The sequence below is a fragment of the Maylandia zebra genome, linkage group LG15 (genome assembly GCF_041146795.1).
Source record: "Maylandia zebra isolate NMK-2024a linkage group LG15, Mzebra_GT3a, whole genome shotgun sequence".
NCBI lineage: Eukaryota > Metazoa > Chordata > Actinopteri > Cichliformes > Cichlidae > Maylandia > Maylandia zebra.
Genome location: NC_135181.1, coordinates 5,765,704 through 5,906,114, shown reverse-complemented (window position 1 = coordinate 5,906,114; position 140,411 = coordinate 5,765,704). Strand labels below are relative to the sequence as shown.

Below are 140,411 nucleotides of genomic sequence, written 5' to 3'. Positions count from 1 at the left end.
ACACGGTGTCCTATTATTGCGGCAGTCACTTTGACAAAGAAGAGCAATGATGTTATATTCTGTTGTGATTGTTGGTTGTGGTGCACATTATCAATGGCTCTCAACTTTTTTTTCTGTTGTTGTTGTTGTACATACCCCCACAGTGTATCAGATGAGCAGTCACTTTGACAAAGAAGAGCAATGATGTTATATTCTGTTGTGATTGTTGGTTGTGGTGCACATTATCAATGGCTCTCAACTTTTTTTTCTGTTGTTGTTGTTGTACATACCCCCACAGTGTATCAGATGAGCACAACGGGTGTGGTGCAGCCCGCAAACACCACTTTACTTGTTTGTTTCCTAAAATATTAATACTGCTGGCTTAAAAAAGCAGATTTTTTTAATCTATCTCCATGACTTTTAACTTGTCAAACTGTGTCCCTTCTTTAATTTATGGTGATTTAGTAAAAAGGCAAAAAGCGATTGTCTGCACTTTTCTTCTTTGGTATTGTCACAAAGAAGAAAAGGTCACCAGCATCACTAGGGAGGAAAATTTGAAAGTCTGACTGGCCAGATCATACCTTCGGCTGAGTGTGGCCTCATCAAGTATGAGTTTTCCTATTATAGTCAATAGGTTTACAGGGTGAGGATTTTGGGAAGTGCTGCATTATCTGCAATTTATGCATCACAAACTGCTCCGCAGACTACATTTATCACACATAGTTTTGAAAATGTTTGCAAATGGTGAAATCAAAATATTAGAACTCTGCATCGCATCATTGCTTGGCTGTATTTACCAAGATTCTCAAGCTCAATCTTTGGCCGGCTTTTCCTGTGCTGTATCACATGACTTTTGTAAAAGGATTATTCCCTGAATTAAGCTCAGCTATTTCAGTTATTCATTACATTTTTGATATTTTACTTGCATTTTCTTTCAAAGTCACCATCAGCTGCAACTTTTTCCTACTCTTAGTAACTGATTAATTCCCCTTTAGTATTTACAGTTTCAAGCCACTGCCTTTCAATTTTTACACTAGCTAACAGTTAATTCTGTTGTCTATTAACCGCTATAATAAAGGTTAGTATGTAGCTTAATCTCTATCATTTCATTTTTTTTTTCTTTATTGAATAGGACAGTAGACAGAAGATAAGGAAGCTGAGAAACAGCAGGGGAATGACAGCCAGTAAACCTGGGGTGAATTCAAACTGGGGCCTTAATAGCCGTACAATACACCATATGTTAGCTATTACATTAGCTAACATGCACATTAATTACAATAATTTTAGCTGGCTTCAACAGCTTGTTTTATTTAAAATGTCAAACATTTCACCCAGCTATTTGAATTACTTATTTCTTAAAGCTGCTAATTTGTTACTTGCTGTGTGCTCTGTGCATGTTCCAGTTTGTAAGCATTGTTGGTGTCACTATGCTGCAGCTGAATCAGGATGATGAATGTGCTTTTTTTTTTTAGTTATGCTGACAAAAACTGAAGTACGCCTTCCTCCTTAAGAATGAAGAAACTAAATTTGCATAGCCGAATCCCCTCTGTGAGAGGGTTAAACGCGGCTCTGCCGTGCCAGCATACATGCAACAGCAGCGACTGCAGCACCAGCTGGGGAAGAGCTCTCATTACAGTAGGAGAGTGAGGAGTGAGTCACATGCTGATGTCTTTGTCAGTGAACATGCTGCAGCACAATAACCAATGATGAGATGCTTGCCTAGTCATCCAGGGTGAAAAGTGCTCATATAAAACAAAACAAAGAGCTTGCTTCACTTTTTTTCCACCAGGATATGCTGAACAGGCAGACAAACAAGCAGATTGAATTAATAAGCAGTATAGATCAAAAGAAGGCTGTTGTGTTTGCCAATGCTCCGTGCTTTTGCCTGAGAAAACAAGACAGTGAGTGGGAAAATATTTTGTGTCTGATTTGTGCACGAGGGATTTCTTGTGTACATTTAAATTAAATAAAATCATTTGTGAAGGTGCAGGAAAGGGGGCCTGTTGTTATGAAGTCACTAATAAAATCTTCACAGACTGTCAATTATTGAGAGTTTACAAAGAAGAAAAAGCAAAGCAACTTCCTCGGTTGCTCTCATCTGTGGATGAGTCACTTTTCATCATTTCAATGAGCGTTTCTTGGCAATGCCAAAGATTCCTGCAGGAGAGAAACAGGCTGGCTGTATTTGCTCACCTCATGTTTCTGACTGGAAGCTACAGCACTGGACTGCAGTCTACATGTGGATTTCTCAGATGCATTTTTGTGTTTCACTCAAGGATGGTGCGGTTCTTTGGAAACCCCACTTTATGAACCCTTATGCATAACAAAATCTGTGAGCAAGTGGAGTTGTTCCAGTAATCATGTTTAGCGGTGGATTAAGCCAAAAAAAAGACATGTGGAGCAGCTTCCAAACTACAGAAACAATTTGGGTATTAATTACAGTGTCAACACTACATGTCCCTCATGGTTTTAAGTGTGATTTCCTTCTCAGCTGCCGTGCACTGCAGTTACCATTTCTCATTTTTTCCATTTTCCTGCAACAGAAGGAGACAAAGATGAAAATGAAGCTGGTCGGAAAAATAAACTTTTTGCAGAAATGTTCTGCACATAGATTTAGGGATGTAATGCATCGCAACCCAGATATTTCCAGCACCCCCACCCCATCAACGATTGTCTTTTTCTTTTTCTTTTTCTTTTTGAGGAGATAACTTGCTCCAAGACACCCATGAGAATTCCATATCGGTAGAGGAGACTGATGGAAATGAAAATTGAAGAGCAAGCACCCCCTCGTCTCCTCCCACTTAGGTCACACTATATGATATTTCCCTACAGCTGTAAAATAAGAAGTACGTTTAACATAATTGATTTGGGCTGGATTGTTATTGTGTTGTCTCGTTTTAAAAACAATAACAACATGCTAATTTTGGATTCTAATGAAATTGCTTGGGGTATTAAGGAGGGCTTTGGACAGACTGCAAACTCTAAAAAGAGGCTCATTTAGCTTATGTGACTCAGGCGCTGTCTATAAAAATAGCACGAAGAGCAGGTGCTGGTTTTGAGCATACCTTGTGAATTTGTAATGCTAGATTATTCAGGGGAAAGAGCTTAGAGGAGTGTGTGCTGCCTTTCTTTCTACTGAGATCTCCAAAACAGTTTAAGAAAAAAACAAAAACGCCTCACAGATGTTATGTTTTCTAAATGTTCCCATCTCAGATGACAGTATTAGTCAAGCTGGGGGCTACTTCAGCTTTATTTCCAGAGCAGACCCCAAGGATACAGTTTACATCACATCACCCACACACACCCTCAAAAAACCCACAGAAGTATTTGCATTTTCAAACTGAACTGAGCTTTATCTATCTTTCCTTTTCCTGCCAATATATTTAGACTGGATATTCTTTGTGGGTATATTTGCTTTCACTTATCTCTTTCAATAAAGAAACCTCAGCAGAGAGAATAAAATTATGTCCCCGCTGAATAACTGAATTTGTCAGTTATTCATGAGAAATAGTTAAAAATGTCTTTAGAGTGAGGGCCAGAGAGCCATTCATTTTGTTACCTGAGTTTTAATTGGCTGCAGTTAAATGAATAAAAAAAAAAAAAATATACATTTATTTTTACATGCCTGCAGAAAGCTATGGCCTGAAACCATACTACTGCTGTGCTGCTGAGCTCTATCCATGACTCTACACCTCTCCTTGACTAAAGGGAGTGGTTTTTTAGGAAGATCCTTTCAAATGAAATGAAAGTGAGTGATTTCGTGTTTTCACATAACACTGGCTTTTATCTTGCTGCTGCACTCGTCGGTTTGTCTGTAAGCATGGGAAAGAACAGAGGCGAGAGAGAGCTAATTTTATGGATTTTCAATCCCCCGGGAAAGACCCAGATACATCTGTAAAGATTTATCTATCAATTCAAAAGCAAGCAAAGAGGAAACGAAGTCAAGAAGGAAGTGTGAGATTAGAGGAGGAATTTGTGCACAGTTATTCAAAGTTGGTCAAAGGCAGCAACTGGGTGGTTGAGGTGATCAGAAGATAAAATAAAATGACAGCTAAGAATCATGGGAGTAAAAAGCAGATTGCCACTGCAAGCTAGATCAAGAGCATAGACGGAATAAAAGATGGATGTAGCTTCTGGGTCTGAAAAGTGAAGTCGACATGGAGGTTCCTCTAACCTGCATTCTTTTTAAACACCACCAGGGGACGATACCCGAAACTGCAAAAAGACTAATGATCCCAGTGAAATATGTGGAAAAATGTTCTCAGACTATGGTGGACCTGAGAGATCGAACAGACTGCAACTCAAGAAAATGCCAGCAAATAGAAAAATGCAGCAACAGCACACAAAGCACAACAGAACTGAACAAAACACAAAAGAAACATTTCTGTGTTTGTGCACCGGCTGCTGAAGTGAAAGAAATCCAAATAAGCGAAGCAATGCGCTGAGACACACTTAGAAGAAGTGGTGGATTCATTAGTGTAGGGCATTAGTGAAAGATGCAGGTAATATGTGTTTTAATCACATGATTCATATAATACTGTAGATACATGTTTGCCATTAGCCTTTTACTGCTAGCTTGTCACTTCCACAGCTGCTCTGTCAGGTTATTGTCTCCCCAGAAACACTTCTGTTTCGTTTCAGTGTTACATTTTTTTGTTTTCTTGTGTTTTCTTGAGTTGCAGTGCATTTGACCACTTGGGTACACTGGATCAGGCACACATTTTGGGTAATATTAAATTTTAATAAATTTGTGCATTTGCTATTTTTCAGGAATGAGGATGATCAACACACAAATAACACAAAATATATATATACAACAATAAGGTTAAAGGTCATCCTGGTTCCTGCCCAGGCTCTCCTTAAAAATCGATACCTATAACATGTTGTGCATCCACATATTCACAGAATGTCAATGACTACCGAAAACCACTCACCTATTCTCTCCCTCTTCTGCTCCTGTCCCCCAATCACTCACAGCTTAGGATCTAATCATGCAAACCCGACTTCGCCACTACTGATTAACTGCAGATTCCACAGGAAACACAAATAAATCACAGAGGATCAAAACACTGAATCAAAACACCCAACTCAGTCGAATTAACAGATTCAAGCCATAAACCAAAATAAACTACTTTTGGCTGCTCCTTTATTCGCAAGTCGCCACAGCGGGTAGCGCCGCATGTTTTATTTGGCAGATTTTTACGCAGGATGCCCTTCCTGACACAACCCCCGGGGGATTTGAGTCTCCTCCCGGCATCAAAATAAACGGCGGAAATTGTGATCAATAAACACACTGATAATCTTTGGGGACTGGGCATGCTGAAAACCTCAGAGGATACGAATATTTTTGTTGATTTCTTGCAGACTTCCATTTTACAATATAATAGTGGTCTGTGGGGAAAGAGACTTTTTGCCAACAGGTAATATATTTATAGGTTCCAGCTGGGGGAAATAGCAGCAAGTCCAAACATGCAACTTTCACGCACATCCCTGGGCAACCCAGAGAGAAAGCCTTTACATTTACCCTCATGTGACCTTAACTCCCATTGGTTAAAAGGGTTTCAGGAATGTGCTTCATGCTACAGTCCATTCATTTCCTTTGTAACAGTAACAATAGGTCTAACAATAAGATGCCACAGGGAATGTGTACAGGCTGAAACAGTGTCAGATTATTCATGTCTCAAATACAACTGATTAACATACCAACACACTCGAGAAGGGACACACACACACACACACACACACACACACAAACACAGAGTCATTTAAATTCCTCCCTTTTGGCAAAAACACGTTTTAGGAGAAGTGAAAACTAATCTCTTTTTGCTTCTATATTGGCTTTTGTGTGTGTCTTTCCAATAAACGTTTAAGCTCCAAGCACAGTCATGACTGCCTATGAAATTCAAAAGCTATCTTCCTCAGGACTAAAGGGGATGGGGTAAAACGTGAATACAACAAAATAAATGGATAACTCAAAGCAACGAGGTCAAAGTAGTGTCTGCCCACAGTCCTTGGGAGCTGCCTTCTAAAGCCCCGTTTTCTCCCTCAACGCTCAAATAAAAAGGCATACTTTAGTCTTCTTGTTGACAGAATTAGAGATTTTGCAGGGAAAGCAATAGAACTACGCAGATAGATGTTTCATAAGTTGGATTAAGATACTGTTTTATTAAGTGAAACATTAAAGTGGGCTCAGCTCTGCCGTCAAACAGACTTAGGCCTGATACAGCGGCAGAGGAGTAGCAGAGCAGCAGTTCATCAGAACTAGCAGTTTGCCTCAAGCAGTGATGCACTGCAGAGGAAATGTGGACATTCATACCTTTTATTTCTGTATAGTGCCAATTTAAACATGTTAACAAGGCCAACCTGACTTTCTGAATGTCACCGAAGCGAGAATATGATTCTCGACTGAGTAAGACAAGTACGTCCTTTTGTTTCTGTCCCTCTTCTTACAAGAATTTTGCAGATTTACATATGCAGGTACAATATCATTAGTGGAGTTGGGGCCATTTTTATGAGAGACAGACATTCTCATTTTAATGAGAAGGTAGTCATAAAATCCTCATTAAATTTTAAGAACGATACCATGCGAAGCTGTCAAGTGATAAATCTGTCCACTTTTTGTAACTCCAGCCAGACAACTGTCACATTAATGATTCTTAAAAGATTACAGCATTACAGTCAAATGGCATCTGGAACTCCTTGTCCTCGGTGTGCTCATGCTTGATTGAGTTGACAGTATCTCAGCGGGAGTTTTATTACAGTTTCTCTGCTCACCAGACTAGACGAGGCCTCAAGTATCGTGCAGTGAAAGGCAACGTGAAATGGAAACAGCAACACTTTGAATAATGCACCAGCCGCCCACACACGCTTGTTTCTTTCATTATCTTACACGGCACACCTGGTTCTGTAGGAACACCCCCTGCAGCTGCCATTCTTCTGTTCACGTGCATTCAAGTCATAGGTTCCTTCTTTTTACTACTGTGTTGTTGGAGGGTTTCAGATGGCCAGCTGCATTGTCTCAGCTTCAGTCAGTGAACCAGAATCTAGAGATTTGTATTATTGGATTCAGGTCACTCATTTCTTTCATTTATTAATTTTGAGCTCATAACTAGAAGAGTTTATTTGTTGTTTGCTACACTTATTACTAGTTCTTAGGGATGACTGTGGCTCAGGAGGTAGAGCAGGTCATCTGCTAATTGGAAGGTTTGTTGGTTCACTCCAAAGTATCTTTGGGTAAGATACTGAACCCTCAGTTGCTCCCAGTGCATTCACTGGAGTGGGAATGTGTGTGAATGTTCAATAGAAAGCACTTGGACATAGAAGAAAAGTTCTTATGTGAATGAGATATGTATGAGAATGTATAAAGCACTTTGTGTGCTCAAGTTGGGTAGAATAGTGTTATATAAGACACAGTCCATCTAGCCAATAGTCTGATCAAGAACCTGTGTAAAGACTTCAGCACTAGCTTCTTTGATTAGCGACAGCGCTCTCCTTCCAAAGTAACTAAAGCTTAAGAACACACAAAATTAAACAGTTTGCTGCATTGTTTGAAAAAAATAACCAAGACTTTCATTTCTAGTTACACATACACCAGGTTTGTGAGGGGTTTGTCACATCTGTAGGGCATACACTGGTCTATTTAAATGGCTCTTACAGTTATTGACTGCTTCACAGCCTTGTGTTTGTGCTTGTAAGCACAGAGACAAGCCAGCAGCTCAATAGAGCTTCCGTGCCACGAGCTTAGATCTCACAATGACGAGATGAAAGGGGGGTTAGCTGCCTGCACGAGTCAATCTGTGTAACCTGGGGAATGGTGCTGAGACAGTCTGGCCTTTAAGCAAAGCAAGATGTGAGTGGCAACAATCAGCCGGTGGCAGGGGGAAACCTTTAAAATGAGGCCATTCACTCAGGTGTCCTGACACAGTTTAATGTGATCATTCCTCAGAAGGTTTTGGGTAAAAACCGAACAGAGCTTTTTTGTTTTGTTAATAAAATCGAGGAGAGTGCCAGGAGACAAAAGAAGAGGTATCAAAGAGCAGGATGCTTCAGAGGTTACCATAAATAGGAGAGACATAAAGGTAGAGTGTGAAGGGAATGAAGACAAGAGCGGGACAACCAAGGCCGCCTGACAACAGGTAGTGATTTACTGCCTTCACGCTGACTCTCATGTTGTTGTCTCTGTGGCTAATTGACTGTCAATTATCTCCCGATGACAGCCCCACCCACTGGCAAGCCAGTGTATGTGGAGGCTTTGTTGACATCCCCAGGGCACGGCCAAGTTTACAAGGCAGCACTGCGATCACGAAACAATTGTGTTTGCCTGCATCTTTCCTTTCTCCCTTGAGAATCGGAAAAAGAAGAAACAATTTCTAAGTGACGTGTGGGGGAATATAGGCTCTCTTAGGAGAAGCAAATAGGCTTCATAAACAAGAGAAATTGCTGATAACAGGGTGTGAGATTGGGCTTGATTATTGGTTTACAAAAATAGGTAATGACAAGAATGAGGAGAAAGAGTAAATGTGCTCTTTACAAACATGTCAGGTCATTCTGTGTTCGAAGGTGAGCTGTGTTTGTGAGACACCAGATTGGACATAATAGATATTACGAAGCTGTGGTGTTTCTAAATGCAGTGTATACTTGTGTATACTTATTCTTAGATTCTGTAGGCTTTGAGAGTTTTCAAATGGACATAAAACATAGATGTAGGGATGCTGAAAGCTCCTGGGTCTGTAGTTTTGAGTATGATGCATTAGTAGACCAGTCCAGTAGTAACTGGTTCTTAATTTTGCTTCTGTTAGGCTTGTAGAAAACCTCTTATTCTGTGTCAAAGGGAGCCTGTGAAGCATGGTGGGAGCAGAATCCTGGCAATACAACACACCTGGAGACTTGAAAAAAGTTGTGGCACCGTGAGATCGTGTTTGTGGGAGTGTGAATGAGTGTGTGTATGTGTGTGTATTTTGTGTGTACTAAGGACAGGTCCCAAGGTTTCCTTCAATCTGTTGTTGTAGATGGCTTTTTCATGCAAGGTCTCATCTCCCATCATCGATGAAAACAGCGTGAATAAGGGTGTGCTTGGCTCAGTAATGAAAAGATGTGCTGTGTGCTGCCAGGCAGAGAGAGCAGTTGCAAACCCCCTCCAACACCTGTCCAATCAGCCCACAAGACCAAGCCATAAATGCTTTCCATCAGTGCTGCTGGTGTTCGGGAGCTCTGAGCTCACAGGGAAACTCTAGTAATTGGCTTCTGTTTGTCCTGGCCTTATCAGTGTATTGCTTTCATGGATAACTTGGAACTAATTAATCAGGGTATGGAGGGTGGGATGGGATTTGCCTTTCTCTCTCACTCTCTTTCATTTTCTTTTCATTTTCTGTCAAACACCAGCTATTTTACCCGTGTTCAGTAAAACCTTTTAGAACTGTTGCAATATAGATATGGACTTGGGAAAAGTGGCAGAGATAAACACAGTTTAAGATGCTTTGCTTCTACATGCCTAATCCTATGTTTTGTCTCACACCGCCACTTCTATTTTGTTTTAATGTTTACAATATGAGTTTGCAACCTGCCCCACTGCGTCTCACGCTCATTTGAATAGAAAACAGCTAGATTTTATTTTAAAGAATTCATGCTGTTTTCAAATAATTGCTTTTATACCATCAAAGAATGGCATCTATTAACGCCCCAGGAAGTTGCTGAACAATGATGCTGAGTATTTCCTTACAGAATCCAATTTTATCTACTAAAGAGCAGCGGTAGATCATAAAATTCCACATAAGCTTGAAACGACTGATGTGATCATCCTTGGTGCTTCATTATAGTTATTCATATCTCCATAGGCACAAGTGAGTCATTACTCTTCAGTTATTTCTTGTGATTGAATTTAATCAAAGGCATGTTATTTACAGCAGTATGCAATAAACTTACTGATAATGTATTCTGCCTTTTCACAGGCTACAATACTGCAGAAACATTTCCTGCAGCTTAAACTCTGCTGTACCACAACGGAGTACGTAGCTGTAAAAATTCTAACAGATTGGAGGGTAAAGCACAAATCAAGAGTTTATTTGCATTGCACTCTAGGAGCAAAAGGTGATTTCCATAGGAAGCCCCAAAATATATAAACCGTACAGGAAACGGCACAGTGCAAGCACATTATTAAGGATTGTTGAAGACATTTTCTGAAAACTAAGCAGCAAAAAGCAATCAAAATTATACACTTCATTCATTAAAAGATTTACATGAAAACACCAACAATATGAGATGATCCCATTGAATACTACCTGGGCGATTGCTGGTTGTCTAGCAGGGTTGGCCAACTCCAGGCCTCGAGAGCCGGTCTCCTGCAGGTTTTAGATAACACCCTGGGCCAGCACATCTGAATCAAATGATGAGTTCATTGCCAGGCCTCTGGAAAACATCAAGAAATGTTGAGGAGGTAATTTAGCCAGTAATTTAGTCAGCTGTGATGGATCAAGGACACATCTAAAACCTGCAGGACACCGGCTCTCGAGGCCTGGATTTGGCCACCCTGGACACTGGAGCAGCTGCAAGGCCCAACCAATCAGATGAAAGAACCCTCTGTGAATAGTAAGAAATTACAAGTGCATTGGTGTACTGAGGTGTCTAGCAATGTAAACCCCTGTATGCTGTGAGCAGAAATAAAATATATTCTAAAAGAAAATGGTAAATGGTAGAAAGAAGCTAAAATTGAGGTATTTTCTTGTTCTAAGTCTGTCATCCCTGTGTGACGGTTTTTGCCAGATAAAAAAAAAAGGATTTAAGAAAATAAAGCTTGTATATTTTTTGTTGACAATTGCTGTGATAAAACTGCAAGGAATATGATTGCACTAATTTCTCTAAAACATAGATAATTATCAAAAATAACCCTCAGGTTTGCTAATAGGGCCCTTAGGGGACTTAGCAGAGGCTGGAATTGATTATCGAGGGTCTCAGAGCCAATGTGATCAAATCTTTTTTGGCAAAATTTAATTGTAGAAAGTTCTGTGATTACAGGTACTTACATCATCTCTGTTATTTGACCAAATTATTGCATTCTCAGTGTTTAATAGAGAGATATGACCGCGTATCGTCAGCATAACAGTGAAATGAGCAGTCATCTAATGTCAGCATATACAAACAGAATTTATTCTTGAGGCATGAAGGAATCAAGTGAAACACCACATTCTGTGTTGGAAATAAGGACTTTCAGACGGTTCAGATCTATAAGCAGTGTAATGCAATAAGTACTGTCAGCTTAGCTGTCAAGCAGCACCACTACACAGCAATGTAGCCAATAAAAAGTCATTCATCATTTTTTAGGATTTGGTGTAGCACCTTTTTTGTTAAAAATTTATATCAAAATATATTATTAATAAAATCTATGAAACTGAAAACATGTGGATAAATGACAAAAATGTGAAAATTGTGCCATAAAATCATATTTTAAGACTGGATAATATTTCAAATAACAGCAGACTTTTGCCTGGCATAAACCACAAGATGCTCCAAATCATGTCTTTTATCACTGGACTAAACAGAAGCCCTGAAGTTACCATTCTCTTGGAAGTATGCTTCCCCCCCTCCAGGATATATAAAGCTTTCACTGAGCCAATGTACGAGCTGTTGTTTGTTCAGTTTCTTGTCCTCAAGCTCCTTTACCATAAATACGAACAGCTGGTATGAGCCTCTCAGGGAGGCTATATGTTCCACATAGAATGCCAAGGTACACACAAGACACACAGCACAACTGATCCATTTTCCACTATGGGTCGGAGGAGAAAGGCAATGAGCTGAACCTTCTATAAAATAACAGCTAAGGGCATATGGGTATTCATCTCAGCTGTTTTGGTACATGACATTCAGAGTAATTTGAGATTTCTAAAGTGAAATTCCACTCTGAAGGTGAGCCCTTTATGATGGCTGGTCAATTGAGTCTTTATAGTGTGAGAAGGCTCTGCCTGTGAATGAAGGCTGATTAAAGTGTGTAGTGTCAGATTATACAAGTCTAATAAAGATTTACGAGCTAACCCCATTAGCACACAATTGCAAAGTGAACCTTAGCAAGAAGCCCATGCTTGGGTTCACTTAGTGACAGTTTTAACTGATTTTATTCAAAAGAAGATAGCTTTGTCCATGCATTTTATGCACTTCTTTTTCAAAGCTTAAATTTCACAGAAAGCTTTCCATCCATTCTCTTCCACGTGTCAGGGGCTGGAGGGGGGGCTGGAGTCTATCCCAGCTATCACAGAGGTAGAGGCGGACTCCACATGCAGGACCTAACCACAGGCTGTCATGGTACTGGATGATAAATCCTGCATTTTGTATTTTTGGACTATTTTTGGAATTCTTATGAACTATTGAGCATCCTCAGTTTCTGGTTTAGTTGTTTAGAGTTCCTAGTTTTTCCTGTATTTTAATAGTTGCTGCATGTTTCACCTTGAGTCCTTGGTACCTTTGTAATCTGGTGTCTATTACTGTCCTTTGTGTTTTAGTTAATCCAACTTTTCTAGTGTCTTTCTGTATCTTGTCAATTCTTCATGTGTTAGTGATTTTCTATTTAGTTCCTTCTTGTTTTATTTTTATAGTCATCTGTGTCATGTTTTGCATTTAGTTTTATTTACTTTGTCATTATCCTGATTGTTTTCAGCTGTTTAGCTTCTCTAATTGCCTTCTCTGTATGTATAGTCTCTGTCTCCCCTCGGTTGTTTGTCATGTCGTACTGTTACCTATCGGTTGTAGGTTTCTTCCTAGATTTTCCTGGATATTTTCTTCTTTGCTTTGTGGTCTCAGGTTTTCCTTAGTTGTGGATTCTATGTTTGTGACATTTGATCAGGCAAATAAACAGCTAACCTTTCATTTTGAGCTCTGCCTCTTCACTAACAGATAACATAACTATGATATTAGCTGTGTTATCTGTTAGTGACTATGATAAATATGTTATAACTTCTTTCTAAGATCACAAAAAGCAAGTAACAAAATCCAAAGAAAATGCAAAAGACAAGGAAGTCGCTACACACAACATGGTTTAAAAAAGGTTACATTTGTTTTTAAAAAAAGATTGTCTGACAAAGAACAAAGACACAGTTGTATACACAGAATATACACAGTAGGGTTGATTGGGGGGGAATGAGAGAACTGGGGAAATGAGACGCAGGTGAAACTAATTAAGATAATGGCAAGAAGTCAAACTAAATCCAAACACAGGAGAAAAGTGACAACCAAAGTAAAATAGGAAATGAGTCACTAGACCACTAGAAACAGAAGAATTTGACAGAGGAAGATAAACTTGAGGAAACACAAAGGGAACAACTTAATCCTAATATAAGCAAAAGCTGGAACCACTGACTAAGACTAAAGTACTAATGAATCTACAGAAAAATTAAAATACAACTCTTACGAGCCGGCTCAAAAGCCACAACATAAATATGGATACTAATACTAAAATTTCACCGAGAAGAGGTTTTATTTTAAATTACATAACAAGTTGGCTAAAATAGCTGGTATCACTAAGACAAAAACTGGCGAGCGTTTAAGAAAGCCTGCCTCAGGTATGCCTTTATCCACACCTGACTAGGTGTGGTCAATAAACAACAGCTGAACACTCTTGCACTGCCACTGCAAAGAGATTAGAGGCTGCAGAGGGATGTAACACAACCAAAAACCAAACAGAGAATAGTAAATAACAGGAATTTAAAAGTTCAAAAATTAAAAACTCTAGGTACAAGAAATGGTGCCATGATGGTTTCAGCTGACATTTTCTTATTTATGTAAGAGCAAAGGATGGCAAAGAGGGAAAGTAGACCACAGATTAGTTGAGGGATGAGCCTGCTTCTGCATGAAAGGGAAGCTTGCAGGAAAAATTCACCTATGGTGCAGATTTTGATTATGGACCTATACATAATGCGCCATTCAGTTTTTGAGTGGTGAAGTCACTTAAACCTCCAGCCATCCAAGACATCCTCTTTCATTTAAAGAAAAACAAGTGCATTCTAGTTTTTTTAGTATTTGCTCATAACGATTGGGCAGCAAAAGGTAGAGTAGGTTGTTTACTAATGTGAAAGAGTATGACTCAAACACTCCCTTCTTCAGCCTGCGTACCAAAATATCCTTGGGCAACAGACTGAACCCCGAGATACTGAACTCTGATGTATCCATTGGAGTATTAGTGTGTGACTACTAGTAACTGCTTAGGCATAATGCTTGTGTGAATTTGTAAATGGTGCTTGGCGTTAGAAAGTGCTCAAATTGAGTAGAAAAGTGCTGTGTAAATACTAGTCCATTTAACATCGTCCTTAGATTTAAATATTGGCTGAGTTTTGTGTTTGTGACCTGTTTTTTTTCTTCTATGTGGTTGGGTATTAGTGCCACAAAAAAGGTGCTATGATATATGCTGACAGTGACATTAAAAAAACATCCAAGTCATTCATTAACTTTGTATCATAGAATGGAAATAAGTAGTCTATAAATCAAAAAGCAGTGGGGTAAGACTAGCAATCATACACTTTCTGTTCGCCACATTTATTCACATTTATGTTATTGGTATCTCTATTGACTAGAGACATCTTTTAAAAGAGGTTTTTACTTTCAGTCAGTATAAATAAAGCACAATTTTCACATAATTCCAATTTAAGTATTCACTCTTGCTTCATGATGAACAGGGAATTCGAGCTTTGTGGAGGTTTTCTATTATTTAAGAAACAGCAGGGAACATATTTGCTACATAAAGAGCTTTGACACATTCCTTTGGTGGTGAAATATATCCTCATACTTTTGTCTTGAACGAAGCACTTTGGCAAAAATCATTTGAGTAGCAGCCCATGGGAAATCTATCTTGTCATTTTTTCCCCATTCCCTCTCCTCTGCCTCAGAGTGTGGGAGGCGTGCAGAAGAACCTTGCATTAATGCCTCTTGCTTTCAAATGAAAGCCCATTGACTGGGGATGTGTCCTCAGTTCATTTGCTTGATATCTAACTCAGAAGGAGGGATGGGACGTGCAAAGATTAGTAGACAAGACAGGCGTGTAGCAAGGAGATCTATCTGATTCTGTTGACTCTGTGGGATCCCAATAGGCTGTGCGTATACAGAAACGGGGGACGGAGGGTAGAGACGGGGCGGTTGTTGATGTTTGAAAACATACACACGATATGAGAAAACATAAGACGCAAAGGCACTTACACACAGATAAATATTTATATGCACTTGCTGCAGCTGCTGAGCAACATAATATAGTTACAGTCCACACTTATGATAAACTACTAATTTTAGAAGTAGCACTGTGCATCATATCTGTAGAGATAAGCAGATTCACTTAGTAGGGCTGGCTTTGAAGCCTTAACTTATAGAAGTATGCATGTTTGTATATGTGTGATTCCCGCATGCGCAGACGTGTGCATTTGTGTGAAGAACAGCTGTGATACTATATGATCCATTTGGGTGCAGGTGGCATATATTGGCCAGATTTGCTTGTGAGTCGTGTGATCCCGAGCACAGCTGCGATGTGGCAATATACTCAGCACTGAGTTCAGCCACGACTATTCATATATCATCCTCACAGTTGGAAGATCCTGTCATTTGCAAAGATGTGCTCTGGTAACTGGCTCATCTTCAGACCCTCTTGTGTGTCATGTGTGCACTCAACACCAAAATGATGCCTCTGGGGACCCTTTCGAATAAAAGTGTGACAGTCTTCTGCAGCACCTTAACAACGAACCGATTTTTTAAATGTGTTATTTCGTTCAATTCTTCCACTCAAAAATGTTTTCCCAGTGCTTTTTAAAATATTTTTTCATAATATTAGAAATTCAATCAGTATCACAGTTACATGGAGGAACTAGATCAGGGGTGGGCAATCTCAGTCCACGAGGGTCGGTGTCCCTGCAGGTTTTAGATCTCACCTTGGGTCAACACACCTGAATCACATGATTAGTTCGTTACCAGGCCTCTGGAGAACTTCAGGACATGTTGAGGAGCTAATTTAGCCATTTAAATCAGCTGTGTTGGTTCGAGGACGCATCTAAAACCTGCAGGGACACCGGCCCTCATGGACTGAGATTGTCCACCCCTGAATTAGATGCATTTTGTGCATGTGTGAATGTCAATGCAACTGTGCAGATGTCTGGGTGGTTTTTCAGGGCTATGATGAAAATCTATGAGACGGGAAGAACAAGCCCTTTATTATTTTCTCACAGAGATTTATGCGCAATCTTGCACTGAAGCTCAGCAGGGCCTGAAAACGGAAGCCAGTAATCGCAGCCATGGATTTAGTACTAGAGTCGAAAGGTCAACAACTTCTCCATTGAAATATGATGGGTAACCTAGACCAAAGCAGGACACCTAAAATCTCAGGCATATTGTATTTTTGTGTCCATGCTGACAGCAAAAGCCATCATGTGAACTAGTTGGCTCTTCATTTTTTTAACATTGTCTAGAAATATTATTGAAAATAATATAAATGAAGTCTCGTACAACCCCCAAATCATCTGTAATATGTGTCTGTATTCATATTAGCAGTGCTCTCCTTCTCACTTACTACTCTTCCAGTAGTATATTTTGAAAGCCGCCGGGACAATTACTGAGTCACACTGACATGAAAATGTAATTATAATGTAATTAAATGATAATTAAAAATGCGATCATCATAATCCCAGCGGGATCACTAACTCTATATTTGCCATCATGTGACTAACTCGAGGACCTACGGGGCGTTTTAAGCCACATGCTGGCACTAGGGACTGTTGCCAACAATGCAATTAACTCTAAAGAAATTTCTCTCACAAAACACAAGTACGCATAAAACTGCTACACACAAGTATTTCTATACTTATTTAAATACATACATATATGATCTGATAATTAGATCATGATTTGCATGCATATACTGTATTTGTTACTATTTGCACGAAATGAACAAAGTCCATTTTTCTAGTTTATTTTTAATAGAGAGAGACAGAACCAACAAAAAAAAATCAACAAAAAATACAGAAAAGAACACATTACATAAAACTTTGAAAACATTTAGACAACTAAGAATGACCCTTTTTTTGACAAATCAAATATAACTGTGTAATAAAGTGTTTAAGAGGTACTAGCAACTAAAATGTTACGTTTAGGTTAAACCATGCACAGACATCCAGATCTTTGTGCATGGTTTGTGTTGTACTAAGCTGTCAGGCAAGTTTTTTTTTTTATCTGGAGCAACCATATAGGTTACTTTCTGATGAGTTAAATTACAGTACATAGATTTTTAAAGTTATTTTTCTTTCTTTGAGTTTGAGCACAAAAATAACTTTAAAGTAGATGATTTTCATTGTCATGGTTACAATTTTTAACAAGGTTCTGGAGTAGCTATTTCTGACTCAATATACTTCATTTTCATGAAAGTCGAAATAGCAAAAAGGTCTAAATATTGGATATTAAACACTTTAAATCACAACCAAGAATATACTAGTTACTGTAGGCTATTTCATCTTGCATTAATATCTTGCCATGCAGTTTCACTATGAATCTCATGCTTTTGCAAACACCAAACACCAAGTTCTGTGTCAGACTGATGGATTTTTATGTGGCGATTCTTCCCCTTCCCGTGTGATAGTTGGATCCCCAACTATGAGCTACAGAGCAGCGATTTTGTTGTCACAGGAGGGAATGTTGGTCAGAATAGTCTTGTATGAAGCCCTTAAAATGAGAGAATAGGGTTGAAAGTGGTCCAGAGGTGCACCATGAGACAATTTGAGAGTAAGACTGGTCAATTTTAAGCATGTTAAGTATGTTTTGGGGAAAAACAAATGTGGTTTTTGCTATATATAACAAAACAAAAGTTTTTTCTATATATAACAATATTTGCACAGCCTCATCTGTAATCACTCGATCACGCAGACCTGGAGACTGGTCGAAGAGACCATGGCAACTTCTGGTCATGAAAAAAAAAAGTTTATTTCCCTACTGATTGGTCTTTGGTTGCTGGAGGTTGGTCACAAATAGTGGGCAGCACCAAAAACCTCCTTGTGATTGCTTTAATCACATTCCTGTGATCACCTGAAGTTTGCATGGTAGACTGACTTCATTTATATACTCCCTGAACTATTCACTGATTTTCAACCAGTAGTTTGAGAGCCTGTCATATAAATGTGTTGACAGAGGTATAGAAGACCACAGAAGAGTGGAGATGTGTTTCCAGTGAAAGAACAGCACCAAACATTTATACCATCCTGTTTTCTTGGTTTTGTTTTGTTTTTTTATGACTCATACCTCAGACAGTCAGTTCAGACTGGCTGATGTACAGAGTGCAAGTTGTAAAAGGAAGAATATGCTTCAAAATATATTTATGGACTTTTTCCCCTTGTTTTTTCTTCTTACCTGACCCACCCACACCCTTATCTCCCAATGGACAGTTTTATTTACAAAACAGACAACTGGCCAGAAACTACATATCTCATCGCTGCATTAAGTTTTACAACAGAAAAGTTAAGCGCACTACATTGTCTCCCTCGGCTCAATTATAGACTTTACTTGGACTCCGAGGGGTGATGTGTTGACAGCAAGGCCTTGAATTAGCGGAGGAAGTAGTCCTTTCAACACAGCACATATTTTTATCCTATTCTTCTCTATCCATATATTATTCATCACAACATATAACTGTTAGTCTGCACAACACTGCTGAATCACTGAATATGTATGTCTTTTGTTTTCTTATGTGCTGCTTAAAATGTAAATCAGCAACCTGTGGATATTTCAGGATATATTTAAATTTAAAACATCATTGTGAAGCATGGCAAAAATACCGTAGGCTGTTATTTTTTACGCCAAATTATTTTTAAAAAAGTCACAAAATGACAGTGTGTATTCATGTCCAGGTTAGCAACTGATAATAATATACTCAGACAGTCTTTTCGCACAACCAGCTGCCTTTCAGCTAAGTGGAATACAAATGTAGAAGTTCAAAACCGTTTGTGCCTTGTTTTTTAATTTTTTTAAATTCCGACCTCATGGCTTATCTGGCTCCTAGCATTACACTAGGAGCCATGTACCTAAATCTGTCATCCCAAGATAACAGCAGCAAAGTTAGTTTTAGTTTTTAATATTTGCGACTTTTTATATACACTAATAAATGTGTACATCCCTGTGCTAAAGTTTTGATCCACCTCTTATGGTGTTTCCAAGGAAACGGACTCATTTTTGAAAGTGGTCTTGAGCAGTATATGCATTAGTTGCTGTTTTTCTGAAAAGTAATGCAGCATTTTACTAATGTTAAGCCACACTGATGTATGAGCCATTCAAGCATAAAAAAGGCACCTTACTCAAAGGATGAACCAGTGTTCTGTATATAAATAAGAGGCAACTTCTCAGAAGTTCAATTTTAAATTCTCCCTTCGGACACTTTGTTACTAGCAGCCTATCACAAAAAACATATAATTTATTCCCATTTCTTCAGTTGAATCTATGAAAGACGCTGAAGACAAGAGAGTTAGCGTAAAATAGCATTTTTTGCACTAACACTGGATGTCAGGTGTTGAGTCACTAAGCTAAGATTGTATATAGTTTTTGCCACAATAAAAGTATTGTCACAGCATTACATGATCCACCATGCAATGTCAGCTGGAAAACATGTATGGCTGCATGTAAATCGCTGCAAGTATTTCCCATTTTACTTAAAAAAAAAAAACATAAAAAATAATGGGTGGTTCTGGCTTTTGAGGCTTTTGCACTACCATGGATAGTCATACATGGCCTTTGGTTTTTGGGACTATTTATTATGATTGATGCTTTATTCTTTACCTTATTATTATTATTTACATTAATATTACTGCGTAAAACTGCAGTCACTATACAGTTTAAAGGATTTAGCAGTGGATACTATAAAAAAAATAAAGGTACTGAGACATTTAATCATTCCATGCATTGTGTTATTACTAGCTTGTAATAATATATTCTTGTGTTTAATATATAAACTTTGTCATACATTGGGTTTTTGAAAATAATGCTCTTCTGTATGTATTCACATTGTATTAGCAGCAATAAAAGCATGAAGCAAAGCGGCTCGCTCCATCTTTAAGAATTCAAGCATGAAAGGATTAAGCAATTACTATATACCATAATTATTTGGTTCATTAATCACTGCTGAGTCATGACTGCCTGTTTTTAATACTCATATCCCAGAAACGATTAGCTCATAGCTCACAAAATAATAGCAACCGTGACATTCTAAATGGTTATCGGTTTTGTTTGCCCAGCATTTACATTTTACACTCTAAAAGTAGAAGAACCTCAAGGATCCTGTAGGGGTTCAGTCACAATTGCCACTGTGAAGGAACCGTGTTGATTCAAAAAGGTACCTTGAGATACTTCTCAGAAAGGTTCTTCAAGGACTCACCTTGTAAGGAAGATGATTTCCTTACTAGTATCACTTGTATTGTAACTAGTATAGCACTTTAGGAGGACCTTTGCACTTTATTAAAAGCACTTTAACCAGCACTTTATTTAGCATGGCGCTTTAAGCATAGATTTGCACATCGATAACCATTTGCACTCAAGAGGTTTAATTATATATTGAATATTTCTTGAGTATTTTAATAATTAGCAGGTAGCCTTTTGTTCAAGGTCCTGCACAGCTGCTCCTCATTGAGAAGTGTGGTGGTTGTCTGTGAGGAGGAAAGAATTGTTACTGCAGCAAATAAGTTCTACTGTTAAGTATAACGTATGCAAATATCTGTGCAAAGTCTAGAGGTAAGAGTGTTGGTGCAAAGAAGTGCTGTGAGATTACTCACCTGTCTTTTCTGTGTCCTCTCCAGGGTGTTTGGGCAAATGTTTCCCCGGGGTCCGGACACTGTTTAAAGGTTCCAGAAAGGCCAAGAGTTAAGGGAGTGTGGGGAATCTCTGTACAGGGTTTTAATTCTTTTGCAGTAGGGTTAAGGTGTAAGGTTAAAATGTAAAACATTTAATTTTCAGAGAATGGTCAAATGTGTGTATATATTTAATTAGATTTGAAAAACTCACCTGAGAGTAAATAATGTTTTGATCCGTAACAGCTGAGAGTATTAAAGGCTGCCATTTTGTCATTGGACAGCAGAGTGATTGCTGTTGCTGTTAGCAGCTTGACCTGTCATTGATTGTCATGGCGTTAGTTATCTGTGGGCAAATAAACACCTCTTGCTTCCACCATACTTTGTGTCAGTCTTCATCTTCACTGTAAACTTGCTTAGTTTTGTCTTTTATTAAGTCTGTTTTATATTTTAGTTTGGTGGCGTGGTCAGACCTCTGTCACAGAGAAAAACTCACTGATTCAGATAGTGAGATGGTCCAGTGGTCTGAGGTGAGTCAGTCCTGTACTCTAAACAGGTACAACGGATGGCTTTATCAGTTCTTAAAAATGGTTTCCATCCTCTATGGGGACGGAGGTTTCTAGTTCCAAGATGCAGGACAAAGATTTCTAAAAACAGCTTTGTCCCTGTTGCTGTCACTGAATTCAATAAGAATTGTTTTTGATTTGATTCATTTTGTTTAGGTACTAAATATGTGTTTTGTCAGGTTTCATTAGGTGTGTGTGTTTGTGAAGGGATACCAAATGCTATCATTTTTCTGTAAAGCAAAATTACCCTTTTAGCAAAGAACAAGTAGCTCTTGGAGAGCACTGAGTAAAATGTTGGAGTATTGTCTTTGGATTCGGAGAATGTGTCTGCAAAGATAGTTCAAATAGCTTCGGCCAGAATCAGCCAGATATTGACATTTATATATAAATGTACATACTATAATATGAAGGATGTGTGTGCTTTATATTATAGTATTGTTATATAGTACTCATATTACATACTTTGTATATGCTTGTCAGTGTGAACAGTGAGTGATCAGGGAAAGGAAAGTGATAGTAAAAGGGATCAACGTAAGACAAGAAAAATCATGTTTGCCAAGTCCAAGTGGTGCTTTGTTAGTGTAGGCAATTGCTTTAATAGTTGGACACACATATTGGCATGAGCTCGAAAGGGAGTCAAAAATGTGGATGGTGTCAGGCATTGAGTAGCTCAGCTGGGATTGTATACAGCTTGTGCCACAACATCAACTTACTGCCACTTACCTGCTCTATTGACTGTTAAACAACAGTCTGTAGTAACAATGGAGCTTGGAATGTGGAACAGCTCAGGGTCTGCACAATTTGGTAGTAAACAGGATCTGCCTCATTTCACAATCTTTAAACCAGTATGGCTACTGGAACAGCAGACAGCAGTATAGTTTGCAAAATGCACATGATGATTATTGTTCATTGTTTAGTCTGTAAACAGTCGAAAACTCAAGTTTAGAATTGAACAAAACAGAGAATAGAGGCCAGCTGGCACGTTTAGGAAGCTCGGTCCAATAAATCTATGGCACTGCACTTGATAAATGGGCTAAACAAAATGTAATGAAAAGTCTTTTCAACCTATTCTGTAAAAATCGACTTATTCTTTAAACCTTTAAAAAAAAAAACATCTATTCATGGAAAACCAAAAATAAGTGTAGATGTAATAAATATGGCTGCTACTATTTCATATTGCTTATTTGGTTTTTAGAAGTACAGTTACATACTGTCATTCAGGTGATCGACTTTCATCAGGAGGCTCTGCAGTGAGACCGCAGAGTGAGTTCCACTTCATCTATTTTTTTATTTTATTTTTTTACTTTCTGAGTCTTAATTTTGTTCCAAGATTAGTCAGATTTTGATTTTACAGCATAAACCAGCACACAAGGAGCACCTGGCCCTGAACGGATCCCTGTTTTTTGTTTTTGTTGTTTTGGGGGGGGAGGTTGAGAAAAATTACCTTGGGAGGCCTTTTCATAACACGCATTTACAACAGATAGAACTAAGAGCCATGTTTCCATGGTAACATAGATGGCTAGAGTAACCTCTTAGGGACACGCTGTTGGGGCTTGCTCAACCCCAGAATACACTGCGTTCTTTTAATTGCTTAAGGCACCCAGAAACCAAACAGCGCTCTCGAGCTGAAGTGACTGGTTGATTAACCAATTAAAAAATAGATTAATGATGCCAAAGTTCAGCTTCTCAAATCTGAAAATTTTCTAGTTTTCTACGACACTAAAGTCAACATTTATTAGTTTCTGACAGCTTGTTAGAAAACACACATGCACATGCACACGCTCGCACGCACACACACACACGTGCACACACTTTGTTTGAGCATATTAAACTTTTTTGCTTCCTCACAGTAAGTAAATGATGAAACTGCCTGAGGTTTTCCTTTTCTTTTTTGACACAATTTAACAAAACACTGCCTTTAAAAATAGTCACAACATCAAATGTGATAACTGACGATAAATGAACTGCTTCTTATATAGCGCTTTTCTACCCTACATGAGCACTCAGCATTTTATACAATATGCCTTTAAGCACTTTTATCTATGCATAAATGCTGTCTAGCATTCAAACTCTGATGGATGCATCGAAGAGCAACTTTAGGTTAGTATCTTGCCCAAGTATATTTGGCATGCAGAGTGGCGCAGGGAAGGATCGAATTACCAATCTTCTGATTAATAGATGACCTGCTCTACCCCCTGACCTGCAGCCACAATTAAGGTGTTACCACTAGACTTATGAGCTGTTCCTCTACACATGTCAGTAGACCCTAATGATATGGGGGAAACTTGAGGCTTCTTGGAGCCCTGGTAGTTAGGGTAATCCAATATTTTTTTTGGTAAGAATGAATGATATTTGCTGACTTTTGACAAATAACAAAAAGTGGTTAAAGTAGTGCTAAAAATATTGGGTCTCGAAAACTGCCATGCTAAGAAACAGAAACCACAATGACACCTTGGAAGCTCAGGATGTTGTCAGTTGGCTTTTGCTGCGACTGACTGACAAGTAGAAGAAGTAGTCCTGTCATATCAGGAAGCCAGTATTTTGTTTTTTCTACTGTAGCACTCTCCTCTTGTCTTTCCTAGTGATTCTCCCTTAGAAGGATTGAACTGCTTCAAAAGGCACTTCTTAGTCTTTTCATAGAGTTGCCTAAAAGAGAATAAAAGCAGCATTTGTGTTTGGTTTATTCAGTCGAAATACTAGAACCTGTTTGCTGACACATTTGCATGATCAGCGTATCCTTTATCCCGGATTAAAAATTTGATTGAGGATTACCGGTTTTTGGGCACGTAGCAATTCTAGTACACATACAAACACACACACACATAGAACTGCATAATGAGTCTTAAGTTCATCCTTCTTCTCATTTTTTTTTTCATAAAAAACAATAAGTTGCACAATATCAATAGTTTTTTTTAAGTGTCTGTAGAGGGTCAACCCACCAATGAGCTGCATGTGTGGAAGAATAACAGAGGCAAATGTAAAAGTAAACAGCTGCAGGTGGTAAGAGTATTAGAGGAGATTATACAGGTAGCAGGCTGCGAGGCTGCCCCAGCCCCATTAGCATCAATACCTTCCTGGCTTTGGAGCAGAGGCGGCGTGCTGCTCCTAAGCCCTGCTTCTGGGGCTCCTAACTCCACTCCAGATGTTTGGCTCCACTAAGCTTGACTTCATCCAGTGCAGGGTGATAGAGGCTTAACTTCCCTCTTTTAATGCTGGGTTATGTGTGTGTGTGTGTGTGTGTGTGTGTGTGGCAGCAGCATAATAAAATTAAAGTTGTGTGTTTATTTTGTATTTTATCCGGTGGCCCTAAGGGGGAAAACACAATAACTGTTGAGGTTTATGAATTAGCTGGCTGAAATTTGGGGGAATCAAACCTCCAGCAGCCTCTCCTCTGTGTGCGTGATTTCCTGTGTAACACAGTGCTACCAGATGAATGCAAAATGCCACATGAACATTTGTTCCAGCATTTGACAATCTGTGCAAACCTTTTCATGCGGCACACAAAGTGCATTGGTATAGCTTAGAGCAGGATTTGTGCTGACTTGTTTATGTCAAACAGGGTGGCGGTAAGTATTTAGCTTGAGTGAATTTTAATGACACCCTTATCTTTCACAGCGGTGCTACTTATTTATTTTTTAATAGAAAGACATTCATAAAGAAAAGACACCAAGGGAAGAGAGGTCTTCAATTTTCAGGATTTCTCTCTGGTTTTAGATTGATTGCCAATTAGATAGGCAGACTCTTGGTTCAAGTTTAGGGACAGGTATTGAAGATATTGACGCCCCAGGCCCTCTCCCTTTGCTTTTGTCTGGTATTTTTGATAGGGTGCATTTGTGTTACAACAGGGGCATAGAAATGAACCGATCTCTTATTTGCACTCCTCTGTTCTCTCGGAGGGAGCTGCTTTTTGAATGCTAAACAGTGTTGCTATATCTTCAAAAGGCGACAGTGGATTGATACCCCTGAGCTACAGAGGACTTTTCCATCAAATCTGGGATCAATTTACCTCTGTGCCCCACCCAGCATCCTCTATCTGAAAGTGAAAAAGCAGACCTAATTTCAGATCAGGATCCAGGCTTGAAATTTACTGAGAAATTTACTTTTGTTCAGTTCTTCGGAGGTCGTTGATTGCCTATTCAGAGCATACTATGCATGAAGAAAATAGGAAATTGCAAAATGTGTTTTCATTTAAAATGTATGTATTAAAATGAACACCAATTCAAACAAGCTAAATTCTTTCTCTGATGTATTTCACAGTCTGTAGAAAAAATGTAATGTAATAAATAACTGTGGCTTTTTAATTACAGTATTATACTAATAAGGACTATAATATTGTAAGTTTATGCAAATGATGATTAGTGACTATTTGAACATCAGCATTGAAGTATCCATAGAGGCCACTTATGCTGTGTGAAATACCACCGCACACAAGATACAAATTGATAAGATTATTGCATTTTGATTAATTTGTGTATACATTTTGGTCATAATTCTTTCTTTCCAACTATCTCATACAGGACGTTAGGTACAGTAAAAACAAATACATGCAAATATATTCAAAATCTGTCAGAAACTTGTTGAAAGCTAAAAAATATATTGAGACAGAGAGAGGGAGAGAGAGAGGGAGAGAAAGAGAGAGAGAAAGAGAGAAAGAAAGAGAGAGATAGAATTGTACTGTTTTACAAAAAAGCAGAAGAAAGTAAAGAAATAAAGACATTACAGTCTCTGCTGTGTGATTAAATGTTGCTGAATATATGCTAGAGGTATTTCTGGTCTTTACATTCACATTTCTCCATATAATGAATTGAAACTCAATGTCTCATAGTTACTATTTAACAACATAAACCTAAAGGTTACAGCCCCACAAGTGCTCCATGTACAACACAAATCCCTATCCTAATGAGTACACATGTGATCTTTCTATTAGTATTTAGGTATGAACACTAAGTTGACAGCACGAATCAAAGGTGAAAAACAGCACAATAAAACTTTAAAGCGATTGTCACAGTGATTCTACTGTAGAAACATGAGCAGATAGAAACAGAGGCTGCACCCTGACTGCTCATAACTTTGTTACCTGTTGAAGTTCAGGGTCTGGCAGCTGGGCTGGCGTCGGTATTCACTCAGCTTTAACATTACTCTGGGTGCTTGGCTAGCTTAGCATTGGCATGCTGTCTGTGCAGATGCTTGCAAAGTGCCAAAGTTGTGTTAGCAGCATAATGCGATTGTTTCCATCCTGCATGCAGTTTGCAGTTTACCATCACACGCTTGCCTTAGGATTAGAATTGAACTTTATTGTCATTACACATGTATAAATACAGGAAAACAAAATGCAGTTTGCATCTAATCATAAGTACAATGTAAGTGCAATAGGAGCATAATATATACAGATAAAGGTAGCATAAAAGGTGGGAATAGTTATGAACAGAGCAATGAAAATAAAAACAATGTCATATCAACACGGTAGACTGTGTCACTATTTTCCTACATTGGCACATGAACTGATATCATCTGATTGTAACACAAGTGGAAGTGGAATGGATAAGTAGAATCGATGACAGGTCACTCTCGTCCATCATTTTCTCCACTCCACCCCTATAGCACACTGAACATCTATAGTAACACAATATCTGCTGTCATGTGTTTCCTGAAACCTTTCCTACAAAGTCGGGTGGCTAGGTGTATTTTCAGTGCCACACCTGCTACTAAACAATCATAGAAATATTAAAAAATAAAGCTATATGAATATCATGGGAATGTGAAGGCAGCGATCCTACGTCAGCACCATGGACAGCGTCACGGGTTCCAGACATCTAGCTAAGGCACTGATTGCCTTAGCACTGACTGCATCTTAGCCTAACAGCAGAGCAACGAGTGATAAATGCAGTTTATTTTATAGCTCGGTAATTTAGATTAGTGATAGTCATGGCTTAAGGGAGACTGCACCCTCATGCGCATTCATAGGCATGTTTGAGATGTGTGTGAGCGAGAGTGATAGACAGGGTCAGAAAGAAGGTGGAGTAGTAATTACAGCCTCGCTTTTTACAGGCATCTTGTGTTTTTAATTATCTGAACTCTGCTTTGTCAGTTTTTCTCCTCCTGGACCCATGGGCTATTGGTCCACCCACACATCACTAACATGTTTCACACTCAGACTGGAGGACAGCAAAAGACAGATGGTTTTGAATTCACCTTAGGAGTCTTGATCCAGGGAGTTCAAAACCATGAATATCTTTTAAATCAGTGCTTCAGGGAGTAAGGCTTGTCTGTTTGGCTGTCTTTATCCAGCAAAGCATGCCCACAAATCAACCCAAGCGCACTCACAAATTAATCAAACACGTTAAAAGATTGTATCTCACGCAAGTGCTCCGTGTACAAATTTGCCATAAAATATAGAGTGTTTTCTCCTCTGTGGCAACATCTGGGCTCTATACTGGACTTGAAATATTTTTTTAAAGAAGAATAAATCACATCTGTAACTCAACTAACGAATTAAGCAGGGTAGAATATTCAAGTATCTCTTGAATTTGTGTACCACTTTTAGGAGGTTGATGAACTTTAGAGGTTTTCTAAACCTCTTCTGAAGGAGTGGGTTCAAGTGGGTTTTGGAGAGGCCACTGAGTAAAATAGTTTTTAGAGTAAACATCAAACTTTTAGAGACAGGACAACAGCAGAAGGTGTGTTTTGCATAATCAAACACTTGAAGGAAGGAAGAGACAGAACAAAGAAAGAAGAGATGACTAAAAGAGATAATGACCAGAACAGGAAGTAAATCCAGGCTTTATTTCTCAGGGACAGCTTAGTGCACATCTTAAATATTTAGATGTATATGAATATAAGCTGAAAAGGCACAAAAATATGCATGGACAGGCTGGAGATCCTGGTTTTCTTACTTTATTATCACCAGATGGGTTTTATAAACACACTGAAAATGGTGTTTCGTTTTTACAAATGCCAATGATGCTGATGTTTACAACCAATCATATTCAACTGTAACACAATGGTATCCTAGAACAACAGAAAGTATAACTAGACCTTCTCAATATTTCTTATTTTTTGCTATGAGAAGAAAGACGTGTGCTTTGTGGAAGGGAAATTCCTGCGTATCTTTCACAGGCTTTTCTTTTCATAGAGGTTGTTCAGTTTACTCATGAGAAGCCATTGTGACAGTCAGTATTGTAGCTCAGACAGTAACAATAAAACTCCTTTACCATTTTTGCACTCTTCTGCTCTTTTGATGTTCTCTGCATCGCTGTATTTATCTCATCTCACCCTCCTCAGTGACATTTGGAAAATGCTACTCACAGCAATGGTGCATTTCTTAGTTCAGAGACTCAAATCTGATCTGTTCTTTGAAGTTCAGTCTTTGGAAAGATTGAAAGGAGAAAAAAATTTAGGACTCATTTGACAGTCTGCAAAGTAATTATGTTTTTTTTTCTCTCTTTTTATTTGGGTGTATCTCAAGCCACTTCTTTGTTTTTCCTTGCTGTTGTTTGGAAGCTGTTGATGCCTTGGTGGATATGCTGCACAAATAAATCATACTTTCATAGAGTAAACAAAAGCCGAGTCATGAGACAAAAAACAGGCTGGATGAAAGGAAACTTTACCCTGTTTATGCTTGAAATTCCTGAGAGCACTTGACGGAAAACATTTTCTAGACTTTGACTGTTTATTTATTTATGTTCAACAGGTAAGAGACAAGACAAGATGACAATGAATGTTCAGTGTTTCTTAGGGGAAATGAGACTATAGATATAGGCAATGGATGTATTACATTTGTCTGGTCTTCATTAAGAGCTGAATAAATGGATTGCATGAATTACTTTTCAAAGACAGAGGAAAGTTTGGAAGACATTGCTGAAAAGTATTCAGCGTTAGAGTCCAAGGAGGCTCTTAGGAGGAGACAGTTTCATATCTAGTGCTTTAAACAGACTTTGATCATAAATAATGATAAATCATAACCTTCATTGCCAAGAGTTGGAAAGTTCCATAGCCTACAGTAGGCTAATTAAATGGCTATAACAGGGAGTTAGCTTAGCCCACAGCAAGTGGATAACTAGATACCATCTGCCTCTCTCCCATGGTAACAAAATCCACTTTTTTAAAAAAGTACACATTAGTTTGCTATCGAGGTGCCATCAGACAAGTGTTGTTAGTTCACATTCAGACAGAGGGTGGCATGGTGGTACAGTGTTTAGTGCTGTCGCCTCACAGCAAGAAGAGCCTGTGTTCGAATCAGTGATAGAAAATTCTACATGGGAGGGCAAAGGAGGGGCAACAGGTCTGGGCAGGGTGGCACATACCTCTTCAGCGAAGCATGTGAGAATCCCCTATATGGAAATGGAGTCAAGAAAACATCCACAAAAACACTTTAAGAAAACAAATCTTTTGAACAAACAAGCAATTTTACAAGTATTTTAAGGACATGAAAGTTGGGGGGCCACGGCTCTCAGTTGCTCCCCTTTGCCCCCCTGCAGATCCGACCCTGGTTTGAATCCATTCTGGGACCTTTCTAAGTGGAATTTTTGTGTTCTTCCCATGTATATGTGGGGCTTTTCTAGGTACTCTGGCTTCCTCCCAGAGTCAAAAGACATGCATAGCATTAATTGGCAACTCCTCCCAGTCTCAAACCAGAAATCTTTTTCATGTTAGGAGAATCTGTAAACTACTATATATCTAAATGTCTAAATCTTGGCTAGAAAGCCAATGCTATTTGTTACAGTTTTACTGTTATTGGGGTCTTTGTTCAAAAGTGCATTACTCAGAACATTACCTCCTGGCCCATCGATGCTAAATGATTTCTTGCCTTAAATGTATATTACACTTGATTGGAGTGTTTATTATTTTTCTTACTCAGAGTCATCTTTATTTATATAGAATGAGAAATTGGTTTCTGAAGCGTCTGAAGTTGATGTCATCGTCTTGTTTTCCCTTCTCCCTCTAGAAGAACACGGATTGGTGATGAGAAGAGCTGATTAAAAAGCTATAAAGCTACAGAGGAAGAGGGAGAAAAAGCGACAGATTATTTATGACAACGAAATAGAGACGGTGAGGGATATTGCACTGGGATCATCTCCTTGTGGGCGGACTTCCTCTTGAGTATTGGTTTTGATAGCTGAGTGAGAGTTTACTTGGAGAGACACTTGTGGCTGATAATGAGTAATGCAGTCAATATTCTCGTGACAGATTAGACCTGGATACATAGCAATGCAGCACTGCTCCAGCTGCATGCTTCAAATGAAAGATCTGGCCCAGGGGATCAGTTGGTCATCTGTTGCACGGCTCCCAGAGTTTGTTTCCAAAGCTAATCAGTCAAGACAGATTGAAGTTCCAGCCGACAGGGAAAAATGCCATTAAATTCAGAGTTAATGAAAACAAAGCAACTCCCTCTCCTTACGTTCTGTCCTCTTTGCTTGCTGTATTTATAGAGAAAACACATAATTAATTTTTAACCAACTGACAGGCCAGCCAGATTGCTTTTGGATCATAAAAGCAGATACAAGTATATCAGGTGAAATATAATATCATCTGGATGAACGTCTTTCTCTTACAAAGAGTAAAGGGAAAAACTCAGCAAAAACTGGAAAACAAAATGTAACATAAGCCGACACTTGAAGAGAAATTTTGGGTGAGATTTAAATTGATTCAATTTCAATTACGGTCATGAGTGCCTTAGCCCATCCTGTGCTTTCAACCTTCTGATATCTTCTTAAACGTCACATGCCTAATATCTAGTAAGTTGGTACAGATGACCAGTCTAGAGCGTGTTCTGTGCATTTCCACCATAACAGACTGGCGGCAAAAAAATAGCATCATCGCAAGAGCATAAAATTGGAACAGTGGATGTTTGTGGGTGTGAGAGAGATTATTGCATTCCAACAATTAGCAGATGTAGCCCATGATTTTCTTCTCATTGAAATCACCATAAATCCTGCTATGTAATGCTAAACTACATGCAATTGTTTCTGAAATGACACCCAGACTAAACTGTGCATGCTTGTACAGGGTCTAAATTCTCCACATCATCTAGGCCAATTAAAGTTTTTATGTTTTCTGTCATTAACAAAGCAACTTCCCATCAAGGGTAAATGACCCGCAGTTACAATTTGAATAGTATCTGAATTGCAAAACTGTATCCTTCCCATTGTATCCCAACTGTGGCTCTTAAAAGCATCAATGAGCTGTTATTTAATTATAATTATTATATAAACAATCATGCAAAACTTATTATTACTTATTATTTATGCTAAGCCTTTCCAATCTCACATGGGTCATACACTATATTGCCAAAAGTATTTGCTCATCTGCCTTCAACTTGAGTGACATCCCATTCTTAATCCATAAGATTTAATGTGATGCTGGGCCTGCCTATGCTGCCATAACAGCTTCAGCACTCCTGAGAGGGCTTTCCACAGGGTTTAAGAGTGTTTATGGGAATTTTTGAGCATTCTTCCAGAAGTGCATTTGTGAGGTCAGACACTGATGTTCAATGAGAAGGTCTGGTTCGCAGTCTCCGCTCTAATTTGTCCCAACGATTGTTTATCGAGTTGAGTTCAGGACTCTTTGCAGCCAAGTCAAGATCTTCCACACCAAACTATCTCATCAATGTCTCATCGGTGGCACTTTCAAAGATTCAAGATTTAAAGTGTTTAGAGTACGGGGCTTAGAGTACGCTTGGGGAGTGTGATCGTGTGTACAGCGTCTCTTTATGTCTGTCTCCACGTTGGTTGAGTGTGGAGTAAGTGTATATGAGAGCATGAGGGTGGGAATGGATGTTTGTATATGTGTGTGCCTGTATTTCTGTGTCTATATGTCAGGTTGGGTGTCAGGCGCCACCTCTCTGAGGACATCTTAGGCCCTCCAAGGTATGGAGGCCTATCTCCCCCTACCACCACTTCCCCTGCCACTCAGACATCGGTGCGTTGGTGGTTCTTTGTGTCCGGGGATGGGCGTCCAGGAGCACACCGGCTCACTCCTTGGCGGCCGCTTATCGGGGCCTGGAGCCTGGGGCTTGCTCGGGCCACTTCGGAGGTGGGGTGCCCCCGGCCTCTCGGCCTGGGGCTCGGTCACTCAGGCGCGTCACTGCAACTCCCCCTGGCTTCTGCTCCGCGGCTGCTGAGTGAGCCCTCATCTGGGACTCTCCTCAGCTCTTTCTGGGACAGTGGGGCGGCTGCCCCTCTGTTGGTCTTCCTTGGTCTCTTGTGTTCTGGGGGCCTCTGGATGTCTGGAGTTTTGATCTCCTCCATACCTGCTTCATGCCCTGGAGGACGGGGCTGTGGCCCCCCCACACCCTCTAGCAGATCATTACATGAAGGAACCTTTTAAAAAACAAAAAACAAGCGCGTCCATGCTCACAGGTGTACACACGGGTGATCACACCCACAAACTACACCCTTTTTGGCTCCTACCTCAAAGCACACTGTGTTCTGTTGATCTTATGTGCTGCACAATAATGTTTAATATTTAGTATTTACTGTCATATTCCCATATATCATTGTGATGTTGTTTATTCTATTACTCTTGTTCTCTTCTGCTTGTTTTCTTTTTTCTTTCTCAGCAGGTGATCCAGGTGATTGATATATGCATTTTTTTTCTTTTTTTCTTCTTTTTTTTCTTTTTCTGCTCATTCTGTTGGTTTTTGTCTTTTGCCCTTCTCCCCCGTCCCTCTTCTCAGCTGTTTCTCTTTCCCTCTTTCTTTCTCCCCTTCTTTCCCCCAATCAAGTCTGTCCCATATTCAGTAAGTGAAAATAAAATAAACAATAAAAGGTGAATCAAATGGACCATTATGGCAAGGCTGGGATGGTCAATTTGGTAAAGTAAATCCGTTGGGCATCTTTCTTTGCCTTTAGACAACAATTCTGATGGCAAAAGAGCCAAACGGGACAGGCAAAAAAAAAAAAAAAGAAAAAAGAAAAAAAAAAGATTTAAAGTGTTTATTGTCATGTGTCACAAGAGAAAAGGCATTTCTCTGTGCAATGAGAGTCTTTCTTTGCTGTCCACCCACAGATGCCGATGCCCAAAGCCGACCTTGCTTTGGGCACTGGTGCACAGTCATGTTGGAACAGAAAGGGACCATCCCCAAACTGTTCCCACAAAGTTTTGAGCATGAAATTGTCCAAAATGTATTGGTATTCTGACAGAGGAAAATTTAGCAGCATGGAAATTTCATAACTGGACATGTTGCACAGGTGACATTCTATCGTGGAATGCGCTGAGCTTCTGAAAGCAATCCAAATCTTTTACAAATAGTACAAATGGTGCTTGTTTACACCTGTAGCCATGGAAGTGCTTGAAAGACCTGAGTCCAATGATTTGGATGGGTGAGTGAACATTTTTGGCAATATGGTGTGCACACTTTACAAAGAAAACAAAGGGTCTTCAAATTTTAAGACACTGAATTGTGCACCAAGCTAATGAGAGTAATGCTGACAGCTCTTAATTCTGAAATGGCTCAAATAACAACTGCTCAAGATTGTAACAAATCTTAATTTCACAAGTTGGCTGAATAAAAATGAACTTTTTGTTTAATTTAGTGAAAAATATTAAATTAGAGACAAAAGAGACAAACAAAAATGAACTGAACTGAGCAGAAAATTATCTGTATGACCACGTTTTCTGCTGCTTCAGACCAAACTTATATAAACACCAAGTAAAAAGCATCAAGAGCAAAATAAGCATTCCTTGAATCTTCAAAAGAAAAGGAGAGAGGGAGCTGTGTTTTAGTGCACAACAGGATTAAAGTCGGCATAAATGCTGAGCATATTTCAGGCTTTGATATGAGAGGTGAATTAAAACTTCAAGAGTACAAAAGTGGAAGCAAAACTCTCACCCTACTACTGTGGGTAGCTTTTCATGTTTGTTCCTGTATTTGAGGTTTTGCTGAGACTAAAAAGAAAAGTTTGCCAACCTTCCAAATCATTTTTCATAGCTGCCCTCTACAGACCTCTGAAAACAGCTTCAGCATCTGAAGATTACAGTAAACACACCCTCCCTTTGAACACCTCAAAATATTACCCAAAATATTTTCTAAAATATTTGCTGATGCAGCAAACCCAGAGCAGCTCCGCACTCCACCTTTTCTTACTCTTCGTCTTTGCCTCCCATTAAAGTAACATGATGAAATCACAATATCTTGATCTCTGTATAAATGAGAACATGGTGTGCTCAGCAAGCGTCCTTCCCAACATGAATCCAGACTTTTATCTTTAAAAAACGTTTGTGTTGTTCGCCCACACCCCTCCCAGCACCCACATCTTTTATACAAACCAGCAGAGTCCTCTATCCCAAAGCACATTTTTAATACATCAAAAACATCAGAAGCACTCCTGTGGGTGACATTATATCCATAACTACCTGTGCAACATAGGAAAAAGTTTTTAAAGTCTTCTTCCTCCTTAGTGGGTATAAGAAACAATGTGGTCCAATTCTCTAGATACAATCAAAGAGTTCTGCTTTTAGAGCAGGCAGATGAACAAATGCACTCAGACAGAGGATTTGGGACTCCTCTGCCTTTGTGTGAAATATTACAGACCTGATTGGAAGTGACACAGCTATAATTCAGCAGTGTGAGAGGAACCATAATTCAGTGAGAAGAACACACACACACACACATGCATGCACGCACACACACACTCACAGAGACCATATGGGCACTTCTAAGGTACAGATAATTTTCTCCTGTTTTACTCAGTATATCTTTATACAGCAAAATCACTTAGAATTTTACAGCCTTCTGGCAGGATGATAAAGAATGGAAATAAGAAATAATAAACAGCAAATGTAAAAGGCAAACAAAAACATTAGATGATGGATGGATACTTACACAACATTTGGTGATGAATTAGACTAAAGCGAAACAGGACTAGTGTGTTTTACCCTTTAAGCTCATTTAGATTCTTTTTTCTTTTTTTTTTTGCTTTGTTTTTTTTGTTTTTTTGTTAGAGCTATGAAATACACAGTTGATCTTAAAGTACATTGTTATTAAGCTAGAATATATGGAAAAAAATATTTTGTGGCTGATGCTAATGTCAGAATCCAAAATGCATACTGTTAAATCCCAAAGGCATCAAACAGAAATCCAGATCCAAAAGGAACAGGTGCTGAGACAAAGACTGAAGGGAAGACAACAGTATTTATACACAAAAAAGTAATCAGGGAATTGAAGGGTAAAAAGACAACAAGACTCAGGTATAGATAATCAAAGACCATTAGACAGGATGGGTAAGTAAAATTAAACATAACACAATACAGACAAATAACTTCAAAATAAAACAGCAAGTGAGAAAAGTAACCACAAGGGGTAGTGAAGACACACAAATGAACTACACATAAAGGAACCGACACAGGAAGATGAGGCAGGATACAGTGCAGGAACTTTCTATAACTAGAACTGAAAATGCTAGAAATAACTGAGAATTCAACACCAAACATCAGATACAGGAATGAAAGACTCACAATAATATCAATAACCTAAAACTTAAAAAGAATAACTCACAAAAGCAGAACAAAGCCCACAGCTATGCAGTCTGCCTTTATAAATGTTTGTGAAAGAATGGCTTGTTCTAAAGGGCTCACTGTGTCCAGGTTTGGTAGTGTAACAGGACACCACCATCTCACCAAGAAGTTCTGAAATTCTTTTCCTCAGTGATATTCTACGATCAGCTGTAAGTGGTATTATAGCAAAGTGGAAGCATTTGGGAACCATGGCAACTCAACCATGAATAGGAAGACCACATAATGATAAGGTGCATATTGGGTAAAAGTTGCCACTCTGCTGACACACTAATGCAGAGTCCCAAAAGTTCCTCTGACATCATGATCAGCACAAAAACCGTGTACCAGGAACTTCGTGGCAAGGGTTTCCATGACCCTTGCCACAAAGGCTCATGGTCTTGTAGGTGTGACGTGCAAGTGCGCCAGTGTGTTTGTCGATCTAGTGTATGTTGTGATTCAGGAAATTTTTACAACCTTTTAGATGGACTTGCTATTATGAAACAAAGGCACTTTATGTGCATTCAGGGATCTACTTTTTCTTCATTATAGTAATACAGAAAAAGACAGACACCATGCTAATGTTCTTCTAATCTCCTTGGATTAATTAGCTTGTGAAATAGGCCAGGCCGTACTGAGTTTCTGGATTATGTTGAAAGGAACATAAAATAATGATTTCCTGTGAGTATAAATAATACATAGCCCTGTGTTGAAATTCCTGAACACAAACACATGTATACTTGCAAGTGCAAACACACACACACACAGTGGACTAAAGCGCTCACGGAAGCCGCTCTGTAGAACATTTAGTTTGTGAGTGAAATGTATTTCCCCAGAGTGTACATTTTAGATGTAGTTGGGGGAAATTTCTTTAATTACTGCAACCCTGAAGCAGTCTAACCAAAGCTTGAGAGGTTGTATGACTAAAGCAGGAGCAATAATTCAACGTAATATACTCTGCAAAGGAGTTAAATTGACACAAGGGATGATTTGTTTCATCCAGCTTGAGCTAGATTTGCCTGTAATTTTATTCAACTTGAATCTTGCTTCCAAATTTCGGTAGTGTCAAGGTTTAATTTTGCTGCATTGTGATGTAATATCCTGATCCCAGAACAGCACATGTCACTATCAAGTTCCTGAAAACACCTGTAACCCTCTGTTCCGGGTTTGTTCTTTCCTCTAATCACTGTCTGAAGATGGAAACTTAAAAGCACAAGTTGCAAAGCTTGGTCATTTTAAATCACATATGGAGGCAGTTAAATCATATTATAATAATGAATCCTTTTATCTCGATATACCGTAGCTATTCGGTAGAGTAGGAAGTAAAGCGGTGATGATTGAGAACAATTAGACTCTCACTGAGCATGTTCTTCCTTGTCATAAAAGAGAATGACTTTATTATTCTGGGTTCTTTTTCATTCTCACTTAACATTTGAAATAAAACTCACAATTGTCACAAATGCTAAAGTTTTCACTTAAAGTGTTTGCCTCTACTTCGTAAACCATCCAGCCAGTTATTACTCAGACTCTAATTTCCTGCCCCTCCTTCATACTTATTCCCCTGTACGTCACTCTTCTTTTCTTGTGCTGAAACAAAATCTAGCTATTAGCTCTTATCGTCTCATTCTGCAGACAATAGCTGCACTGAAATGAGTTCATGGTTCATGGTCGCTGTGCTTTTAATCACAACCCTGGACATTAGCCATTAGAGGAACCAACAGCTGTGCTTACACCCACCAAGCTCACAATAAAACCCAGATGGCTATTATGGGAGGTTCATTTGGCGAGGCTGAGGTTACTAATAAGGCTCTCTTATTAACATGGGGGATCAAAACAGGGCATTAGCCGGGATATGGAAGATAGTTTCCCTATCATTTTGACAAGCAGGATTATCCGGCCTTCAGCAGACACCCAAGAAGACACACAGGCGCTGAGTGTTGTAATTATCTTAGGGCTTTTGCCTGTCACATGTTCTCCTTATAGCAAAGACAACAGTGAAAACATGGTATTACATACAGATGAGGACTGAATTATTAGGTGTCCTATGACAATTTCATTTTTGTAAGTATTTCTCAAGCAAACTTTTATTTTGGATGCTTACATTATTTTTACTTTGCACACATAAACAAAGTTATTTCATAAAACCTAAAAAAAAAACCAGGGTCAAAATTGTTAGCCCCTCTGATGCTAATAGTAAATTGTGTATCCTTTTTGCTGGATAACAGCCTGTAGTTGTTTGTTATAGTTCACAGTCATCTCCTGATCGATCCCAGCCCATTCTTCTTCTGTGAATCTATCAAGTTCCTCCAGATTTGATGGCCTTTTGGCATTGACCTTGGTCTTTAGTTCAACACACAGATTTTTAATTGGATATAATTCATCATTGGGGTTACTGTCGTACTGGAAGATGAACCGATGGCTGAGACCCAGTTTTGCTGCTGACTACTTGAGGTTTTCTTTCATAATCTTTATAAGATTCTCAGTTCCAGACACACTGATGCATCCCCACAGTGTAATCCTCCCACCACTGTGGGTGTGGGTTGTCACCTCTCCCTTCTTTCTTTAAACATAAACAGCAGCTCCAAAGAGCTCCAGTTTCATCTGATCTAACCAAAGGACATAGTTCCAGTACGCATAATCTCACTCCAGGTTGACCTTAGTTTACTTCAGTCTGGCTTGGATGTGTCCCTTCTCCAAAAAGTGTTTTTCTTGGTCTACAACCTTTTAGTTTGTTCCTGTTCAGCGTTCCAGTGATTGTCTGCTTTGAGACAACAATTCCCAACATGGCTAAGTCATTCACTGGTGTCCTGGCAGTTATTTTGGGAGTGTTTAAACACGTGTCTCAGGCTACGTCCACACTAATGCGTTTTCATTTGAAAACACATAATTTTCTCTCCGTTTTGGCCTCCCGTCCACATTGAGATGGCGTTTTCCTCTAAGGAAAATGCACTGTTTTTCAAAACGCTCTCGAAAACGAATACATTTAAAGACTGTGCTTATGCGTCGCAGTGTGGACAGTGAAAACGGAGACTTTGGAAAACGATGAGGCACGTTAGTCATATGATGCAGTCATGTGACCAATTAAACAAAGATAGCGGAGGGCAGTTGTTTGTTCTCAATTTTGACAGCCCTATTAAAGATTATTAATATCACTTTGTACATGCTTCAGATGGCTTTTCTTCGAATTCTTTAATTCGTCCGTTTCAATGTGGACGTGGAGCGTTTTCAGACGAAAACTCAGTTTTCAAATCTATCCAGGCTAGTGTGGACGTAGCCTCAGTAGTTTCTGTCCACTGTCTTTGCAGTCTTACACTTCCTATGTGTGCCAGGTTTGTCCTCATCTGGAATATTCCTACCTGGAATACTCCAGTACTTTAGGTCACGTCACATTCTGGATACCTTGAAAGTCATATGTCAGAATGAGTGAGGAAAAACGGGATTTGTTTTTTTGTTCTTAACAATGAATAGCCATTCAGGTATCCCTGGCAATACAGCATGATACTTATTTTGTTGCACTTAAAACAGCACTGCAGCACCTTCATGGATAGAGCCTGGTCAGTGCTCTGCATGTGGCTTATTTAATTAGTCACAAACACACAACAGTGACAGTACAGATTGAAAGTTTTACAGTTTTACTAGTGTTTATGTTCAGTGCCACCATCTTGGATTGTTAGCTTGGAGTTGTTGGCCTTTTTAAATGTGAAATTTGAGTTGAGGGAGTCTTCCAGATTCAAACTGACTGCAAACTCTGAAATTCCGACTTAGACTTTACAATTTTTCCCTAGTCAAAGGTGTGTAGACTCTTAAGCTGCATGTATTTCAACTGTTGACTCATGCCACTGCAGCAAAATAAGGTTTTTCACTTCACCTGCAAAAGGTTGTTGATTCCAGCTAGAGACACAAAGGAAGAGCATCTGTTGTGCAGCTCCAAATGAAAACATGCAAAGCTGACTCCCGTGGCAAAGGAATACCTGAAAGCAGCTTTCTTGTCTCGTTTTATTGTTGTGGCCAACTATCACCTGACCACCCGATTGTTACAAATTCCATCCAATGTTTTATAGAAATGAAATATATTTATCTTAAAACTATGCTAGAAAAGTGCTGTCTCAGTTTTGGTTTGGAATACAGTTATGCTAGTTGTTCTTTCTTTTCCAGTTTTTATGCTAACCTCAAGAGCTGCTGATATTGAACCAAGAGTGATATTGATCTCTCATTTTGCCAAGGGAGCAAAACAACCTTTTTTCTCGCCGAAACTGACAGTTGTAGCCAGGAGAGGTTTTAGTCAAAACATATAAAAAAAAGTTTAAAGAAAAGTGTAGTATAGCTAATTATTGCTTTCCTTGCACTTTTAACTGAAAATTGATTTTCAAAACGGAACTAAGACTTGTGATGGAGGGCTGGATGCCCAAGAAGATAAAAAAGATTTTCCCTTTCACCTTCTTATCTCCAGATCCAACTTTATTGAACTTTGCAGTTCTGCTCTCTGGCTCTCAGGAGTTGCATTGCAGTATCAAGCCTCTCGCTTTTTATCAGCTTATGTTGAAACTGAACAAGTGTTAGAAGTTACAAGACCACAAAGCAAACATACACAAAGGATTACTTGAACACAAACAGGGATTACCCATCAAGGTCTTTATGTATCTGACCTTTGACCCTGATTATCATCTGTCAACATGTGGGAGAGTGCACTAGGAGAAATTGTGATGGAGTAGTTGTTGACTGCATTGCACTAACAATTCGTCGTTGCATGGACAGACTCACTGTCTCTCACTCTCCTTTCAGAGAGCCCCAAAAAAAAGAATGATTATTGATTCAGTGCAAACAAACAATATAAAAATTGATGTGTGTGTGTGTGTGTGTGTGTGTGTGTGTGTGTGTGGAAATGAAACAGGAGGTGCTGGACAAACAACAACAACTAGAAGACTGCTGTAAATCACTAAAATAAATATGAGAGGAAATTGATCAAAGCCATGAGGCAGCAGTAAGTAAATACAATTCCTACTGTATTAACTGATGCTTTCCTCCTCAAGTTTGTATTTTTTTTTTTTTTAAAAGTCCTTCTTGCCATGCCCTCAAGATCTGAGAAATCTCAGACAGAGCACGATGCATAATTAAGCATAAAAATGGCACATTACTCATGGAAAATTCACAAAAAGCTTTTTTTCTTCTCGCCTGATGTGAGCGCTTCAAAACTTCATCTCACATCAGCCTCATTTTCAAGTCAAATGTAACGCCTCATTGTTCCTTTGTGAGCATCTTGGTTTAAACTCTGCAAACCCACTTTGGTTTTTCTGCCATCGAGTATTGAAAATTAAAAAAAAAAAAGCGTGTTCTAGTGCTCATTAAAAAAGTAAACTTCAGATATACTTTTTTTTTTTATCACCTAACGTGACAAGGTGCTGATTCTAATTATGCTGGGCCAGCTCAAAATGACCAAAAATTGGATCTTTTTTCTGAGGAGTGAAGGACTTAAAATTGGGAGCCTTAGTTCACAAATAAGCCATCAAAGCTCAACAGGTAATTCTGCCATTAAAATAAAACAAAGACCAAATGTAAATGTCGCACATGAGGGTGAGGTGGCACAGATGTGCTATATGTACTTAAATTAAAAATACTGCAAAAAAATAAACTTAATGATGTTACCTCCATTCGGGTGGTCTTTCAAATCTTTATCTTTATTTCGGAGATTGGAAACAAAATGTACCGGGGTGATGTGAGCCATTGTGATTTAGTGAATCCCGGACCCATTAGCTGATCTAAAATCTTACCTTTAGCTCTCTTGGGGGGCCCTAACGTTTGAGGCAAAGTGTTTATTCAAATGTTATTTTATTTTGGGGGTTGAATTTCCATGCCGGAAATAGAAACAACCAATCAAGTGTTCATGCGTAAAAATAATCCCTGACTGGGTCTCTTAGGTGTTCTTGTCTCTCCATGTTTTCCTTCTTTCTTCTTGCACTGTTTAATCTGGCATTAAACAATTTGTTTCCCAGATGTTATCTGGTTTCAGCATTAGTTGGCTGCACTGTAGGATTATGTTTATTAATGGAGATATCACAGGAGAAATCTGCACTGAGCACCCTGAGCGGTGCAGTAACATATTGATTTTTGTGTCCAAACCAAAATGTGTGTGCCTGAAACCTTTTCACAAAGGGAACCAAACCGAGGAAATTTTCTTATGAAGCAAACCACTGCCACCAAGTGGGCAAACGTTTTAAATGCATGCTTTGGTGGATGTAGATCAGAGCTGTTGTTAAATGAAGGTGGCAGAAAACACATGATTATCCTGTGTGGCACGGCTCAGTTTTGAGTAAGGAAATGAGATCATAATGACTATCTGGTAATTTCTAAAAGTCATCAGGGTTGCAACATTTTCAGTAATAACTCACTTTCTTTACTTCCTTTCTTGTAGGGTCAAATGTCAGATTGCGTCTGCATCACCATTCTTGTCAGAGAATAATTGGCAGAAAACTGGAAGCCTAAAGAGTCTCACGGGCCTGTTTTGTTTACTGATAAACCTGGCATCCTTGAGATGCCTCTCTGCTTTATCGCTCTGTCTTTCTGAGGCAACTGCAGTATGCTAATCCTTGAAGACTTCAGCTCCCACCTGCCAGCCCTCATTATTTTCATGCTATTTTTGAGATAAACAATGCAGAGTAGCTTAGTGCCAGCGAGATTTCCCTCCATCATACAGTAATGAAGATAGAGATGGCAAACAGGCCCAAAGGCAAAGAAAGAGACTTCATCAAATATTTGCTTATATCAAGGTCAGTTACTTTGAGACTGCACGATGCCGATCACATTACTATTTAAAATGAAAAACTTTTCAAATTTTTATGTTTAAGCTGAATTGCACATGTATTATATTCACCAGCTTTTGATTAGTGCTACATTGCATTCCGAATCATTTATTACAGATGCAGAATATGGTTTGGAATCCACAGGCCCAGACGTCATCACCCACATCAGTAAGGCTGTAAACAGCAACAATGGCAAGAACAGTTTTTTGTTTAGATTTCATGTAGGGGAGACCGGGGATAGTTGTAACGTGGGTCAGTTGTAACACTTCCAATTTCTCCAATCAGGGCTAAGTTTCAAATGATGTGATTCATCCTGTACATGCCCAATTCAGTTCTGCTATCACATGTGAAAAATCAGCACATTTTGTCAAACACAGACAATTTAACATGAAAAAAATAGTAATTTGTATGCCAAAAAGTAAGTTTTTCTACTTTATTTCAAACAGCATTATCTGCTTTGCAGTTAAACTCATCAAACTTAAATTGTGTTATTTGTATGCCTATGGGGATATATTCTGTGTAGGTCTTTAGTGCTAATGTTAGCTAGTTCATGGCTATAGGAGTCTGGGTCAGTTGTAACAGCAACAGTCTGGGTTAGTTGTAACAATAATGCAGATGTTACAACTTACCACACTATTACTTTAACTTATATTAAACAAGTTGTGGATATGACATCAGCAGAGAGAGGTTCACTGGTCACCTTTGTATATGCGGTTAATGCCATGGCAACACAATTCCTCCACTGTTTGTGTTCCCATACATACATTATGCAGACCACTGTGTCAGAGATGGACCAGTAGGACTTACTGGTAGTGGAAATAAATCAGGATGGGTGCAAGAAACAGATTTCCTCATCTTTCTGAAGCACTTTGCAAACCACACCAAGGTAAGCCATGATAAAAAGTAATGGAATTGCGATGCTGGTGAACAACTAAATTTTTCCAGCTTCATTGTTGTGTTCAAAATTGGTGCAAGAGTTGTAAGTTATAATGCCCACTGAGCCAATGAGGCCAAACTCAAGGAAGACCAACCAAAATGAATGAAATATTCAGTTGCAGAAAATTCCATAATTTGTCTTTTTTGGGGGGTTGGAATAAGTTCAAAGGCTAGATTTCTGCATTCTGTCACACACACACACAGCTACATAAATGGCTCTAAGTCAGTACCCTTATTTCATTGTGTTACATTTCACCCCAGGATATGTTACAACTAACCCAGACTATGGGGTTAATTGTAACATTTCACTCTTTGTGTTTGAGACCATACCATGCAATGGGTAATTGTGCTGCAGAGAAAATAGCTGCACTATTTAATAGCAGAGACATGTAAATACTTTGCATTACATTTTGAATCCACTACCTTAAAAGAGCTCCAATTTACAGACAGAAATGTCAAAAATGTTACAACTATCCCCGGTTTTTATAAAGCCTTCTTAAGTTAACAAATTGTTTTGCTTCCAGACTTGATGTCCAACCACAGGGCAAGTAAAATCACTGAAGAGTATGTAAGAAACATTGCGCTGGAAACTACCTATTTATAATAACTTGTGAATTTCTACTTGTAGTAAAATTCCAGTGTGGCATCAGCTATTCATTACAAGGGGTTAAATGCTGATTTTTAAACACAAAAAGCTACACAGAGCCCTTCTTCCTTTTCATTACCTCCATCCCTCCCCCAAACTCTTGGATCTCTTGGTCTGATCTCCAACACTTTTATTCGCATGCATACAATTACCCCCTTCCCCCCTTTCGCCCTCACACTTATGACCATTAACATGAGCACAATAGCTAAAACAGAGAGGAGGCGGCAAGCAGAAACCACAAAACCAGTCTCAAAGCTCATTGTTATTCTTTAGCCACTGGCTCGGTTTGACCTGCTCGTCTGCGGTTATATAAAGGGATTTTGTTCTTTATTTTTGCCTTGCTTATGTTTTGCACAGCATGGAATTTGTTAATATGAATATACTGCCTATGCCTCACTTCCTCTGGGTCATGACGCACTGTGGAATGAACAATTTCACCTGTTAAGTGGTCCAATTCATTCTACCAGACAATCAAATCAGGATTCAGTTGATGGAGTACAAGATTAGATATGCTCAGAAAGGGGTTGTTGGTATCCAAAAACTTGGAAGGATGACCAAGTTATTTAGAAAAAGTAGAGGTATTCAACTATTTCCCCAATCTTCCATATGTTTGCAGTAAACAAGGGGTGGTTTTAATGCTTTGCACCAGGTAACCCGTGTTCATGAGCTGACATAAAGCACTGCACTTCTTAGGTTCATATGCAGTTAAAAGAAGCAAAACCTGTGCTGAGAAGAAAAACAAAACATGCCAGCATTCTTAACTGTACACTTTTCAGACGTAACAAAAAACAAATGCTCAGGTCAAATTTAGACTAAATTTATTATGGGGAATCCATAGGGTGCACAATACAAAAGAGTAGCTTATGAAAAGAAATCTTCACAGATATTTTACTGATGTAGGTAGTTCTAAAATTGTGTGCACAACGGCACGTCTTCATACATTCAATTTTTAGCTTGTTTGGTTTTTTTTTTTCTTTCTTTTTTTTTCACAAAATTAGATTCAGTTAAAAACAAAAAAAACAACAACAATAAAATAATAAAATACTCTGAAGTACATACTCAGAGTGTGTATCACATTCTCATTGCTATGGATGTCAGATACTGCCACAAATCACTGGTGTGCCAAAAATATGCACAAGATGTCAAGAGAAAAGTGTCACCCTAAATGGAAACCTCCTCCGATTTGGTCTGTTAAACATGATTTTTTAGCATACAGGAACCTTTTTAAGGTGGCCATTTAATCCAAGAATGTCAAGATCATTTCCTCTAAATCTAACCCAGTAGTTAAATGGAGTGGAAAAGGAGTCAAGGTCTTCTGGTTGACAAACCAGTGCTGATTTACACCACTGTAACTCCTGCCTCAAATGATGCATGGAGGCACGAGGTGAAAAGGACACCATGTGGATGTTTCTGCAGTATCACTGGCCTATTGATAACGTGGCAGTAACTGACATGCTGGGAGATGGAACTAGATGGTGTAATGACTCAAGTAATACATCCAACAGTGTACTGGTACTATTAACTACTAAGTTCCTAAACAAAAGTCAAGCCAGCATGTCAAAATCTTAAGATCATTTAAAAACTACCTAAATTGTCAGCTCACCAATTCGCTCGCTAATTTGTAGTACAAAAAAATAAAAATAAAAATACACAACAACAACAACAACCTGAAAGGAAAATGCAACCCTGTTTTTTTATAACGAAAAGTAATCTTATCTGAAAACTAACACTGTTGTTTACATTCAAAGAAATAAAAAAAATTTTAAATTTTTTTTAAAAAAAAAAATCATTAAATCCCCAGGCCAATTACAACGAAAAACTTACACTTAAGCATTAAGAATTAAAGAAAATAAAAAAGTTAAAGAAAAATAAGGACACCCGAATTATATAGTGGGGATGGGGATTAAAGGAGAATGTAGGAGATGCAGGTTCAAACAAAATGACACAAAACAAAAGCTTTGAACTGCCTTTTGCCTGGAGGGTAACATGCATGGTTTGAATGGACCCACAGCTTTTCCCGTTCTTTTCACACATGTGCATGTGCAAATGTCCAGGAGGGAGGAATGACCTACTGGGGTGGTACTGGGGGGAGGAAAGGACAGAATGCATTTAAATGCTAAGCCCATGTATACAATCTTTTAGAACATTAGAACATAAGGCAACAATGTGTAGGTAGTTTGTTTAGAACAAAACGCTGCGGTATGAACGTGACATAGACTAGCAGAGCTTTCATTTTGCTCCTGAATGCCAATTTTTAAGTGGCACAAAAGCTTTTAAGCGTGAATTAGTGACACCCCGTGATGCAAGGCTCGCTTCCACATGTAGTAGGTCGAGCGAGGGGTGAACGGGAAGTAGGACCTGAATTCTTTAAATGTGGGGAAGGATTTCTCCTCAAAGCGCTGCTGTAGGAAGAGCTTGGCCTTTGCCTTAAAGTTGGCCAGAGTCACAACATCCATCGGAAACATCGACTCACCTACAGGTGCCTTTCTGTGAAGGATGTGGGTGGGGACAAAGGGGGGCATGGTGGGCCTTTCTAGAAATTTAGGGGTCTCAACAAATGGGGCTACATGCTGACTCTCCACCCTGCTTTCAGTGGTCTGGTTTTCTGTACCTGTGCTCTCCAGCGTCTTGAGGACATTGGCCTCTGTGTTCTGGGTGACCATTTTCTTTTTGTGGTTCTGGCTACTACGCCACAGCCAGTAGAGGCAAGTTGACATGGAGGGGAATTTCATCTTAAACTTTGCCAGGGACCATTTGGCCTTCTGGACGTGCAACTTTGCAGCTTCTCTGAGCTGTTTTTTGCTCATATATGCAAGCCTGTAGCTTCTGTGTTTTTGTCTGTAGATCCTCATCCTTGCCAAAACAGGCTGGCTGACATTGCGCAGCTCTGGTGACAGACTTTTGGGGCTTTGACTCTTGTCTGAGCTATCCTCACTGCTGCCAGTGCTGCCTTTGTACCCTCTGTTGAACAGCATGGCTTCTCTTCTCCAGTTGTAGTAGGTTGATCTTGAGATTCCTGGAAAATTTCTTTTAAAGATTCTGAAGGGCAAGGATGCGTTCATGGCAATGCAATTTTGCAGGCAGCGCTTAGCTTCCTGCATATGTGCAACATTGTGAGCACGTTCTGCATCCAGCTTGCCAAGGTTGAGGCCAAACATACCGGCAACGCTATCATTAGGATCCAGCTCATCCTGCTTTGCATCAGGTGATGACCAGGCTTCCTGCTCTGTGCTATCTCCTGAACTCGTCTCCCCAGTGGAAGAGGTGGTGGAGAATTTTCCTCCAGATTTCATGAGCTCATGCTTCCAGTTGTAATAAGATGACCTAGAGATCTCGGGGAAGAACTGTTTAAACAGGTGCAAAGGGATGAGCTTGCCTGATAAGTAGCAAGCTTGCAAGAAATGTTTAGCCTCATACCTGGCGGCTGACTTTTTGCAGTGTTCCTGCGTCTGCCTCTTCCAACGATAGAAGGTTCTCTTGGTGATGTTGTACTTGTCTTTCAGACTGGGATAAGAAAGCTGGGGGTCCTGAATTTGCTCGTCACTCTTAATGGCTGACACACTCTGTGTGTTGTTAGGGCTTTCAAATGTAAGGTCATTTGTGCGGACTAATGCCACAAAATGATTGGGTCTGAATGATGATTCGGACTGCAACTCACCAGACCACATAATGTGGATGGTTTGGGGCTCAAAGTCTTTGGGGCAGGTCCTCGGGCGTATGATTCTGTTATAATAGGGCCTGATTTTCAGATTGAACATGGGGTAGATTGAGTAGATGTTGAACTGAAGAACTGATGACAGGGCGTACACATGCCACATGTTAGCATAGGTGCCAGGGAAGCAGGAAGCTTTAACATCTGCATCAAAGATGGCCTCCAATACTGTTCCAGGCAGTTTTACCATGTCCTCAGACTCTTCAGCACACAGACTGAAGCGAACAGCCTGCAGCATCATTTTAGAATCTATCATCCCAGACAAGTAGTATCTCTTCCACAGCGCCATTTCCACTGTGGTTCGTACCTGTGAGGGACAACAACAGGGACAAAGAAAATTTTTGTTGTTGTGCTTCTGTTCACCAATTTTAAAATTCAAGTGTAGACTTTCAACTTTAATTCATAGGGCCATTTTGCATTAACTGCTGATGAATTGCAATTTTTATACGTAGTCCCCATTTTCACAGGCTCAAAACTATTTGGATAATGAACTGACAAGTACTTCGATGGCCATGTGAGTTTTTTTGCTTGTTATTTCATGACAAATGGCAGATATAATTTTGGAAGTATTTTTCATTTTGACTGTAATTTTAAATATGACACACAAAAGACATGTCAGTACAAGTGAGAGAGGCTAGTTTTGGGCTGAAGGAAAATAAAAGGAGTGACCAAATCAACAATCTGGTCTATTCTTTACAAGAATAAATGTACTGCTTGGCTCAGAAATACCAAAAGGCTTCTAAAGCCTGTATTATACACAGTTACGGACATTGTTAGCTGGCGACCCAGCAACCAACCAGTCATTCACGTTATACTTCTTTGAAGTCCTGGGTTCATGCAGGTAGACTGTTATGTAAATTCTCCACTGACGAGTCTGTGCAATCACAAAAAATAGGCAGGCACGCAGACATCCACATAGACCATTGCTCTAACTGTCTGATGACAAAATGAAAATGAATGTATGAATGAGAAGTATGATCCCCACCTAAAAGACCCTGCATAGCGTCAACTTGCTAACGGAGATTTGATTTGTTAATCCTGATATTAGAGAACTTCCCTTTTTTTGCATGAAGCAAGCCTTAAGGTTTGGTCACATATCTATGGGGCGCCGTTTGTAAAGTGAAATATGCTGAAATTAACGGCAACATTTTTCCACATTTAGCTCAAAACAAGTCATTTTTTACAACATTTAGTAAAATATTTGTAACTTTTCATATTTAAAACAGGATTTTAAATGTTAAATATTCAATCTAAATGTTAAATGTTAAATCTAAATGTTAAATGTTAAATGTAAATATTATATTTAAATCTAAATCTAAATGTTAAATCTAAATGCTAAATGTTAATAATAATAATAATAATAATAATAATGGATTGGATTTATATAGCGCTTTTCAAGGCACCCAAAGCGCTTTACAATGCCACTATTCATTCACTCTCACATTCACACACTGGTGGAGGCAAGCTATGGTTGTAGCCACAGCTGCCCTGGGGCAGACTGACAGAAGCGAGGCTGCCATATCGCGCCATCGGCCTAAATGTTTAGGCTAACATGCAAATTTATTGCACGGATCAGCGGAAATACCAAAATAAAAGCTTTCCGAAAACCACCGGTGCAAAAGTGTGCCGGTAGTGGTCAGACACGTTCTCACTCCCAAAGCATAATAATTTTCGCTAGGTGACAAATTGTCAACATTTTATGCTTTCGGGTATCCAACACGTTCCTAAATTACGGCATCGGAAAAGGAGAGCACATGAGAACCGTTTGGACTCAATCTACACGTTTGTTCATTTTCTAAAAATCGCTTTGGGAAACACTATTTTACGTCATTTAACTGCTAGTAAAGGTTAAGAATAAGGTTATAGTTAGGGATAAGGTTATGTTTAGGGCTGGAACGTCTATTATGGCGAGACCGTCATTCCACTGGAATTCAGCCATAACCCGGCACGGATCAATGACTGTATAAAAGTCATTTATACATTTATACAGTCATTGACACGGACCATGAGAAAGCACGTCCGGCGATTTAGCTGAAAACATCGGAAGATCCGTTTTGTCGGCCATCCAAAGGTTCAGCAGTAGTGCACTCTTAGCAGCTGCAGTCTCCACTTCACAATCGCTGCAGCACATGTCCAGCAAAATCGCTGGACATGCTCGTAGGCAAGAAGTGAAGCAGCACATGGCGGGGAGAAGTGAGGAGGAGAACAGACACAATTTTGCACCGGAGGTTTTCGGGAAGCTTTTATTTTGGTATTTCCGTTGATTCGTACAATAAATTTGCATATTAGCCTAAACATTTAGGTTTAACATTTAACATTTAGATTTAACATTTAGATTTAATATTTAACATTTGATGAAAAGTTACAAATATTTTACTAAATGTTGTAAAAAATTACTCGAAAAAACATGTTTTTGTAAGGTTTTGAGCTAAATGTGGAAAAATGTTGCCGTTAATTTCAGCATGTTTCACTTTACAAACGGCGCCCCATACATATCCTGGTCACTCACTCTGAACCTTAACCGAAACCCCAAACTGCTTAGCTTATATCCTTTAAAAAAAAATGACAAGACATTTAAGGACCACTCGTTTCTTATGAAGCTTCTGATATGATCCATGCCACATGAACTCATCCTCAGTTTGGAATAAAAGCTATACTTCTTTAGAGTTCTCTCACTGCGTGGACATTAGGACTGCTAGCAGTCAATACCCTTACACTGAAGCACAAGAGACACTGATTAACAGTCATTCCTCCTGCTGCACAGATTAAATATTCTTTTCACAGTTGGCATCATATGATTGAGATGATTGAGAGCATTTCTGAGTGAGGATGATTGTGGTTCTTACTCCAGGATGTTTAAGAATTTAAGAAGTGGTCTTTTAAATACAGACTGCATTCACAGTCGATTTGTTCTGACAGCATCATATATTGAAATGATTTCACAATGAAAATTAGTTGCTAAATGCAGACGAGACTAAAGTTTGAGAGTACAAAAGATCTGAAAATGTTGTGCTGACATTGATGCAATGTTGACACCTTTGCAGGTGCAAGTGGAAAACATGATTAGTGAGGGGGGGGAATGCCATTTGCAATTTTTTTTAAAAAAAAAAGATCAGTAAAATTGTAGGTTTTTATCTTCAAACTTTTTTGAGGTACCCATGCTCATTGCTTCATATTTCAATCTGAAAAGAAAGAGGCCTGAGAGTAGGTGGACAGGTCTTTTAAAAAATATATCTAGAAATGTAGTTGACATATCATTGTATATGTCAAATTTTTAAATACAAAATTTCTGGCAAATTGGAGGTTGTTTTAACAGAGATGTTCTAAAAACATGATGATTTGAGATGGAATAACCTGATCCCTATTCGCTAATAATGTTGATGATTTTAAATCATGCATTCAATATATGACTGAAGTGCACAATTTCAAGTGGTTTTATAAGAAAAATTGGAGGACATTTCTAGGAATTACAGCCATTTTAATATATATAGTCCCCCATTTTTAAAGGCTCAAAATTGATTGGACACTTGACTGACAAGCAGTTCCATGGCCAGGTAATGTCTTTTTAATTGTTATTTCAATTGAGGGGACATAATAACTGAAAATTGATTCAAAGTGTTAAATTACATTTTACAGATTTTCACTCTAATTTTAAATTCGACATCCAAAGACATGTCAGGGCAAGTGAACAAGCACACCAGTCAGCTCTGCAACACACACACAAAAAAAATATCCCAAAGATCACAGAAGGCAACTAAAAGTACAAAATGAGAGAATTATTTGAGTGTTAAGAAAAACCAGGTTGAGCATTTCTAATGAAATCAAGAACACTCTTAAGGAGCTTGCCACATCATTTTAAAAGTATATAAAAGAGATACATTAATGTCAATATGAAAGGTTTACAGTGAGGTGCAAAGCACTGGTTACACTGAAGAACAAAGGGGCCATATTAGACTAAAACAATCTATCAAACCCTGCACCTAGTTGAGATGAACGTGTATCAATATGATGGGAAAAAAAAAACAACCTCCCATTATATGTCAGACACAGTGGCAGCGTTATGGCCTGGGAGTGTACAGCTGCTAGTGTAACAGAGTCCCTACAGGATCACCTCTGAAGTGAAGCTGATCAGAGTGCTTCAAAGTGCAAAAAAATGATGACCCCCCCAAAAAAATTCCAAAAGTAACACAAAAGTGTATCAAGGAAAGGAAGAAATTAGATATTTTTCCACCGGTCAAGTCAGTCACCAGGTCACAGAACATGTGTTTCAGTGATGGAAGATAAAACAAAAGACAGATAAACCCACAAAAAAGGCCTAGCAGCACATCTCAAGGGAGGAACTCCAGCACTTGGTGGTCCATGTGTTCTAGACTTCAGGAAGTCACAGCAAATTATTTTTATCCAGTGATTAAAGACAATCCTTATATTTAACATTACATAGCTTTGCTAATTAAATTAAATGAATGAAATGAGGCTGTGTATAGAAATGACTGTAGTTCTTAAATGTTTTCCCTTCCACGAAAACCAGGGGTAACCTTTTTGAACCAAGGCAGTAGATTTAGACCATTAGCGCACACGATCCTGCTTACCTGTAGCTCCAAGCTCAGTCCAGTGTTGCCCACTAACAGCAAGCTGATTGCATCAAACAGTAAGTTGCCTTCTCCATCACAGTTTAGAGGCAGGAGGCCCCTGGGTGCATCAGCTGGGTACAAACCATGAGCGGCATCGTCAACTCCTGCCCACTCAGGGAAATCCTGACAGGTGGTCTTGGGCAGCTGAAAGGCAGCGAGGACTTGCTCCACCTTCTGGGCCACTTTGGTCACTGCATCTAGGCCAGGGCTCTCTGTGGCCTCCTGGAGCTCTCCCAGAGCAGACAGCATGACCTCGTCCCTCTGAACCATACCTGTGGATCACACCAGAGATGCAAGGAAGGAGGAGGAGATAAGACCTAAAGGAAGAACAGTGGGGGGAGAGAACAATTCCAGATCCCAGGAAAACTGAAGATTATTTGAGATTTAATTATTTAAACTGTTAAATAAAATATGACCGGTAAATCTTATCCCAATGCCTTTATCACAAGTAAACTACATTACTGAGATTACTGTGGCTGAAACATGTAAAAGCAACAACTACAACAACTTTAATCCTGAATTACCAAATGCTGTTAGTAACAAATAACTCCACACCACCTACTCCTTAATTAAGGAAAGGCTAACCTGGAAATTAAAGCATGTCTCTACTACTCATCTGAGCGAGTGTTATTTAAATGTAAAATTATTGTGTTTTCAGCAGAAGCGCAGCGTATTCACGTGATAAAATGTTGATTATCAATTATAAAATTAAAGCGAGCCCAAAACATTGCTAGAAGCTCTCACCTGCAGCTAACAGGCCTGACCCCTCCTACACTGAAGCGAGGGGGTCAGCACAGGTACGATACAGTTACATTACAAACACTAAAATCTCCTAATGCGTCAAAGCTAAACCAAAATAAAACTGGATTAAACTAAGCAGGTCCTATGCATCTGTGAAATAACACCTTTTAATTATTGAAAGTTTCATAAAACGTTATGTTTAAAATTTAGATATAGTCCCGTTAATTGAAAGAAGAACAACAAAAAAAAAACCCACTTTGTTTTAACTCAAATGAGTGCATCACACTTCCGTAAATTTACAGGTCGCCTAATAAAAATGCAATCAACAAAAAGTCTGTAAAATTGGCCTGGGTCATAGTGGCCCGTGATGAATATTATTTTTGTTTTTATTAAAATAGAGAAATTGTTAGCTACATTATTTAAAGGACAAAAAGAAAGAAAGAAAAGAAATCTGAACAATTTCAAAGTCATTACCTAGTATATGGCTCAATTTGCGCTGCGTCATGGCCTGTTTGTTTTGGGGGTTTTATTTACCCGTGTTTTTGTTTTCTGCCAACGCTTATTGATTACTTAAAAAAAAAAAAAAAAAAAAACACATACCACTGACGCCTTCTTAGTCACCAAAAAAAAAAAAAAAAAAAAAAACCCAAAAAAAAAAAAAAAAACCCTGAACGAACGCCGAACAGTAACTCCACATCACAACCCAAAACAATGATGGAAGCCATTATCTTTCTTACCTGAGCGCCTAGTGACCTAAGATGAGTATCAATGAAAACCACGTACTCTTACTGGTATCTTACTGGAGGGTTTCACAGATCATAGATTGCTTTCACGCTGCGAGTGTTTTAGTCCATTGCGTCCGTTTAACCTCTGGGAGTCCTGTTCTCCGGTGTGCAGTTGAGATGTGGACATCGATTAACGACACCTCCCTTCAGGAAACAGTCCACGGACGACCCTGGACGCCTCTCGCCGTCCCTCCCCGCGAAACACCTCCTCCTTTTCTCGTCTTCCCCGCCTGCTCCTCCTTACGTCGTGCCAGGGTCAATTTCAAAGTGAAGTGTTAACAGGAGCAAATGTGTTAGGGGCCATAAGAAGAAGGTACTTGTAGTTTTTTTTTCCTCAACGCGTTTTGGCTTGTTTTTGTTCACACTGAAAAGTTCATTTTCAAGGTTATTTGTCAAGTGCTTTCGGGTTAAGAGAGCAGCAGGGCCCCATTTTTGCTTCATTAACTGACCAACCTTACGTTTATGCTGCATAAAAATACACGTTGTCAGTTTATTTTTTTATTATATTTTTTTCCACTCAGAAGACTACAAATCAGTTTTAGGTTGTCCAGGGTAGACAGTAGTGTAAGTGCTACTTAGTTATTGAAGTGGATATGTGTAGACAGGGTGTTGACATGAGAGGAGAAAAAGGCTCCAGAAGCCCAGGTCAACTTGTTTCTATACTGTATCACTTCTAACACCTCCTCTCCTGCCTTTTGCAGGATTTCAGGGATCAAGGCCTTTTGTTCCACACACACAGAGACCCCCCCCCCCCCCCCCCCCCCCCCCCACACACACACACACACAATCCCAGTGACTCTACCCTAACCCCCCACAGCTGGAGGACACCCTCTCTGGAGGACTTTTTTTTAAACCTCCAAAACTCCCCCATTGCATCCACACACCAGGGGACAAGAGCATTTGTCCCCTGGTGTGTGGATGCACACACCAGGGGACACACCAAAGATCTGTGCACTCCAAGTTCTGAGCAGACTCACTGGTGCCTGAGTTCACCGGGGTTCAAGGCTTTGGTCTGAAGCTTATCAGCTAATTGGTCAATGTGTGAATGTGGTTGCTTGTGTGGGGGGTTTACAGTAGAATGGGTACATTTTACACTTTGGTTTGTATAGTTAACACTGCAAATAATGCATACAAACACCCACTTGTTAAAAAGTGCAGCTCTAGGTGTGTGGACAATTTCTTTTCCTTTAGATTTGCATCCATTGTCTTAGTTTAAAGTCTAAAAACATGTGGACATCCACAGAAAGGGTTCACTAAAATGTAGATTTTGAAAGATGATCACTATGGTGATGCAGAAATCACAAAGTGAAACAGGCAAAGAAGCTTTTAAATATGCCGCCATATTTATTTAATTTTTTGGCCTGAATAATCTATAGAAGGAACTGAAACTGTCAGATCTGGATACTACAAGGAAGTTTACCCATATGGAAAAGAAATAGTAAAAACTTATAAAAGACTTGCATAAGATGTGGGCTACTTCATATAGTGAATCATATCAGGCTTATATGATTTACTCATGAAAGTGGCCACTTTCTCATTACTTTTATATATTGTTTTAGTAAGTATCCAAAACATACACGTTTCATTTATATAATTTTTCAAGGGATCTTACATCTGTTTTCACTCTTGTATGCTATCATACAAGTTTCACACAAGACAGATACAAACTTTGTAAGATTTATATATACCTTTTCCATATGGGTAGGTTGGTTTCAAAAGCTTGAGAACATAGTTCTTTTGGCCAATAAAGCTACTCTGAAATTCATTTGAAACTGAATCTTGTTTTTCCATAAGATTGCATATGAGTTGGATTTTGTCTTCCCTAGGTTGTACAGTGTGGCAGTGCCATTTTGGCAAGGTCCATCTGGAAATGGTGATTTTTGATCTCAGGAAGGCTCCACTTGGATGAATAGAGTGTGAGAGACCACACACCACACACATCATTACAAATTTGACTGAAAAGTACATTTTATGTAGTTCTAGTTCAGTAACATTTTAAAACATCTTCATGTCTGCTCTTAAATTTCATCTGTACTTTAGTGGCTTTCAGGCAATTGGCAGAAAAGGTACTCTATCCATCTTCACTTCTTGCATTCCTATGTTTGACATTAAAATAATCGTACGTCTTCAGAATCTGATAAAGATATTTGTTTCTACTTAACATTGTATGGAATAAGTGCCTTTAGCCAATTCCAGTGAGGCTCCTCATGTGTATTCATGCCACCTTTCTTGTCAGTGTTTGTCTTTACCATCTCCTCAACCCCCGCAGACTCCTGGCTTTAGCCTTAGGTGTGTAGATTAGCTGTGCTGCGTTGCACTGTGAACACAGTAGTGGGCTGGCTGCAAGTATTTAAAATGTAAATAGGGCAGCACCAGGACCGGCTCCAGGAATTTCTTACCTGCTGTGGATGCATGTCTGTGTGTAAGTGCGAGAAAGAAGGGACAGAGCTTTAGATTGCATCTAACATTGCACTCTATACAAATTTAATTAACATTCATGGCACAAATTGCTGAATGGTCAGTTTCTTGTACTCCATCACTTGCATGAACATGCGACTCTGCTAAACGATTCAGTTAGACTTGTTGTGCTTGTTGTGCTTTTTATGTGTTATCAATCCGGTGTTTTGTTTGTGTACATGTGCTTCAGTTTCTTCCCAGTTACTCCACCTGGTTTGCAGAGCAATTAATTCAATTTAACAAGTACTACAATTTGCATAGGAGTGGCCAAACATGGAACTGATTTGCCTAAATCTAAATATTTTAAAATATTTAAAAAATTCAGTTTTCAGTGTTTTTGAACTTGAGATTGTACAGCCAGATAATTCTGGAACTTAACATATAAAGCATACAGTGATTAACAAGTTATTTGACCACCACAAAATGTATCGTTTACATGTTGGAACAGCTCAGTACTGTGTTTTATGTGTTATGCTTCTGTAATGGTTAATCCACCAATATGCCCAGGCTCTTTAACCAAATTGTTGTTCTTATTGTTAAAATATAATTACTGTTGCTATCAATGAATTTTTTAAAAAAATATTGTTTAAAAAGCACATTATTATCTTTGATTAAGTTTTTTACTTGCATTCCTAAACATAAAAATTAGTTTTAGAGGTTGAATGTGTTGAATGTGCTGGTTTAAAAACATCTACTTACATCTCTTCAACTTTCTTCTTTTTCTTATCTCACTTCTTGCTTCATTTTCTTATCACTGATCCTACTGCCCAGCTGAAAGTTGCAAAAATTTCTTATTCCGGGTGTCTTTCTTTTGTTGCACTACCTAAATACCCTTGCCATTGTTTAACATTAACATGTGTATTTCCTATGCTGACTGACCTGTTTGGAGCTTGTCTACTGTCCCATTTCAAGGGATTCTTGTGTGGTAGTACACAGTAGTTGATATATTAAATCTTGGTGATTTCTCACTGCTCATCATTTAAGAGCTCAGCCCCTACAAATGAACTCAGTGGATTTTTTACTAGCTTTTCTTTTCTTTTCTAATAATCACCCAAGGGTTTTTATAACATCCAGACTTGCTCCAGAATGGCTGTTATAATACTGTAGGACAAAGTTAAATTTGATTTGTTCTGCTAGCTGCGTCCTTTTTTAACTGATACTTTTTTCAACAAACCTACCTTTTTGCTGGATAGCTTTCTTTACCTGGCCGTTTGTTGTTCCCTACGGAGCCACAGTGGCATTTCTAATGCCTCAAGCATATACTGGTGTTGTTTTCATTGCCCCTAAGCAAATCCTCAGAGACAAGCCTGAATAATATTCAGGTGTGACGATGCCGACTTGGCTGCTGAACCATACCCCACACATTGATTTCCTTTTTGCCCAGACAATCTATGCATGCACATATATTTTAATATTGCAGTATCAGCTTCTCGTTCTTGCCCCACCACATAACCCATGACATTACTGCCGTTCTAACTGTATTACTCATATGCAGTGCATGCCGACTTTTATTAGTGATTTTTTTTTCACATTTAGAATCTAATTCAGTTCCCCATGTTTCCACTTTCCACCAATTTGTCCACTTTCCTATCATTTTTAAAAAAATGATATCTTCAGTATATTATTCCATTATATAAAGTATTAACCTCATTCAGTGCAGTTTGATCATCAAACTCTTATTTCTCACCACTGCACACGGTTTCCACATCAGATAACACTGTAGCTGCTGCCTGTTAATTAACCTGGGCAGAAGAGGTGGTCCAGGGTGGAGCCTGCTTTGAAGAAGAGGCCCAAGAAAAGAACTAAAGCATGAGACTTGACAAACAGCATTTGGGGGTGGGGAGGTCTTTTTGTAATGAATTCTAGTCATTGTCTGTAGTTTTCCCCTTTTTGCTTGTAGACCAGTGCATTTCCTATATGCTGTTTTTGTTAAGTCAGTTAGACGTGGGTAGGCAGAAAATCTCTTTGTCCAGAGGAAACCAAAATTTGCAATTGCCACTGTCACTTCCTATACTGCAAACCAGGTGTCATCACCAAATCTCTCAAGTTAATAGCGACCATCCATGTCAGAGTATGACTCTGACCTAAAGCACAATTATCATCCATCTGAACCATGTTTGTAATCTTATCATCTGTGTATTTTAGATTTAAACACACTTTTGCACCTTAAATTTTAAACCTTAAATTACATTTACATGTTTAGGAAATACACAGAAGAAAAATCACTGGATTAAAACTTCAATCTCAAAAGGAAGCAGATCTTTTTTAATATATCAAACACATCAATGCTGAGAATATAGTGATATATAAAGGGAGTGCAAAATTATTAGGCAAGTTGTATTTTTGAGGAATAATTTTATTATTGAACAACAACCATGTTCTCAATGAACCCAAAAAACTCATTAATATCAAAGCTGAATGTTTTTGGAAGTAGTTTTTAGTTTGTTTTTAGTTTTAGCTATTTTAGGGGGATATCTGTGTGTGCAGGTGACTATTACTGTGCACAATTATTAGGCAACTTAACCATAACACAAATATATACCCATTTCAATTATTTATTTTTACCAGTGAAACCAATATAACATCTCCACATTCACAAATATACATTTCTGACATTCAAAAACAAAACAAAAACAAATCAGCGACCAATATAGCCACCTTTCTTTGCAAGGACACTCAAAAGCCTGCCATCCATGGATTCTGTCAGTGTTTTGATCTGTTCACCATCAACATTGCATGCAGCAGCAACCACAGCCTCCCAGACACTGTTCAGAGAGGTGTACTGTTTTCCCTCCTTGTAAATCTCACATTTGATGATGGACCACAGGTTCTCAATGGGGTTCAGATCAGGTGAACAAGGAGGCCATGTCATTAGTTTTTCTTCTTTTATACCCTTTCTTGCCAGCCACGCTGTGGAGTACTTGGACGCGTGTGATGGAGCATTGTCCTGCATGAAAATCATGTTTTTCTTGAAGGATGCAGACTTCTTCCTGTACCACTGCTTGAAGAAGGTGTCTTCCAGAAACTGGCAGTAGGACTGGGAGTTGAGCTCGACTCCATCCTCAACCCGAAAAGGCCCCACAAGTTCATCTTTGATGATACCAGCCCAAACCAGTACTCCACCTCCACCTTGCTGGCGTCTGAGTCGGACTGGAGCTCTCTGCCCTTTACCAATCCAGCCACGGGCCCATCCATCTGACCCATCAAGACTCACTCTCATTTCATCAGTCCATAAAACCTTAGAAAAACCAGTCTTGAGATATTTCTTGGCCCAGTCTTGACGTTTCAGCTTGTGTTTCTTGTTCAGTGGTGGTCGTCTTTCAGCATTTCTTACCTTGGCCATGTCTCTGAGTATTGCACACCTTGTGCTTTTGGGCACTCCAGTGATGTTGCAGCTCTGAAATATGGCCAAACTGGTGGCAAGTGGCATCTTGGCAGCTGCACGCTTGACTTTTCTCAGTTCATGGGCAGTTATTTTGCGCCTTGGTTTTTCCACACGCTTCTTGCGACCCTGTTGACTATTTTGAATGAAACGCTTGATTGTTCAATGATCACGCTTCAGAAGCTTTGCAATTTTGAGACTGCTGCATCCCTCTGCAAGATATCTCACTATTTTTGACTTTTCTGAGCCTGTCAAGTCCTTCTTTTGACCCATTTTGCCAAAGGAAAGGACGTTGCCTAATAATTATGCACACCTGATATAGGGTGTTGATGTCATTAGACCACACCCCTTCTCATTACAGAGATGCACATCACCTAATATGCTTAATTGGTTGTAGGCTTTTGAGTCTATACAGCTTGGAGTAAGACAACATGCATGAAGAGGATGATGTGGACAAAATACTCATTTGCCTAATAATTCTGCACTCCCTGTAGTGATATTAAACACATGGCAAAGGTTTTCTTTTGTTTTGTACAGCATGCTTTTTGTGTTTGACACAGGTGTATTGTGTGGATTCGCACTCTTGAACCCACAGTGTGTCTTAGACTGCAGAGAGATTATTGTCTGCATGCATCACATCATCTACATTCATCACCTAAACAAATAGACAAATAGACATATTTATTCACTTTAAAAGCAGGTTAGCAGTTTACATTCTTTGAAGACCTACATTGATGGAAGTAATTGCGTTAGATGGGTCATTAAGTAACTGAATTCCTACAAAAATAAATAAATAAAAAACACATGCATTCATATTATTGATATGATTGCATGTATTGTGTCCTTTGAGGTCTGAAAATAGAGATTAGGTACTTTTTAAATGTTGAAATAATGTTCTGCAATGATGAGACATGTTCTTTAACACCACATCTAATCTTAAAGAATAAGAGTTAGAAAATAAGCAATGCTGATATAGTGTCTTGGTCTATTTCAGCTTTACTAGGTTTTATCATCACTATTATAATCGGACCACTTCTAACTAGCTCTCTTTAATTGGGTCTCTTTAAGCGAAGTATGAAAAATAATTTAAACAGATTTCTGCCAAAAAATAAATAAATAAAAGTGAAATACACTGGTTGTCTTTTGCTGTACTTGGGATGATGCTCACAGGTGTCTGAGCTGGTAAAAGCAATGTTTACAATGCCCAAATGGTGATTTTAGAAAAAAAAAACAACTTCAAAATAATATATAGATCTTGCTGGATTATCTGAAATATGTAAATGAGGATTATAAATTCACCTATGCAAAACAAACCTTTTTTTTTATTGTATATGAATAAGAATAAATCTGTACTTAGAGGTTCAGGTTCTTGATCCACGATGAAGCCTCTTTCTCTCCCTTTCAGTGCTACAAAAATACATTTGTTATTATCTTTTCTTTTACTTTCAGTATGTCAGAGTCTACTGCAGGGTTAACAGTTAAACAAACCTGACACCCTGACCCACAGCTCCACTGACATTTTGGCTTGCTCATCCACAATCATCCAGCACCTGAATTTCTTGTTTTGGGGACTTTGAAGAGTGACAGTCAGAGGTATATCACAAGCAGTCTGCTGCTTAATCTGATACTGAGCGTCCTCTTGTATTTGAGCACCAGTTTCATGCACCCACGTCTGAATGATCAGCTTTTGTTGCTGTTTATATCAATGTTTTTGCTTTGGGTAGGTGAACAGAATATTCTGTAGTGACAATGTTTCATCGGGCATGAGGTTATGAGAGAAACAAGAAAATGTGTTAATTGCATAGATTCGTTACTCAGGGCTTTCTTGTTATTATCCTACAAAAAGGCTTTCATGTTGCTAGTGGATTGGATTAACGGAGATGTTCGCGCGGCACTGGCGGCACGGAACACCGCCTTTGCCTCCGCGAACACATCGGACTACAAACACGCACATTACCAACTCCGGAAGACGATCAAAGCAGCCAAACGTGAGTACAGGGACAGGGTGGAGCAACAGTTTGACAACCCTCGGAGTATGTGGCAGGGACTAAACACGATCACAGACTTTAGAGGGAAAACCAGCACACCGCAGACCACGGCCTCTCTGTGTGAGGATCTAAACGTATTCTACGCTAGATTCGACACAGCGAACACCATGAGACCGGACAGTGTGCGCACCGTGGATGACGTCAGTGCGCACACTGTGTCTGAGGAGGATGTGCGGAAGTGCTTCAGGAAGGTGAACGCACGCAAAGCTACTGGTCCGGACGGGATTCCCGGCCGCGTCCTCAGGTCATGCGCGGCTCAGCTGGCTGGAGTGTTCACGCACATCTTCAACCTTTCCCTCTCTCTGTCTGTAGTCCCAGCCTGCTTCAAAATGGCCACCGTCGTCCCTGTACCCAAATCCTCCACCATCTCCTCATTGAACGACTGGCGACCTGTAGCCCTGACCCCCATCGTAAGCAAATGCTTCGAGAAGCTGGTCAGGGACTTCATCTGCTCTGCACTACCCGACTCACTGGACCCTCTACAGTTTGCATACCGCCACAACAGGTCCACTGATGATGCCATAGCCCTGACACTACACACTGCCCTGTCACACCTGGAGAAGAGAGACACGTATGTGAGGATGCTGTTTGTAGATTACAGCTCAGCATTCAATACCATCGTTCCCTCGAAGCTGGACAGGAAACTGCAGGATCTAGGACTGAGCAGCTCCCTCTGCAGCTGGATCCTTAGCTTCCTGTCTGACAGACGCCAGGTGGTCAGACTGGGCAGCATCACCTCATCCCCCATCACACTGAACACTGGTGCTCCACAGGGGTGTGTACTGAGCCCTCTCCTGTACTCACTCTACACCTACGACTGCACAGCCACTAACAGCTCCAACATCATTGTGAAGTTTGCGGACGACACTACAGTGGTGGGTCTTATCACCAACGGTGATGAGACGGCTTACAGGGAGGAGGTCAGCGCCCTGACCCACTGGTGTCAAGACAACCATCTCACCCTCAACGTCGCAAAGACAAAGGAGTTGATAGTGGACTTCCGGAGGTGCAGAGAAGTACACACCCCCATCACCATCAACGGCGCTGCTGTGGAGAGAGTGAGCAGCTTCCGGTTCCTTGGCGTACACCTGGCTGAGGATCTTACGTGGTCAGTACACACAAACAAAACAGTGAAGAAGGCGCAGCAGCGCCTCTTCTTTCTCAGGAGACTGAAAAGATTCGGCATGAGCCCCCGCATCCTCAGGACCTTCTATCACTGTGCCATTGAGAGCATCCTCACTGGATGCATCACCACCTGGTATGGCAACAGCACCGCCTACAACTGCAAAGCTCTCCAGCGAGTAGTGCGGTGCTCTGAACGGATAATTGGAGGTGAGCTTCCCTCCCTCCAAGACATCTACAGGAAGCGCTGCCTGAGGAAAGCGGGGAGGATCATCAAGGACTCCAGTCACCCCAGCCATAAACTGTTCAGACTGCTTCCATCAGGAAGGAGGTTCTGCAGCATCCGGTCCCGTACCAGCAGACTGAGAGACAGCTTTTTCCATCAGGCCATCAGACTGCTGAACACGTCATAGACACCTCAGCTTCACTACTGGAACTTCAACATTATGCACTCCACACTGTATATAAATGCCACTTGTTTTGCACATATTCAACTCTGTATATTTTATATATTATTATTATTATTATTTTTTTTTTTTTTTTTTTTACTATTTAATTTGTAAAAATGTGTATACACACACACACACACACACACACACACACACACACACACACACACACACACACACACACACACACACACACGTAGGAAAATATTTAGTATACACATCCAGAAATGCATACACTATTATATATTGTACATATATTTATTAGTTTCAGGTTGGCCATTCTTGTATTTTGCTCGTTTGTGTTGTTGTGTTTGCACATCTCTGTTGCTTGTGGGGCTCGCACACAAGAATTTCACTCGCATGTGCTGTGCCAGTGTGCCTGCACATGTGATGTGACAATAAAAGTGATTTGATTGATTTGATTGATTAGTGCTTGCTGATGTGAGGAGAGTGACAGTGGTGATGTCCAGCATCTTTCACAGTGAGATCTTTGATTCTCAGAATGCATTTTGACTCATCATCCTATGATATAGATGCCTGGATGACTCCGTTTGGTAGTACAGCATTGTAATCAGTTTCTATTTTTGTGCCAAGATTTTATACAGTGAGGAAGCAGATAAAATCTTTTGCACATGGAAATGTAATATTATAAACTCATTCTTAAAATATTGAACAATCTTTCCCAGTTACACCTGTGGAAAGAGGAACAAGAGGCTCTAAGATCCTGGAAATAAAAGATTAGATTATCAGACTGAGATAGCATGATGAGACTGGGTTCATTTGTCTCTCATTCTACAGTGGGGCAAAAAAGTATTTAGTCAGCCACCGATTGTGCAAGTTCCCCCACTTAAAATGATGACAGAGGTCAGTAATTTGCACCAGAGGTACACTTCAACTGTGAGAGACAAAATGTGAAAAAAAAATCCATGAATTCACATGGTAGGATTTGTAAAGAATTTATTCATAAATCAGGGTGGAAAATAAGTATTTGGTCACCTCAAACAAGGAAAATCTCTGGCTCTCACAGACCTGTAACGTCTCTGTAAGAAGCTTTTCTGTCCCCCACTCGTTACCTGTATGAATGGCACCTGTTTGAACTCATCATCTGTATAAGACACCTGTCCACAGCCTCAAACAGTCAGACTCCAAACTCCGCCATGGCCAAGACCAAAGAGCTTTCGAAGGACACCAGGAAAAGTATTGCAGACCTGCACCAGACTGGGAAGAGTGAATCTACAATAGGCAAGCAGCTTGGTGTGAAAAAATCAACCGTGGGAGCAATCATCAGAAAATGGAAGACATACAAGACCACTGATAATCTCCCTCGATCTGGGGCTCCACGCAAGATCTCATCCCGTGGGGTCAAAATGATCATGAGAACGGTGAGCAAAGATCCCAGAACCACACGGGGGGACCTGGTGAATGACCTGCAGAGAGCTGGGACCACAGTAACAAAGGTCACCATCAGTAACACACTACAACGGCAGGGAATCAAATCCCGCAGTGCCAGACGTGTTCCGCTGCTGAAGCCAGTGCATGTCCAGGCCCGTCTGAAGTTTGCCAGAGAGCACATGGATGATACAGCAGAGGATTGGGAGAATGTCATGTGGTCAGATGAAACCAAAGTAGAACTTTTTGGTATAAACTCAACTCGTCGTGTTTGGAGGATGAAGAATACTGAGTTGCATCCCAAGAACACCATACCTACTGTGAAGCATGGGGGTGGAAACATCATGCTATGGGGCTGTTTTTCTGCCAAGGGGACAGGACGACTGATCCGTGTTAAGGACAGAATGAATGGGGCCATGTATCGTGAGATTTTGAGCCAAAACCTCCTTCCATCAGTGAGAACTTTGAAGATGAAACGAGGCTGGGTCTTCCAACATGACAATGATCCAAAACACACCGCCCGGGCAACAAAGGAGTGGCTCCGTAAGAAGCATTTGAAAGTCCTGGAGTGGCCTAGCCAGTCTCCAGACCTCAACCCCATAGAAAATCTGTGGCGGGAGTTGAAAGTCCGTGTTGCTCGGCGACAGCCCCAAAACATCACTGCTCTCGAGAAGATCTGCATGGAGGAATGGGCCAAAATACCAGCTACTGTGTGTGCAAACCTGGTAAAGATCTATAGTAAACGTTTGACCTCTGTTATTGCCAACAAAGGTTATGTTACAAAGTATTGAGTTGTATTTTTGTTATTATTATTATTATTATTATTAGTAGTAGTAGTAGTAGTAGTAGTAGTAGTAGTAGTATTATTATTTATTGTCATTGTCAAAGAACAATGAAATTGTGTTTGGGGCTTCCGTACAACCCGTAAAAAAAAAAAAAAAAACAGCAGCAGATGGAAAAGGTGGCGCGCAGGGTGATGTTGGTCCCGCAGGATACTGTGCACCCTCCTCAGACAGCAAGTGGGGAAGATATTACTAATCTCTGGCAGAATTGTTCCAATAATTCTGCCAGCTTCTTTCACCACCCGCTGGAGTGCTTGCTGGTCGGCCTTGGTGCAGCTGGGGAACCACACTAGAAATCCATGCGTCAGGACACTGCTGATGGCACAGTTATAGAAGTTCAACATCAGAGGTCTGGGAATGTGTGCGCTCCGCAGTCTCCTCAGGTAGTAGAGGCGCTGTTGGGCCTTCCGTGCAACTAAGGTGATATGGTTGCCCCAGGACAGGTCCTCGGTCACAGTTACCCCCAAGAATTTAAAACTGCTCACCCTCTCCACCGCCTCACTGCCAATGAAGAGAGGCAGATGGTTGTTATGACCCTTCCTCCGGAAATCTACAATGATCTCCTTGGTCTTTTTGGTGTTTAAGACCAAGTTATTGTCGTGGCACCATGACTCTAGTTGTTGCACCTCTGTCCTGTAGTTTGTCTCATCGTTGTTGGATATAAGTCCGAGCACTGTGGTGTCATCGGCAAACTTAACAATGAGATTGGACGCGCAGGAGGAAATACAGTCATGGGTGAAGAGAGTGTATAGCAGAGGGCTCAGAACACACCCCTGAGGGGCACCGGTGTTGACCACAAGGGTGGAAGAGGTGTTCTTACCCACTCTGACACTCTGTTTGCGGTTAGTGAGGAAGTCCACAATCCAGTTGCACAGAGAGGAGTTGAGTCCCAGTTGGTGGAGTTTGGGACGGAGTTTATATGGCCGGATGGTATTAAAAGCCGAGCTGTAGTCTACAAAGAGGAGCCGTGCATAGGTGTTCCTGTGTTCCAAGTGCTTCAATAATGTGTGCAGCACTATGGCGATCGCATCCTCAGTTGACCGGTTCTCCCTGTATGCAAACTGGTGCGGGTCCAGAGATGGTGGAAAAGCAGCTCTGATGTGTTATTGACCAAATACTTATTTTCCACCCTAATTTATGAATAAATTCTTTACAAATCCTACCATGTGGATTCATGGATTTTTTTTTTTCACATTCTGTCTCTCACAGTTGAAGTGTACCTCTGGTGCAAATTACTGACCTCTGTCATCATTTTAGGTGGGGGAACTTGCACAATCGGTGGCTGACTAAATACTTTTTTGCCCCACTGTATGTGTTCTGATCAAAGATAAAAGCAGCAGCCACATAATAATATGACATTACCAACCATCCCGTGTGTGAATCTATTCACGAAAAATTCAGGTTTACTGTCATTGCGCTTCAACTGAAATTGAATTCAGTAGAACGCTGTAATACAGCCTTTTTTCTAATTTCTGAACATTTACATTTAATTTAGTGTGTTCAGTACCTATATAGTATATAAATACTTAATGAGTACAGGAGAAGAATGGATTAACAGGTGGAGATAAAAGAAATAAAATTATACTCTGCACAATTTGGCTTTCCTTGGTAATGGATGTAATCCATGCAGTTGGATTATCTAAGCACTAAGATTCTCTTATCCTAACTTTTTATGAATTCTGGTTCACACTTGAACTCATGACAGTGTCGACTGAGGTCAATAAAAATGAAAACATCCAAGGTTTTTGTTTTGTTTTGTGTTTTTAACTATAACATCACAAGTGTGCATTTTGTGTGTTTTATTTTGTATTCAATTTTGTGTCTTTAGTTGTTTTGCTTCCCTTGTTACTCTTAAACTGTGGCTTTCATTTAGTTTTATGTATTTGTTTATTGTTTTTATGTCCATGGTGTAAGTAGATCTGTTCTGGATAAAAAAAATATGCAAATACCTTTAATATGAAATTATATATTTCTACCACATTCTACTTAACTATCAAGTAAATAAATATACAGATGTTATTCTGTAATGCTGTATTAGTGCTAGTTTTTTATCAGCCATTGGTTTGGTTTTGTTAAACAGATGTGACAAAACTGTTTATGATGGTTTACTACAGTGTAACTATTTGCACACATGCCTTGTTCAAGTTTTAGCTCCTCATCCACAACCTTGTGTCGCCCTCAGTGTCAGACAGTTAGTTCAACTTCTCTTCTTGTTGTTATCCTAAGATGTAATTTTCCCTGCATTTGGTAATCGGTTAGAGTTTAGATATAGTTTGAAAAACAATGTGAAAGTTTAAATGAAAATATCCATCACTGCATGATTTATGTGTCATTTATAGTGTAACACTCGGGCATTAAAGTGGACTGGAGGGATTTGAAACAGCGTTTTAAGTGCTGATGTCGATAAGTTGTGGTCGTGGCACTTCAGCATCCAACTACCACTGCAGAAGAGGAGCGAGTGCAAGCAGAGCAACAAATATCAGGAGAAAACACAAACTTTCTGCAGAGTTTATTGCACAATGTGTCTGCTAGCTAAAGGAACAGATGCTGGATTTATAGAGGTGCAAAGTAATGAAGTACAAATACTTCATTACTATACCTAAGGAGAATTTCCAGGTATCTGTACTTTACTTGAGTATTTAATTTTAATTTTACTCCCTATATTTTTACACAAATATCTGTAGCTTCTACTCTTTACACTTTAGGTTTAACACATTTTCAGGATGTTTTTATTGAAGGATTGAGCCTTGGTGGTTCCTGTGTAGTTCCTGAACATCTTAATCAGTTTCCTCATAAAAGGATGAAAGTCTGGCCCTATAACCTTGGCAAAGTTACATCCAAATAACTTCTAATTGCAATTGTTTAAACTGATGATCTTGGAATTTACAGTTGTTTAGAAATGAAAGGGACCTTTTCTAACTTGTTTGCCTTAGATCTTCACAGAGTTCCTTGCACTTTCTTATTGTTCTGGTCAAACCAGTCCTTTTTCATGCTAGCAAAGAGACGCTACAACTTGTACTCAATCACGATCACTAAAAAGTTAATATGCATCAGCCCTGTCAACTTTATTGACTTTGTTGAACCTTCAGCAGGGCTGGAATGCCACAAAAATTGGCCCTGGCATTTTGACTAGAGACCGGCCCACCAGGCATTATAGGAAAAACAATAAAAAGGCTTTGAATGAAAAAACAAAAAACAAAAAAAAAAACAGTCTTGTTGGCATATATGTATGATTTCTATACATTTTACATCAGATAATTATTTAATAAAAGCTAGACATTTTAAATAAGAATAAGAAAGAAAAGTATTTCTTTGTGCCCCACTTTCCCTGTTAATGCCCTACCTGCCCCCCTGGCAAAACTCTGCTAGACCCGCCCCTGCACAGTTACTAGCTGTCAGCTACTTAAGAAGGACAAACAACACCTTCTTAAGGTGTTGTTTGTCTCTCAGAAACAGTTCATAACTTCCCTTCAACTCATTCATGTCACCTAAAAGATAAACCTGTTTCTCCATCACCTGCTCAGCTCAGTAAGGACATCTCCTGGTTTCATCTTCATATTTTCCTCTCACAAGACATCAAAACCGATACTAGGACCAGCAGCGTTTACAGACATGGCTCCAGCAAACATCAGCTGATACTAGAAAGTAATATAAAATAAATTCTAACAACAGCTTATCAAACTTAAACGTGTTGTTTAGCGCGATATCCGCTGGTTTCCTCTTTCTGACGCAAAGTGGGCGATAAACAAACAAAACACGGGACTTGCGTCAGAAAAGCCGATCAGCTGATCATTGATCAGTAGCAACAGGAGAGGGAGGGGAAAGACTGAGAGAAGAAGACACAGAATAATTCAAGCACTGTCTTTTTTTCATTCTAGCTGAAGTACGGGACAAATCACGTTCCTTTTCACCTCCACACTATTTTCTTCTGTTTGACTGTGATAAGACTGCTTTCAGCGCCCTTGCCCAAGCAAGGGGGAGGGTGTATCCGACCTCCTTGCCCAATCCACCACATTTCATTGTTTATACCACTACAAAAAAAATCACCATCGGCCCATCGGGCAATTGCCCGGAATTTTCCACGGCCAGTCTAGCTGTGACCTTCAGCATCACTTATTAAAGATTTAGGGGAGGATTTGTATATATTTGAGCCCGCATGTATACTCTTGATCTATTGTGGATTAGAGAAATCCCAAAATAAATTTGTGCACCCAATTCTCGTTTTTTAGTTTTTCTGGAAAAAAGAACAATTCAAAGAAATTTAAAAAGAAAACATTCACGCACAGATGAGTGGATGTAAACTTCTCAAAACAAAGGTAGGTTGTCATCTAGTGACGAGTCAGTGTAAATGCAGGTTGTTGTCGTTGTTTTTTAATTCAACACTGAAGCCTGAAAGAATGTGTAATGTATTTGTTGTTGTATTTAATGTAGTAGTATTTCAACTACACTTTGATCAAATCGGGTTTGGCCCTTGAAATCTATATCTCCAACTCAAGTAAAGAAGAGGTGTGATTATTACTGTTCAGAAAATGCATATGTGCTAATCGCAGAGCTACAGACACACAAGCAGTATTGTCTGATTGTCAGGAATCTATTATTGTAGGGTCTTTACCTTACAGTATAAAGTATCTTGAGGTGACTGTTGGTGTGAAGTAAAGATGAAAAACTGCATTGACTAAGAAGACTGAGATAAAAGAAACAAGCAACTATTGAAATTATTTTTATTTACCCAGTTGTACAGATCTTTATTGCCAAAATAGACAAATAGGTTCTGCATGGCAAAAATATCACGTCTCAGCTTTTTTGTGAAAATACACCAGGTACCTTAAACTGATTAAAGACAGTTTAAACTTAAACGTGGTCATTCAAGGCATTGCACTGCATTATTACTTTAGAATAAAAAATATATAATATATATTTAACCAGTCACTTCAAAACAATCCTGCATTATCAGAATTATATCCTGTAAGTATTGTATCTTTTAAAGAGCTGGATTAAATAAATTAAATATTTGTCATGTAATATGCTTCAGATGTACTTTATAGCCACAGATACCAGTTGCTGTTTGAGAAGTTGAATATAGAGTTAAACAAAAGCAACTTTTGCATACATGGCAATCATGCTTTCATTCATCACCGCCACCACAACACAACTCTGTTTAAGTGAAGCATCACTGAAAGACTCCCCCAAAATACTTAACTCTTAAACTCTTAAAATAAAAGACCTCCACATCAAAACAGGTGTGTTACATTCAACAAACGTGGAATTAGTGCAGCTGCAGGTAAGTAGATTGTTTTAATGCAAAACATGTTGGGTTTAATTTGCTGCCAGTGTGAGAACTTAAAAGCTCAAAAAAGCTTTGATTGGAGTCTGACAGGACTGACAGAAAAGTATCCCCTTATTGAGAAGAAAACCTCAAGTTCATAGCAACATTTACATTTAAACATGAACACTGATCCAAAATTTCTTCTTTTAAATTTGTTTGCTGTTCTTCATTCAGCAAAGGATGTTACACCACCAGAGCTTAAAGGCAGTTATGGTTAAAGAAATCTGGATCTGTTTTCCCTGAAACAAGACAAAGTCAGAAGAACACCAAAGTGCAATGAATGACCTAGAGCAGGGGTGTCAAACATAAGGCCCAGGGCCTAAAATTGGCCCAGCAAAGACAGCTGGTCTCTGGATGACTTTAGAAACTATCACGAAGGGCACACATTTTTGGATTAACTTTATTTTTTTATACGTTTTAAGCCTTTCCTGCTGATAAAGACCTCCCCCACAGTCATTCATACTATACCAAAGTAGTTAAGTAATAGCTAAACAATTAAATAACAGAGAGGTTCCTGTTATAGAAATTTCAGTTAAAACAAAAAGACTTTCATTAATCAATGAAAGCTTTAGGTTTTATAAATACAGTACAGTGTGTTCAGTGAGCTACCAGAATGTTTTCTGTAATTTTGCACATTTACAACTTAGAAAAACAGAGGTTCTGTTGAAATTGCACTTCTTTACTTCATATTAATATATCTCATAGATTAAATGCGCAGTTAAACAGAAAGTGGAGTGTCACTTGTCCGGCCCATTTAAGATGAAAGTGGACTGCGTGTGGCCCTCAATGTAAAATGACTTTGAGATCCCTGACCTAGAGTAAAAACAAGAAGCCGCATGCCTGCAGTAACACATTCACACGTTAAACATGAATGGTCAAGAAAATAAGGAACATCCTCAATCTTGTGTTATTTGTTGGTTTCAGAAATGCAATTCTAGCAGATTTCTTTAAAGTGCCCCAGCATGAATATCTGGCCTTGAATATCAGGCACACACTTAAAATCACCTTTAAAAAGAAGATAATGACAAACAAAATAGCAAGGTTTTATACTAGACCTTTAACGCAGCAGTGAGTAACAATAATAAAACTTGATATTATTTGGAAGAACACAACACCCACAGGCAAAACAATAAAACAAAAACGGCAACCGCAACCTCGATTCACACCCATACGTTTTTCATTCGATCCCTGAAGAGCTGTTAGACCTGATGCTTTTTGCTTGCATCCATACTGGCATGTGCTGCACGGGCTAATCGTGCAATGGATGAGACTGAAGCTGTGATGGTTTTTGGTTTGAAAGCAGTTTAAATGTGAAAAGTTGTGCACCCTTATCACACGCTACATTGGTTCCCTGTTACTCACCCAAATCTTCAGAGGATACACTTCAGGTGCTTTAGCTTCCTTACACAAAGAAAAAAACATTTTATAAGGCAGGAGAAATTCTTTAGATATACATTAAAAAACGATTCTCTGGAATATTTAAATCCAAATAAACCCTGCAAATTTGAAGATATATGTAAATAGAGATATTAATTTCCAGTGCCTATACCATACACACAATCTAGCCATACTGTCAGGTTTGAGGCTAAGTAACAAATCCTTTTCTTTTATACAAAATAATCCAAAGGATGAGGTCATTTCAAAAGCTGTAGAATCTGTCAGCTTCTATTTCCCCCACCTTATTAGAGGTATATCAACTTCTGCATCTACAGAAGCAAACACTAAACTTAAATTATTGCTAAAAGTAAAGATGTTTTGCTCTCCTTTTTGCTCCATAGAAAATAAAAAGTGCTGATATAAAGTATAAGTATATTTGGATTCAAAACAAGGAATGGCTGATGTGATGCGAAACCAAGTCAGAGTAACAAAAAGTTTGAATATATATTTTGTTTTGCTGTATTCTTCTAAAGTGCCTGGGTTGAGGATGAGCACTGTATGCTGTCACAGGTTGGTGGGCCGGGTCTGCTCCTCTGTCTGTGTCGGGGCCGGCTCACAGTCTTTAGGCCCTCTGTCCTCACCTTGTACGTACATGAGGAAGAGGGTGACGGTAGCAAAAGTGGCAGCATTCACAGGGAAGGCTCTTAGCAGTGTGGAAGTGAGGCCTCGAGTAAACACCATGTAACCCTCTTTTCTGACACTCTGCCGGATACAGTCAGCAATGCTGCTGTACTGGTTCACACCACCCACCCCATCTGCTTGGAGTCGTGATTTGATCACATCTACGGGATAGTTGCAGACCCAAGACGTGACGCCTGCCATACCCCCAGCAAAGAGCAGTTTGGGAATCAAAAAGCGGGCATCTGGCTCACAGCCGAGGCTGCGAGTCAGCAAATCATACGACAGGAAGTAAACCCCGAAGGCAGGTGTTTCACGGACAAGTGTAGTAACCATGCCCCTGTTTACACCTCGCAGACCCTCGTGTTTGTAAATGCGTAGCAAACAGTCAAAGGAGTTCTTGTACATCTTTTTATAGCCCGTCTTTACCCCTGTACCCTGCATTTGCATGCGGGTTTTGGCCAGCTCCATGGGGCAGCAGACCACAGTCTGGATGGCTCCTGCTGTAGCACCAGCAAGGAACTGGTTCCTTGGGGTGTCTTCCCCCAGCCATCGCATTGTATTTCCCTGAACACCAAACACTATAGCATTGATGAATGTAAGGCCCATGATGGGGGATCCAATGCCTTTATACAAGCCAAATACCTGTGGTAAGCGTGAAAGATAAGACATACAGTAACACATCACGATAAAATGAAATCAGGGTAAAAGATAAAAAGAGTTTTAATTAAACAGTTTCTGTTTTTTCCTTGTTACTTAATTTTAAATAGCATTAATATCCAATAATAATTTCAATAATCATTAAAAATAAAAAATAAAAAACAGGTTAACTCGCATTTTCTGTTTTCACAGAAGCCCATATATTTCAAGCTAACACTATAAATTAAAGCCTATATGTATTCTTGATAGCTTTTTCATATCCCAGACCTATAATATATTGTTCCTTCATCACAATGAGGAACTTATCTACACTTGTCATTACTTCCCTGATCTCAGTTTGAACAGCTTTTTCTCTTGAGAACCAGAAGGGTCAGAAAAAAACACCTACATTACATCTTATAAAGTGATGGCAAGAGCCATAAGTTGCTTTATCTTTCAAGGCAGTTAATTATTTTCTACATACCATTCCCTATGATAAAGCAGCCTGCAGTACCACAGTGAGACTGATAACATGCATTTGCATAACAAATCTTATGACCATTTTATATATATTTCCAACAGTATCCTGAATCCTAAAGAAGAAAATATGATGATTTAGGGAAAATCTGTGAAGTAATTACAGTGAAAGTAAAAACATAGCACCATTCTGATGGGAAGTGTGGTTAAAATGGCCCATAAAACCAAAGCCATTTTCAGACGTGTGTGTTACCCAATGGGGCCAATGTCTCTTGCTGTGTGTTACACGTGAGAAAGTGCACCTTTGGACAATGACCCACTCTGATTCTCCTAACACTGCCTGGTGTTAGTGTAGGGATGGGTATTGATAAGATTTTCACGATTCCAATTCCATTTTCGATTCTGTTTAACGATTCGATTCTTTATCGATTCTCCTATCGATTCTTTTTAAAAAAGGAGAACACTAAGGTCGATTAGCTCAGAACTTTGTTTTTTATCTTCTCTTTGAATAAGATAGAAATTTAGGAGTAACATGGCCTTACAAACCCAACAGTGAGATCTTAAGAGATCCACAGCCTACGGCTCTTTAACGGGGTGTCACAGGGTCCCCAGGAAAAAAGACTGCAGCGAGAACTGCCAGCATCTGAGCCAGACTCTGTCTCATCATGGTCACCTAAATGCACAGTAATGGCAGGTTTTGTAATAAGGCAGATCGCGCTAACATAATATACACTGTTAGTTGATTATTTACCTGCTGCATTAACGGGAGAGGACGTGCAAACGTTACCGCTGCTGCTGGTTGAGATTCACGAGTCCGGAGCGGAATTAAAAACACGATATTCATTTAAGGTTATCACGTGTTTTGTGAACAAATGGCTTTTGCATATTCGTAGTGTTTCCTCCCTTAAATGAAGTATCTACTTTGCAAGTATTGCAAGTTGCCCTGTTGTCATCCGTTCTCGTAAAGTATAACCAAACTTTTGAGCGTTTGAGCCGCTTAGGCACCGTGTTTCCTGCCAGGTAAATGACGCTCCGCAACGTGGTGACGTCATTCGTGGCGACTGAATTCGATAAGGGAATCGTTTGCAAAAATGGCAAACGATTCCAGGGAATTGAAACAGTGGGAACCGGTTCTCAACAAGAACCGGTTTTCGATACCCATCCCTATGTTAGTGTGTGAAAAAGAATCAAGCATCACTTAAGTCTACACGTCACTTTGACTTTATTGACTTTAATCTAACAAGCAAGTTATATATATTATATAAGCTATAATATATAACTATGATCTCTGTAATCATATTATAATGCATACTAGCATTAGATTGATCTGTGAAAGCAATCTGCACGCCCTGCGATAGATTGGTAACCTGTCCAGCATGTTCCCCGCCTCTTTCCCTATGAGAGCTCAGGTAGGCTCCAACCCTGCACTGGATAATATGAAGAAAATGAACGACTAAAGAAATCCACATACCGACTCCTGACGTATGATGGACTGGAAGCAGTGGAAAGTCCCACGATAGAGAGGTTTATCAGCATTCTGGACCTGCAGTCTAACCTGAAAGACAAGATGTTTGGAATGATCACCTCAACACTGGAAGACTAGAATCATGCATGTTTTACACATTATAAGCAACTGATTTCACTTTTAAAACATGCAAGGAGAGAGAGTGGGGGGGAAGAAAAAAAAAAACGGGAAAAAATGGCAATAACGTTGTTATTACCTACCTTTACTGTGTCAAATGGGTGTCCAACCAACACTCCAGCCGCACCTACAGACAATGAAACAATACTGGAATAATCATTTGGTTTTAATCTGGAGCAAACTGAAGCAAAAATAGGAAACCCTGAGAGAGGCACTCTCTGATTACACATGAGATATCCTGCAATTCATATGTAGCTATTCATTTATTATTCATATGTTTCTATTTAAAGCAGTCTTTATAACCCATATGGCCCACTTGACCAGTCTTTGAAGCTCAAAAACTCTTGCTGCAGTTGTGTCATTTTAGAGTCTACTGCCATCGCCTCTTCAGAGCCACCTCTCTGAGCATCAACACTCTCTAAAACTCTCTTCAGCATGCCTTTGAATGTTGCGTAATCTGGGCCTGTAAAGCACATACCAATGTTGTGATGCCAGCTTGAACTTTTCACCTGAGCCTATGTTGTAACACGTGCTGATTATATCTCTTGAACTGGTGACAAACATCATTAAGTTTTAATATCGAAACCTTCACTAGATAACGTACCTGTACAGCAATCCAAGACGGTATCAGTAAAAACAAAATCTTTTTTTTTTTTTTTTTTTTGGGGGGGGGGGGGGCCTTCACAAAATATAAATAAAAACATATACTACTACATGTTCATCTATGTTTACATATATACGTTTTAAGTCAAATAACAAATGACATATCCCATCACATTTTAGCAAATACTTGCTTATTCTATGGTTTGAGGTTAAAAAAATGTTATTTTGAAATTTGTTAAATTTGAGCCAAGCCCTTTACAGCAGGAAAAACTGGTGGTGCTTGTGTCACTGCTTGGATGCTTTCACTTCTCACTGAGCTAAACAAGTGACACAAGGGAGCCGTAAAGAAAGTTGGCATACATTTATAACTAGAATTTACTTGCAGCAAAACGACAAATGTTTCTCTGTGTTTCAAGCCTCGAAAGGTTCTGCCACACATTAATTAGTACAGAATAAGTTAATTTAAGCTACTGAATAATAATTCTGGAACACAGTAAAGTGAGTTAACCACATCTACATCCATAAATGAACCCAATCAATCGGTGGAAGAGGCATTAATAAAATGAGGCTCAGTAATGCAGTTTCTTAGAAGCGAAAGCAAACTTCAGTGTCATACCATTAGTGAAAGTGAAACTACAATATTTCGTGCGTCATATAATCACACATTATGTGTGTGCATGCAAACAAACAAAAACATCATAGTAAGTTAGTTTTTTTAAATGTATATATACATTTTTTACACACGCACACACATCACAGTAGTCGTTTCTAAATACACACACACACACAGATAGATAGATGGATAGATAGATAGATAGATAGATAGATAGATAGATAGATAGATAGATAGATAGATAGATAGATAGATAGATAGATAGATGTGTGAGTGTGTGTGAGAGAGTGAGAGTATATAATCATATTTTTTAAATACGTTTTACATACACATGTTTTTATGTATGATAGTTTTTTTAAGCTGCTCAGTGTTTTGATGGTTTGCTACCATGACAAATATCAGGAACCGCAGTGGGTATCTGACACGGTAAAAACGAACAGAAGTGATGAGTGACTTACCTCCTAAGCATCCAGCAATGAAGTCCATCAATAATATCTAAAGCACACCAAAAGGTTCTCGATGTCTTTCTGTCTTTCTCAGCTTTTCCCCAAACAACCTTTACTTTAACGTTTCCGAAACGTGTACCTAAGCGTTTTATCTAGCTGATGGATCACTGCTAAATGATAATATCAGATAACGTTTGTCTTAGCTACCATTAGCTAGCTTGTAACGTGCCTCTCTCTGTTACAGTCACGAATCCTGCTAATAGTATTTTCTCTCTTTGTGCTGGTAAACCTCTCCTGTTGACCTACGCGCTTTATATGAACCTTTGCGATGTTTACAGTCAATGCAGACTTCCTCCACACTGTCTGTAATTCAGAAGTTCATTACATATGTATGTCAAAGGAGCTTGCGTCACAGGAAGTTGCAGGTAACGGTAGGACGGCCCGCATAGAATTGCTATCCAATCAGGGGAACAGACACCACCGCGTATCTTAACATTTAGAAAACAATAAATAAATAAATACACACTACAGCTTGATGCTACGGGTGATATGAAACTATATGTTTTTACTCATGTGGTATATATCGCATTTTGCACATTTTGAATGCTCTCTCGTTGAATAAAACAGAATTTCTTCTTTTAAAATGTGATAAACACGTTAAAGCGCGGTTTCCCGCATGGTAAGTTGCATCCACAGAAACTGGCAGGCGTAATCCGAGTTGGTACTAGTCAGCAAGATTTTGATTTACAGTCAATGCAGACCTCCTCCTGAATTTTGGCTAACTGGGTTTTCTGTACTACGAACGTGGTTCGCTTCTTACCGAGGTATATGGTAACTTGTGACCCAACCTGCTCCGGAGATGTTCTCCAGAAAATAGCGTCACCTGTCCTGGAAGGTCCCTCGGACCTCTCCGAGGACCAAAAATTTTTTTTGCTTGTGTTTCTTTTTTCTGTTTGTTTGTTTTTTAATCGCATACAAATACACATATTTGTCGCATATTTGTCTTTGTGTTTCCCCTTTGCGTTTTAGTCACAAATAATATCGATATTTAGACGCAACTTTATTCCTTATTTCGTTCTATTTGCAGCAAAACAACTTCACAACAGTAGTTGCTCTTAATATTTCATAGAACAGGACTCCTACACTGTTCTTGCTGATCTGAAGTTTCATTTCTGCTCTTATGTTTCATTTTTACTCTCTAAGCCTTAAATACCGCAGTCTGCAGCGAGAAGAATTAAGCTGTCAAGTTATTTTCCGTTTCGCTTTCAAATCAGCCGCAAGCGCTACGTCATTTCTTCAAATAAAGCATGTTTATTATAGAGTCTTTGCTCTGCGAATACTTTTACATGTGCAATTTGTGAAGCTGTACCTTATTAAAACTGTTGTCACGGGAATGTGCCCGTATTAATATGATTATTCAATCACATTGATTTCACGTTGTTCTGCGACAAACAGAAGGGATTTCCGCGTCTTCCTTATCAGACTCTGGGACAGTAAGCTTCAATGTTAAAATAAATCCAGTAAAAAAAAAAGCTTCAAAGCTCTAATGTGCAGCCCAGGGGCGTTTTTAGCCCATTCCTTGTTGACACTGGATTGCCCAATTATATTTCTAGAAGATCTTGTTTTCTTAGAAGATTTAAATAGTTATAAAGTATTTATGTGGATATTTTGTTGGCTCCATGCGGAGTTTCACATACTATACTGCAGTGATTCCTGAGATTAGGGACAAAACAGGTTTCAATTTTCTAAAATATATTTTTTGATTTTTCAAAAACATATTTACATATAATTGTTACACAAAGTTTTGGCTGTCTCACCATGTTTTGGTACAATCTCCCAGGTGTAAAAATTTTTTAATAATTTATGTTTTTGCTGGAGAAGTGCAAGGTTTTTGTCAACACCGTCAGACACAAAGAAATGCAAAAATATATATTTTAAATTAAGTTGTTTCAGCTATTTTGACTATTAGCAGATTCTCTATTCTATTGTTTATGCACATATGTTTTCAAAGCAAGTATACCACATTTAAAAGTAAGATTGTTTTGGCTTTTTATTATTAGAGTTACAGTCATACATATTTTGGGACTTTGTGAAAGAAAATCACAACAAGATGACATTCAGGAGTATAAATTGGTGTTTTGAAGATAAGAGTACAATGACATTGTGATTGAGCTTTAAAACAATTTGAAAAGCATACCAAGAAGGCCTCGACATCAGACTCTGCATGCTGGGGAGATCGCAAAGCTGTGTCGTTTTGTGTGTTCTGCCGGAGTGGCGAAAGGTGCCGAAGCGGGGGCATTATGATGCCTGCTGTCAGTGGGCTGGGGGAAAGACTGTGGAGTGGTGAGGGCTGTTTTAAAAAAGACCTTGCTCCCCCTTGTAAAATGTTGTAGATCCGCCACTGAGGTGGGGTAAAACGCTGAGAGAAAACAATAAAACGAAACTAAAAATAGATGCGGCACAATGTGACAAATTAACCATCATGTTAGATGCTGTTATAGCTGCTGCACCGTGACAACAGTATCAGCAACAACTAGTAACCAGGTCTTACACTCAGAGGAGGGAAGATGAAGTTAACGTGGTAAAGAAATGGATGGAGGGACATCATTAGGAAGGGTGAGATTCGAGGATTCAGATAAAATGAATGGCAACTTCTACCATGAGTCACTAATAGCTAAAGTGTAGCTTTTAATTGTTGTCACATGTGCACTGTACAACTAAGAACTAACCCAACAACAGCTTTACCAATCTGAAGATATTTACCTGTGTATGTTGAGCGAGCTTCACAGTATAGCGCCCCACTCTTTTTTAAAGAGTTTTGGATCTCATAAAACCGAGCAGGACTGCTCCTCCGTGTGTTTTTGTCATTGTTTATCTCAGACAAAGTCATACTTAAAACACTCTCTTATTTCTCTGACTAACCAACCCTAATCGCAAGAATCAATCACAGCCAAGATTCCATCCATTTCAGGAAGAGAGTGACATAGAAAGAGAGTTTAGAACTTAAAATCAGTTTCAGCTGGTAAGACTGAATTTGAAAGTTCATTTTGAAAACTTCTTCCTGTGGTATATGATGACAACTACACAGATTATTCAGTTCAATTGAAATCAATTTTATTTAAGGTAAGCTAAAGACCCTGCAATAATACAACAAAATTCCCAACAATCAAACAGCCCTCTATGAGCAAGCACTTGGCAACAGTGGGAAGGAAAAACTCCCTTTAAACAGGAAGAAAACTCCAGTAGAACCAGGCTCAAGGAGGGGCGGGCATCTGCCGGGAGGGGAGTAAGATGGGGCAAAATGCACACTGTGCAAGAGAGCCAAAGATCAATAATACCTAACAATTAAATGTAAAGTGGTGTATAAAAGCAAAGATTGAAAATGCTAATTAAAGTAGGATTCAGGATCACTGGATCCAGCCCTAACTATATGACTTATCAAAAAGGAAAGTTTTGAGCCTAATTTTAGAGAGTAGAGGGGGTGTCTCTATCACAAATCCAAACTGGGAGCCGCAGTCACAAAAGAGGGGCCTAAAAGCTGGAGGCTCTGCCTTCCATTCTAGTTTTACATATCCTAGAAACCACAAGATATGCCTTCAGTCTGAGAGCGAAGTGCTCTGTTTGGGTGATATGGTGCTATGAGGTCTTTAATACAAGACGGAGCCTGATTATTCAAGACCTTGTAAGTGAGGATTTTAAATTTTATTCTGAATTTTAAAGGGAGCCAATGAAGAGAAGCCAGTATAGGTAAAATGAACTCCAGCAATGAATATTAAAACAATAGTCCATCCTACAAGTAACGAATGCATGAACTATTTTCAGCATCACTCTGAGACACAATTGTTCTACTTTTAGAGATACAGTGCAATAGCAAGAAATCAGTCCTACATATTAGGTTAATATGCACATTGAAGGACACATCTTAGCCAAAAATAAGACATGAGTCAGAGACCATACAAAGATCATTCACTAATGCGGTTTCGAAACTGTGATGAATTATGAATTCTGAGTGAAACTCTTCCTCTGCAGATGATCAGTTAGCTGTTTGACAGCTTCTCTGTTTTTGAGGTAAAAGGAAGGAGTCCTTGAAATTTAAAATGAAGTTGAAATGTAAATGAACTTATAAAGACATGTACCCTGTGTTGAAGGGTTTCAGTTCTATTCAGTCAGAAAAACTCCAATCATTTCACGGTCACCAATTAATTCTGTCAAGTCTGCTGTGGCAGACGTGTGGAGGGGAGAGAGAGTGTGGACCCAAATGCAGACACGAGCAATGGACTGAAACTGAAAACGTGCCTTTTACTGAGGCAAAACAAAAAAACACAAAAAAATCTCAGGAAGACTGACAAAACCTAAACAGGGAGGAAACTCCAAACAAGTATAAAGAAACTAAAAAACCTGAGATGTGAAAACTGGACCATGGGAAATGCAGTGGGTGAAATACAGAAAATCCAGGAACAAACAGAAGAAGACAATGGGCTTAAATACACAGAGAGATAAAGAGGGAATGAGATACAGGAGGAGAGCTGGGGATAATCACACACAACAAGTCCGGGAGGAAGCAAAACTGCAAACACTAACATAGGACGTAAAACTGTCAAAGTAAAACAGGTAACAAGAGACATTCACAAAGGCAAAGACTTGACACTGAGACCTGGAGATATGACTGGGGAGGCACAGGAGATGCACAAACATAGAGACCGGGGTGACTAGACATGAAACATGAGGGTGTCCAGGACGGATGGGGTGCCCACAAATAACACCAAATCAAATAATATAAATTAAACAACAAACACAAAACACTGGGTCATAGACCCAGTATTGTGACAGATACTAATTGTTAACATCTGAACTATCTGTCTACTGAAGAGAAATCCACTCAGTCCAGTCAGAAAGAACCTCAAAGTAAAATCTGCCAATGACATGATTTATCTCTAATACAAATCTATTTGAAATTACCAACTGAAAATAACTATCAGAATAGAATCACAGATGAGTTGAACTGCAGTTATTGTTCCCACGGTGTTATCTCCACTCACTGTCATGCTGAAAACTGAAAGGTTTTGCTGTAGCTTAAAATTGCTAAACCTCCTGTAAGCCAGTTTTTACAATAAATGAAAGCTGATGTTTGTTTTTAAATGTAAGACCCTTTGTAATGTCTACTTTTAGAAAAAAGAAAGAAATATGGAAGTGTCAGTTAAATTCACCTAAAATAACCAGCTGGAATTGTTTCTAACCTTTAACTGTGTTGTTGTTTTCATTTTAAAAACCCACAGTGGGGACTTGGTAATCAGCTGTTTGTATGTTATAACTTCTGTGTTTTTTGCATGGCTGGATAATGGACCAAGTACAGAACAAGCAAAAGCGTTGCAGTCTGCTGGTAGTCCAGGAAGGAGCCATCTGCCAGATAAGAACTGTTGTTGATGGAGGCAGTGTACAAAGTATATGGCGCTCCTAGTCTGTGGAACATTCTTGTCTGTGCTGTTTTGTGGGCCGTGCAGAAGAAGGAAGTTGAAGAGCTGAAGTGAAACCGAATGTTAAAAACAAAGAAATTTTTCTACTGCAGCCATGGGTACTCTTAATGCTGTACTTCTTTTGTGGTTTTCTCGTTGACCTCCACTTTTGCTCCTTTCCCATTTCTGGCCCACATATCAGATGACTAACATTCGATCAGAATTCATGGTTCAGAACAGATGGTGCGTTGGCAGTCTGCTGAACAGTCTAGTTGGACCTGCTCAGATGAATCTGTTCTTACCATTATGGTAGATTGGTAACACAGATATGGGAGTGTTTTAAATGTGACTTTGCAAATGATAAACGGTGACAAAAAAAAACCACCTGGATAGTCTTCTCCTTAAATAAACATTTGTTTTATGACGTCAGAAAAAAACACCTACATTACATCTTATAAAGTGATGGCAAGAGCCATAAGTTGCTTTATCTTTCAAGGCAGTTAATTATTTTCTACATACCATTCCCTATGATAAAGCAGCCTGCAGTACCACAGTGAGACTGATAACATGCATTTGCATAACAAATCTTATGACCATTTTATATATATTTCCAACAGTATCCTGAATCCTAAAGAAGAAAATATGATGATTTAGGGAAAATCTGTGAAGTAATTACAGTGAAAGTAAAAACATAGCACCATTCTGATGGGAAGTGTGGTTAAAATGGCCCATAAAACCAAAGCCATTTTCAGACGTGTGTGTTACCCAATGGGGCCAATGTCTCTTGCTGTATGTTACACGTGAGAAAGTGCACCTTTGGACAATGACCCACTCTGATTCTCCTAACACTGCCTGGTGTTAGTGTAGGGATGGGTATTGATAAGATTTTCACGATTCCAATTCCATTTTCGATTCTGTTTAACGATTCGATTCTTTATCGATTCTTTTTAAAAAAGGAGAACACTAAGGTCGATTAGCTCAGAACTTTGTTTTTTATCTTCTCTTTGAATAAGATAGAAATTTAGGAGTAACATGGCCTTACAAACCCAACAGTGAGATCTTAAGAGATCCACAGCCTACGGCTCTTTAACGGGGTGTCACAGGGTCCCCAGGAAAAAAGACTGCAGCGAGAACTGCCAGCATCTGAGCCAGACTCTGTCTGTCTCATCATGGTCACCTAAATGCACAGTAATGGCAGGTTTTGTAATAAGGCAGATCGTGCTAACATAATATACACTGTTAGTTGATTATTTACCTGCTGCATTAACGGGAGAGGACGTGCAAACGTTACCGCTGCTGCTGGTTGAGATTCACGAGTCCGGAGCGGAATTAAAAACACGACATTCATTTAAGGTTATCACGTGTTTTGCGAACAAATGGCTTTTGCATATTCGTAGTGTTTCCTCCCTGAAATGAAATATCTACTTTGCAAGTATTGCAAGTTGCCCTGTTGTCATCCGTTCTCGTAAAGTATAACCAAACTTTTGAGCGTTTGAGCCGCTTAGGCACCGTGTTTCCTGCCAGGTAAATGACGCTCCGCAACGTGGTGACGTCATTCGTGGCGACTGAATTCGATAAGGGAATCGTTTGCAAAAATGGCAAACGATTCCAGGGAATTGAAACAGTGGGAACCGGTTCTCAACAAGAACCGGTTTTCGATACCCATCCCTATGTTAGTGTGTGAAAAAGAATCAAGCATCACTTAAGTCTACACGTCACTTTGACTTTATTGACTTTAATCTAACAAGCAAGAATCAATCACAGCCAAGATTCCATCCATTTCAGGAAGAGAGTGACATAGAAAGAGAGTTTAGAACTTAAAATCAGTTTCAGCTGGTAAGACTGAATTTGAAAATTCATTTTGAAAACTTCTTCCTGTGGTATATGATGACAACTACACAGATTATTCAGTTCAATTGAAATCAATTTTATTTAAGGTAAGCTAAAGACCCTGCAATAATACAACAAAATTCCCAACAATCAAACAGCCCTCTATGAGCAAGCACTTGGCAACAGTGGGAAGGAAAAACTCCCTTTAAACAGGAAGAAAACTCCAGTAGAACCAGGCTCAAGGAGGGGCGGGCATCTGCCGGGAGGGGAGTAAGATGGGGCAAAATGCACACTGTGCAAGAGAGCCAAAGATCAATAATACCTAACAATTAAATGTAAAGTGGTGTATAAAAGCAAAGATTGAAAATGCTAATTAAAGTAGGATTCAGGATCACTGGATCCAGCCCTAACTATATGACTTATCAAAAAGGAAAGTTTTGAGCCTAATTTTAGAGAGTAGAGGGGGTGTCTCTATCACAAATCCAAACTGGGAGCCGCAGTCACAAAAGAGGGGCCTAAAAGCTGGAGGCTCTGCCTTCCATTCTAGTTTTACATATCCTAGAAACCACAAGATATGCCTTCAGTCTGAGAGCGAAGTGCTCTGTTTGGGTGATATGGTGCTATGAGGTCTTTAATACAAGACGGAGCCTGATTATTCAAGACCTTGTAAGTGAGGATTTTAAATTTTATTCTGAATTTTAAAGGGAGCCAATGAAGAGAAGCCAGTATAGGTAAAATGAACTCCAGCAATGAATATTAAAACAATAGTCCATCCTACAAGTAACGAATGCTGATAGGTTTGTAGCATAAACCTATTCGCTGGAACGTTAAGACAATATAATTACACTGCAAGCAAGACACAAGTAGGCAAACTTCTTCATGGTACTCGTGCACGGGAGAGAACCGGACAGGCACCGTTCCTTCGCTTGACCCCAGTAGCTCTCGTCCGTTCTCCCATACACTGTCCTTTTATTGAGGTTACATGAATATGCATAGGTTCATTAACATACGACGTCTACATACAAACAAAGAGTACCGTGTGTGTGTGTGTGTGTGTGTGTGTGTGTGTGTGTGTGTGTGTGTGTGTGTGTGTGTGTGTGTGGGGACTGCTGATCAAAGGGTCAAACATCCTTGGTCAGGAAGAGGGTAGCCTCCCCCTCACCCTAGATGGTTCATCCTAGATAACACGGTGAGGAAGTCCTGCAGTTCATCTAAACAAAGAGCACTTAGACTAGAACAGACGCAACTACGTTAATCCTACCATAAAATAATAAGACACGGTATGACCTCTCATGCTCCCAAAGTGCTGTCTAATACACACAAAGTTTGCAGACTATCAAGGATCAAAACCTCTACCAATCTACAACTAATTACAAAACTCTAAGCATATATAAGTAAATATTTCTAAGCATAAATGACAATCAACAATACAAATCTAACAAATGCATGAACTATTTTCAGCATCACTCTGAGACACAATTGTTCTACTTTTAGAGATACAGTGCAATAGCAAGAAATCAGTCCTACATATTAGGTTAATATGCACATTGAAGGACACATCTTAGCCAAAAATAAGACATGAGTCAGAGACCATACAAAGATCATTCACTAATGCGGTTTCGAAACTGTGATGAATTATGAATTCTGAGTGAAACTCTTCCTCTGCAGATGATCAGTTAGCTGTTTGACAGCTTCTCTGTTTTTGAGGTAAAAGGAAGGAGTCCTTGAAATTTAAAATGAAGTTGAAATGTAAATGAACTTATAAAGACATGTACCCTGTGTTGAAGGGTTTCAGTTCTATTCAGTCAGAAAAACTCCAATCATTTCACGGTCACCAATTAATTCTGTCAAGTCTGCTGTGGCAGACGTGTGGAGGGGAGAGAGAGTGTGGACCCAAATGCAGACACGAGCAATGGACTGAAACTGAAAACGTGCCTTTTACTGAGGCAAAACAAAAAAACACAAAAAAATCTCAGGAAGACTGACAAAACCTAAACAGGGAGGAAACTCCAAACAAGTATAAAGAAACTAAAAAACCTGAGATGTGAAAACTGGACCATGGGAAATGCAGTGGGTGAAATACAGAAAATCCAGGAACAAACAGAAGAAGACAATGGGCTTAAATACACAGAGAGATAAAGAGGGAATGAGATACAGGAGGAGAGCTGGGGATAATCACACACAACAAGTCCGGGAGGAAGCAAAACTGCAAACACTAACATAGGATGTAAAACTGTCAAAGTAAAACAGGTAACAAGAGACATTCACAAAGGCAAAGACTTGACACTGAGACCTGGAGATATGACTGGGGAGGCACAGGAGATGCACAAACATAGAGACCGGGGTGACTAGACATGAAACATGAGGGTGTCCAGGACGGATGGGGTGCCCACAAATAACACCAAATCAAATAATATAAATTAAACAACAAACACAAAACACTGGGTCATAGACCCAGTATTGTGACAGATACTAATTGTTAACATCTGAACTATCTGTCTACTGAAGAGAAATCCACTCAGTCCAGTCAGAAAGAACCTCAAAGTAAAATCTGCCAATGACATGATTTATCTCTAATACAAATCTATTTGAAATTACCAACTGAAAATAACTATCAGAATAGAATCACAGATTAGTTGAACTGCAGTTATTGTTCCCACGGTGTTATCTCCACTCACTGTCATGCTGAAAACTGAAAGGTTTTGCTGTAGCTTAAAATTGCTAAACCTCCTGTAAGCCAGTTTTTACAATAAATGAAAGCTGATGTTTGTTTTTAAATGTAAGACCCTTTGTAATGTCTACTTTTAGAAAAAAGAAAGAAATATGGAAGTGTCAGTTAAATTCACCTAAAATAACCAGCTGGAATTGTTTCTAACCTTTAACTGTGTTGTTGTTTTCATTTTAAAAACCCACAGTGGGGACTTGGTAATCAGCTGTTTGTATGTTATAACTTCTGTGTTTTTTGCATGGCTGGATAATGGACCAAGTACAGAACAAGCAAAAGCGTTGCAGTCTGCTGGTAGTCCAGGAAGGAGCCATCTGCCAGATAAGAACTGTTGTTGATGGAGGCAGTGTACAAAGTATATGGCGCTCCTAGTCTGTGGAACATTCTTGTCTGTGCTGTTTTGTGGGCCGTGCAGAAGAAGGAAGTTGAAGAGCTGAAGTGAAACCGAATGTTAAAAACAAAGAAATTTTTCTACTGCAGCCATGGGTACTCTTAATGCTGTACTTCTTTTGTGGTTTTCTCGTTGACCTCCACTTTTGCTCCTTTCCCATTTCTGGCCCACATATCAGATGACTAACATTCGATCAGAATTCATGGTTCAGAACAGATGGTGCGTTGGCAGTCTGCTGAACAGTCTAGTTGGACCTGCTCAGATGAATCTGTTCTTACCATTATGGTAGATTGGTAACACAGATATGGGAGTGTTTTAAATGTGACTTTGCAAATGATAAACGGTGACAAAAAAAAACACCTGGATAGTCTTCTCCTTAAATAAACATTTGTTTTATGACATCCGTAATTATTTAAAGAAACATCCGTGTCCCCACCCAGGGATGCACACATGGTGAAAATAAAAATGAAAGCAAAACTAAAAGGAAAAAACCTGCAAAAACATTCATTAGGCTGCAAAGGCACACAAATCCAGTAGGATTAAAATGCAAAATAATCTGATTGATGTACATTCTCTATTCTTATTATCATCATTTTTATTTATCTATTTGTCTGTATATCTATCTATTTATATCTCTAGATGGATCTGCCTACATTCACACATACACAAAGTACACAGCATGTACTTGGATATGCAAGGTATTGTACACATACTCTAATTACATAATATGTAATTATGTATGTTGTTTTGTTTGTTTCAGTCTGTGCCTTGTTCCTGCCATTTGTTTTGTTGTAAGTTTGGTGTCATGTTTACTATAAAATAAAAAAAAATAAACAAAAGATGTAATAAAAGAAAAGAAGTGCTTTCTGTTTATTCGTTTCAAGCAGTCAAAGCAACATATTCTCAAGAGGTGGGGTATAGGTAAAATAAGTATTGAACATATCAACAATTTTCCAAAGTGCTATTGACATGAAATTTTCACCAGATGCTGATAAAAATCCATATGATCCACACATACAAATAAATCAAACAACAGATGTCCATAAATTGATTATGTCTAATAATGAGTCACAGGGAAAAGGTATTGAACACGCTTAAAATAATTAATTTAATACTTTGTCACAAAGCCTTTGTTGGTGATGACAGCTTAAAGACACCTCCTTATGCCTCCTTATGGAGGAACTAGTCATATGCTCCAGTGTGATTTTGGCCCATTCTTCCACACAGTCTTCAGATCTTGAAGGTTATTTGTGCCCCTTTCATAAACTCTGAGCTTTAGTTCTTTCCATAGATTTTTAGTTGGATTCAGGTGATTGGTTGGGCCATTATGGCAGCTTTAATTTCTTTCTCCCAAACCAACTGAGAGTTTCCTTGGTTGTGTGTTTGGGATCATTTTTTGCTGAAACGTGCACCCTCATTTCATCCTTATCCTCCTTGTAGACGGCAGCAGATTTTTATCAAGAATGTCTCGGCACATTTTTCCATTCATCCTTCCTTCAGTGATATGACACATGCCAGTGCTGCATATTGAAACACAGCCACACACCATGATATTTCTGCCTCTAGACTTCACTGCTGGTATGGTGCTTTTGGTATGACATGCAGTTCCCTTTCTTCAGCACACTTTAAACATTATTCAGCATGGTTTTTCTTTAGCAATGGAGTCTTGCATTGTGAGCGTGGCACTTAAATAATTTGAAGTAATTGTACCTGCTGATTTGAGGTCTTTCTGTAGCTCTCCACATGTTGTCCTTGACTCCTCGACAACCCCACGTACACTTCTAGACATGCACTAAAGAACATGCTGGGGGAAAAAATATGAGGAGGAGAACAAGGCCAAGACTAAGCTGGAAAACTTAGAAGGAGTAGCCTGACTATGGACACATATCTTGGAGTTATTTGCAATTATGTGCTTGACAATGCAAACGTGGCTACAGTAGTTTCAGTAGTGTTGCCCCTCCCACAAGATGACACTGCTGAAAACATTGCAGCTGCTAATGATAATCACACCCTGCCCTAGTTACACAAACACCCCCTTTCTTTACTGCATTACATAAGTTTACAGAATCAACAGTCTGAATTACCAGTCAGTGCACCTTTCCAAGAATGTATTTATATAATTCATACAAACCCTATTTACACTCAGCGCATGATTATTGAGACACCATTTTGATGTCTTGTGTTTGGCCACTAGATGTCATTGAAACAAAGCTTTCAATGATAAGATAAGATAACTCTTCATTGCACAGGTCCTTCAGGGAGTGACCCTTTGAAGTGCCTTTTTGTGTGCCATGTCGCAGCTGAGAACCGTACAGAGATGCAGCATGTCAGCACACTTTCAATGAAGCAACGGTAGAAGATGATCAGCAGCTCCATCTTCAGGTACATTATTCTGAGGATTCTCAGAAAATGTAGATGCTGTTTGGCCTTCTTTAAAACCGCTGAAGTGTTTGAGATCCATTGGAGGTCTGTGTCTATGTGCACACCCAGGAATTTAAGGCTGGAAACCCTTTCCGCGCACTCTGTGTTGATGCTGATGGGCTGCAGCACGATCGTCCTCCATCTGAAGTCGACTCAGTTTTTTTTTGTCTTGGTGGTATTGAGGTCCAAGTTGTTGTCTGCACACCAATCCGACAGCCTCTGAACCTCAACTCTGCATGCTGCCATTGTCTGGGTTGGTACTGATGCAGTCATGTGTGTACAGATTGTACAGTAGGGGACCTGGTACATAGCCTTGTGGAGAGCTGGTGTTAAGACTGAGGGCTGAGGACCCACTCTAATTCTCTGTACTGAGAGGAAATCTGTGATCTTGCGGCAGGTGGTAGAAGGAAGTCAGAGTCCGAAGTTTTACTAGCAGTCTATCCAAGAGTATCATATTAAAAGCAAAGCTAAAGTCAGCAAAGAGCAGCCTGGCGTAGCGTCCCTGTTGTTCCATGTGGGAGATGGTGGTGTGGAGAATAGAATAGAATAGAATAGAATAGAATAGAATAGAATAGAATAGAATAGCCTTTATTGTCATTGTACAGAGTACAACGGAATTGGAGTGCCACTCCCTTGGTGCAAGTTTCAATAATAAATATAAATGTAAAATATAAAAAGTACAAAAAAAAAATTGTAAGTACTCAAACAATAGTATGTACAATATATACAGGATAGCAGCATTAATATAATGACAGTATGAATAGCAGCATAATATAATGACAGTGACGGTATGGAATAGGTTCAATTGTTTTTGTGCTTATTTACTACGGTGATAGCTCTGGGAAAGAAGCTATCCCTGAATCTGTTTGTCCTGGTTTTATGTGACCTGTACCGTCGGCCTGACGGTAATAGTTCAAACAGTTGGTTGCTGGCCAACTTCAGTGTAGTTTGCCAGGCTTGTAGTTGGTTAGGTGCTGAACTCCCTACCATACCTGTCATGAATTGTTGATGCTTAAGTGGTCTTCCATATTCCTCTTGTGTGCTGCCTTGGCATCTCTGATACCTCTTTTCAGATCAGATCTGACTGCACTGTACCGTCACCAGATCTGAAAGCAGCTTCATGTTGCTTCAGCAGGACCTAAACCTCTTTAGTTATCCAAGGTTTCTGGTGGGAATACAACCAGAGACGTTAGTCCATAGTGACACTGTCAACACTGAAGATTATGTAGCAGAGCACTGATGTAGTATGCTCCTTGAGGTCCTGGTGTTCAACAGACAACAGTCCTGCAGCTAATGTGATGAACTTTCTGGACAGGTTTACAAAGTCTTTGTGGTTAAGGGGGGCTCTCCTCCTGACGGGAGTGTATGCAGGGATCAGCAGCATGGACACGTGGTCTGACAAACCTCGATGTGGTTGCTCTATAACTTTTTTGGATGTTGCTGTAGGCTTTGTCCAGTGTGTTTTTTCCTCTTGTTGCATGAATGAACCTATTTTCAATACAGCTGATGAAGTGGTTCAATACCGGTTCATTACTTCAATATGTACATCACAGATTCCAGATTATGACCATTATTAGAACTCAACAGTGCTCATGTAAACCTTCAGTAGTTTAGAAATTCTTCTATATCCAGTGCCATCAGTATATTTTGCAACAATAAAGTTGCAAAGGTCTTGAGAGGGCTCATTCATTTTACCCATCACAAAATGTTTCTTGTGTGACACCTTGGTAATGAGAGGCCTTTTTAATAGCCATCAGTTGGGCATGAACCAATTTGCACTAACTGGCAGGGTTGCTTCATAATTACTGATAGATTTCAGCTAGTGGCAAGACTTTCCATGCCTTTTTGCACCCCCCTTTCTTCATACGTTTAATACTTTTTCCCTGTATCATTTCTCCTTATTACATAAAACGTGAACGTCTATGCTTTGATTTGCTTGCATGTGTGGAGTTAAATAGTTATTGAACTAGCTGTACACACACACACACACACACACATACACACACACACAGACACACACGCACACAATTTTATATATAATACATGGACAGTGTCCTACATAAAAGCGAACTGGGTTTATTAAGTTCACATGACTCTTTTTGGCATTTATAAATTTATCGAACAGTGTCGCTAAGCTGAGTTTGGTCATTTTGGCTAGGTTCAGGTAAAGTCGGAAAAAACGTTTTCCCTCGTCGGCATCGGCGGTGACGTTTCACTGTTACACAAATTGACGTAACAGAGCGACAGTCAAGGTTATGTAGCGCATTCAAGAGGAAGAATGGGCTCGCATATGGCATATATTTGTCGGTCAGTCACCAAATGACAGGATGCATTTGGCTGATTTCGTGTCTGGATCATTTGCAGGTGCCGGTTTACATTAATCTATCATTTTATAAATGAATGTAAGCTAACGTTAGCTGAGGAATTTGCTAATGAGCTAGCATGATATGAATTTGGACACCCTCTATAATAACAGCATATTAGATTAATGCTAACGCATATGATGCTTTGATCGCTATGTTTTGCCGTAAATTGTTAAAATAAATGAGTCCTGTCCTCACTAGCTAAACCGTCTTCTGTCCTGGTAAATGTTACGATCTTAATATGTTAACTAGACAATTTAAAAAAAAAAAAGATATAACCTGGCATTATCATTATCATCATTATCCACAACAACTTTAAACTTTCCATGTCTAGCAGTTTGATTGCCACCTATGACAGAAAATGTTTACCCTGAAAAGCCTGTCAAGGTTACTTTTTTAAATTACACAAAACATCAGTAACTTCTCATTTCTGACCTTGCTGTCACCGTCCCCCATTTTTAAGTGTAGCAGTTAAAACTTATAACCTCAAACATCTATGTGTGTGCTATGTACTTGCACTATTTTCTTGTAAACAAATAGGGGCATGTGGAGTTGCAGTGGGCTACCCTCTGGACACTGTGAAGGTACGGCAAATATGTCTCAAAGCAATACAACATACATAATTTGTTTTTGCTTTTTTTACGAGATATTCTCAATCTCTCTAGGTTCGAATACAAACACAGAAGCAGTTCACAGGTGTATATCAGTGTGTAGTGGAGACATTTTCAAAAGAAGGGGTAAGTGGAACTTCTATAGCCTAACCATAAATGCCCAGTAAAGGTGTGGGTGTGTGATCTAATTCAAGCTAATGTGACAAAATCCAGGGATTCAGGCGGACCAGCTCAGCTAATAGAATTGTGGAAAAGCAGCACATGTGACAGATCAGTTTGTTACATTAAGTGTGCACAGCTACAGCTCCAGTGTTGGTGAAAATGGAACACTATAGTTTTCAGATCATTTAAACAACATATAAAATGTATCAAATACGGGCAGCTTGGGAGCGCAGTGGTTAGCACTGTTGCCTCACACCAAGAAGGTCCTGAGTTTGACTCCAAGGTTCAAGGTTCTTTATTTGTCACATGCATAGTTATACAAGTATAACACACAGTGAAATGTAACCTGGGGGGGGGGTAGAGGAAGAAATATATATATATATATATATATATATATATATATATATATATATATATATATGGGATAGAGGCTCCTCTTGAGTCTCTCTGTCCTTGCCCAGATGATGCGGAACCTTCTACCAGATTGCAGAAGTTGGAACAGTTTGTTGCCAGGATGGGACGGGTCCTTCAGTATCTGCGCTGCTCTAGTCCGGCATCTCCTGGTGTAGGTGTCCTGAAAGCGGGGGGAGAGCAATCCTGCAGCAGCGTTCTGCTGTACGGATCACTCTCTGGAGAGCTTTTTGGTCCTTCACACAGCTGTTCCCAAACCACGATGTCATGTTCTGTGTGAGGATGCTCTCCACAGCGCCTGTATAGAAAATCCTGAGGATCTTTAGAGAGACCCTGAACTTCCTCAGTTGTCGTAGGTGATACAGGCGCTGCCTAGCCTTTTTGGTCTGGACCTGAATGTGGGCAGCCCATGTCAGGTCTGAGGAGATGTGGACACCAAGATACTTGAAGGTCTGCACCCTCTCCACCTGAGTTCTGCCAGTGAGGAAGTCCAACACCCATGCACACAGACGGCTGTTGAGTCCCAGATCCCTGAGCTTTGTGAACAGTCTGCAGGGCACTATTATGTTAAACGCTGAACTGTAATCAACAAACAGCATTCTCACATAGTTACCCTGTTTCTTGTCCACGTGGCTGAGTGTGGTGTGCAGGACGTGGGCGATGGCATCCTCTGTGGATCTGTTGGGTCAGTAGGCGACCCATTTTCAAAACGTTTATTACTCTGTAGCATCGCCTCTTCTTTCCCACGGGGTTACGTCACCTCTTCTCAATTCAAAATGGCTTAATAATAATATAGCTGTATGTGGTGAGTATATTAGACTCCACCATCTAGCCAGGGCTTTTGTGTGTGGAGTTTGCATGTTCTCCTCTGTTCGTGTGGGTTCTCTCCAGGTAATCTTCCTCCAACAGTGCAAACTTAGTTAGTGGGGTTAGGTTAATTGATGATTTTAAATTGAATTGCCTCTTGATGTTAATTGTTTACCAGCTGTAATCTTAGATCGTTCAAGATTGAAAATGTACGTTTAGCTTTCAAAACTACAACTGCTTAGTCATTTCCATTTTCTGTTTCCAAAAACGTTGCATCTGGAGAATGTAGCTTAAATATACTCACCACATACAGCTATATTATTATTAAGCCATTTTGAATTCAGAAGAGGTGACGTAACCCTGTGGGAAAGAAGAGGCGATGCTATAGAGTGATAAATGTTTTGAAAATGTGTTGCTGTGTGTAATTCAGCATTAGTTTTCTGTGTTAGCGTTTGAGCGTTTGGAGTTACGTGATCAGTGGTTTCTCTTTTTATTCTCTAATCTCATCAGGTGCATGGCTTCTTCAAAGGCATGTCCTTACCCATTGCCACAGTCTCTATGACGTCCTCGGTGGTGTTTGGCACATACCGGAACTGCTTGCAGTGTCTGAGCCAGGCACGAGGAGCTTGTTGTGGTCCAAACACCAAACTGGAAGTCTTCCTGTCTGGAATGGCCAGCGGTGTAGCTCAGGTAATGGAGATTTCAATAACGTTTTGCAGTTGTACAGATTGTTTACATCAATGCTAACATGCAACATTTTTTTTGCTGAAGCTCTTGTGATATGCCGACCAACAGGTATCAGTGATGTCTCCAGGTGACATCGTGAAAGTACGTCTGCAGTGTCAGACAGAGTCCAGGCGAGCATTAACCAAGACGCCCACGCTAAAGTACCACGGTCCAGTTCACTGCCTGCTAACCATCGTCAAACAGGAGGGACTCATGGGGCTCTACAGAGGAGCTCTTCCTATCATGTTAAGAGATGGGCCATCATATGCCACTTACTTTTTGACATATGCAACTGTCTGTGAATGGTTTGCAGGTGGCAATAAGAAAAAGTTAGGTAAGTGAAGCAGGGGGCGAAAGCCTGCTATTGTTTTAAGTATGTGCAAATCTTCTTCAATACTCATCTGTGTCAGCTGTATCAACACAACCAGCAGTTGTGTGGTGAATTGTACAAGAACGATTTCTATAATTTGCTATATATAATTCTATAAAATACCTGCTTTAAATGTGGCTCCACACCTGAAACTAATTCAAATCCCTGTAGAAAATGTTAACCTGCTCATATGAGGAACCTAACTAGCATTTACCCGATGATAAAAGTTGTGTAATGTTTCCTCTAGATTGGTATGTTGTGATGCTGGCTGGAGGAATAGCAGGAATGGCCGGTTGGACTATAGGAACACCCATGGACGTCATCAAAGCGCGCCTTCAGATGGATGGAGCAAGGGAGATAAAGAAATATAAGGGCTTTTTCCACTGCATAGCTGAGACTGCAAGAGTGGAGGGAACTGGGGTTTTCTTCAGGAGCCTAGGCATCAATTTGCTGCGTGCATTCCCTGTAAACATGGTGGTGTTTTTTACATATGAGGTTCTGACTGGTTTTTTCCAAGCTGGAGGTGAAGGCGTTGACCCGCCTCAGTTAGGGTTAGAGTAATATTTGCCAACCTCAAGGCTGAGTGCTTGATATGTAATAGCATTCTACTGCTTCCTTAAGCATTTTTGCATTGCAATATTTTAAAAGAAAGATCATTTCATTGGCACTGTTACATATAATGCATACATTAGTAAGTGATACAATACATTTTTAGTGTAAAGTTTAAGTGTCAAGCTACCAAGAGTTTTTGGCATGATCCATGTGACCACTAGATGGCCTCCCTGACCAACTTGTCACATTTTGGCCTTTGTTTTTCTGCTCTGCCTAAAAGTAAGAAAACAGTCTGCAGAGTCATTAAAGGACTTTTGTCAGTGACCGTATATTTGACTTTATTCAAGACCGTTTAAGTCTTCAGCTTAAAATGAGCCGCAGTATGCACAGTTTACAGCAATCATGTTACCTGTCCACAACCATGCCATGTATATGTTTTTAGTTAGTGCATTTTTATTTATTTATTTTTTTGCTGTTTCCAAAAATGTTACATGTGGAGAATGTGACTTAAATATGCTGAACATAAATCAGTGTATTGTTAGGCATTTTTGAACTGAATTATTTATTAATTGAATGTCTTTAAAAATAGACTCAGGATTACATTCTGCATATCACCAAATAGGACTTTATGAGTCCTATTTAAATCTTTAAAACAAGTTATCTGTATCTATAATATAATATTGGAGCCTATCTACATTAACTCATACATTTCTGTTTTTCTTGCTTTCCCATTTCTTTCTCATTTCTGAAAATACAGCACAATTTAACTCCTGCTGGCTATGGTTTTATTTTGAGGTCTTGTGGGTGCACAGAAAAATCAGGGATCTTCAAACACTAGGAATGTTGCAAATTATGTATCTCCAGCAATGTGTTTGTACAGGTATTATGAGAATGTTCAATGTGCTTTCCATAATAAAGGAAGTTTGCAGAAAATTTGTTTTAAGTGTTGTGACAGTCTCCTCATTAATGCTAGTAATTAATTTCATAATTAAGTGTTAAAAGTAAGCGAAAGCAATTATTGCTCTGTCGCTCTGGTTTATTTACCTGTTCAAAATGTTGCTGAATTATTTAGTTATATATTATTTTTTGGGGGGGAAACAAAAACACAGACATATATTCTCACCTATAAGTAAAGATAAGTCTCTACAAGTGGATATTTTCCAACTACTACACTCTAACAAGACTAGATGTCATGAAACCAAAGAAATCATGCATAAATATTTAAAGATATGTACTATAAATACTGTCAGTTATAACAGGAAACAAATTCACATAACTATCCAAATTAGTAAAGTTACCATAAGTATTAAAAATTTGATTGAATTAGATTGTGGATAAATGGTTCATGTTTCTCCCACTGAAAACGCTACATCCAGATGAACAGAATCAACTTTTGGAGACATGCTGTCCAAACTGTGTCTCGCCTCATGTACCTAAAAAACATGAGCTGTAAATTAGCCTTTAATTTTATTCGAGGAATTATTAGAGGAAGGTTGATATTTATTACAATAATTATACATTGGCATTATTAAATTGAAACGAAATTCATGCTTGAATGGACAAAAGAATGAACTTTGCATGCAAGGCACACTAACACGGCTTTTTAAATGTCCCCAGTTACTTGACAGAGTTCAAGTTTTTCAGTATGAGCTGTTCTTGAATTGGACACATTTAGCATCTCCCAAATGATTATCTAGAGACCTATACTACCAAAATAATTGGACAGGCTTGGACATACTTTACTCAGATTGGACCAAATTGACACATATTCTCTATTCTATTTTCAAATTGTAGGCTCTGGCATTTAAACAATGCTTACTTGCTATTATTGACCACAAAGTGTGGCATAAAAATATCCCCCAAGCTACAACCAGTCTGGCCTGTTTATACAAGGCAGGATGGAGTCATGTTTCGTGTTGTTCATGCACATTCTGACCCTATTATCCGAATCAGTGGTTGATCAGTGGTTGTTGATCAATGGTCATGAGAATTTGCATATTAATGATCAAGGAACTGAACGCCGAGCCCATTGTTTCTTCAATGGTGCTAGTTTTAGTCATTATGGAAATGTACAAAGAGCTTGGACAGAAAAGTGTCTGGACTTCTTTAAGTTGATTGAAGATGCTTCACCTCTCATCTGAGCAGCTTTATCAGTTCTAAGGTCAAATGGTGGAGACTCCAAGATTTAAGCCCTATGGGAGTCCCATAGGACCCCCTAATGATCCTCTAGTTCAATTCCCTCACAAATTGGTACAGCAGCTGCACTGCAACCAATAAATTAAGGTCTGTAGATGTTCTTGAGTTTTAGTCAGAGAAAAGGAAAAATTAAAAGCAGGCGAGAATCAAACCTTCCTACCAAGAACCCCATGTCACAGAGTTACATCCATTTCAAAAGCTTCTTTTGAAGCTGGCACCTCTTCTATTCCCTTCAAAACTGAGTTAGGGGTTGCCTCTGTCAGTGTGCCTCAGGGTGGCTGTGGCTACATGTAGCTTGCCATCACCAGTGTGTGGATGACTGGTTGTGTAAAGCGCTTTGGGGTCCTTAGGGACTTGAAAAGCGCTATACAAATACAGGCCGTTATCCCGCAAGTAATATCAAGTGGAATCCTGGAAGCATTTTAAGAGCTGAATGAATGACCACGCCGAGCAGCCCACAGACACTATTTCTGCAATAACCCCACTAATCATTCTCTCACTCTCCTTCTCTCTCAGGGTGCTTGTTGTGTGAACTGCTAATTATTCCACATGAAGTATGTGTTAAAGTGACAGTTTCATCTGTTTTACATGTGTAAATGTTTGTGGCTCATGCGTATCCACAATGGGTGCAATAAAGGCCTGTTAGAACTCAACTGTAATTATTTAATCGCAGTACAAATGACAGATTTATTCAGTGAATAAAGTGAGATCACGCTGGGTGAGACCCCAGGAGTTTTGTTTTCACTTGGGCAGACCTTTGGTTTACATCCTGCAAACATGAACAAATAAAACACATACATGCTTTCCTGTTGTGAAACTGCATGCATGTATTTACAGACAAGTCATTACACTGCCTGCAAAAACCAGTCTTAAACATGATTGATAACCAGAAAAGTTCGCAGTTTCCGTTAAAAATGACCTAACATAGCAATTATGCAAAGTTATGTGTAGTTCAATGCCTTTGATCGGCAAGGGTGAAGAGTTTGGCCAAACATAAAAGAAGGTTTTCTCAGTCATAAGCCTTCATCTCAGTTCCAAGCCAGAGTGGGGATTCATAAACCAGGCGTTTCCACAATGCTAAAATTCTAGGAACTGCCTTTCGTACTGTGAAACAAGAAAACCAGTCATGTTGTCTTTGTTAGCTGCTTTTAATTAAACCAGGCATTTTCCCCTCATGCAACAACAACACACAATTATGCAATGATTTAAAGATCTCCTTCAGTAAAGCTAGGCTGAATACTGAGTGACACCTTTTTCTTCTTCTTTTTGTGTTGCTATCTTTCAACAACATTGAAGGACGCAGGCTTAGAATATGCTGACATGACTCGATTATCGTATTTGTCAGTGATTAAAAGAAGATGTTTCTAACCTGGATTTTCCATTTTTGGATGGCACAGAAGATAGCATAACTTCTTATGCACAAAGCAGAGCATGCAAAGAGAATATTGTCCTGCTGCCACTTTACTAAGCTAATCGGTGAGTTTAGTTCTAACACATGACTCATGGCAAAGGAGAATTTCATGTATTTTAACTATATCAGAGCACATGTTATGTTTCTATGCTGAATATTCAAGGATCATAGGAGCCTGGTTTCTTTTTATTACTAGAACCAAATTATTAAGCAGCAAGTTTACTTTAATAGAATAAAGTGAATTCAGAACAATTGTTTCGAAGCAAAATCTTAGGAACTTCCAAAGGGCTGTCCAAAGTACAATGATTAATCAGCCAGTTGTGTGGGTGATTCATTAAATGATGCGTGTTCGCAAAATGTCTTGAAAGCTTCATTTTGTTGTCAGAAATGGTCCTTGGTAACTACCACTTGGGCCCCCTTTAACCAATTGCTGTTTGGGCTATTTTGGGAGCTCTGCGCTCCCCTGTTAGTGACGTGTGCTGCTGGGTAAATTTGCAGCTCCGGCGGCCTGGGCCTGCAACCTCAGATGGCATCAATCGGGAGGAAATAGAGGGGTGGGAGGGATGAGAAGAAAGGGTAAGAGCAAAGATACTAGAACGAGAGGAGGTGGACAGAAAAAACTAAAGAAATACAAATACTGTGAGATGATCCGAGGACAAGAGAGGGATGTTAAGTGAGATGCAGTTCAAAATGGGAAAAAATACAGTACACAAGATAATTAATCAGACAGAAACACTTTGGAAAAAACTCAATTATTTTTATTTGAATCTGAGTCATTTTAAATTAAGCATTGGTGAAATTCTGTTTGCATGAAAGGGAAGAGATGAAGAACACATTCATGAGGAAAAATCAACTGCTCTCAATTCTTGATGACTAACAAGTGTAGGGAAGAGTCGGGCGCAATGATGGAGGTGGAGGAGTGGGGGCGCTATTGTACTTCTTATTTGTTTGGAAGAAAGGATATACTGAATAAATCCCCTTGATGTTCAGCGCAAATTCTGTCTTAAATCATGCCTTTCAAGATCCATTTGTGGTACTTTTGCTTTATTTCTTGCACTGGGTAGACTGGGTAATTAAAACTGCATTTAAATGAGAAAGTTTTCACAATCCTTTTGCTAAAAAGTAGACAAGGAGAGTATTGTATATTGTTTAGCGAGTTCTTTAGGTTTGAAATTGATTTTAATTCATGACAGTAGTACAACGGATACTTCCACTGGCCTTACATTAGTGTCCTGATAGTGCATCACCTTCACCATCAGATACTTTTATCTTAAAGAGGGATGAACAGCAGTCCGTAATACACATAAATAAACATAAACCATCTAACATTTTTCTTCTTTGACTTTTCCAACAGCAATACTGGAAGCGACTCTAGAAAGTGCATATAAATAGCAGAGAAGTTCATAGAGTAGATGACAGGAGACCCAATATTGCTCCTTGGAGGACACCTTTCTGAGCTTCTAATGTGTTTGATTTGACAAGAAATCACAAAAACCATAAATTTTACAAGTGTGTAGGAACTTATTAACAGTAGTAGGTCAAAGATTAAATCCTGGTAGTTATAATGGACAAAAAAAGGTTTGTGTTAAAGAATGATTCTAGGATTATAGTTAAACAGCAATGACGTCATCAGATATTTAGGCCACCAGTGTTACCATACCTTTACAAAAAAATACGACTTTATCTGATTTCCACAATGAGACAATTATCCCCAAACAGAGTTTCAGTCAGTCACACAATTGTTGTAGACATTATAATTAATCAGTGGTTGAAGTTTGTTTTTATCCCTTTCAAAAAATTGCCTGTTAAAGCAAAGATTTCTCATTCCTTTAGTCATTTCAGTTTGGATATCCGTTGAAATCAGTTTAATCAGAAACATAAATTCAGAGGATCGATAAGTCAACCATAAATACCTTATCTCCTCCAGAGCTTCACTAATTGCAGAGGTGGGGCAATAAACACCCATAATCGCATTCCCTCGAGCACAGATGTCCTCAGTAACCTATTCAAATTCCTCAGGCTCTGGGAATCAGTACACAGTCCCCTTTCTCCCCTCTGTTCCATCAAAACACAGCTACTGTCATTTAAAGCACTGGCACAGAGCCAGCTTTCCATGCAGATAAACATCTGGTGCTGTTTTGTTTAACATCACATGCTTAAATTCCTCTTTTTTATGCAACAGTATAAAAGTGAGTTAGAATTAGTTACACCAGGAAGTGTGGGTTAAATGTCATTCCACCCATTTCCTAGAAATATTTGTACTCGAATTTCGTAGCATTGTAAAATCTGACATAAAGAATGTTCATACTTGTTGGTCCCCCCCTCCCACCATGCCCCCTCTTTTTTTTAACCGAGAAGTTTTTGCTACTGAAGTTTTGCTAATGTTTAACAGATTCACTATAAGATCGTTGCATTTAATTCTTTTATTCGAATATCTTTGTAGGTATACAGAAGGTACAGAAGCCCATTCTTAGCGACAGCCAGTCCTGTGTTTGATATGAAATTTTGTGTTACATAATGTAAGTTTATCATATTAATTGATCAACAGAAACCCCCCCAGTTTCTACAACTGCCTTTTTGACAGAAGGACAGCAGTAAGCAGGAGAAACTTTACAAGGTGGTAGAGAGATCTGCTATGGTGTATGACTTGGAGATAGTGGTACAGGGAAAAAAATGGGAAAAGGAGTTGGCAGAGCTGAATGTGATTTCAGTCACTAAGCATGTTAACAGGTAAATCATCTATTACCTACCATCTTGGCCAATGTGATGCAGAGGATTTAGGGTGTGAAGAAGTTCTTGTTAACTCCTTTAGCATGTTAACAAAAAAAAGCTTTGATGATGGAGAGTGGACATCAGCTGCAGTGTCAGCTGGCAATGCAAATTGAGCCTGTTCAGATTAGCATCTCTGTTAAATGAATCAGCACAGTGTAAGCAGTTGTTTTTCAGTATTTTTCAGTAATATTTTAACCCCACTCCATGCCCAGCTGATACATACAGTTAATCATGACACACAATGCTAAGGCCTTTTCTTTCTGTTGAGATTTCATTTAATATATTTAGAATATTTTTTCAATCAATCAGCTGTTTTCAGATATATGTGGTGTCACAAAAGCCACTACAAATATGATGTTACAGAACATAAATCCATTGCTGGAGATTGAACAGATGTAAAGTACTTAAAAATCTGTATAACACTAATGATGCATATTCTTCTGTAGAATGGGCATTTACTTTTGATATGTTGTGTACAACCTGCCAGCAACCCAATTTTATGTGCAGGGTGTTTTTATACTGTTTTATTGATGTCACAGGATGAGTGTGTGAAAGTGAAATTAATTTAACCAAATGACTGTCTGTAGGGCACTTGAAAAAAACAAGAAGAAAACATTTGAGAAGGAAGAACCTTTTGCAAGAGAAGAAAATTAGTAGGGAAAGATGGAGAAAAATAAAGAGAGAAACAGCAGAAAGCAACAGACAAGGATAAGTGAGGGAGAAGGGATAAGGAAGAGGCAAAGAAAAACTGATGAGATATAAGAGTAAGGGTAGGTGAAGAGAACTGTCATGCAGTTCTAGAAGAGAGCCTTAGAGCAGCCTTAGTGTTGGCATCTCTGATCATCTACTCACACTGACAGCTTGGCGTCATGGTAGAGGGTTCAGACCAGGTCAGTCATCAGATGACAGATTATATTCAAAGCACGTGTTGACCCAGATATTGGCAGTGGATAAATTCCACACCCCCTTATTAGTTTCAAATGTGATCAAACTTCATAAGTTAAGGACTTTATTGCATCTTCCCTGCAGAAACTGCAATAGAAATAGGACTGCCATACCACACCAGGAACACTTTTTTTTACATAAAAAGTGCTGATAACCCTCCTGTAGGCCCACCACCTGCAAGAGATGCTGAGGTGATTCCCCGGCTACCAAGACTAGAGATTGGGACATGGAACATGACCTCTGGAGAAGTGGCCTGAGGTGTCACGTGAGGTTGAGAGGTACTGGCTAGATACAGATCAAAAGTTTAAGACCACAACTGAGAACATTCAGGGATAGATGGCAAGGGAAACACACACCACTTGGAGAAATGTTCCCATGCACCTCATGGAAACGCTTGCATCAAGTATGCCACAACAAATTTTTTAAGTGATCAACAATAACGGTGGGCCTACTCAATACTGAGTTCGTGTTTGGAACTTTGATTTCTGTTTTGGGTGGGTTTACAGGTTTTTTTGAGGTGTGGTCCTTTTGATCAGCTGCAAAACAGCCTGTTTCAGTTTAAGCGTTGTTTTCAATAAAGTGCATGCTCAAAAAATGTTTTGTCTCCCTCCCATTTCTTCTTGTTGCATGTTGATGCTCTACTTGGAAGCTTGTTAAGATTCAACCATCCAAAATATGATTTTTTTTGCCTTTTTGCCATTTTTCAAGTCGTCTTAAACTTTTGATTGGGTCTGTATAAACAGGCTCACCTCAATGCAGGCCTTGAGCTCTGGAACCAGAATCCTGGACAGAGGTTGGACTCTGTCCAAGTCTGGAGTTGGAATTTGGTGAGAGCCAGTGGGTTGGGGTGGGTATCTTAGTATTCCCTCAACTTGCAACTCTGTACGTTGGAGATTTTCCTGGTGGACGAGAGGGTTTGTTCCCTGTGCCTTCGGATTGGGGAAATGGTCCTGACTGCCATCTGCACTTTTGTGCTGAATGACAGTTTACAGTACCCATCTTTCTTGGAGTTCCTGGTTGGGGTGCTTGAGGGTGCTCTACCAGGGGACTCTGTCGTCTTACTGGGGGCCTCCACGCTCATGCGGGCAATGACAGTGAGACCTGGGAGGAACGGCCTGGCAGACCTGAACCCGAACGGTGTTCTGTTATTGGAAATCTGTGCAAACCACAGTTTGTCCATAATGAACACCATGTTCGGACATAATGGTATCCATAAGTGCATGTGGCACCAGGACACCCTATGCTGCACATTGATGATTGATTTTTTAATCGAGTCATCAGATCTGCAGCCTTATGTTCTGGACACTCGGGTGAAGAGAAGTGCTCAGTTCTTTTGGGAGGATGCTGAATAGACCTGGGGCACCTAAACATATTATGAGGGTGTGCTCCGAACACCTTGCAGAGGCCCGGTTCACAACATCTTCAACTCCCACCTCTGGCAGAGCTTCAAAAGCATTCTGAGGGAGACTGGGGACATTGAGTCCGAATGGATCATGTTCATGTTCAGACCGCAGCTTGGGCGGTGGCTGAAGCAAAAACTTGGGTGTGGGGGGAGTTCAGAGAGGCCATGGAAAAAGACTCTCAGACTGCCTCGAAGAGATTGGAACCCCACTAGAGTGGTTCACAGCTGAGTGTGAAGCGGCAGGAATGAGAATCAGCACCTACAAGTCTTAGGCCATGGTCCTCAGCTGGAAAAGGCTGGAATGCCCATTCCGGGTCAGGGACGAGTTACTGCCCCAACTGGAGGAGTTTAAGTATCTTGGGGAACTTATTCATGATTGAGGGGAGCGGGAGATTGACAGACAGATTAGTGCTGTGGCTGCAGTGATGCGAATACTGCACCAGTTCGTTGTGGTGAAGCGAGAGCTGAGCGTAAAAGCAAAGCTCTCGAGCTACCATTCCTACCCTCACCTATGGTCACACCAGCACACCACAACCCTTTCACCCTAGGGTGAAGAGTTTGGCCATCCAGGAGGGGCTTAGAGTAGAGCTGCTACTCCTCCACATTGAAATGAGCCATTTGAGGTCGTTCAGGCGTCTGACAATGACGCCTCCATGCCTCCTGGGTGAGGTGTTCCGGGTATGTCCCACAGGGAGAAAGCCCAGGGCAGACCAAGGACATGGAGAGATTATCATATCTTTCGGCTGGCCTGGGAACGCTTTGGTGTTCCTCCAGACAATGGAGGAGGTGGCTGGGGGGAAGGAGGTCTGGGCTTCTCTGCTTAGGCTGCTGCGCCCGAGACCCAACCCTGGAAAATAGATGACAAGATGGCTGGATATACATAGATATATAGCTATATATGTCATGGTCCTGGGCCATGTGGGCCCAGTATTCTTAGTTCCTTGTATTTTTGTATTTCGTTCCTTATTTAGGCCATGTTTTCTGAGTTGCCCTGTTGTGTTGTTCCCTAAGTGTTTTCCCTTCATGGCTTTTACCCCCTGTGTGCCCCTCTGTGTATCTGTGAGCCCTCGTCTCTCCTTATGTTTTATTCCATGTTTCCCCTGCCCTTTATGTCTAAGTTCTCCCCGTGCTCTCTCTCCCCCCTGTGTGCCCTCTATGTATTTATGAGCCCTCGTCTCCCTTTGTGGTTGTTTCATGTTTCCCCAGCCCGTTATGTCTGTGTTTTCCCCGTGCTCTCTCTCCTCCTGTCTGAACCTCTGTGCCTGTACATGTCATGTTCAGTTCACCCCGCCCTGTCTCGTTATGATTATCAGTATCACCTGTGTTCCCCGTGTGTGCCCACTTTCCTCGTTTACCCTCTGTGTATTTCTGTCTGAGTCTCCCTCTGTTCGGCGTCGCGTTCTCCCTCATGTTGTGTGTTATTCTCCCCGTGGTTCGGTTCCTTGTACATCTCATGCTTTAGTTTTCCCAGTTTTAGTTTATTTTGTATTGCTTCTCGTGGCCAGCAATAAAGCTGTGTTTTTGAGTTTATCCCCGTGTCTGTGAATCTGCATCTTGGGTCCTTCTCCTGCCTGCCACACAACGTATCATGACAGAAGAACGCGACCGCAACATGGACCCAGCAGTTCACAACCCCTCCGCGGACCTCCAGGACGACGCGAACATGTCGGACCCAGCGACACAGAGGAGGGGGATCGTCCGGACAGTGGAGTCTCTATGCGACAAGTGGCTGCACTGTTCCAGTGAGGAGGAACGAGAGGAGTTCGCCCGCCAAGTAGGGGTGTGCGTATCTGTGTTCCCCTGGTTATGGGAGACGCTGCACCCCCTCGTCAGCGACTTTCTCGTCTCCACCCTCCAACTCCGTCCGCAGGAGCAGCGGCCCAGTGGGCGTGCACCTTCACCAGAGCCGTGCCGTTGCGCCGTTTCCCCGCTGTCTCATGAGCCAGTAGCGGTCAGAGTTGGAACGGTGAGGCTCGCCACAGACACACCTTCCGCCCGCACCCCGCCGGCTTCCGCGTCTTCACCGCGGTCTGGCCGCACGGCGTGGCGCACGGAGACAACGGAAGCCATAGACTTTGGCGAGGAAGAGCGGCAGCAGGTGTTACGGGCTTATCGGGAGGACGAGCTCCGGCGGAAACCCTGGCTCATCCCGGAGGAGGACCTCTCACCTGCTGCACAGCCTACCAGCCGCTCGCCGTCTCCGATCCGCTTAGGCTATTTTTCGCCTGTCTCATTTCTGGCAAGGATGGGGGCGGACGACGGGGAACTCACCACTACGTCACCCTCTGTGTTGGCGCCATCAGCGCCCATCGCGCCAGCTTCCTCTGCTCGAAGGAGGCGGCGCGCCCGCCGCCATAAACCGGACAATGCTAAAACTACAAAACATGAAGTGGACGGCGGGTTCATTTTTGATAGAGCTATTTTTGTCGACCCTGAGCCTGCCATTTCTCGGACAGTTTTTTCTGAGCCTGCTCCTTTTCCTGCTCGTGTTTCTCCTCCCAGGCCAGCTCAGTCAGCTCCCTCGCAGCCCCTCACAACTCAGTTAGCTCCCTCGCAGCCCTTCACAGCTCAGTCAGCTCCCTCGCAGCCCTTCACAGCTCAGTCAGCTCCCTCGCAGCCCTTCACAGCTCAGTTAGCTCCCTCGCAGCCACCCTCAGTCCAGTTTCCAGTGTCCCCCTCAGTTCAGTTTCCAGTGTCCCCCGTGTCCCTTTCAGTTCAGGCCCCAGTAGCTCCAGTGCCGCCTGTAGCGCAGGCCCCAGTAGCTCCAGTGCCGCCTGTAGCGCAGGCCCCAGTAGCTCCAGTGCCGCCTGTAGCGCAGGCCCCAGTAGCTCCAGTGCCGTCTGCAGCGCAGGCCCCAGTAGCTCCAGTGCCGCCTGCATTGCAGGCCCCAGTAGCTCCAGTGCCGCCTGTAGCGCAGGCCCCAGTAGCTCAGCTCCCCGCGTCTCCAGTAGCCCAGTCCCCGATAGCAGTACGGTCCGCTGGTCAGCTTAACATTCAGCCAGGGGTCTCAAATCTCTCTGGCTCTGCATCAGCTCCTGCTGGGAGATCGGATGAGCTCATCCAGGACTCCGCGGCTCCCACGCCGCCATCTACCTCGTCAGCTGGAGGGTCCGAGGGGCCCGTTCAGCCTCCTGTCTCCGTTGGAGGGTCCGAGGGGCCCGTTCAGCCTCCTGTCTCCGCTGGAGGGTCCGAGGGGCCCGTTCAGCCTCCTGTCTCCGCTGGAGGGTCCGAGGGGCCCGTTCAGCAACCTTCCTCGTCAGCTGGGGGTTCAGGAGAACCGCACCAGCCTCATGCCACATCTGCTGGGGGGCCCGAGCCGCCCGTCCAGCACCATGCCACCTCAGCTGGAGGGCCCGAGGAGCCCATCCAGCCACCTTCTGCTTCTGCTCCTCCTAGTCCAGCTCCAGCCCGTGCTTCGTCAGCCGCAGCTCCAGCCCGTGCTTCGTCAGCCGCAGCTCCAGCCCGTGCTTCGTCAGCCACAGCTCCAGCCCGTGCTTCGTCAGCCGCAGCTCCAGCCTGTGCTTCGTCAGCCGCAGCCTCAGAGCCTTCATCCTCGCCCGGTCCGGCCTCTGCATCAGCTGCTCCTGCTCCACCTGGTCCTGCTCCGGCTTCAGCCTCAGAGTCTTCGTCCTCGTCTGGCCCAGCCTCAGAGTCTTCAGCCTGTGCTTCGTCTGGTCCAGCCTCTGAGTCTTCAGCCTGTGCTTCGTCTGGTCCAGCCTCTGAGTCTTCAGCCTGTGCTTCGTCTGGTCCAGCCTCTGAGTCTTCAGCCTGTGCTTCGTCTGGTCCAGCCTCTGAGTCTTCAGCCTGTGCTTCAGTCTTCAGCCTGTGCTTCGTCTGGTCCAGCCTCAGCCTGTGCTTCGTCTGGTCCTGTGCCCACCGGGGCATGGCCAGCACGCCTGACACTGGAGAGCCGCCGCTGCCTTCCGCGCGGCCGGCCTCCTGAACTGCTCCGTCGTCTCCCTCGCCGCCGCCGCCGCTGCCTTCCGCGCGGCCGGCCTCCTGAACTGCTCCGTCGTCTCCCTCGCCGCCGCCGCCGCCGCTGCCTTCCGCGCGGCCGGCCTCCTGAACTGCTCCGTCGTCTCCCTCGCCGCCGCCGCTGCCTTCCGCGCGGCCGGCCTCCTGAACTGCTCCGTCGTCTCCTTCGTCGCCGCCGCCATTGCCTTCCGCACGGCCGGCCTACGGACCAGCTCTGCCACCTGTGCCACCCGCCTGGTCGGCCCCCCGACCGTGTGACCCGTGAACTCTTGTGCCTGTGGGCTCTGGGTCGGCCCCCTGAACCTTATTTGGACTACGGTCATGTGCTCCTGTGTTTTCTGTTGTTTGTTTTGTTTCCCGTTCTGGTCCCTCCGTCCTGGTCCCCCGCCTCCCGCCCTGGGTGGGTTGTTTTCTGTTTGGTTTTGTTTCTCGGGTTTGGGCTGTCGGGTGCCAGCCCTTTAGGGGGGGGTGATGTCATGGTCCTGGGCCATGTGGGCCCAGTATTCTTAGTTCCTTGTATTTTTGTATTTCGTTCCTTATTTAGGCCATGTTTTCTGAGTTGCCCTGTTGTGTTGTTCCCTAAGTGTTTTCCCTTCATGGCTTTTACCCCCTGTGTGCCCCTCTGTGTATCTGTGAGCCCTTGTCTCTCCTTATGTTTTATTCCATGTTTCCCCTGCCCTTTATGTCTAAGTTCTCCCCGTGCTCTCTCTCCCCCCTGTGTGCCCTCTATGTATTTATGAGCCCTCGTCTCCCTTTGTGGTTGTTTCATGTTTCCCCAGCCCGTTATGTCTGTGTTTTCCCCGTGCTCTCTCTCCTCCTGTCTGAACCTCTGTGCCTGTACATGTCATGTTCAGTTCACCCCGCCCTGTCTCGTTATGATTATCAGTATCACCTGTGTTCCCCGTGTGTGCCCACTTTCCTCGTTTACCCTCTGTGTATTTCTGTCTGAGTCTCCCTCTGTTCGGCGTCGCGTTCTCCCTCATGTTGTGTGTTATTCTCCCCGTGGTTCGGTTCCTTGTACATCTCATGCTTTAGTTTTCCCAGTTTTAGTTTATTTTGTATTGCTTCTCGTGGCCAGCAATAAAGCTGTGTTTTTGAGTTTATCCCCGTGTCTGTTAATCTGCATCTTGGGTCCTTCTCCTGCCTGCCACACAACGTATCATGACAATATAAAGCTATATATATATATATAACATTAGAGATTATAATAACTGAATACATGCTTTAACTGTGCAATGGTAACCCCATGAAAAGAATGTCATCAATGTTCTTTTACATACATTGATAAGTTATGTTTCTTTTGTGTTGAGCCTGCAAGTCTGTACTAGTTCCTGTGGTATTGTGTCTGACTGATAAAATCAGACATGGGGAACAGAAAGTGAAATTAGTCCACAGCTACTGCTTCTCATTGGAAGGTGGTCCTAATTAAATGCACTTGATTAAGTGGTAATCAGAAAATGTGGCCATCTATATAAAACCAGAAATTTTGGCACTTTGCTGACCTAGAGCACTCAGGTGTGTTAACACAGTAACACAATATTCCCAGCAAGCTCACCCCAAGGTCAGGACAGTTGTAAGAGAAATTGCCAAAAAGTCAAGAACTACATCTCAAACTCTGCAGGCTTCAGGTGGCATCATATATTTAAAGAGAGTATAATTAGAATACGACTGAACAATTATTCTGATTATTCTGAGCTTGAATTTGCAAAGTTAAATCTTAAAAAATTATAAGACTTCTGGAACAATGTCCTTTGACCAGACAAGACCAAAGTGGAGATATTTGGCCATATTGCACAGCACAATGCTTAGCAGCAAACAGCATATATAGAATTGAAATCCCAATGTATTTCTTTGTCTGTATTCCTGCTCTTGCTCTTGATGAAGGCGGTCGCACTTTTCTCTTCTCCTTCTCCTGAGTGCAGCACGGATAAGATCTTGGTGAGGCTTACTGCTGCCGTGAATACTCAGAACAAGACCTCTGAGTGCAAACTGGATTACATCTGGAGGGGCTCACTTGGAATAACATCTCTGAGTGCAAATTGGATGACATCTTGGGGAGGCTCACTGTGGTCGTGAGTTCTCAGAATCGGCTCTTTGAGCACAAGAATGACAACATCACAGAGGCAACTTTGATAACATCATGGAGAAGCTCACAGCTCTCCAACGGGAGATTGAGAGACCAGTGTTGGACTGTTAGAACAGCTTTGAAATTCATATGAGCTGTTCGCACTAAAGTAAAAAGCACCATCACTTCATGCGGATACCCTTTCGGCGCCAGCTGCGGTCGCAAGGCTGGAGCCGAACAAAAACACCCTGATAACGACTGTGTTTAGTCTGTTCCTTCCCATTCCATGCAAGGCCACCTGGGCTGGCTGGAAGACTGTTTACTTAGCCTAGCAGGGCGAAGGACACTGTCTCAGCTGAACTCTGGACACGCACACACATACATATACACTGATATGCACACACTCATCCCCCCTCCCTTTCCAAACGCCTTCAATGCTTGTTCCCTCCTGGGAACACGGCAGGTGTGAGCCCGCGCTGGAATGGTAGCGCTGGGCAGGATGGCTGCTGTGTTTGCTTCGGATTACTCCTCACCCCCCACCCGACCCTGTGGCTTGTTACGTGTTTCATACTGGTGTGCTGTGGACATTTATGTGCTTTTTTGTGCAAAGGAGTTTTTTTGTTTCCTGTTCTCATGCTGTCCTCCCAGGAGCCCAGCATGAGTAGAGGTCTCTTTTTTTCCTCTTGTACTTTCCCATTGTAGTGTATATTTCAGTGTTTTTTTTCTGTAACGCTACCGATCTCCGACCTATATCCCCATGTGATGTCTGTGTTGTGTGTGTAAGGTTGGGGGGGGGGGGTCCTATTTCACTGCAGGGCAACCTGCACGTGGCGAATAAAGCCTTGATTGATTGATTGATTGATTGATTGATTGTCTATCTAAAGAAGTATTATTAATGCTAACTTTTTCAAAGACTGTTTGAAAGTATGTGAATAAGACCATAAGAAGCATATTTTTCTATTTAATTACAGAAACTGTACATTTCTCCTTTGATGTGACTCTCATTTATTACAGTGGCTCATAGTGAAACTATATTCAAAACCTCCAAACTACTTGCATATAAACAGGGGTATAGTAACAATCTAATTCTGTCCCAAAAGGTACAGTCTACACAAACGTACCATCTAAGGCTAATTGTTTAACTCAAAGGGAAATCTGTGTATCTTTTATCAAAGGCCAAAGATGTACATTTACAATTTGAGGCAGTACAGTACAGTTTCTTCTAGATTTTAAGATATAATATCAGAAGACAGCCTGTGCTCAGTTAGAAATTACGTAAAATATTATGGTGTGGGGGTGCAGCTTTAGCACTGTCACCAGAAAGTAGCAAGGTTCAGGGCTTGAACCACCCTGAACCTTCATTTGTTCTTTCTGTACCAACATTTCCGCCAAGATTTTAAGGCTATGCATATTATGTCAACTGGTAATTCTAAGAATTACCTTACCTTAGTTTTGCATTTTTAAAAGGTACCCTTAGATTTGAGTAAAAGATTGTCACCGGAGGTTCTCGACTGGCCTCTGTAAAGTACATATAGCGAAGATAAGTACAAGTACCCTCGAGGTTCAATCAGGGGGTACTGCTACAGAGATTGCCTCATTAAGAAACTGTTGTAACCAAAGGTCAAACGGTTATTTATTGTCTGAGAGTGTAGAGCAGTATTTAGACAGTGTGCAGTGTTTAGTTCTAAGATGTTGTTAAATAAATGATCAATATCAGTGCAGGAAATAGACAAATAAAATATAAAGTAATTTCCATTTGAAGCTCCAATGCAAATGACAAGAAACACTCAGTTTATGAAACATAAAAAGTGTACCAGCCATAAACTACTGCAAAATTATTTACTTAACAATTGTTCTGTGTGAATGGGATTTGACCATAATGTAAAATAAAACACAATCAGATTAAACATCAATTTCTTCGAATGATTTGTTGTGTCTGTCCAGTATTTCAAATTGTATATTACTATATATTTTTTTAAATATAACAAATTATGAGCAGATGTGCAAATACACAAGTCAAAAGTGAAAACATTTTAGGAGGGATTTAAGCTGCCCGTCTGAGTAGTCATCTATGACCATGGTAGTCTTGAGACCATTTCAATCACTTCAAGCAGACTTTTCAGCTCTTAATCAAGTAACTGAACAGATAATAAGAGAAGGTGCATCAAATTCTGTGAGATTCATCTGATAATTGATAGCAGCAGGTCTTGAAGCTAGGAGAAAAGGAAACATTGTGGATATTCACAATATGTGAAAAGTAGAGACAAAGATCTCAGTCTTTCAAAGGCAGCCCAAAGTAAGTTGTCAGTTTACCCAATAATATCTGCAAATAGTCAAAGTTATCTGGCTGGATAGGTAATGGCAGTGCTTACATTAGCAGCTCAGTGTTGTTTACACGAATGACTGTAATCAGACAGAAAGCTTGATTTTTCTAAAGAGCTTTTTCCTAATTTTTAACAGCTGAAATCTAAATTTGAGTTTTTGATTTCATTCAAGGTGCACCTGTTCATTTGCAAATTATGCAGCCATCTGAAATGTGAAATGCAGCAAGAGCTTTCACACACTAGCTCATACAGTATATTGTCTAACCCCAATCTGTACTGGGGCTGATATGCTTCTGCTATCTTTTATGGCGTGGTCTGCTGGGGCGGCAGCATCTCTGCTGGGGACAGGAAGAGACTGAACAGGGTGATCCGAAGGGCCAGCTCTGTTCTAGGATGCCCTCTGGACCCAGTGGAGGTGGTGAGTGACAGGAGAACGGCGGCTAAGCTGTCATCCCTGTTGGACAACATCTCCCACCCCATGCAGCAGACTGTGACAGCACTGAGCAGCTCCTTCAGTGGGAGACTGTGGCACCCACGGTGTGGGACGGAGAGATTTCGCAGGTCTTTCCTCCCCACTGCTGTCAGACTCCATAATAAAGACTTTAACTGATCAAGCACACACATCCATACATATGCAATAATACTAAGTGCAATAATCCTTTCTGTCATCGTTGTATTTTTACTCAGTTGTATATAGTATTTGTATTTGTATTCTATTTTTATCTTATTGTATATTTATTTTATTTTATTCTACTGTATATAGTATTTTATTTTATTCTATTCTGTACAGTTGTGTACTGTATTTATTCTTATTGTATTCTAATTTTTGCCTCATAACTTTTGCACTGTCCACTTCCTGCTGTGACAAAACAAATTTCCCACCTGTGGGACTAATAAAGGTTATCTTATCTTATCTTATCTTATATATTGTGTCCTCATCACTGTTAACACAGGGAGCAGCGTGTTGCTCAGTTGTTAGCATTGTTGCTTCACAGTGAAAATATTATAGAATTCAATATATTAGAGATTTCTATGTAGACTTTCCTGACACCTGTGTGAGTTCTACATCCAGTGCTGTAAAATATTTGCCGGCTTCCTGAGTTCTTAGTTTATTTTTGCATATTTGTCACACCTACATGTGTCATAGTACCGCCCACTCAAGGATCTGGCCACTGGGATGTGAAGGGTGTGGGCTGAAGGACCTTCAGGTGTATTAAATTGCCCTCAATGAAAAGACAGGGCAAGTGAAAGGCACCTAAAAGTTGTTTGCTAACCGCCATTAAAATGTAGGAGAAGAAGAAGGAGACAGGGCAAGTGTGTGAGACATGGGACGTTTGAAAGAGGACGCCACTCAAGCATCTCCGGGTTTCTGCTTCCCTCCTCTTCTTATTTAGAAATTATTATTTGATTTATATCTTGTAGAGCTGTTCATAGGGTGAAAAACTGTGACTATGACAAACTCAAGACTGATTGGACCGAGTGAGCTGTCCCAAATCTCTGGAGTAAAGACTGGGCGAGTGGAAGCCAGGTTCATGACTTTACAGTGTGGGTCGTTTGCCTAATGACCCTGGAGCCGTCCAGGTAAGACCACACTTCTTTCCATCCCTTGCGGCCAGTATCTTGTACCTGTTATGTGCAGCATCTCTCTGTGATTGCCCTTAGAGTGATGCAAAGCAAATCTTTATGGACATGGCTCGACGACTGTGAGACATGCTTCAGATCATGAAATAAATTTTAATATTAGTCCAAGAAAACCCAATATGCAAAATGGGGTTTTTAAATTATGATTTTTTTTATTATGGACAAAAAGGTCCAAACCGTGGAAATGTGAAAAGTAATTTTCCCCTAAACCTAATATTTTTTTTAGTTCTTGAACTTCGGTTAATTCAGTTTTACTTATATAGCGCCGAAATTACAACAGGGTCTACAATAATGCAGAGAAAACCTCGACAATCTGATGCACTTGGTGGCAGTCAGAAGGAAAAACTCGAAGGACCCTCCACCAGAACCAGGCTCATGGAGGGGCAGCCATCTGCCACAACTGACAAAAGAATCACTGTGGAGGGTGCCAGAGATTACTGATAATTAATGATCAAATGCAGAGCAGCATATAAACACAGAGTGTGAAAAGAGGTAAATGAAAATAATTTGGTTGAGTCATTAACAATGACCTTAGCTGAGGCCAGTGAGGCCTGCAGGTCTTTCAATGTTGTTCATGGTTCTTCTGTGACCTCCTGCATGAGTCACAAACTCTTGGCCTCTCCTGGGAAGGTTAACAGCTGTTCCTCAATTCAGGGCATTTTCAGGCCTATAGCTTGTTTACTCCAGTCTGAATAATCTTTTTCTTTTTGTATAAGTTTGTGAACTTGGAGCTTTCCCCCCATGATTTACTTTCTTTTCACACAGGCAAAAATCCAAGTGAAACACAAGTTACTTTTTCACATAGGCCCAGGTAGGTTTGGATAATCTTTTCATTAACAAATGAAATCATCATTTTAAAAACTAGAATTTGTATTTATTCAGGTTATCTTTGTCTAATAATAAAATTTCTCCACACCTGTCAGCTCTGTACTAATAATGAAATTAAATAAATAAAAGGAAAACAAAGGGAAAAAAAACAAAAACAGTAATGACAGGAGGATTTATAGAGCAAAACAAATATGTTTGGCACAACTGTGCTTTCAGATGATGGTTCTGTTTGCAAATGCTGCCATACAAGACAGATTTATAAAAATAAACAAAAAGTAAGAAATTTGCTTGATCATCTGAAACATGTGTGACAAATGTGCAAAAAACCCTCAAGAAATCAGAAAATATTTTTCACAGCACTGCACATCTGACACTGGCAGGATCTAAAACTATGTGATCTAGAGACTTCAACGCCTATTTATTTAAATAGCACCCCGCTGTTTATCCATTGTTTGCTAGGAAGAGCTCTAATGAATATAATACTGTGTAACTTGCATTCTTATTCAATGGAAATAAAAGTAGAAGGAATTTGTGAAGTGTTTAAACAGAATCTAAAATCATCACGTTATATAAGATCATCACTTATATAGAGAAGTAAATGGCAATTTGAGTTTATAATACACAGTTATAATGCTATGAAATGAAGTTTTTCAGTGGATTACAGTTGGTTAACTGTTTTCCTGTTACAGTTTACCAAGGAGTAACATGAACAAAAAAGAAGCTACTTAAATAGTTTTGCAGTCACAGTGAAAAAGGACAAGCTCTGGTGGGAGCCCTGGAGGTGTTTGAGGATGGGAAGGTTTGCTAACCTCACATGAACCATGTAATTCCAACACAGCTCAGGAGGAAATTGGGCTTCTTGACAAAGAAGCCTTGTATATTCTGTTGGAAGACTGCATGAGGCCACGACCTTTTGTTTCCATCAGCGAGGCTACAAACTTCTGTTTGAAGCAGACCTCCACTCAACATCACAATAAAAGTCTGGACCCAATTAATTACACAATATATCAGATCTTCTGCATATGCTTCCATTTTGTTGTGATGCTCAATTAGACATTGTTGACACTGGCAGCATCACTTTAGCTTCTTGTGAAGTTATTGTGTGGTCGCACATTCCCGTGCCTTATTTATTATTGAGCCCATCACAAAGGTCAACAGTGTTCGTTTTAGACCAGGAGTAAGACTGTCTCTGACACTCTGGAACTCTGTCTCAAATTATTACCAACAACTAAAGACAAATTTAGCTTCCACTGAAAGAGAAAGAAAGAAAAAAGTTAATTTCATTGTATTGAGTTAAATGCGTCATGGGTCATGAGATCCAGCGGCTCATGACGCACAAAATTGAATATAAAGAGGTGCAACATTCCTCCAGAGATGGCTTTCACTGTCAGATAATGGTGACCTGATTACAAATCAGACCTTTGCTCTCTTGTGCCTTTGCTGTGGTCCAGTTGACCTACTCATGGGGAAAGAAAACAGAGTCAAACGGAGTACAGCTAAACTCAGCAGATAATTTAGAGACTGTCGTCACGTCAAGAAACGAAAAACACAAGTAGACGTGTAAGAGGAGCCTGACTAGTTTTTGTACAGTCTTTTGGGGTTTAAAGTGCATTTAAACAGGCTTAAAGTGTCATCTGACCCAAAAAACCTGAGGGAAACTATGATAATTATAATTGTCCTACGTAGCTCACACAGACAGTGGGATTATATATCAGTCTACGGACTTTTTGATGAATTTTAATTAGTTGTTTCATTGTCTCACAACTAAACAATGAATCATCTACAAATCCACAACTGTACACCAGCTGGCATTTCTTTGAATTTCTTTTATTTATAATTCTGGGAAACAAGATGTTGTGAATGCTTTGCTGCTGATCTAATTCAGTCTGCAAAACACTGTCTGAGTGCTGTTCTGTGAATCAGAGTGAAACTATGGTGTGCCTGACTGGGGGAGTGTTAGCACAGGATGTATATTTCTTGGAAACATCAAGTTGAGCATACAGTAGGAGTCATTTGCACCTCCAAATTGTTTGATTTTTGTTTTTATTTTTTTAACTTAGTTGGTTGCTCAAGTCTCCAAATGTTGTACATATCTGGAGGTGTGACATTCTCCTTTCTACTTTATAAACAGTAGGGGATTTTTTCTTCTTCTTGTATTTTATTTTTCACAAGAAGGAGGTAGACTTGTTAATTTACATTAAAGTGTTCTGCCTCTAACCATTTCTAGAGCCCACAGCAATGCTATGACATGCCATTTCGTGTCTTCACCTTTTCAGCACAGTTATTAAGTGACAAAGGAACTAACCGGCATATCATTACCACATAATGAGGTTAATATGATAAAGTCATGCATTTAACAACATCCCCACAGACAGCTCTGTCTTTGTTGTACCTGTTATTGAAATACAATCTCATAATTACATAATTGTGCATTCCAATGAGTATTTTTCATTTATTTGTAGTCTGGAGAAAAGTTTTAAAGCGGCTACAAAATTAAAAGAAAGAGAAAATAACTAGAGGTCATGCAGAGCTAAGCCCAAAAATGTTAATCTACAGAGACTGAAGCTTTAGATATATTGCACATATGCTTGAGTGTCCTAAAGGAAACCGTATAAAATGACAGTTTTTTTGGGGGGGGGGGGTTTCATTCGGGAGGAGCCGTGCTGCTCTCTGGCAGGAAGCACCATGCCCTCCTGTGTTTTAAATGCACTTTAGAACAGCAGGCAGCAACACTACATATGAGCGGGCGGAGGGAGGTTTGGGGTCTTCACTCACCCCCGTTCTGTTAACCGTTGGGGCTGGGGGGCTGGGAGGAGGTGCTGGCTGTCAGATTGGGGTCTGGGATGCGGGGCCTCCCTGCTACTGCAGATAAGGAGGCAGTCTGCTTTCCTCCACCCCAGAGAGAAGGGTTACATCTCCTGGGTGCGGGTACAGTTTGCCCTTCTGGGAGTAGGGGTACCCGGACCTGGGATATAGAGTATGTTTGGGGAGTGTGGATGTGTGTACAGTGTCTATTTGCGTCTGTCTCCATGTCAGGTGAGTGCCGAGTATTTGTTTGTGTATATGGAGGTGGGAATGTGTCTGCGTGCGCCTGTTCGTCTGTGTCTATATGTCAGCTTGGGTCTTAGACTATCTATAGACATCTATAGTGTTGTGTTCTGTCTTCCCATGTTGTGCTCTAACTACTCCCTCTCATTTCAGTTGTAGTCTTTTCTCCCATCATTTGGCAACTACTGAAATGCCATGGATTCAAAACGTTAGTCCACTGTTGGTCAGTATGAAGACTGGCAGATCTGTTTGTTTGCAGTGAATTTAGTATTTATTGGGTGTCTTTCTTCTTGGTGTCAAATCAGTCAATAAGTTGCCCCAGTATAGTAGACTTTCTCCCTGTTTCTAGATTATCTTTGCCCTCTTTGTGGCAAATGCCTTTGTTTTTGTCAGCCCCTTGTACGCTTCAGATGCCGCATGGATGTGGACAACCTCTGCCAGACAGCAGGACAAAAGGTGACAGAGGAGAACAGAGCTGAATGAAATGAGAGGCAGGTCAAAAACAGTGAGCAGGCTAAAAGAGTTGCTCATAATTGTGGGACATTTTAATTATTATCACAAGGGCATCCTAATGATAATGACCACTACTAAGACTGTACAATGCATTGTTTCTGTTTTCCTCTGAGACAAGTGACAACAGCTATGCTTTAATGATTTGGACAATAATGAGATTGCCTAGCCATACATTCCAATTACACAATGGGCACAAGCATAACTCCAAGCTGACTACAGCTGATGCTGGTGCTTTTGACAAGTTGGCAAAAAGCAGTAGATGTTTAAAAAAAGACCATCTGTGCTCCATTCAGCGCTTTTAGATCTCACTTCTAGGAAACCAGGCACAATTACAATATGACAAATTAACCAAGTAGTATTTTTCTCTTTTAACATTTAGAAACATGAGAACAAATGTGGGGGCCTTATTACTCCTAATTGTCACCAAGATTCTGTTTTGGCAGTCACAAACACAAACAGCCCCGCTGATTGACTTTGACTGAAATAATTTGTTTGGGGGTCATTCCCACTTCCATTAGGTTCGCTTAATGAACCTTTATCTCTCTGACCTGGTTCAGCCTTTGCCGCGTTGCTCAATTTGCTTGTTTGTCTTGTGGCTGTATTTGACCATACAGGGCCTTATTTTGTGACTAGTAATCTGTCAACAATGGGACTTCAATTTTTTTTTCATTAGGAGACCACCAAACCAAACCTCATTAGGAAAGAGTCACGCAGAACCCATAAACTGCCCATAAAGAACTGGGGTTCAGCTAAATTACTGAGACCCATGGAGAGAGAGGGGGGGAAAGGAGAATAAACAGGAGAATAGTGGTGGTGGTGGTGGTGGTGGTGTGTGTGTGTGTGTGGGGTGGGGGGGTTAAGTTTTAAAATAGATTAAAGTCTGTTACGGCCTCCGGCCTCAGGTGGCCCCGCCTTCCTCTAGGTAACTCAATGTGTTCCAGGACTCGTGTGTGATTGGTTACTGGGAGACCCGTGCCAACCCTCTTTTATGCAGAATGAAGTGTGCCAGACCACACGGACGATTGGCTGCCCCGGGATCCCATGATGCTCCAAGAGGCAATCAGTGGCTGATCGTACCCACCTGTGGCTACAAAAGGCTGGAGGTCCTTCACTCAGTGGCGGCTGCTTAGGACTGAACATGCAGTTTGCCCTTCATGCCTCCCTCGTCGATCTTTGTTGAACTTATTCATATTGCTGACCTTTGTCGAACCTTGGTGCATGCTTTAAACCTAGCCTGATTAGAGTTTTGAGCTGCTAGCTGGCTGTGAGTAGGATTGCGTGAAGCTGGCTTGCCTTAGTTAAAACCCTAGCTTTTATTTTGTGTGCGGCCAGCCTGCCTTAGTTACCCTTTAACTTTTACTCGTGACTGTTCTTTCTTTATGTAATAATTGTCTGCCCAGTGGTCTGTTGCACAGCCCTGTCGGTTTTCTGTTTAAAGTTTGGAATTAAAACCTTTTGCTTTACTCAGTTTTGTGTTGGGGGGCTCGTGTATGTTACTCCCTCCCTGACGCCTAGCAGAGGGGGTCGTAACAAGTCCAAAACTGTAAATTCCCATCAGTTGATAAACTTCATAAACATTCTTAAATAAAATAAGATTTCTTTTGTAGCTTTAAATATAATCACTAAGGTAGGGTTTTTTTGTTTTTTAATTGAATAAATGAAAATAAAATAAATGATCACAGATGTCAAAATACCTGTGAGACTTTACATGGTAGAAAATCTGAGAAAATTTGGCCATGTGGCTAAAACAAAACTCCGCTCTCACATTAGCCTTACCCGTAACCCTAAACCAGCAATGTCAGACATAGAGCCTCTGGGCTAAACTGGTTTCAAGGTTCAAGGTTCAAGGTTCTTTATTTGTCACATGCATAGTTATACAAGTATAACACACAGTGAAATGTAGTCTGACACGCTCCTCGACATGTGCAAAAATTGGGGGGGTGTAGAGGAAGAACATATTATATATATATATACATACATACATATAGTATATACACTGGGTGAATGTGCAGTAGTAGCAGCTAGCAGGTGAATTCTGTACATTAATATGGATAGACATCTGACTATTTTACAGGATAGACAATATAAACATATTTAAAATTAAAGGAATTGAAATGTACATTGTGCCTTGGTTTAGAGTGTCTGGAAGAGTCCTGTCTCAGTCAATTATAGATGATGTGAGAGGGCGGGTGTGTGTGTTTAGGGCACGGATGGCTTGGGGATAGAAGCTCCTCTTGAGTCTCTCTGTCCTTGCCCGGAAGATGCGGAACCTTCTACCAGATTGCAGAAGTTGGAACAGTTTGTTGCCAGGATGGGACGGGTCCTTCAGTATCTGCGCTGCTCTAGTCCGGCATCTCCTGGTGTAGGTGTCCTGAAGCGGGGGGAGAGCAATCCTGCAGCAGCGTTCTGCTGTACGGATCACTCTCTGGAGAGCTTTTTGGTCCTTCACACAGCTGTTCCCAAACCACGATGTCATGTTCTGTGTGAGGATGCTCTCCACAGCGCCTGTATAGAAAATCCTGAGGATCTTTGGAGAGACCCTGAACTTCCTCAGTTGTCGTAGGTGATACAGGCGCTGCCTAGCCTTTTTGGTCTGGACCTGAATGTGGGCAGCCCATGTCAGGTCTGAGGAGATGTGAACACCAAGATACTTGAAGGACTGCACTCTCTCCACTGGAGCTCCATTGATGATAATGGGCTTGTAGTCTCTGTGCTGACCCCTTCTGAAGTCCACCACCAGCTCCTTGGTCTTGCTGACGTTCAGCTGGAGGTGGTTGTCCTGGCACCACGATGCCAGATTCTTCACTTCATCCATGTAGGCCGCCTCATCGTTGTTGGAGATGGCACCCAACACCACTGTGTCGTCAGCAAACTTCACAATGGTGTTGGAGCCGTGGGTGGCCACACAGTCTGAAGTGTAGAGGGAGTAGAGCAGTGGCGAGAGGACACATCCCTGAGGTGCTCCTGTGTTGATGGTGATGCTGTTGGAGAAGCACCTGCCCACCCTCACCACCTGAGTTCTGCCAGTGAGGAAGTCCAACACCCATGCACACAGACGGCTGTTAAGACCCAGATCCCTCAGCTTTGTGAACAGTCTGCAGGGCACTATTGTGTTAAACGCTGAACTGTAATCAACAAACAGCATTCGCTGTTTCAATTCAGCCCAACCATTATGGAATCTTGTTTCCACCAAGACAAAAAAGAACGAAAAGGAAAAAAATGTCATTCATAAGTCACGATTTCTGACTATCATCTTCCAAATTTAGGTTGTATATGTCAAAATTTCTGGGGTCAAAAACAAAGGAATGTCCTTGATCATATAGTTTGAACCAAGACTTACAAATTTAAGTACAATAATGGCAACATTTAACAATTTGACTCCAACAGTCTATCTTCTGTGGACAATCAGTCCACTGGACAAAGACATTTGTGCACATGTGACAAAGGAAACTGTGGGCTGCTGAAGATTGAAAGGCAGAACTCTCACTTCTTCTTTTCCTCTTTTCTTCAACAGCTGTTTCTCGGTAAGCTTTAAACTTGAGGCTGCCAGCCTTTTCTGTTTCCTTTCTTACTAGTCACCTTTTTCAAACAGAGTATTAGCAGTCTCCAGCTCTCCAGCTTATGACATGCCTCACCCTTTGGAACTACAGTTTCACTTCAGTTCGGAAGATTTACTTTCTTTATGCCTCACTGAAGACGTACTTCTGCAGTTATTGCTCTTATAGTGTGTAGACATTGTTGGTGAAATTGCATATATGCATTTCTGTTTCATATTGAAACATGATGACTACAATTGCTCGGTATGCTTTTATGCTTGTGGATGTGTGCAAAGAGTCTTGTCACACTCTTCTAGCAAGGCATCCAAAGAAGTTGTTGGATTCAAATTTATTGGTGACTGTGATTAGACATTACATTGGACAATCCACTCAGACAGCTTGGCACCATCAACAGCGTTGTGTTTTACAGGATGGCACTGATATAGGACTTATTTCTTCTTCTTGGTGATCCAAAAGGCTTTCGCTGTCTTGGCAAAGCAGCTGATATGTATTGTAGTTCCTCGTCTGTATTAGGGTTAAGGGCGCAGTCATCAGCAGACATGAGCTCCAAGACCAGCTGGTCTAGCTGCACAGCTGAAGGTACAGGTACAGGTCTCAACTGAGGTGTCATGGAGTACCATACTGAGTAAGATGGGGTTTAATGTTGAGTGAGTATACGCATTCCACTATTGGACATGGGAAGCTGCCTGACAGAGAGCCAGGTACTTTGACCTGTCCCAAATGATGTTCATGGACCTTGCGAAAGATGAGTGAAGGTGACATTGGGGTTACCTTCACTGCTCTTTACACTTCTACTCATCGTATTCATTCAAAAGAATAATTCAAATGCACATCAGTATTTAGGACCCTACACATTACACTTGTGCAATGTACGTCCCACCATGGAAACCCATGCCATGAAGCTCGTAGTGCTGTTGTTAATGCCAGAGGAGATCTGGAGTTCTGCAGTTATTGAGTCAGCAGATGGACTTGACTTTTACACACTATAAGCATCAGCACTTTATGGGATCTGCCAATTAGTGGCTGAGTTGCTGTGGTTCCTACACTCTTGAGCTTTTCAATAATACCACTCAATGTTCACCATATGTCAGACTGAGTTGCTGCTAACTGAAGTTGAATTTTTGCAACAATGGAATCCTATTGCAGCACCACATGAGAATTCAAAGTCTTACACGTAAACTGCATAGCTAGGTGCTTGATTTCATACACTTGTGGCAATGGAACTGAAAACACTTGGATTCATTCAAGAGCCCAATAAATCTGTCCATATAGTGTATGTTCATTTTTTCTACATCTGTAATTAGTCATATCTACCTTGCCTTGATGATTTTATTAAATTCAGTTTAGTCAAGTCAGCTTTATTTGTATAGCACATTTAAAAGAAAAGTGTCAGCCAAAGTGCTGAACAGAGGGATAATTTAATCAAATAAAAGAGAATTAAAAGAAATGAGGTAAAAGAAAAATACAAAACACACACAGACACAGACACAGACACGTACACATGTAGACATAAATACATGTATACATCACCCAATGATATAAAAGACCAGAATAGCTAAAACAGAATAAAAGCAGTGTCAACGAGATTCAAAAGCCTTTGAAAACAGGTAGGTCATCAGATTTGATTTGAAGATTTCCAGAGAGGAAGAGGATTTTATAAAAGAGGGAAGACTGTTCCAGAGTTTAGGAGTGGTGCCTATCACCTCAGGATTTTGACTGGGAGCGTGGAACCAGTAAAAGCATCTGACTGGAGGAACCCAGAGTTCGAGTGGGTTGGTGCAGGCTAAGGAGATCTGAAATGTAACCTGGAGCTAAGCCAGGAGGCTTTAAAAACAAAAAAATAAAACCTTGAAATGAATTCTGTATTTACCTGGCAGCCAGTGTAAAGATGCGAGTATCAGAGTAATACTTTCTCTCTTTCTGGTACCCGTCAGGAGCCCTGAGGCTGCATTTTGAATAAGTTGCAGGTGGGACAGGCTCGAGTGACAGATGCCTCAATAGAGAGAGTTACAGAAAAATTAAGGCATGGGTAACGGTTTCCAGATCTTTAGATGACAAGATAGTTTTGAGTTTAGAAATGCTCCTGAACTGGGAAAAACTGCCACGAACAACTGAGTTTATTTGTTTGTCCAGCTTGAGGGTAGAATCGAAAATGAAACCAAGATTTTTAACATGGGGGTGTACATTAGCTGATAGTGGGCCCAAGTAATTGCTTATGAGACTAACAAAGTCTTGGTTGCCAAAAAGTTATAATATCAGTTTTGTCATCGTTTAGTTTGAGAAAGTTCAATGACATCCAGCAAGACAATCTGAAGCTTTCTGCAATGTACCATCAGCACCTGGTTTAGAGAGAGAAAGAACTGGGTATCATCTGCATAAGAATGATAGGAAATTTGGTATTTCTGAAAAATAGAGCCCAATGAGGGCATGTATAGAGCCAAAATAGAGCCTTGAGGTATTCCACAAGCAAGTGTAGGAGGTGAAGAGTATTTGTTACCCAGCATCACGGAGTATGTTCTGCTCTCTAAGAGTTAAACCATTTTACAGCAGAACCTTGAATACCAACACATGTCTTCAAATGGTTTAATAGGATTGTGTGGTCAACAGTGTCAAATGCTGCACTCAGGTCTAAAACAATTAAAACTGTACTTTTTCCAGAGTCAGTAGCAAAAAGCACATCATTCAACCCCTTAAGTAGAGCAGACTCTGTGCTATGGAAGGCTCTAAAACCAGACTGATATTTATCCAGAATACTATGTGTATCTAAGAATGAGGGCAACTGGTGGAGGACAACTTTCTTGAGAACCTCAGACAAAAATGGCAGCTTGGAGATTGGTCTAAAATTGCTAAGAACTGACGGATCCAAACCAGCCGCTTCAACAGCTTGTTTAGAAGAACGCGGAACAATTCCATTTGAGATGCTGCCATTAACAATAGCGAGGATGTTAGGGCTGTTTGTCTGCAGCACATCTCTGAGAAATGGCGTAGGTAACACATCCAAGGGACAAGTAGCTGGTTTCATGTGCATTATTATATCAGTAAGATGGGATAATGAGATTGGTTTAAATTAAGTAAGAAAGGAAGAGCATGTAAGTGGTTCAGAAGGGTCTTGGGATGGGAGCCGGATATGTGCCCTGATATTAGCCATTTTTTCAGTAAAGAACCTTTGAAAATACTCACAAGTGTGTGAGGCAGTCTCAGATATAGCTGTAGTGGTGGGATGCAAAGTTGACTGTTGAATAGGACTTCAGGTTTACCAGAATTCTTTGTAAAAATCTTCAGGGAAATAATTTGCTCTTTCTACCTTGACATGGAGCTTAGCTTTCTTCCATTTTTGTTCTGTTTTCCTGCATTCCTGTCTGACGGCACAAGTGACATTATTTAACCAAGGCTGACTTTTACATTTTTGTTGTCTACATTTTAGAGGAGCAATTGAGTCCATAGTGTTGGTACAAGCCAAACTAAAGCATGCAAGTGGTTCATCAGGGTTACTTTCATTAAAGAGAGAGCAAAATTGGGGAGCAGTTTCAGATGTTATGGGGGTATTTTGAATAGTGCATTCCGTCATCCGCTTAAAGGTCCAAACCTTTGGTATGGCTACAAAGAACATTGCATAGTCCAATAGTAAAGCCAAGCAATGGTAGGCATATCAAGCATATGGTTAAAAGGGGAATCATAGTTTATCCATTTGTTCACACAGCCATGTAAGCCAGCATGCCACGATTACAACCCAGTGCCAGAAAAGTAGCTGCGATTACCTACCTGGTACTGTACATACTGTGGGCAACTTGAGAAGGCAGATGCTCGAGTGCATTAACCAGCCAAACAGTAGTACGTGGAGAAGGCCAGCAAGGGCTGCTAGGCTATGAGTAATTGATAACTTGTATAGGCTGGTTAGAATCAGAATCAGAATACTTTATCAATCCCGAAGGAAATTAAGGTTACAGCAGGCAGCACGCTAATGGCGCATGCGCACTTACAAAGGAACCTTCTGACCAACTTTACACAAACATCACATTGGGGAGACATGTCAGAAAGGTAGGCTGATAGGAAAAAAAACAACGAAAATACATAACATGAGGTAAGAGGAGGAGAAAAAAACTCCACTCAGACTGAGCTCCTAGTGGGAGAACAGTTTGATAACAGAAAAAACACCTCAGCACAAAAAGCACATGACTATCAATACACCATAGAAACACAAGACAAGCAACAGGGGCGGGTAAAGGGTAAGAGAGAGCCGGTGTAGACAGCACATCCGGTCCTGCAGCATGTCTGCGCTGGTCCAGTTGACTGCCATCTTCCCCGGTAGGGCACAAGCATCGAAGGAGTTTGGAAAGGGGGGGGGGGGGGTCAGTGTGTGCACATCAGTGTATGTGTGTGTGTGTGTGTGTGTGTGTCCAGAGTTCAGCTGAGACAGTGTCCTTCGCCCCAACAGGCTAAGTAAACAGTCTTCTAGCCAACCCAGGTGGCCTTGCGTGGGATGGGAAGAACAGCCATAACACAGTCGTTATCAGGGAGTGATTGTTCGGCTCCAGCCTTGATGGGGGTCCACAATTTTGATATTGATTTTGTAAATTTCCATGCGAGCAGCCCAGGAGAATTTTCAGGCTGCTCTTTAACACTCTGATGCTGGTCTCTCAATCTCCCGTTGGAGAGCCGCGAGCCTCCCCATGATGGCATCAAACTTCTGTTCCATGGTGTTATCATTCTTTTGATTCTGAGACCTCACAACTGCAGTGATCCGTTCCACGATGTGTTCCAACTGTCGCTCAAGGGTCTCATTCTGAGCAGGCCTCTCTCTGATGTATCCCCCCATACGCTCAATGGTGTTATTTTGAGCCTTCACAGCAGCTGTAAGCGTCTCCAAGGTGTTAACCATATTACGTTCGTTGTGAGAGGTCGCGCCTCGTCCCATCGCTTCGATTCCAGCGGGCAGCCTTGGGGGGGTTTGAACAGCCGGTTCCACTCTCTTATTTCTCCGATAAACCAGGGCTAAGCCAACTCCGATCAACAAGAACCCTGTTATCACGGTTCCGAATAGATAGATATCTTCAGCGTCCTCGATCGACAGTCCCGCCAGGCACATGACCCTCCAGTTCTGCCACCCGTCCATCGTGTAACCGGCAGGGAAAGTCCCTCCAGGGCACTCGGGCTCTCCCAAGCCCTGACTTCTCGTTGAGAAAAGGGTGTCAATAGCATTCAGAGACCAGTTGATCAAATCCATAATTCTCTTTAGGTTTTAGAGAACGACAGTGAGAGAGTGTTCCAGGGAAAGTAATGCACACGAGACAAGACAAGGACATAGAGGCTAAGCAGGGAAGATAAGGGTAAGGAGGTACCCAGGAGAGTCACAGGTAAAATGATAAAATCCAGGTTTACCAGGATCAAATCAAAGGGAAACAGTAAAATCAAATACTTTAGTGTAAAAATAAAACTGAACTAAGCAAACGAACACACACGGAGAGCAGCGGCAGAAAGTCACGCCAGTGTATGCTCACTGGGAAGCACAACACGAGATTTAAGCATTTAGCACCAAATCCCAACAGCAGTCACTTCAAAGTGCTTACATTGTAAGGTAAGGACCCTTTAATTATATAGAGAAACCCCAACAATCAGACAATGAGCAAGCACTTGGCAACAGTGGCAAGGAAAAACTTCCTTTTAACAGGAGGAAACCTCCAACATAATCAGGGGCAGGGAGGGGCAGCCATTTGTCATGACTGGCTGGGGGTGAGACATAATGAGAAAGTGACTGATAGACTATGAGTAATTGATAATGTGTACATTCTGCATTTTTATTAGATTTACTTCTGCATCAGCTGTATTGCCTTTAGCCTTCATTATTTTTAACTCCTATTTACAGTTCAAATTTGCTTGTCTCATGAGAAATATACTCATCTAGATCTACACTCAAAAAAATTAAATTGGGTGGTTGTTACATTTACAAGAGTCTGCCTTGCAATTTGAACAAAATAATTCAATGCTTCTGTGGTAAATTTAACTAAATCATGTGGTGTCTGCATGAAATTCAACAACTTATTCTTGTTGAGATGACATGATATAATATAGTAAGAGTAGTTAGTTCCCTGGACTCGCGAAATTTCACAAGATCACATGTATGCTATTGGTGGTTTAACCTGTTAAGGACGAAAATATAAAGAAAATTCTGTATCAAGCCTTGTAATCATATCTTTCCTACTTTAGCACTGTTACCTCAGTCTGAATCCAGCATCAGGCTGGGGCCTGTCACAGTATTTGTTTCCATTCTGAGTTTAATTATATTTGACAATTGTTGTTCCTGGTTTGATTATCTTTCGTTTATGCTTAGTCATCTCAGTCCTTCCTTCCTTCCTTCCTTCCTTCCTTCCTTCCCAGTAATACTCAAGTGGGGGTTCTGGGGGTTTAGTTCCTGTGCCCCTCATTTTTAGTGTAGATTTAGTTTAGCCTTCATGTTTATTATCTTGTTCCCCACTGTTAGTATCAAGTCCGTGCCTTTGTGTTTGTCGTGTGTTTCCTGTTTTATTTTGATAGTCCTTGTCTTGTACCGCGACAGTGCATCTAGTTTTGCTTTCCCTCGTCTCTTCGTATCTGATTATTCAAGTTTTCCTGTTTTTGTTTTTGTTTTGTAGTGTTCAAGTGTTTTACAGCAAAATAAAGCTGCCTTTTTGAGTTCATCCCTGTGCACTCAGAGTTCTGCATTTGGGTCCTTCCTCCTGCCTTCCACAGTGTGACATGACAGAGCGTTTCTGTGTCCCCGTGTTTGAGTGGGTTCTCTCTGGGTATTCTGGCTTCCTCCCACAGTCCAAAGACATGCAGTTAGTAAGGTTAGTTTAAAAGGTGATTCTAAATGACCTAAATTAGTGTACCCTGTCTCTTGCCCTATGACATCTGGGATAGGATCTGGAGCTAATACCACCTGCTATATGTAAAAACTCCCACCAAGTTTACATCAAACAATAAAAAAAACTCTTAGTGATCACACAATAACTTCACACTGGACCCCTGGGCGATGAAAAAGTGATTAAACCCAAACTTACTGGTAGTTCAACTTTTTACTCAATATGGAAGTTATTTTCTTTTGTTATCCGTATGGTAAACTTTCAAATCATCTTGTACAAAGATAAAACAGTCCAGGGCCAGAAATGAAGTTTGCTGAAAGAGAGCCACTTCTAATTGTAATTTATAAGACTGAATATTTTACATCAAAAAAATTCTAAATGCAAAGACAGAAGATCAGTATAAACATTAGGAGAAAGCTGGCTGAAAGGCCTTTGAATTACAAAAGCAGGACACATGACACCATATAAGGAAAGGCCTAAAATTTCGGATGAAAGAGGAAAGAGTACATAACAAAAGGGTCAGCTTTGAGTTCAGCTCTCCCCTCAAGTTTAAGGGCCATGGAATGATCGACTTTCGCATTTCACTCACATGGATTATTATTTTTACAGCCTTTAAGTCTCTTTTAGGATTAAGCAAATTTCAACACCTAAACACATGGTTCAGTAAGCATATTTAAACAGTTACATTGCAAAAGGTACACAAACAAGTTAAGCTGCTGTTAAAATTAAATGGGTAATTTAAATTCTGTGTCAACTGAGACCTGTAGGTCAATATTAATATAATTTAATAAGGTGCATAAAGCTGTTAATCCAGCTGTAATCAGCATGAATTAAAACAAGCAAGTATACCCCCCACCCCAAAAGAAAATGCTTCCAAGTGCCGTATAACAAATCCCATCATTATAAAGTGGTAATTGGTTCCGTGATCATCAAAAAAACAAAAAAAACAAAACGAAAGTAGACATACTTCAAAAACAATTTAAAAGAGTAATGACACAACGATTTGTACTTAAATGGGGCGATCTTGGCTCAAGAGTTGGGAGTTCGCCTTGTAATCGAACTCGCCTTGTAATCGGAAGGATGCCAGTTCGAGCCCCGGCTCGGACAGTCTCGGTCGTTGTGTCCTTGGGCAAGACACTTCACCCGTTGCCTACTGGTGGTGGTCAGAGGGCCCAGTGGCGCCAGTGTCCGGCAGCCTCGCCTCTGTCAGTGCGCCCCAAGGTGGCTGTGGCTACAATGTAGCTTGCCATCACCAGTGTGTGAATGTGTGCGTGAATGGGTGGATGACTGGATGTGTAAAGCGCTTTGGGGTCCTTAGGGACTAGTAAAGCACTATACAAATACAGGCCATTTAAATTATCTGAGTTTTATTGAGAAAACCAGATTTTTAACAAAAATCTTTATTAAAAAGTTTTAAATGCACGAGTATGGCATGGTATACAGAGTTTTTCCAATGTAAGAGTAGCACGTAAAATGCAACAAAAGAGAGAAAACAAGGTGTCACAGCCAGTGATTATATGAAGGAATGTAAATAAGAAAATAAGATCCTGGAGGTTGGAATGAAGGATGCCTGCGACACCAAGAACCTCCAACAACCTCCAATAAGGGTTCCAGTGCTTGAATGATTTGGCAGGAAATCTGTCTGATATTTAAACACGGCAAAAGGTTTATCACAACCAACCATACTTTTAGCACTCTAGCCTTAACCCTGACTTACTTTTTCATGTGAAGAACACATGAAAGGCTGTTTTAGTTTAAATTCTTTGAATATTATAGTAATCCGGTTAGACATTACCGATTAATTCCCATTTGCACTTGTCAACACACTCGGAGCAGACAAAATCCCAGACCAAATGAATGAGTGGCTGCAGGGGCAGCTCATGCTAATTCATTTTTATTTATCTTTTTATTGTGTTAACCATCTGTGCACAAAATCCCAAGTAGTTTCATGTCACTATAGAGTGTGAGTGTGTGTGTGTGTGTGTGTGTGTGTGTGTGTGTGTGTGTGTGTGTGTGTGTGTGTGTGTGTGTGTGTGTGTGTGTGTGTGTGTGTGTGTGTGTGTGTTGTGGTACATGTGTGAGAGACAGTAGCAGAATGAGGTGATTAAGGGCATCAGTGAGGTAGGGTTCTTGCCAGCCACCCAAGCACTATCAATTGCATCCAAAGTGAATGAGAAATTAAAATCTGTGTCCGGTGTCCAAACTGATTTTCCTGGAATCATAAAAATGGCAAAGCTAAAACCCATAAACTTCAAGCACAGATTTAGAAAATTGGTTAAAGGGAAGCTGTTGCTCTGTAAATAAACATTTTTATTCAGATTTGATCTGAAACACTGTACTGCAAACATGCAAAAGCCAAAAATGGAATTAATATTAATAGGGTTTGATACATGGTTTTCTTTTCAGTCACAAAAAAGCCAAAAATCAAATCACTAATCATTACTGGGAATGAAATTTTACAGTCATTAGACTGTGGAGACATTTTGAAAACTAACTAATTTTCCCTTCAGTGCTTTAGGCATTCAGGTCAGATTGTGTCTATTGCCTCGTACAGCTTTTACACAGGCTACGTATTTGCTATCAGCACAAAAGTATTTTCATGTTTTGCTTATTGAGTCTTTCCTGCGTGGACACTGAGCCTAACCTTAGATGACTCAAGATTTACGAAAGAATAGAGTTCTCGGTTGCCAATAGAACACACTGTGTGCATTCCTATAAAACCTTGTCGTTTATCTTATCTACCAGAATTATCAAATTTTGATAAATCGTTGACCCTTTAATAGAATTTTATATAATTAATGTTATGCTTTTCCTAATATAAAGTATGTTATTTTTTACATGGCAACTTGATTCCTTAGATGAATGGACTATGGGTATAATAAGGGTAGAACCCTCATTACATCAAGCATTGTTTCATTAAAATGCTAACATGATAGATTCCACACCAGAAGATGGGTACAATGTGGTTATAAAGGGATGAATGTGGTCAGCAACAATACTCAGGCAGGCTGCAGCAATGACACAAGATATATTTCTTACTAAGGAACCTAAATAGGTCCCCCATACCATTACACCACCAGCAGCAGCCTGACCATTTGTTACAAGGCAGGATGAATCCATGCTTTCATGTTGTTTGTGCCAAATTCTAAGCCTACCATCAGAATGTTTTAGCAAAAATTGAGACTCATCGGACAAGACAAGATTTTTTGCATATTTCACTGTGCAATTCTGTTGAGCCTGTGTGACTTATAGCCTCAGTTTCCTTTTCTTGGCTGACAGAAGACAGCGTGCTCTTCTGTTACTGTAGCCCATCTTCTTCAAGGTTCAACATGCTTTTATTTAGAGATGCTCTTCTGCTTATCTTGGTTGTAACGAGTTATTTGAGTTATTTGCAACTGTTATTTGAGTTACAGTTAACTTCCGTTTGGCTAAAAGCAGTCTGGACATTCTCCTCTGAACTCTGGATGAAAACATCTTGTTGATGCCAAAGAGGTAGGTGTTTTTTCTTTGGACCATTCTGTGAAAACCTTATAGATGGTTGTGGGGAAAATCCCAGCAGACCAAGTTTCTGAATTGCTCAAGCTAACCACAAACATCCATGTCTCATTTAAAGCGCCTTAAATCAACTTTCTTTCCCATTCTGATACTCAGTTTTAACCTCAATTGGTCGTCTGCACCATGTCTATGTGCCTAAATGCATTGAATTACCTGATCAGGCATATTTCATTAATCCCTACAGATAATTGTGATAATAAGCAACTGAACAGGTGTACCTAATGAAGTGGCAGGTGCGTGTATGAGTAATTTTAATGAGATATGATAACTATATAGCAAATTGATCGCGTCATTGAAAGACCCCATCAATTTTTGAGTCACTGTTTTACTACAATAACAAATCACAATTGCACCTTTATTAATTTGTGGTATTTTGTATGTTTCAGACTCAGTGGTTGTGTCCACTATGTAATTGATAGTGCCATATATTTGCAGTCCACCATTTTAATTATTAAGGCTCAGATTGAGTCATTTCTTTTATGTTGTTCAAATATTACTAGAAACACTGGCCTGGACACTTTCTGCTTAGGATGCATAGGGAGACATCCAAAAGAAGGATGTTACCATAAAACTGCATGTCTCAAAGTCAAGTTTATCTTTGGGCTTCTTTTCAGAAAATAAAGCAAGGCCTTAACCTTAGATTTATGCTTTAAAGGAAAAACTCAGGGCCACTTTGTAATTGAACTGAACAAGAGAGGGATTTTGGGCTCAGCGGAAATGTGTCGAAATTATTTTTAAATGCTAATATCAACACAATCACCACATTCTTCTTCAGTTCCAGAAGAGGGCAGTCACCAGCTAATACAATACATTGTCATGCCCTTGACCTTGAAATAATGGTTGGTTGATTAATAATAGAATCAAAAGCTGACACAGCCTTGAAGTTGATATATATTAATGAGCAAACAATATGTAACTACAAAAAGTACAAGTATTCTTGAGCATTTTTTAAAATTCAGTGAAAGCAGTTTTTCATTACTGATGCAACTGTTTTCCAGTTACAGTTGTTTGTGTGCTTTTCAGGGTCAGTTCAGGTGAATTGTTGACATGCTCTGGTGACGCTGCTTAAAAGCCACATCAATAAAGGACATCACCATCAACAGAGGAATTAACACTGGGGTCATGTCCCCTCTGTTGGCTCAAAGAGTCCTTTTTGGGTCCAAGAAATCTGGTCGTTCTGTGGGGAAAGACCTGCACAGAGAGAGTATGGGAGGCAGCAGAGGTCTGGATACCAGTACAACAGTCCACATGAGCAAGTCCACATTTCTCTACCTACAGAACAAAATTGAAAATTAATCTTGTTTAAATGACAATGTAAAATCAAATAACTGAGAAAATGTCTGAATATAAAAGTGAATTTATGTACAGATATTATGTAGAATCTAAGCTTTATAGATTTTTATATAAAGGATTCTCCATGAAGTAAAACCAAGTGGTTTAACAAACTTTGGGACCCCAGCCAAAGAGGAAGGAAAGAAGGCGAGGCGGGGATAAGACGAGAAAAGAAAGGGCAGAAGAGGACAGGACGAGAAAAGAAAGTAAGGGAGGATGTGACGGGGAGTAAATGGGAGCGCAGAGGAGAGGTGAGAAAAGAACAGTGAATAAGAAAAAAGGAATGGAAAAGCAAAGCCGTGTTTTCTCTGTGGATTCATTTATTGTTACAGCCGAGTAATTTTGTGGTGTATTCACACACTATCTGGCATCCTCCCCCTTAGAAATGACCATTATGTAACATCAACACAAGCACCTAAATTATGCTGTTAATTAGTTGCTGTAGGCACAGTAACACAATACTAAAGCTTCAGTCATTTGAAGGAACACTACATAACATCTGCTGCACATTCACAATAGCAGCCCCTGTGGCCAGAAGCAAGTTTTCCTGAGGACTAGAAATTCAGGCTTTTCACTTGCCTAAATTCAATGGAAGTGGAATCCTGACCACATTTGGCAACATACAAAAAACTAAACTTAAGGTAAAGTAACAGTAAATTTATTGAGGTATCTATCTAGGAATGAATTCACTTTTAAAATGGGAGTACTTTGTTGACCATCAAAATATTTGGACCTTTCTTAGATATCAAGAAAATGCAGCAGCTAACCCTAACCCCTGACCCCGAGCCTGGTTCTGACTCCCTAAGGTCTTTTCCTTCCCACTGTCACAAAGTGCTTGCTCGTAGGTGGTCATCTGACTTTTGAGGTTTTCTCTGTCTCACTAATAGCTAAAAGCCAATTGGGGATTTACTCTTCATTTCTTTTTTTTGAACCCTCGTGACTTCCTCTGACCATATGGTCTTATAAACTCTACTCACCCATGCCATGATAACCATACTGAAATTTTCCTTATTTCATGACTGACAGAACAGACATTACTGAGCAAGTCTATCAGAGGTATTATCACAAAGACATGGCCAATTTAGAAATGCTAGTTAACCTAACCCATGCATGTAGGAGGAAACCTGAGTAGTCAGAGAGAACCCACATAAACACATGGAGAACCCACCAAACAGGATTCAAATCTAAGACCGTCTAGCTGTGATGGAAAAGCGCTATCCAGTTTACCACTGTGCTGCCAGTGTACCCTGAAAATGTTTTTTTGCTTTGAGTGTCCTCCCCCAGAAAATTCAAGGATAGGTTACTTGAGCATGCTTTTGTGATGTCCTGTGATTACCTTTTAAAGATAAGAGACAACTACTGGTCCAATAAAAACCCTGAAATACCGAAAGTTGATTTTTGCTGCACATTTTAGTGTTGCAAAATAGTCTGTTTTGACTCAAACTTTGATCTTTTCCCAGCATTAACCAAGCCTTTTCTTTTTTACTAAAGCTGAATGAAAATGAAAGAGAACAATGATTGAAAGTGAAACTTGTAAGTTTCATGGTTACCACATTCTCCAGCACCTGCCCAGCATTTTTATCTGTTGTTTCCCATCTTTCCTGCCCTCTCGGGGGCCCTTAGTTGTTTGTCTTGTGCTTGCTTGCTACAGAAGATAAGCACAAGTTTCTGGCTCCTGGTCCTTACTTGCCTCTTGCTTAAAAGCACTGGCTCATCCATCTGTTCTCCACCAGATCATGATGTCTATGTGACGTTCAGGCTCTTGGCTACTCTAGGGAAATGTAGGTTCATGTGGATGTCATCCTGCCTGAGATGACATCCATGTCTCTCTTCTCCTTTGTCACAGACTCTCAGTTGGCTTTTCTTAAAAACCCTACCTGCACACTCTGCAGTACCTCTGTTAACTATTGTCATGAAGTGTTAAACTTTTGCACTAAGTCAAGAATCTCAGGTTTTTGTATCTATAAACTTCAACTGTCCAAGTCAGTTTTATCCATGCTTAAAAGTGAAAAGGGCATATGTTTTTTTTTTTTTCATTGAGTCTTACCAAATAATTGTAACTATATATGACTTTTATTTATTTATTTATTTATTTATTTATTTATCAGGAGATGACTGATTTATTGGGAAGGATTGTTGGTTATTTAAGGTAAATACTTTTTAATGGACAGATCTTTCTTTGTATGTTTTTAACCCTGACAATCCTGTAAACCACACCATTATTAACCTTTGGATTCTGTCTTATTCCTGTAATACTGCACGTCAATGCGTAGGGGATCCATAAAGTTCAACCAAGGTGATAGATTTACTTTCAGCTGGATGGAGTGAGCTAAGTTCAAACAGTGATACTCAATAAGCACACGTCTCACATCCTGAAAAACCAGGACAGCCTGCTCTCATAAACATCATAACAGAACAGGGGCAGAGGGTGTTGTAATGTGTGTCTGATGCATGCCATGACTCATCTGCAGCCTTATTTTCAAAACACCTTTTTGCACACTGCCTGAAAATGTTGATATCTGCCTGTTTTGCAGTTTCCAGCATGCATCACTTAAAGTGATTTCAAGCCAGTTATTATTACATTATGAGCTTTCCACTGAGCACATAAGGATCTTTTTTTCTCTGGAAGAGGCTAAATTCCTCTTGGAAAGGATCCAAGGAAGAAGAAAGATTGTGACAGATTAGAATTTTACCTAATTAAAAGTTCAAAAATGTCAGACATATTCTAAATGAGAATGAGTTACACAACATACGTGTGCAGAAGTTTTTCTCTTACGAAGTCAACTCTCATAAGATGTGTTCACAAGATGTTTATTTGACACATTACTCGTGGCCAGCCGCTGAGCTACATTAAAACCTAAAAGTCCGGCACCTCCTGGGGTATCAGAATTTCCCCAGCCAGATACCAAGACAAGGCCGTCCAGCTAAACTCTCAGGCTGAACAAGGAGAGTGCTTATCAGAAATGCAGCCAAGAGGCCCATGGTGACTCTGGACGAGCTGCAGAGATCTACAGCTCAGGTGGGGGAATCTGTCCATAGGACAGCTATTAGTCGTGCACTGCACAAAGTTGGCCTTTATGGAAGAGTGGCAAGAAGAAAGCCATTGTTAACAGAAAACCATGAGAAGTCCCGTTTGCAGTTTGCCACAAGCCATGTGGGGGACACAGCAAACATGTGGAAGAAAGTGCTCTGGTCAGATGAGACCAAAATGGAACTTTTTGGCCAAAATGCAAAACGCTATGTGTGGTGGAAAACTAACACTGCACATCACTCTGAACACACCATCCCCACTGTCAGATATGGTGGTGGCAGCATCATGCTCTGGGGGAGCTTCTCTTCAGCAGGGACAGGGAAGCTGGTCAGAGTTGATGGGAAGATGGAGCCAAATACAGGGTAATCTTGGAAGAAAAACTCTTGGAGTCTGCAAAAGACTTGAGACTGGGGCAGAGGTTCACCTTCCAGCAGGACAACGACCCTAAACATAAAGCCAGTGTCAGTGCGCCTCAGGGTGGCTATGGCTACAATGTAGCTTGCCATCACCAGTGCGTGAATGTGTGTGTGAACGGGTGGATGACTGGATATGTAAAGCGCTTTGGGGTCCTTGGGCACTAGTAAAAGCGCTATACAAATACAGGCCATTTACAATGGAATGGTTTAAAACAAAACATATCCATGTGTTAGAATGGCCCAATCAAAGTCCAGATCTAAATCCAATCGAGAATCTGTGGCAAGATCTGAAAACTGCTGTTCACAAACGCTGTCCATCTAATCTGACTGAGCTGGAGCTGTTTTGCAAAGAAGAACAGGCAAGGATTTCAGTCTCTAGATCTGCAAAGCTGGTAGAGACAGACCCTAAAAGACTGGCAGCTGTAATTGCAGCAAAAGCTGGTTCTACAAAGTATTGACTCAGGGGGCTGAATAATTACGCACACCCCACTTTTCAGTTATTTATTTGTAAAACATGTTTGTAATCATGTATGATTTTCATTCCACTTCTCACGTGTACACCACTTTGTGTTGGTCTTTCACGTGGAATTCCAATAAAATTGATTCATGTTTGTGGCTGTAATGTGACAAATAGTGCGAAAGTTCAAGGGGGCTGAATACTTTTGCAAGCCACTGTAGTTTAGCAGGCAGACTCGTGGTGTCTGCCAAGCATTTTCTGTGTCCCTTTGGAACGTTTTTCTTCTTTGTACCCAACTTGCAAGTTGTGTGCATGCTTCTGGGCCACCCAAGATCACATCAATGCTGAGACAAGGGAGATCTTTATTGATTTTTTTTACATTTATTTATTTATATGGGTTTTTTGGGTTTTTTTTTTTTTTAATGTCTGGCCTCTATGAATGAATATAATGAAATAGTTGGTCCATTGGGGAAAATATGCAGATTTTCTTTCCTGGAAATAGAAAAGAAGATCAAGATCCCATATTTGTCCATATGTTACACAGCTGGATCTCACAGCTGCTTTACAGCATGAGGATTATCTGGATTTAGTTACCCTGTCCCCAAAGGGACAAAAAAGAGAGAGAAAAAAGAAAAAGGAAAAAAACAACAACTGCAGTTTTAGCTTGTCGGTAATTGAACAGAAGATACAACATGTTAAACAAGTCTTTATGAGAGCCTAACTGACTGCTTACTCTAGCTTCACGGAGCAGACGCATGTGACTGTGACATCAATCTCCTCGTCTAGCTGTGAACAACACAGTGAATAAGTGCACTATCCAAACTGTCAGACTGTTCCTTTCTTAAATGGATTATTTAAAGTCCTTAAACTATTCATGACCTAACCACATGGCTTTTTTTAAAAGAAGAAAAAAAACAAAGTGACATGCTGATGTGGCAGACCTTGATGTGACGTGTATTTTGGGTGTTTCTGAACAGATACAGCAAATCTCAGCAAAGATAAGGATATCTGTTAAACACGTCTCCTTGTAGTCTATAACTTTTCTTTTAATACAAATGAAACACACTCATTGTTTTGCAGTCTTTCCTTTCTAGATCGCTTTCTTCTTTATCTTTGCAAGTTAACGTGTTGCTTTTTTTCATGACGTAAAAATGTGTTCTTTTTTTTTTTTTTTTTGTTTATTTTATTTTCACTTACTGAATACGGGACAGACTTGACTGGGGGAAAGAAGGGGAGAAAGAAAGAGGGAAAGAGAAACAGCTGAGAAGAGGGACGGGGGAGAAGGGCAAAAAACAAAAACCAACAGAATGAGCAGAAAAAGAAAAAAAAGAAGAAAAAAAGAAATAGAAAATGCATATATCGATCACCTGGGTCACCTGCTGAGAAAGAAAAAAGAAAACAAGCAGAAGAGAACAAGAGTAATAGAATAAACAACATCACAATGATATATGGGAATATGACAGTAAATACTAAATATTAAACATTATTGTGCAGCACATAAGATCAACAGAACACAGTGTGCTTTGAGGTAGGAGCCAAAAAGGGTGTAGTTTGTGTGTGTGATCACCCGTGTGTACACCTGTGAGCATGGACGCGCTTGTTTTTTTAAAAGGTTCCTTCATTTAATGATCTGCTAGAGGGTGTGGGGGGGCCACAGCCCCGTCCTCCAGGGCATGAAGCAGGTATGGAGGAGATCAAAACTCCAGACATCCAGAGGCCCCCAGAACACAAGAGA

The 140,411-nt window shown here is 40.3% G+C and overlaps 3 protein-coding genes across 4 annotated transcripts; 1 reads left to right on the top strand and 2 right to left on the bottom strand.

Annotated features, from left to right (window-relative positions):
* Window positions 1–44,989: 44,989 nt before the first annotated feature.
* vrtn (vertebrae development associated) lies at window positions 44,990–54,580 on the bottom strand. The gene is made up of 3 exons (XM_004542080.2): window positions 54,010–54,580; window positions 52,490–52,803; window positions 44,990–48,207 (listed from the first exon to the last, which is right to left on the bottom strand). The coding sequence occupies exons 2-3, from the start codon at window positions 52,799–52,801 to the stop codon at window positions 46,462–46,464; spliced, it is 2,058 nt and encodes a 685-aa protein (XP_004542137.1). The 5' UTR covers window positions 52,802–52,803; window positions 54,010–54,580; the 3' UTR covers window positions 44,990–46,461.
* Window positions 54,581–70,461: 15,881 nt separating this feature from the next.
* LOC101472594 (mitochondrial basic amino acids transporter) lies at window positions 70,462–78,441 on the bottom strand. Of its 2 annotated transcripts, none has more exons than XM_076873745.1 (4): window positions 78,368–78,441; window positions 75,969–76,012; window positions 75,715–75,798; window positions 70,462–73,772 (listed from the first exon to the last, which is right to left on the bottom strand). In XM_076873745.1, the coding sequence occupies exon 4, from the start codon at window positions 73,734–73,736 to the stop codon at window positions 73,014–73,016; it is 723 nt and encodes a 240-aa protein (XP_076729860.1). In that variant the 5' UTR covers window positions 73,737–73,772; window positions 75,715–75,798; window positions 75,969–76,012; window positions 78,368–78,441; the 3' UTR covers window positions 70,462–73,013. The 2 variants fall into 2 exon arrangements, with proteins under 2 accessions (XP_076729860.1, XP_004542139.1); XM_004542082.2 differs by lacking the exon at window positions 78,368–78,441 and adding an exon at window positions 77,560–77,974.
* Window positions 78,442–92,575: 14,134 nt separating this feature from the next.
* slc25a47a (solute carrier family 25 member 47a) lies at window positions 92,576–97,302 on the top strand. The gene is made up of 6 exons (XM_004542083.3): window positions 92,576–92,731; window positions 93,271–93,314; window positions 93,396–93,467; window positions 95,232–95,411; window positions 95,517–95,781; window positions 96,065–97,302. The coding sequence occupies exons 1-6, from the start codon at window positions 92,695–92,697 to the stop codon at window positions 96,376–96,378; spliced, it is 912 nt and encodes a 303-aa protein (XP_004542140.1). The 5' UTR covers window positions 92,576–92,694; the 3' UTR covers window positions 96,379–97,302.
* Window positions 97,303–140,411: the final 43,109 nt, after the last annotated feature.

Bases quoted from the DNA above. Each gene is read 5' to 3' on its own strand.
- vrtn (XM_004542080.2), bottom strand. From the start codon at position 52,801: ATGGTTCAGAGGGACGAGGTCATGCTGTCTGCTCTGGGAGAGCTCCAG. The intron at 48,208-52,489 runs GTAAGCAGGATC...TGTCCCTCACAG, and splicing joins GACTGAGCTTGGAGCTACAG to GTACGAACCACAGTGGAAAT.
- LOC101472594 (XM_004542082.2), bottom strand. From the start codon at position 77,587: ATGGACTTCATTGCTGGATGCTTAGGAG. The intron at 75,799-75,968 runs GTAGGTAATAAC...CTTGTCTTTCAG, and splicing joins ACCCATTTGACACAGTAAAG to GTTAGACTGCAGGTCCAGAA. The intron at 73,773-75,714 runs GTATGTGGATTT...CGCTTACCACAG, and splicing joins CCATCATACGTCAGGAGTCG to GTATTTGGCTTGTATAAAGG.
- slc25a47a (XM_004542083.3), top strand. From the start codon at position 92,695: ATGCATTTGGCTGATTTCGTGTCTGGATCATTTGCAG. The intron at 93,315-93,395 runs GTACGGCAAATA...CAATCTCTCTAG, and splicing joins ACCCTCTGGACACTGTGAAG to GTTCGAATACAAACACAGAA. The intron at 93,468-95,231 runs GTAAGTGGAACT...TAATCTCATCAG, and splicing joins AGACATTTTCAAAAGAAGGG to GTGCATGGCTTCTTCAAAGG.